The sequence below is a fragment of the Gigantopelta aegis genome, chromosome 9 (genome assembly GCF_016097555.1).
Source record: "Gigantopelta aegis isolate Gae_Host chromosome 9, Gae_host_genome, whole genome shotgun sequence".
In the NCBI taxonomy this organism is placed as follows: domain Eukaryota; kingdom Metazoa; phylum Mollusca; class Gastropoda; order Neomphalida; family Peltospiridae; genus Gigantopelta; species Gigantopelta aegis.
Window position 1 is genome coordinate 82,972,149 of NC_054707.1, and position 127,579 is coordinate 83,099,727.

A 127,579-nucleotide genomic window follows, 5' to 3' on the forward strand; every position below is an offset into this window, starting at 1 on the left:
ACTATTAAACATTTACCAAAACATTGACGTACACACCAAACTATTAAGCCAATTAGGCACCAGGTTGAAAAATTATAGAATTCTTATAGTTTTACTCGTCATCATAATTTGTTTTATGGTATACATCATGAAAAACGCCACAGGAGGAATTTTGCAGAAATATGTACTGTGTGGCAGGTGGGGTGTGTGGCAGGTGGGGTGTGTGGCAGGTGGGGTGGGTGGGTGCATATATATAATACGATTTTCGGGAGCCGTCTTGGAAAATTCAGCTTTCTACTCTCCCCCCCCCCACCCCACCCCAAGGTTTTGTCTAATGCTCATTTCATTTCAACTTATTTTCGTGCTTATATCCAATTAAGGTTCAAGCACGCTGTCCTGGCCACACATCTCAGCTATCTGGGCTGTCTGTCCAAGACGGTGGGTTAGTTGTTAGTTGATTAGCGGTTAGTGAGAGAGAAGAGGGTGTAGTGGCTTTACACCTACCATTGAGCCCTTAAGAACTCGTTCTGGGTTGGAGCCGGTAACGGGCTACGAACCCTGTACCCACTTGCCTGTAGTCCGGTAGCTTAACCACTGCTCCACCGAGGCCGGTCGTCCAATGTTCCTGCACTACACGACTAACACGCAACAACATAATACTCGTATGTAGCAGGAACCAGATTGAATTTACAGAAGATAATAGACTTTTAAATAGTTTCACTATGCGTAATGTCTGTAAAACCTGTGAGAGGTGCGTAGGTCGCGGGCGTTTAACATATCTTAGCTAGTCCGTTTTAGATTTTTTTTTCTCTCTCACGTTTACACTGTATTATCAAATACGTGTTCGTATGACAGAGTGGGACTGTTCTCATGTTAAGATGCGCGCATTACATAGTCAAACAAAACACTGTACATGTATTAAGTTATTATTGTGAAAAGGAAGACATAAGAAGCCACTGTTTGAAAGGCAAGTGGATGTGTGTTATATATATATATAATTATTAAAGTGGTGGGTTTTAAAACGTATAAAAGAAATGACTGTGTGATAGGAAGGAAATGTTTTATTTAACGACGCACTCAACACATTTTATTTACGGTTATATGGCGTCAGACATATGGTTAAGGACCACATAGATATTGAAGGAGGAAACCCGCTGTCGCCACTTCATAGGCTACTCTTTTCGATTGGCAGTAAGGGATCTTTTATATGCACCATCCCATAGACAGGATAGCACATACCATGGCCTTTTATGTACCAGTCGTGGTGCACTGGCTGGAGCGAGAAATAGCCCAATGGGCCCACCAACGGGGATCGATCCCAAACCGATCGCGCATCAAGCGAGCGCTTTACCACTGGGCTACGTCTCGCCCCGTGTGACAGGAGTCGAGTACAGAAAGTTGGTTTGATTAAATGTGAATTAACGTCACAGTTGTAATCAAACAATATTAAAACAATCATTTATATAACACACGCATACATAATATATTAATAATACCATTAACCATCAAATACTACCTCCCGAGCTCTACATATACTCTGTCAAAAAAGAAACGCATAGGTGATAGGTAAAGAAGAAAAGTGTTTGATTTTACAAAATATCGTAGTTTCTTTGTACAATGTTGCTGAATGACCATGTTTGTTAATGTTCCTGGAATGGGACAGCATGCCCAAATGCACCCTAAAGCAAATTTATCGCACGTTGTGCGACAATTGCAGGAAATCGGCGTGAAATGGTCAGATTTTGGCGAATGCACGTGAAACTCGGGAAAAAGATTGGGGTAGTGATGGGTATTTAAAGCTGCAATGCACGTAGACGAGTTACAAGATGCCAAGACTAAGCCTGCCGAATGGAAACATTGGAACCGGCCGCCTCCAGTTAGGTGAATCGCAGTCTGCAGTCGCACGCCACGTGAACGTACATCAGAGCACCATTTCACGTCTCTGGGACAGGTACCAGCAGTTTCAATCAGAAGACCGGCCCAGAAGTGGAAGACCTCGTATTACAATTGCCACAGCAACTGTGACGGTACATGCTCTTAATTTTGTTTTCGCCTGTGGCGATATTAATTGTTTAGAGGGCCGTGTGCACTTTCTAATGCACACCCAGCCAGGTGCGGAGGCCATGTGGCGAGTAGGTACGTAATACCTCCGCGAGTGCGGTTTTTACAACCGTGATTTGGCGACGATTGGCGTCATTAAGTCTGGCGATCATAGAAAAATATGCCGGCGTGGTTGTGGTGGAAACTCACATGATAAGATTCGGTGCCGCGATGTACCCCCAGGCGATATTCGATTTATAATAAATAGCTAGTGTTTTAGAGATATCGAGGAGAACCATTTTGGAGGTATCCAGGGTAACGGTCGTCGTCTACTGAACGATCTATATTAGTTCAGACGGGACTTTGGTAAATATATATTTCTGCTCTGTGTATAACCTTGATGTGATTGATGTGACTTTTAAATATTTTAATACTGTATTATACCAATATTCTTTAGACAGTGTCTTCGGTCCTCTGACGAAGTAAATCGTAGACTTTTGTTCTAACATTATACGAGTATTTGGTAATATAAAGCTTAGCCAGTCATCCTAGAAGACCTAGGTAAACTGTAGGTTATTGCCTTTATTGTGATAGGTACCAGTATTAATTTTGTATTACAAGGTTATTGAATGAGTAGTTAGGGTTAATTAAAAATTAACCAGTTAGGAATAGTGTTGTAATTCCTTTATTAATTAAGTTCCCCTGGAAGCGTTTCTCCATTATCGCACGTGTGTGTGTTAGTGTTTCTCAATTATCACACGTGTGGGTGTTGTGTTACGGTGAAGTGATTAGCATATTGTGTAAACTAGACACCTAGAGATTAACTAATTAAGTGATCAGATCTGGGTTGTTATTATTATTGTTATTAATTAACTACTGCGGCAGTACATGTGTCAGCGTAGGTTAATACAGATTCCAAAGTGTATTGTGTTTTTGTTGTGTTTTCTAGTGAACTAAACGTGCTATAATAATATATACTTTATATAAGATCGTATCTCTGATCATACCTAGAGACGAGCCACAGCGGGTATAACTGCCTGTTACAGATAGATCTAATAGATATACAGTTAGGAGAGATATTTGGACAATCGTGTTTTATTCAGTTACGGGTATTATAGAATCCCCGTGACAGCAACGAACACAGCTGGACGCATACCTGGTTTGAGAAGGGTATCTGCACAAACCATTCGGAACCGACTTCGAGAAGCTTGTTTACCAGCTAGGAGACCGTATGTTGGCCCCGTTCTGCGACGTCAATATCGACATTTACGTGTTCGCTGGTGCACGAATGTACAGGGGTGGAACTTGTGAAACTGGCGACGAGTATGGTTCAGCGACGAGTCACGTTTCCTTCTACAGGACGTGATGGACGACAACGTGTTACAGACGCCGCAGTGAACGTTTTGCCAACAACTGCGTCGCCCAAGTTGACAGATTCTGTGGAGGGAGTGTCATGATGTGGGGAGCCATCTCATACACCGGCAGAAGTGAATTTGTGTTCGTACAAGGCAACCTGACAGCTGTGCTCTACCGGGATGAAATTCTTTGCCGTCACATGCTTCCCATTTTGGATCGACAGAGAGAACTCTTTCAGCAGGACAATGCCAGGCCGCATACGGCACGTGTAACAATGGATTTCCTACAGAATGATATCATTGATGTGCTGCCATGGCCATCAAGATCGCCAGATCTCAACCCCATTGAACATCTATGGGACGAACTGGACAGACATGTACGCCAGCGTGATCCGGAGCCGCAGACGCTTTCGCAACTGTCACATGCACTGCAGGAAGAATGGGCTAGGATTCCACGTCCCGGATTCAGACTCATTCAGTCTATGCCAAGGAGATGTCGCGCAGTGATTGCTGCTGCTGGTGGCCACACAAGGTACTGATTTCAGCGCCCTCGTGTGACGCTGTTTGGTGACGAAAACGTCTCCACTGCCGTCAGTCCATAGCAGGAGCATTGTCACATACTCATGTCGAAGTTTACTGTGATACGATTATAAATAACGAAATTATACCACTTTGTATTAAAGAGATAATTCCATGAATATTTCGCCTATGCGTTTCTTTTTTGCCAGAGTATATATATTTACTTTAAATGAATTTCTGTACGTGAATGTTTATATTTAAGAGTAAATCTGAAAGAATAGGCATTTGGCAACATAGTGGTTGGTTCCATGAATCTCTATCTCGTCTATAGGAGGACAGCCATTCCCTAGAAGATCCTTTACTGGACAATACACCCTTCCTGGACCACCCAGAGAGGACTGCCACTCCCAGACTAGTCAATACTAACATAGGTCAGAGTTCATTGGAATAAATATAGCTGCGATGACATGCACTCATAAATACTGTCAAAACAGTGATGATATGAGGTGTTCGCGAAAGGTGAGCATATACTGTTCGACGTGTGGCACCTGTTATTTGTACTGCCACCGCAGCTGTCTGTCACTTCATCTGAAAACAATGTGCAAGGGTTTCACCAGCTATTAAAATAAAGGTATGCACAAGTTCAAAGTATGGAAAAGAACCAGCCATCATTTTGCAATTGATCATTGATGAATAATATTAATTTTGGGTTTTATAATATTCTTTAACGCTTTAGCGTATTGCTTCGCTGTTTTTTTACACGTACATTTGCTTCACAAATGTTTTCGCGTCTTCTACGTGTAAAAACGCGATCAAAATTCCTGTGCAGTGGGAATTGCCTAGCGCCAAACATTTGTTGTGCGTTACGCGAGCTTTCCCTATTACAAATACATATTAAGCATTAGAAACACAATTGCACTGTTTAATGTGCAGTTACCACCAACAAGATTAATATTGAATTACCCTACATAGTATTACAGTGGTGCACATTTTAAATGTGTGCTGAAATATCTCTGCATGATTCTAGCTAAATAATCTATAGGCTAACAATACGCCAATTCGAAACGACTCGGCGCTGGGCACAAACTAAAGAGTGCATTAACTTATTAGTTAGTGTGTCATTAGAGCACTTCAGTTTAATGAAGAGAAGGAATGTTTGATTAACCACGCTACTGTCCATGGTTAAATCGGCGAGTGAGAGAAGAATCAACATGGCAGCCAAGCAACCAGCATATACACTAAGCCAGTTAGTCAGGTAGTTAGCTAGACAAGCAGTCAGTCATGCAGTCAAGCAGTCAGTCAGTCAGTCAGATAATCAATCAGTCAATCAATCAGGAAGGAAGGAAGGCAGGCAATCAGTCAGTGAATCAATAATTCAGTCAGTGAGTCAATCAAAATGTCGGGGTGGTGGGGTGGCGTAGGCCATGTTTTCCCAAACACATCCTTTCTCCCAACCACCTTTTACATTTGCCTGTTGTCTCATTGCACGACAAGTGGTATAGTTGTCCCCACCCCACCCCAACCCTTGTGGGTGGCCCACCCATATAACATCCTGACTACGCCGGTCTTTAATCATTGATACATTTGACAACATTAACAATTTGAACACGAACATCTCAGATAGAATTTTATTATTGGTACTTAGGATTGTCTAACAAAAATATAACTTGTGATAACATATACAAGTACAATCTAGTTTTTCTCCACCATATTTCCGTTTTGAAATCAATCACTCAGCTGTGAGTAATTGGAGCTAGCATGACAGGTTTGGTTATTTTCAGATTTCCTTTGACACATATCAGCGAAATTAACCGATCCCACAAGAAACTGCAAGTTTAAATCTGATGCTTTGTGATTATCTCTACTAGTATGGGAGCCAGGTCGATGTATCTATGTCAGAGAGTCAGGAAGATTTGAACATTGATTCTTATGTAAATATATGTGTGGATTTCAGATCTGCAAATCTTACTTGCCTAAACATGTAGTTTAATTGGTAATTTGCATATTTATAATGGTACGTCAAAGTAATTTTTTGTTCGATCTGCTGCTAACCAAAAACAACAGTCCACGGGACAGACACCAAATTTCAGTTATAGGGGAGATTAAACTCTTTAAAAATGTTTTTGTTTTTTATACTTAATATCCAAACTTTCCATTTTGATTTGCTTATATTTTATAATTGGTCAATTTGGCCTATATTTTTAAGGTCAAATGAAGGTAATTGTTTCTGAATATAAAATATGTTGTAAATGACACAAAATCATTGGTTTCTTTTAATTCTTTCCAATAATATTGATCAATAATGTTCATAATATGACTTTGGTTTGTAGATATATCCATTACACATCTAGTAGAGGTGAATCCTGATTGAAATTTCAGAGGCAGATCCATAATTTAACGAAAGGGGAAGATGTTTAGGAAAAGGTTACGTACACATTTTGTGGTATGGTTTGTTAGAAATGGGTACAAATGCTTACTGAGGTCTCTACAGGGTATGGTGTATGGTGAAGGTAGGTGCAGATTATGATAAGGGTAGGTACCCACACAAGGGTGACGTTTAAAGGTAATTTTGGGTTCATTTAAGGTCATATAGGGTCAAATTAGGGAAAATTACGTGGGTTTTTTTGGTTTGTTTTTTTCGTATCTTTGTGAGTAAGGCTTTTTACAAATATGCTATCTAAAGTTCGCTTTTCATAAATATGATTATAATGAATCAATATATATTACAATTTACATGCAAACTGTAGGGGAACTTGATATAAAAATCAGCTATTTCGATATTATGTCTTTCTGGGGCAGATCCAGAATTTAATCAAATTTCTGAATGTGTTATGTTCACATTTTTTAGGCGTGATTTGTTAGCAATGGACACCCATGCTTAGTAAGGTCTTTAGAGGGTATGGTTTATGGTGAGTATAGGTACAGTTTATGTCGAGATTAGGTACCCAGGCAAAATTGACCCTAAGTGATAATTTGGGCGTCATTTGAGGTCATTTGGGGTCATATTAGGAAACAAATTAAGTTTTTTTTAAAAACATTTTTCTATTCTTTGAGGGTAAGGCTTTTTATAAATATGCTACTTAAAGTTCGCTTTTCATGTGAGCAGTTCTCTTCTCTGGTGCTGATGATGTGGGAAGCATGAATGAGAGTCTCAACCTCTGCAGCATAGTTTGTGCAGTGTTTCCCTGTAGGAATATGTGCCTCCTCTCGGTAGCCACTAGAGTCCATGATGTATCTGCAGCATAGTTTGTGCAGTGTTTCCCTGTAGGAATATGTGCCTCCTCTCGGTAGCCACTAGGGTCCATGATGTATCTGCAGCATAGTTTGTGCAGTGTTTCCCTGTAGGAATATGTGCCTCCTCTCGGTAGCCACTAGGGTCCATGATGTATCTGCAGCATAGTTTGTGCAGTGTTTCCCTGTAGGAATATGTGCCTCCTCTCGGTAGCCACTAGGGTCCATGATGTATCTGCAGCATAGCTTGTGCAGTGTTTCCCTGTAGGAATATGTGCCTCCTCTTGGTAGCCACTAGGGTCCATGATGTATCTGCAGCATAGTTTGTGCAGTGTTTCCTTGTAGGAATATGTGCCTCCTCTCGGTAGCCACTAGGGTCCATGATGTATCTGCAGCATAGTTTGTGCAGTGTTTCCTTGTAGGAATATGTGCCTCCTCTCGGTAGCCACTAGAGTCCATGATGTATCTGCAGCATAGCTTGTGCAGTGTTTCCCTGTAGGAATATGTGCCTCCTCTCGGTAGCCACTAGGGTCCATGATGTATCTGCAGCATAGCTTGTGCAGTGTTTCCCTGTAGGAATATGTGCCTCCTCTCGGTAGCCACTAGAGTCCATGATGTATCTGCAGCATAGCTTGTGCAGTGTTTCCCTGTAGGAATATGTGCCTCCTCTCGGTAGCCACTAGGGTCCATGATGTATCTGCAGCATAGCTTGTGCAGTGTTTCCTTGTAGGAATATGTGCCTCCTCTCGGTAGCCACTAGGGTCCATGATGTATCTGCAGCATAGCTTGTGCAGTGTTTCCTTGTAGGAATATGTGCCTCCTCTCGGTAGCCACTAGGGTCCATGATGTATCTGCAGCATAGCTTGTGCAGTGTTTCCCTGTAGGAATATGTGCCTCCTCTCGGTAGCCACTAGGGTCCATGATGTATCTGCAGCATAGTTTGTGCAGTGTTTCCCTGTAGGAATATGTGCCTCCTCTCGGTAGCCACTAGGGTCCATGATGTATCTGCAGCATAGTTTGTGCAGTGTTTCCCTGTAGGAATATGTGCCTCCTCTCGGTAGCCACTAGGGTCCATGATGTATCTGCAGCATAGCTTGTGCAGTGTTTCCTTGTAGGAATATGTGCCTCCTCTCGGTAGCCACTAGGGTCCATGATGTATCTGCAGCATAGTTTGTGCAGTGTTTCCCTGTAGGAATATGTGCCTCCTCTCGGTAGCCACTAGGGTCCATGATGTATCTGCAGCATAGCTTGTGCAGTGTTTCCTTGTAGGAATATGTGCCTCCTCTCGGTAGCCACTAGGGTCCATGATGTATCTGCAGCATAGTTTGTGCAGTGTTTCCCTGTAGGAATATGTGCCTCCTCTCGGTAGCCACTAGGGTCCATGATGTATCTGCAGCATAGTTTGTGCAGTGTTTCCCTGTAGGAATATGTGCCTCCTCTCGGTAGCCACTAGGGTCCATGATGTATCTGCAGCATAGTTTGTGCAGTGTTTCCCTGTAGGAATATGTGCCTCCTCTCGGTAGCCACTAGGGTCCATGATGTATCTGCAGCATAGTTTGTGCAGTGTTTCCCTGTAGGAATATGTGCCTCCTCTCGGTAGCCACTAGGGTCCATGATGTATCTGCAGCATAGTTTGTGCAGTGTTTCCCTGTAGGAATATGTGCCTCCTCTCGGTAGCCACTAGGGTCCATGATGTATCTGCAGCATAGTTTGTGCAGTGTTTCCCTGTAGGAATATGTGCCTCCTCTCGGTAGCCACTAGAGTCCATGATGTATCTGCAGCATAGCTTGTGCAGTGTTTCCCTGTAGGAATATGTGCCTCCTCTCGGTAGCCACTAGGGTCCATGATGTATCTGCAGCATAGCTTGTGCAGTGTTTCCTTGTAGGAATATGTGCCTCCTCTCGGTAGCCACTAGGGTCCATGATGTATCTGCAGCATAGTTTGTGCAGTGTTTCCCTGTAGGAATATGTGCCTCCTCTCGGTAGCCACTAGGGTCCATGATGTATCTGCAGCATAGTTTGTGCAGTGTTTCCCTGTAGGAATATGTGCCTCCTCTCGGTAGCCACTAGGGTCCATGATGTATCTGCAGCATAGTTTGTGCAGTGTTTCCCTGTAGGAATATGTGCCTCCTCTCGGTAGCCACTAGGGTCCATGATGTATCTGCAGCATAGTTTGTGCAGTGTTTCCCTGTAGGAATATGTGCCTCCTCTCGGTAGCCACTAGGGTCCATGATGTATCTGCAGCATAGTTTGTGCAGTGTTTCCCTGTAGGAATATGTGCCTCCTCTCGGTAGCCACTAGAGTCCATGATGTATCTGCAGCATAGCTTGTGCAGTGTTTCCCTGTAGGAATATGTGCCTCCTCTCGGTAGCCACTAGGGTCCATGATGTATCTGCAGCATAGCTTGTGCAGTGTTTCCCTGTAGGAATATGTGCCTCCTCTCGGTAGCCACTAGAGTCCATGATGTATCTGCAGCATAGCTTGTGCAGTGTTTCCCTGTAGGAATATGTGCCTCCTCTCGGTAGCCACTAGGGTCCATGATGTATCTGCAGCATAGCTTGTGCAGTGTTTCCCTGTAGGAATATGTGCCTCCTCTCGGTAGCCACTAGAGTCCATGATGTATCTGCAGCATAGCTTGTGCAGTGTTTCCCTGTAGGAATATGTGCCTCCTCTCGGTAGCCACTAGGGTCCATGATGTATCTGCAGCATAGTTTGTGCAGTGTTTCCCTGTAGGAATATGTGCCTCCTCTCGGTAGCCACTAGGGTCCATGATGTATCTGCAGCATAGCTTGTGCAGTGTTTCCCTGTAGGAATATGTGCCTCCTCTCGGTAGCCACTAGAGTCCATGATGTATCTGCAGCATAGCTTGTGCAGTGTTTCCCTGTAGGAATATGTGCCTCCTCTCGGTAGCCACTAGGGTCCATGATGTATCTGCAGCATAGCTTGTGCAGTGTTTCCCTGTAGGAATATGTGCCTCCTCTCGGTAGCCACTAGAGTCCATGATGTATCTGCAGCATAGCTTGTGCAGTGTTTCCCTGTAGGAATATGTGCCTCCTCTCGGTAGCCACTAGGGTCCATGATGTATCTGCAGCATAGCTTGTGCAGTGTTTCCCTGTAGGAATATGTGCCTCCTCTCGGTAGCCACTAGAGTCCATGATGTATCTGCAGCATAGCTTGTGCAGTGTTTCCCTGTAGGAATATGTGCCTCCTCTCGGTAGCCACTAGGGTCCATGATGTATCTGCAGCATAGCTTGTGCAGTGTTTCCCTGTAGGAATATGTGCCTCCTCTCGGTAGCCACTAGGGTCCATGATGTATCTGCAGCATAGCTTGTGCAGTGTTTCCCTGTAGGAATATGTGCCTCCTCTCGGTAGCCACTAGAGTCCATGATGTATCTGCAGCATAGCTTGTGCAGTGTTTCCCTGTAGGAATATGTGCCTCCTCTCGGTAGCCACTAGGGTCCATGATGTATCTGCAGCATAGTTTGTGCAGTGTTTCCCTGTAGGAATATGTGCCTCCTCTCGGTAGCCACTAGGGTCCATGATGTATCTGCAGCATAGTTTGTGCAGTGTTTCCCTGTAGGAATATGTGCCTCCTCTCGGTAGCCACTAGGGTCCATGATGTATCTGCAGCATAGCTTGTGCAGTGTTTCCCTGTAGGAATATGTGCCTCCTCTCGGTAGCCACTAGAGTCCATGATGTATCTGCAGCATAGCTTGTGCAGTGTTTCCCTGTAGGAATATGTGCCTCCTCTCGGTAGCCACTAGGGTCCATGATGTATCTGCAGCATAGTTTGTGCAGTGTTTCCCTGTAGGAATATGTGCCTCCTCTCGGTAGCCACTAGGGTCCATGATGTATCTGCAGCATAGCTTGTGCAGTGTTTCCCTGTAGGAATATGTGCCTCCTCTCGGTAGCCACTAGAGTCCATGATGTATCTGCAGCATAGCTTGTGCAGTGTTTCCCTGTAGGAATATGTGCCTCCTCTCGGTAGCCACTAGGGTCCATGATGTATCTGCAGCATAGTTTGTGCAGTGTTTCCCTGTAGGAATATGTGCCTCCTCTCGGTAGCCACTAGGGTCCATGATGTATCTGCAGCATAGTTTGTGCAGTGTTTCCCTGTAGGAATATGTGCCTCCTCTCGGTAGCCACTAGGGTCCATGATGTATCTGCAGCATAGTTTGTGCAGTGTTTCCCTGTAGGAATATGTGCCTCCTCTCGGTAGCCACTAGGGTCCATGATGTATCTGCAGCATAGTTTGTGCAGTGTTTCCCTGTAGGAATATGTGCCTCCTCTCGGTAGCCACTAGGGTCCATGATGTATCTGCAGCATAGTTTGTGCAGTGTTTCCCTGTAGGAATATGTGCCTCCTCTCGGTAGCCACTAGAGTCCATGATGTATCTGCAGCATAGCTTGTGCAGTGTTTCCCTGTAGGAATATGTGCCTCCTCTCGGTAGCCACTAGGGTCCATGATGTATCTGCAGCATAGCTTGTGCAGTGTTTCCCTGTAGGAATATGTGCCTCCTCTCGGTAGCCACTAGAGTCCATGATGTATCTGCAGCATAGCTTGTGCAGTGTTTCCCTGTAGGAATATGTGCCTCCTCTCGGTAGCCACTAGGGTCCATGATGTATCTGCAGCATAGCTTGTGCAGTGTTTCCCTGTAGGAATATGTGCCTCCTCTCGGTAGCCACTAGAGTCCATGATGTATCTGCAGCATAGCTTGTGCAGTGTTTCCCTGTAGGAATATGTGCCTCCTCTCGGTAGCCACTAGGGTCCATGATGTATCTGCAGCATAGTTTGTGCAGTGTTTCCCTGTAGGAATATGTGCCTCCTCTCGGTAGCCACTAGGGTCCATGATGTATCTGCAGCATAGTTTGTGCAGTGTTTCCCTGTAGGAATATGTGCCTCCTCTCGGTAGCCACTAGGGTCCATGATGTATCTGCAGCATAGTTTGTGCAGTGTTTCCCTGTAGGAATATGTGCCTCCTCTCGGTAGCCACTAGAGTCCATGATGTATCTGCAGCATAGCTTGTGCAGTGTTTCCCTGTAGGAATATGTGCCTCCTCTCGGTAGCCACTAGGGTCCATGATGTATCTGCAGCATAGTTTGTGCAGTGTTTCCCTGTAGGAATATGTGCCTCCTCTCGGTAGCCACTAGGGTCCATGATGTATCTGCAGCATAGCTTGTGCAGTGTTTCCCTGTAGGAATATGTGCCTCCTCTCGGTAGCCACTAGAGTCCATGATGTATCTGCAGCATAGCTTGTGCAGTGTTTCCCTGTAGGAATATGTGCCTCCTCTCGGTAGCCACTAGGGTCCATGATGTATCTGCAGCATAGTTTGTGCAGTGTTTCCCTGTAGGAATATGTGCCTCCTCTCGGTAGCCACTAGGGTCCATGATGTATCTGCAGCATAGTTTGTGCAGTGTTTCCCTGTAGGAATATGTGCCTCCTCTCGGTAGCCACTAGGGTCCATGATGTATCTGCAGCATAGTTTGTGCAGTGTTTCCCTGTAGGAATATGTGCCTCCTCTCGGTAGCCACTAGGGTCCATGATGTATCTGCAGCATAGTTTGTGCAGTGTTTCCCTGTAGGAATATGTGCCTCCTCTCGGTAGCCACTAGGGTCCATGATGTATCTGCAGCATAGTTTGTGCAGTGTTTCCCTGTAGGAATATGTGCCTCCTCTCGGTAGCCACTAGAGTCCATGATGTATCTGCAGCATAGCTTGTGCAGTGTTTCCCTGTAGGAATATGTGCCTCCTCTCGGTAGCCACTAGGGTCCATGATGTATCTGCAGCATAGCTTGTGCAGTGTTTCCCTGTAGGAATATGTGCCTCCTCTCGGTAGCCACTAGGGTCCATGATGTATCTGCAGCATAGTTTGTGCAGTGTTTCCCTGTAGGAATATGTGCCTCCTCTCGGTAGCCACTAGGGTCCATGATGTATCTGCAGCATAGTTTGTGCAGTGTTTCCCTGTAGGAATATGTGCCTCCTCTCGGTAGCCACTAGGGTCCATGATGTATCTGCAGCATAGTTTGTGCAGTGTTTCCCTGTAGGAATATGTGCCTCCTCTCGGTAGCCACTAGAGTCCATGATGTATCTGCAGCATAGCTTGTGCAGTGTTTCCCTGTAGGAATATGTGCCTCCTCTCGGTAGCCACTAGGGTCCATGATGTATCTGCAGCATAGTTTGTGCAGTGTTTCCCTGTAGGAATATGTGCCTCCTCTCGGTAGCCACTAGGGTCCATGATGTATCTGCAGCATAGTTTGTGCAGTGTTTCCCTGTAGGAATATGTGCCTCCTCTCGGTAGCCACTAGGGTCCATGATGTATCTGCAGCATAGCTTGTGCAGTGTTTCCCTGTAGGAATATGTGCCTCCTCTCGGTAGCCACTAGGGTCCATGATGTATCTGCAGCATAGTTTGTGCAGTGTTTCCCTGTAGGAATATGTGCCTCCTCTCGGTAGCCACTAGGGTCCATGATGTATCTGCAGCATAGTTTGTGCAGTGTTTCCCTGTAGGAATATGTGCCTCCTCTCGGTAGCCACTAGGGTCCATGATGTATCTGCAGCATAGTTTGTGCAGTGTTTCCCTGTAGGAATATGTGCCTCCTCTCGGTAGCCACTAGGGTCCATGATGTATCTGCAGCATAGTTTGTGCAGTGTTTCCCTGTAGGAATATGTGCCTCCTCTCGGTAGCCACTAGGGTCCATGATGTATCTGCAGCATAGTTTGTGCAGTGTTTCCCTGTAGGAATATGTGCCTCCTCTCGGTAGCCACTAGGGTCCATGATGTATCTGCAGCATAGCTTTTGCAGTGTTTCCTTGTAGGAATATGTGCCTCCTCTCGGTAGCCACTAGGGTCCATGATGTATCTGCAGCATAGTTTGTGCAGTGTTTCCCTGTAGGAATATGTGCCTCCTCTCGGTAGCCACTAGGGTCCATGATGTATCTGCAGCATAGTTTGTGCAGTGTTTCCCTGTAGGAATATGTGCCTCCTCTCGGTAGCCACTAGAGTCCATGATGTATCTGCAGCATAGCTTGTGCAGTGTTTCCTTGTAGGAATATGTGCCTCCTCTTGGTAGCCACTAGGGTCCATGATGTGTATTCCAGCCCTCCGTTTTCCACTGCATTTGTTGCAGATCTATCAGTATATACCTGTGTCCATGATGTATCTGGGCACTGTTCACCAATCATGGCCAATGTCAGGGCTCGATTGTATGGTTCACTGTGTTCCTCTCCAGTGGTGAGGTGTTGGACCACTGTGCAGATCTTTGCATTGTCCAGTTGTGGTTCCCATGTTGCGATGCAGCTGACAGTACTAACTTGATAGATTTTATCTGGGAGTTGTCCCTTATGTTGCCTCAGGAGTGATTTGCTCTGTTTATGAAAGCTAGTTCGTTTGAGTCTGTTGCATGGATAGTCATTGATCCTCTTGTTCATTGGGTGTTGCCGGCAAAGACTTGAACTTAGTGACATGTATCATGAGCTTGGAGTCCCGGCGTTCGCTGAGGGGTACGATGCCAGTGAGCTGTTCCATTTTCTCAATGGGGATTGACCTCATTGCTACAGTTATTATCCTGAGTGCTTGGTTTTGATTGCTCCTTGGTAGACTCTTTTCAGTATTTTATGATCAGCACACCACTTGCTGCCAGCTAGTTTTTTCATTATGGCAAGTTTTCTTCGAGCTTTGGTCTCGACCTTTTCCACTTGTGGTTTTCAGGTCTGTCCCTTGTCAAAAGTGACTCCCGTGTATGTCTGTTGGTCCTCATATTAGAGAGGCGTGTCATCAAGTGTTAGGTTGCCCGCTTCCTGCTTTGTGGAGAGTGAGAAAAGAGTGGCTGACTTGTCTTTGTTGATTGTCATGCACCAGTCTCGAGTTCAAGATGTAACATTGTGTAGGGCAGGCTGCATGCGATATGTTGCTGTTGTTGCATACTCCTCCGGGCACCACACAACTAGGTCATCTGCATATAGTGCTCCATATATCACTTTGGGTAGTTGTGTGACCAGGTCATTGATAAAGATGATGAAGAGAGTAGGTGACAGTACTCCTCCCTGAGGTACTCCATGACGTATGAGTACTTTCTTGCTGTGTTGGCCATCTACCATTACGCTCGCCCTTTGGTTATGTAGATTAGACTTAGTCCACCTGTACATGTTGCCACATATACCGTTTTTTGTAGCTATGTTAGCAGCCACCTTTCCAGACCTTGTCAAAGGCCTTTTGCAGATCAATGAAAGAGGCAAGAACAACCTTCTGTGCTTGGAAAACATCTTCGATTACTTGTGACAGGTAGGTAGCCTGATCTTCTGTGATGCGGAATTGTCTAAATCCTGCCTGTTCTCGAGTGATGATGTTCTCGGTGCCAAGGAACTGTTGAAGCCGATGGTTGGTGATGCGCTCTAGGGTCTTGCAGACACAGCTAGTTAGGCTGATGGGTCTGTAGTTGCTTGTCTTTTGTTTGTTTTTACCCTTTTTTTTAGTATGGGTATAATTACCGCCTCTTTCCAGATTTGTGGCACCTTGTCTTCAGACCAGCTTAGGTTGAAAAGTTTCAAAAGCTTGGATCGCGCAATATTGCAGTTTCAGCATTTCATTAGTAATACCATCCGGTCCTGGAGATTTCTTATTTTTTAGATGTTTTGGGGCATTTTCAAGTTCTGGTAGAGTTATACTATTCGTCATGGAATCTTGCGGGGTAGCTCTACTTGCCGTTTCGTTTTTGTTCCATTCGTGCTTCTTTCATCTGAGATGTTGTGATGGTAATGTCACTTTCCTTGGCATAGGTCTTTGCTAAAGGGTCAGCAAATTTCTTACCCAACCTCCATTAGAGTGATCTTCTGTCCATAGGATTCTTCCTCATGTAGTTTTTTTCTAAGTTTGGTGCCGTCCTTTTCAAGGTTGAGTGCAGCAGTTTTGTCTCTCCAGCATTTTCATTTTGATTCAATCTTGGTTCTGAGGTATATGGCTTTAGCATGCTGAAGCTTTAGGTTGTTGTTTTGGATCGGGTTAGACTCTACTTCTTCCCTGACCCGGGTCAGTTTATCATGTGCCATTTGAAGTTTTTTTTATTCCAGTAAGGAGCATATGCTTTCCTTTCTTTGGTAGCTTTAATGATTTGGATGTTGAATTCCTTCATTACAGTGTCTATGTTCCTTCCCCGCATTTCAATTTCTTAAATAAACTTACTTTTCCCTAATTTGACCCTATTGACCTTAAATGGCCCCCAAAATACTCTTTGCATGGTTACCTACCCTCACGTAGCCCAGTGGTAAAGCGTTCGCTTGATGCGCGGTCGGTCTGGGATCGATCCCCATCGGTGGGCCCATTGGGTTATTTCTTGCTCCAGCCAGTGCACCACGACTGGTATATCAAAGGCCGTGGTATGTGTTATCCTATCTGTGGGATGGTTCATATAAAAGATCCCTTGCTGCTAATCGAAAAGAGTAGCCCATGAAGTGGCGACAGCGGATTTCCTCTCTATATCTGTGTGGTCCTTAACCATATGTCTGACGCCATATAACCGTAAATAAAATGTGTTGAGTGCTTCGTTAAATAAAATATTTCTTTCTTTCTTTCTTTCTTTCTTACCCTCACCATAAACCGCACCTAACCTCACCATAAACGATACCCTGTATAGACCCCAGTAAGCATGGGTATCCATTTCCAATAAACCATGTCCAAAAATGTAGACGTAACTTTTCCTAAACATCTCTTCCTTTCGTTAAATTATGGACCTGCCCCTGTAATTTCATCTAGGAAGCACCCATACTAGCTGTGTAATGGATATATCTACAAACCAAAGTAATATTGAGAACATTATTGATCAATATTATTAGAAAGAATTAAAAGAAACCAATGATTTGTGCAATTTACAGCATATTATATATTCAGAAACAATTGACCTTAATTTGACCTTGAAAATTCAGGTAAATTGACCAATTATGAAAATAAAGCAAATCAACATGGAAAGTTTGGATATTAGGATATTAAACGTTATATATATATATAAAAAAACATCTTTAAAGAGTTTAATCTCCCCTATAACTGAAATTTGGTGTCTGTCCCGTGGACTTGTTTTGGGGTAGCAGTAGATCGAACAAAAATTTACTTCGACATACTATTAAAAGTATGTAAATTCCCAATTAACGTACAGGTTTAGGCAAGTAAGATTTGCAGATCTGAAATCTGCACATATTTTTATACAAGAATCAATGTTCAACCCTTCCTGACTCTCCGACGTAGATAAATCGACCTGGCTCCTGAATTATACCACATCAAAGTGTAATCAGGTAATCGCAGTGTCCAGTCAAATCGCTATTATCGAGATATTATATAGCCCAGCAGGCTCTTGGTTATGGCCGTTATTGCTATTGCCGCTACTGCTGCGGTCATTTGATTGTTGTTGTTTTGTTTTTGTTTTGTGGCAATAGAGATAATTCTAAAGATTAGAGAGGTAATGAAGTTTGTAATGTCACAAAAGCCGAAGCCATGGGAGCGATATTGGAGCTATAGGAAACACAGCTGGCCTGAGACCACAATTAATTATTTGTTTTACTCTATAGCAACCGTGCTTTAAAACGTTTATGACTTTTTAGGCCACTGACATTTTGCAAGAAATGTTACCTTCCTGGTGCATTATACTCTCAAGAGACCGACCCCTGTTGTCCAGCTCTTTTTCACAGTATGAACCCCCCCCCCCCCCCCCCTCCCAAAAAAAAACAAACCCACCACCACCACCACCAAGAAAAAACAACACCCCACAGAAACCCCGCAAAACCACAAACAAGTTGGGTCAAAGGCCAAATGACATATATTATAGTCTGGCAGCAGAATGATAATAAAAATAGTAGATTTTGGAATACATACAATGTTTTATTGCCGTTTCTGGTAGATCTGAGCACACACATCATGAATCCACATAACTCCCTGCCATCCTTGGGTTTAGTCTTTTTAATAGCAAGATTCAAAATGGCCACCATCAAAAACAAACATGGCTACCATCAAAAACAAATATGGCCAATATCTCTGCCAGTAGTTGGCTTAAAGACTAAATTCACGTCGCAAACAATATATGGTTAGGGTAAAATATTATACTAATATATAAAGTATATATGGCGACACTTCAAAAAACTAGCTACTCTCGGCCTACTAAAATCCAAACCTATACGTAGCTTCCTACATTTTATTCTTTTGAACGATCAACTTATTATCATCAAATTGTCTTTTCTCAATCACTCTCATAGTAGCCATACTGGATGATACGACGAGGTCCAACACGACATTGAGAATGGTCTTGTCGACGTACACGTGCTGATGATACGAGGACCAACACGGCATTGAGAATGGTCTTGTCGAAGTACACGTGCTGATGATACGACGAGGACCAACAACACATTGAGAATGGTCTTGTCGACGTACACGTGCTGATGATACGAGGACCAACAAAACATTGAGAATGGTATTGTCGACGTACACGTGCTGATGATACGACGAGGACCAACAAAACATTGAGAATGGTCTTGTCGACGTATATGTGCTGATGATACGAGGACCAACAAAACATTGAGAATGGTCTTGTTGACGTACATGTGCTGATGATACGACGAGGACCAACAAAACATTGAGAATGGTCTTGTCGACGTATATGTGCTGATGATACGAGGACCAACGCGACATTGAGAATAGTCTTGTCGACGTACATGTGCTGATGATACGAGGACCAACGCGACATTGAGAATAGTCTTGTCGACGTACATGTGCTGATGATACGAGGACCAACACATTGTGAATGGTCTTGTCGACGTACACGTGATGATGATACGACCAGGACCAACAAAACATTGAGAATGGTCTTGTCGACGTACACGTGCTGATGATACGACCAGGACCAACAAAACATTGAGAATAGTCTTGTCGACGTACATGTGCTGATGATACGAGGACCAACGCGACATTGAGAATAGTCTTGTCGACGTACATGTGCTGATGATACGAGGACCAACACATTGTGAATGGTCTTGTCGACGTACACGTGATGATGATACGACCAGGACCAACAAAACATTGAGAATGGTCTTGTCGACGTACATGTACTGATGATACGTCATAACACAAGAGCATGGTGATGAGTGTTGTTTTCACGTGGCCACCCATATTGAGACTGATCAACTTTGGGTAGTTCCATATTCCAAGTTGGTTACCATACTGCCGTTTGATAGTGGGCATCTGTATACATGTTCCTGAAAGGTAGCACAAGATCATAGTAGCGACTTCAGATCTGGAGCCGATGACAGCTTCATGTCAACCATTATTGATGACCATACGTCATACCGGACTGCAGACAACCCGTTTGTTTCGACCCATGACAAGAAAGCTAAAAATGTGTGGCTTTAACCATTACTCTGTTGTTGCATGGGGATCACCCAGGTGATTCAGTTGATGGCATACTTGTAACAGTTTGACAATTGTTACCTTTACCAATTTCCCTCAGAGATGCCACAGTATCACAGCCTGACAGCATAAATGCCAATGACTTGACGATTGCCATTGAAGCAGGTTTAAGAGAATTACTTTTTAATACAGATAATGACAGCAAAATACCTACATTCTATTACTAAAACAGATTTGACTTTTCTTCTTCTTTTTTTTTTCTTTTTTTTTACATATACATCTTTAAACAAATCTAGAAAGAAAACATAAATACAAGTGTTTAATGTATTTTATTTAACACACAAAGGATGCCCAATAAAAATGAATTGTGTTATTGTACGACGTGATCGTGAAAGACACAAATAATCAACAATATTTGCATAATGTGACAACAGTGCATCAACAAATTCACAGATAGTGAACACTCTTCTACAGTGGACATAAACGGTAAAGCTTTGATAGGCACCCAGAGAGAGCTATTGGCCTAGACAGCTCCACTATTTAATTTACAATGATAACTAATTAATTTATAAAGACTACTTAGAATTGTATAATTAAATCTGTATAAGACCACTTTTGAGATTTGTAATAAAAATAATAAAAGTTTTGAATATCACATATTTTGATTGCTTTAGTGGAACTCTATATGCAGCTATTCAGTGTTTACATACTGATTCTATCACTTGGGAATAGAGTTGTCTGAAATTATGATACTGAGTTTCAGAACTATCCAATCAAAACTCTAGAAGATAGAATTTTAAATTTTCAACGTTAACTTTTTATTATTACTATTTTTTTAATTTACTAAAAAATCGCAAATTCAATATTTCCAAAATATATATTACATTGTCAAAACGTCCTCCAAGAATCACTGTAATGTGTTTCAGAAATATCTGATCAAAACTCTGGCCGATGGACTTGAAAATTTTCACAATTAAATTTGTATTTGCATTTTTAAAATATAATTAAAATTTTAGACTTCCAAAATATATCAATATTAACTTTCCGAAGAGTACTCGACAGAATCATTAACAAGTTTCTGAACTAAAATTTTGTAAATTCCAAAATATCTCGCTATTGGTTTGTTGAAAGTGATCCAGAGGACCATTGTACCAAGTTTCAGAACAATTCAAACAAAACTCTAGAAGATAAGACTTTAAAAGGGAAATTTGACGGATGAACAATGTATGACAAATGGACACGGGACAAATGGGTGTTACAAAAGCTACATTAACAATAAATATTACATATAGAACATAGCTCTGAAGTGCGTTTTACAGGTGTGCTACATAAAGAGTTCTTTGTACAATAGTTGACTGTGTTGATGTGTATATGGTATATACATTATGTGGAATGTTTAAATGGCAACAATGACAAATATGGACGGATTTCAAAGACCAATAAGTTATCTACACCAACTTGAAATAAAATTAAATGTACATGTATTAAAATATTTCTTGGACACTTTTTAAAGTTTTTGTTTAATAACACCACTAGAGCACATTGATTTATTAATCATCAACTATTGGATGTCAAACATTTGGTAATTCTGACATATAGTCTTAGACAGGAAACCCGCTACATTTTCCTCATTAGTAGCAATGGATCTTTTATATGCACCATCCCAGACAAGATAGCACATACCTTGGCCTTTGATACACCAGTCATGGTGCACTGGCTGGAAGAAGAAATAATCCAATGGGCCCACTGATGGGAATCGATCCTAGACAGACTGAGCATCAAGTGAGCATTTTACCACAGGGCTATGTCCTACCCTTGAACTCTTTTCAAATTCATAATTAATAGATCTCTTTTAAAAAGGCAATTACTAGTAATAGGTGAACTGCTCCGTAAATGTTGTACAGATATGGACCCATTTCTCTTAAATGACTTTATCATCTATAGGTTATCAGGCATGTTATTTCTCATGACTAACATGTATATAACTATATTAAAATGTGGACGAAAAACAAAATTTCATTTTATTTGATAATTATGTTAAGATGTGGGTGGAATAAAACAATTTCATATTGTTAATATAAATATTTGAAAATGTGGTCTGAATTCCTTCAATTGACAATATCTACACTGATTGACAAAATCATGCTAAATAACTTCAGTCTCTTAACTTGTCAAATTAATACTTATTTTGATTTGTTAAATATTAATACACTTGGAGCAAATACAAAAAATATATTGTTTCCAACCATTACAATAGAACAATTCGTGTACGTACACCCATTTTGTTTATCACAGAACATGTCATGTCTATAACGCCACAGAATAGGATGCCTCACCTAGCAGAAACTGACTTGATGTGGCTGACAATTGCATTCATAGATGTTCATTTCAATGTTTTAAAAACATTATACTAAAATAAAAAAATAAAAATAAAAAAATTAAACTAATGATGTTTTTAAAATATACAATTAAAATGTTAATTTAATTATTATTATAATGCATTGTTATGCACATCGAAAGTCGCAACTATAAACCAAGTTTCACTGATGTATGACTTATAGTTTGACAAAAATGGATCTACATGTCAAACTTTTAACTTGACTAAATGAAAACATTGATGCCATCAACACCGGAAACATAATGCCTATGGTATATCTTGTCTTTTTACTTTATGAAGGCGAGACAATAAATACATTCAATATGCATTATGTGAAAAAATATAAAACAATTCATGTATGTACACAATTTTCTTTTTATCACAGGACACAACATTAGATCTATAAAGTCATAATAACAATAATTCAACACATTCTCCTATTCATATCCACAAGATTAATCTTTCAAACTTTTTGTGTTGCCAGTACAAGAAACAACTTGTAGAAAACTGACTGTAAACCAAATATTATATATTATCTGGAATATCTGTAATTAAAAATTAAAGACTAATTTACGCACAATCATAAATATTGGACAGAGACGCAACAAACCTAAGATGTTACAAATAAAAGCTAAAAACACTTCAACATTAGTTTATGATGTAATCACAATAAAAAGTAATTACAATAAAACCTGTAAAATAACAGTACATGTGTTTTGTTAAATAATATTACCAACTGTTTTTCAATCTCAGTTCTGTTTCTTGTTTATCTAAAATGTATTTCATCATTCAGAGTTTACAGTAATTTCAAAATGTACACCACAGAATTAAAAGATTGTAACACACCCAAACGCAGATCTTCAAAATGTCCAGTTTCTTTTTCATGGTTCTTTACAAAATGTCCATAAATCACCAGAAAAAAATATCGGGTTGTGTCATGTTAAAACCACAAGGCCTAATTTAAGAAGTGTTTATGTTTAGACCTCATGAATAACAAATAGTCAGAAAACAAACATTTAAAATAAAGCATAAAACAATTCCCCATTTAACCTAAAAACTTATCAAATGAACCATAACTGTTAAATATTTCATTAGTTCATTTTGAACTTATAATCTAACCCTATAATCTATTATTTATACAAATCATTATTTGATTACATTATAGAGTGCGTTAGCTATCATTCTTCTCTGGCAAGGGATGGTGTTATGAATGCATGACTAGAACCAAGGCAAAAATACACAAGCTCAGCCTTTATTGTATATTTGTAAGGTAGGCCTTCATGTCTCAAACGACTATCACCACAGTAGTGTATAATGTGTTAAAACAAAATATCACCAATATATAATACTTATTTCTTTACCCTATTCTGGCATAACAGGCATGCATGAATAGAACTAAAGCGAAATATATTCAAGTGGAAAAACTATGGCACAAGTGACAAACATTCCACTAGCTTCCAGCGCTTATAATTATGACCACAGAATGAGAAATAAATAGAAAACCTCATTATAGCAACCGGTACCTAAACACATGACAAAGCTATTAAAGACACAGGTACCAAAACATAGGACAAAGCTATTATACATGTAGATACCAAAATACTGAATGAAAGTGAGACAGTTTTCAAAACCATAAATAATCACGTAAAATTTGACCACTGCTTGTGAATGGACACCAAAAATAAGTTGTCACGTCTAGTAATCTTTGTTTATAACCAGTCATCAAAACAGTGTTTTGTTCAAAAGAGATGGACAGTGAGGAATATTTTAAAATAACCTCTCAGTCTGCAAGGCCTGATGTTGAACTGGGAGGTTTTTAAAAAAGAACTACCACTATAACAGATTCACTTAAATATTTCATTAAACATGGCTTTGCAAACTCATTAAAACATACTTTTATTGGTTCAGTCATAAAGATCCTGGGTGAGTTACTGCAGTAGGGTCAAATCTTGCCACCTGACAGTGTGTTTAAATATTAATGAAAAACATCACCTGTTCATGCTTGTCAAAGTTGGCATCTTGTTAAATTCAAAATTAGACAAAGGCATAATTTTAGAGGGAATACGTTAAAATAAATATAGTAAGTGAAATAATTCAGATTTTATAGGAAAAATAAATAGCAAATGGAAAATAAATAAAGTCATAACATAGGAACACAAACAACATTGCACTTTTAATAAATATGACACGAGGAAGGACAACAAGACAATCTATACATCACATCTATATGACAACAATAACCCGGGTAATAACTTAAATATAAAGGTAAAAATAACTACCATTATGATGTGTTTCAAGTAACTGTGGTCTAGGATTCTTACGTGTAGCACAAAATGTGTCAAATATAATTGTGAATATAACATTTAATGTTTTACACTCACATAACGTAAAGCATCAGAAATTTAAGTTTTGCTTTTGACACAATATTTAACAATTGAACCGTATGAAATTAATTTTATTTTGTATTTTTGTTGTTTTGTTTTTAAACAAATAAAATACTGATTAATAGTTGGAATGCATTTAATGGAATTAGGAATTAAATAAACTGCTCTTGATAAATATTTTACATAACATTAAAATAGTAATAACATTCATGTAGCAATAACTAATATTAAACCATTTTGCAAATGTTAAGGATGTTTTATTTTTTATTGCAACTCATGAATTGAATGTCTTGAGCTATAAGAATGAAAATGTACAAAGGAATGTTTGCAATTGTGAACAAACATTACTATAAGTATTTCACTAGAAAACCAGAACAATTGCCATTTCCCTGATAATCTCAGCACTCAAATGTATTTAAGTACAGTCAGACCTCGTTATAATGACCACCTCTGTCCCATGGTCACTCTGTCATTACACTGTGTTTGACGCTGTCATGATTACCATCCAAAGTAAGATTTAATGGCTCTGTGCGAGATTCAAGGTGACTATAACAGTCACCTATACATTACAAGCTTAGGTTGTTAAAAGTAATTAAACAATTTCTCTAATTCGATTCTTCTTTTGTCATTAAAAAAGAAGCATATGAAATAGAAATTTGTATGTTTGTTATAAATTTGCCCTTTCAGTGTCTGAAAGTGGATTATGTTATAATGCATGACATTTATCATATGTTGTATACATTTGTTTCCAATGTTGTATACATTTGTTTCCATATAACTTAAATCTGATGATGTAAATGTTATGATGATAGTCATTGCAACACGGTCTGACTGTGCTAGATACCAGTTACAAGAATTACATATTTACGTAGGATATATCAAGTTATAAATATGGCAACATTTTATAAGATTTTCCAGGACAAATATTCTGGATTCTTCTATCTATGGTTTTGTCTATATTTACAACCTTACAATAATAGCACACCAAAGACAAATTTATATAAATTGGCCACTATCATCAGACAGCTTTACCTTTTGTCATACTAAGTTTGTGACATCACACTCTGCGGTTTCCTCAGTAGTGAGGTGGAATGTACAACAGATACTACAGAAACCGTGTTAATGGAAGATTCACCCAGTAATTATACTTAAACAATTTGTGTAACAGCAAGCACTAACTACATGGCACAGTACATATCAAACAACACTATCGCCCTTCCCAGTCTCCTAGAACATTGCTTTTTGTAAATAATTTTAGTTTGATTTAATGTAAGAGGAAAAGTAAAAGTGTTTTGGAAATATATAACAAACAAAAAATACTATTTTAAATTAGTGTCCAATTTAGAAAACAATCAGCTCAGAAAAAATAACTTGTAGTAAATACGACAGTAAATAAAACCAGTGTTCCCTGTAGGAAGGACTATAGTTTCAATTATGAAAATAGTATTTCATTGTTATTAAGTACAAACAACATATACGAGTCTACACAACAAGACATTATGCATCATCAACAGTTTGTACCAAGAGACAGCCAATATTCACAATCATCAGAGATTTTCACACTGCAGATCTTACTGTATCTAGCTAATTTATTTATAACCATATATACCAGCTCTTGGCCCTGGCATCTGTAGAAAACTTTAATTGTTTTCTCTTCTCATGAATACTTATCCTGGCCTCTGGGTAACAGAGTATTTCTTCTCTGTCCTATGGACTGGTCCGAACTTCCTAACAGTTGATTGGTCAAAATCTTCCATGTGTCAAGGGTCACCTCTTCCAATCATGATATATACTTTCTCTTCATTCTTCTTTGCTTTTGCAGTCCGGATGTATTTCTTTTAAGTTCTTTCGTTTTTTGGGGGGAAATTCAGTGTTACCCACAGGCCAGGATAATATGCAAAGAAATTAATATTTGGTCTGAGCTAGTGGAACTAATTGTTTGTACTTATATCATATCACAGCAGCAAATGGACTTTTTTAAGTCACCTCTTCCGAAAAACACCCAGTTTCTATCATCTTTAGATACCGAGATATTAATAAATATGTATTAAAAAAGCACCCACCCAAAGACCAAGATGATGGCCATCTTGAAATTTAAAATGGCTACACTAAACTATTTAAGAAAAACCAGGTGGTAGTGAACTTTTAATGAAGCATATATGTGGCGGGCACAATCGGAAGCAGATTCACTGGATAAGGCATGTCGTGGAACCTGTCCCCATTTCTAATATACTCAGTCATCATTCTGTTATTTACCGATTTCACTGTCACCAAAGACCCAGCATCTGTTCAAACAGAACTGTTGATTTATACTTGTCTTTTTGTATATGATCAAACCTGTCAAAAGCCCACCTCTTCTTCTGGATTTTACTTATGTTTAACCTACCAGTCATTTCTTAATACTTCCGACTATAAAAAACACTCAAAAGGACATAAAAAAAACTTGGGCCTTTTACTAAGATTTATTTATTTATCTACCACCAGGAATGTTTTGTGGATGTGACCCCCACATCCCACCCCACCGTTTCTGCCCTTTTTACTTTTGCAGTTCTTAGCTTTGAAACAATATGTATCACAAAATGTACTGGTCCATTACCAAAATTACTGGTAATGTTCATGGCAATTTATGCATTTGTTTATAGATATGAGTTTGTTGTACAACGTAACGTTTACATATTGCTTCATTCTACTGGTGAAAAACAGACATCCTGTCATCAAATTATTGAAAATTTCTGACAAGTGGATCCCTACCATCTTTGTTTTTTTTTGTAAATCTAACTAAAATGGGTACAATATCAGAGTTAAAACGGTGAAATCCTTTCATTTGTATTTTAGCTTGTTAGTGGAACACGGTGATAAATTGTTTTAAAATGTCAGTCCAACAAAGGTGAAAGTTGAAACCCATTCCTGTTAAGTAAGACTAAGAAGCTGACACCCACAATTGACAACATAAAGACAAGTTAAAACTTGTATCATTCCATTCCCCTCTTCTTCCTAGATTTCTTGATGCCCGAGGACGACAGTGACTCCAATCTGGCCGGTCTTCGAACGAGGGAGTCATCGGTGGTCAGCTGACCATGGACCTGGGCCGCTCGCAAACCTCGGGTCACCGAGTCATCGGGTCGCTCAATCGTGCCGTTAATACCGTAAGACTCACGCACGTCACGCATGTCTGCAACAACAGTAAAATATTTTGATATGATTTCATCAAACAAACTAAAGAAAAGAGAAAATAAAATTTGACAATTCCATTTATATCAACATTTGAAACAACTAAGAAAATGACAAATTAAATAATTAAATGAGTTGTAAATTTTCCAAGATTAAAAAAAAAAGCAAATCCATAACTGAAAAGTATGTTAAAAAAATTTAATAAAAAAATTAAAAAAAAATTAACACACACAATCAATATATAAACACTGGAAAAATATCAGTGTCCTTTGCCAGTTTTTATTATGGAGGTAATTTTTAAATTAAATCATAAAAATTTGTGAGCAGCTTTAACATTGGGACTTACTCATCTTCCCCATACCCTCTGGAGAGCTCAACAGCTGACTTGCTCTCTTCGGCTGGAAATACGCCGACGACTGGTCATCACTCCTCCGCAACTTCTACAAGGTGTTGACAAAAAAGAAAAGAAGAATTACACTACCAGTTATAAAGGCAAATGTTTGATGTAACCACACCAGCTCATAAATATCAAATGGGCTTACGTTTTTTTAAATATATATATTTTTTTTCATTACAAATATGTTTTACTAAAATCCCCCTCGTCACAAAAATAGTCAAGTTAAAGGCAACCTGCGTTTGTTTTAAGATAGCCTAAATGAATATCAATTAAAAATTAACATTCGTTTCAGAACATTAAGACACTGCCTCTAAAATCTATTATTTACCAGCCTCGGTGGCGTCGTGGCAGGCCATCGGTCTACAGGCTGGTAGGTACTGGGTTCGGATCCCAGTCGAGGCATGGGATTTTTAATCTAGATACCGACTCCAAACCCTGAGTGAGTGCTCTGCAAGGCTCAATGGGTAGGTGTAAACCACTTTCACTGACCAGTGATCCATAACTGGTTCAACAAAGGCCATGGTTTGTGCTATCCTGCCTGTGGGAAGCGCAAATAAAAGATCCCTTGCTGCTAATCGGAAGAGTAACCCATGTAGTGGCGACAGCGGGTTTCCTCTCAAAATCTGTGTGGTCCTTAACCATATGTCTGACGCCATATAACCGTAAATAAAATGTGTTGAGTGCGTCGTTAAATAAAACATTTCTTTCTTTCTTTCTAAAATCTATTATTAACTAACAAATGTAAATCAGTTTACTCAACTTTAGTCTAAACATAAGGCTGTAGTAGAATCTCACCAATACAAATACAAACAGTCTCAACTTTTAAATCTTTTACAGGCAGGTGCCGTCCCTGGTTTGTGCAGTTCACATTTACGAGACTTTGTTAAAACTTAAGCCTGGACTTGAATGTTTTGTATACACATACAAGCCATGATTTGTGTAGGATCCACTGTTGAAAAGTGTTCATAAAGAACAAACCTCTCTTAGTCTGTCATCGTCAAAGTCACTGCCAGAGTCATACAGAAATTTCAAACCTAAATTTAGGGTCTTTTTAGGGACTTTTTAGGTTCAATGTAAGTAAAATTTAGGGACATTTTCAGGTGAATACAAACCTTTATTTCTTTAATTCCTCAAGTTTATGCTTCAGTTTATCCTCCAAATCAAGAGAAAATGCCATCTTCTCTTTTGCCCTTTCCCTTAAACAATTGGATTTTGTTACAAATGACAGGTTCCTTTCTTTCTCTGCCCTAATGGAGTATTCATCAGCTGTTTTAGTCAGGGATTCTGGGTCTAATGGAGTATTCATCAGCTGTTTTAGTCAGGGATTCTGGGTCTAATGGAGTATTCATCAGCTGTTTTAGTCAGGGATTCTGTGTCTAGTTTTGCTTGTATAACTTGCTGTTTGAGTTCCTCTATAGAATTTTCTAGATGTTTTCTCTTCTTTTTCTCCGACTCGGTTTTCTTTTTGTCCTTTTGTTCCTGCAGGTATGCTTCATACCTTTGTCTTGAGAGAGAAGCACTTTGAAGTAGTTCTTTCATAATGGGAACATTCAAAACACCACCAACAGATTGGACATAGTCACAAATTAATGGCTGAGCAACAAGTGATTGTTCTTGCAAATTCTCTACCTCCACCTCTTTGTTTACTGAAAAACCTCTTTCTACTGCAGCTTGCCCATGTGACAGTACTAAACACATTTTCACAACACCCATAATTTTAACATATTCGTCTTCAGACATGTGCTGGCAGAAAAAATCATCTAATCTGTCTTCATAGGGATTAAAATCTGAAAACTTGTCAGAACCAATTGAGGGAATGTTCTCCAAGAACTGTTCATATTGTCTGATGATTTCATCACAGTCTCTTTCCAGAATCCTGTTGCAACTTACTAAGTATGCCAGTGTACGTTTTAACTTAGATTTACACAGGCTGCTACTTGACACCATTTCCTTTGGGTTCAGCATTGATAGATTCCTCACAAGAGAATAGGTTACAGGACACTTTTCTAGCAATTTATTTAACAATTTCACAATGAAAACACGGCACTCCATTCTGAACTCCAAAACTTGCTTTCACTCACACTTTTCTGTGACTGCATTCTTTAATGCTTTTTCAGCAGAAAATCCCAACTCTAGTTTGGAATGTGTGACATATGTTCTTATCATCCAGATCAATGGAAAATAACTTGGACCCCTCTGCTGCATCAACAACATCAGACTTCAGGATTTTTTTCATGAGCATTCTAATTATGTTAGACAAGTCAGTCATCAGAAAGGGTGTCATAGGCCTATCTGTTTGAAAGTTTCCAAGAAATGGTTGCAAGTGCATTGCAATGTATCTAAAAAAACTCAAGTTTGGGCTTTATTAATGGGTCTCTTATTTTTAACGATACTACTTCATAGGACTTGTTGCTTGGTCTGCTTAACACTTTCTTGTCAACTTGCTTCACATGTGTAACAAGGTGCTCCTATATGAGAAGGGTCCTCTCACACACAGGAACATTTTCCATCCAGCGATGATTGACAAATTTTAGGGGCATAACACTACAACCTGTAACTCTCTGATAGTCCTCTCTCTTAGCTGGACTGTCTTTGAAAAGATAGTAGAGACTCGATAACAAAGAAGAAAGTCCCCATCCTGTTGCTTGTGCACCAGTTTTAAAGGCATTGTGCATTATGTGCAAGCCACATGATCCAATGTTTATCAGAGTAACATCATAATCCTTCTTAAATTGTTTGTTAATGAGTTCGAAAAAACTCCAATTAACATTAGGTCCATCCACAGAAATTTGCAGCATATCTTTTTCATGGAGTTTTAGATCTTTTATTCCTTTATTAAAATGTTCTACCATGTTGATGGCTGTGCCGTGGCCCATAAACACAGACCCCAGGTAACGAGAAACTACTTTGTTATCACACCAGTATCTCCCATAAACACAGACCCCAGGTAACGAGAAACTACTTTGTTATCACACCAGTATCTCCCATAAACACAGACCCCAGGTAACGAGAAACTACTTTGTTATCACACCAGTATCTCACATAAACACAGACCCCAGGTAACGAGAAACTACTTTGTTATCACACCAGTATCTCACATAAACACAGACCCCAGGTAACGAGAAACTACTTTGTTATCACACCAGTATCACAGACCCCAGGTAACGAGAACTACTTTGTTATCACACCAGTATCTCACATAAACCAGACCCCAGGTAACGAGAAACTACTTTGTTATCACACCAGTATCTCACATAAACACAGACCCCAGGTAACGAGAAACTACTTTGTTATCACACCAGTATCTCACATAAACACAGACCCCAGGTAACGAGAAACTACTTTGTTATCACACCAGTATCTCCCATAAACACAGACCCCAGGTAACGAGAAACTACTTTGTTATCACACCAGTATCTCCCATAAACACAGACCCCAGGTAACGAGAAACTACTTTGTTATCACACCAGTATCTCACATGGAAATCCATTTGTTTTAACTGAGATTTTTTATTCAGACTTTCATCAAAGAGGACTACAAAGTAGCCCTTTATGTCCTGTATTAATAAGGATTTTAAATGTTCTGCAATTCCATAAACAGCTAGATATGCAGTTTTTCACTCCCCACATTGGAATTTGTCTGCAATGTTGCTATCTGGAAACATCGTTTTGAAAAGGTTTCCTGTTATTTCATTTGATTTGTAAGAATTGTGTGTAACAATTGTTTGGATTGTCCATAAAATTTCCGATTTCAAAACATCGTTTTTTGGTACATAATCTTGAACACTTTTACTAGTCGATGGGGTGGAAGAACCAACAGGGGGCGTTGTACTGGGAGGTTTTGGTATGGTAAAGTTAACAACAGATTGTTGCACAACAGTTGAGTGATAATTAGTTTTATGTTTTTCACTTCTTTCATGGGACTTTAACGCACCCTCGCCCATCTTTCCAAGATCTATAAGTTTTTTACATTTACAATACGCACTGCGTTTGTGTTCTGCCTTTGTTACCCACGTGTATGTTGTCTGCCATCTGTTGTTAAACACACATTTACCCATTTCGATGAGTCAACAAGTCTTAGTGTTAGCAAATTCAAAACGGCCAAAGACTAAAACTTTGCTATCCGCCATTTGCAATGACCTTCTAACTCGACAAAATAATGGGAGTGTTCAAGCGGGCCATCGGAATCGACAGAGAACTGTCCCACACATTTTCATAAACATAAATACGTAGAATCCACATAGGCATAAATGTCTGATTCAGTTCAGATAATTTTAGAATATTCTGTTTTATTTAGTTTGCACCGAGATTAAGACTCTTGATTAGTATTTTAGAAACGTGTTTCATTTTAGAATGACCAATCAAGCACTCCCTGAAAGTTACGAATGAATCCTTAGAACTACAAACAATACTGAATATTGACAATGTTTTACGAATGAATCGTTGGGATAATTTTGGCATTGTTTACACAACGTTCGAGCGAGCACATAGATCAACAAATGAAAGTGGATATCAATGAATTTTTGGCAATTATCCGGAAGAAGAAAAATGTCTATCAATTTCAGGGCTTATATGGCCCAATTTAGGGTCTTTTGTGAACTTGCCCGTAAAATATAGGGCTTTTTAGGGCTAGATCATCAAAATAGGGACAGTTGCATGTTTTCATTTAAAATTTTAATCAACATTAACCGACCTAAAATATAATACAACTTAGAAAAACCCATGAAAATAATACTTACCAATTCAAATATGAACTTTATTTTATGTATTTATAAAAACTGTAAGTGAAAATATGTGAGTAAAAGTTACACATTTCTACCCCCTTTTTGTCAAAATGAATCGAGTAGTCAGAAGGTTAACACGCAATGAGATGAACATTCACAGATGCAACAATAAACCACATTTAATTAATTTAGAATTTATAGTTACTGACAAATGGTGTTAAAAGCATAAACTTATCATTGAAGCCGGACACATATATTGGCATACATTAATGCATCTTTAAAAAAATTTTTAAAACACCCCCCAAAATACCCATCTATAAAATATATTTCATCAGTGTTTAAACTACATCACACACCTGGACCACTAGCTGGAAGTGACGTTCTTTCTACGACTAACTTGGGCAGAATCCACTTGTGTTCATCCTCGTCCCACTTGCACTCCATTTTCACTTTGTCGAGGTTGTAGTAGTTGCAGTCTCGACGGAGACATGGGTGGATCCGGTTTACGATGGCTTCAAGCAGCTTCATTTGCTTTTCTTGTTTCCGTATCGTGTCAAGGTAGTCGATTCTGTCAAACTCAAACTCTGACTGCATGTCTATCAAGTCTCTTTGCAAGGACTCCACCTAAAATAAATATTACAAGGTAAATTTGTTGACACATGTTATAAAACATATAGAGAGTAAAAGAAACTTGAAGTTACATGTATGTTTCTACCCATGTACAGAAACTGAGTATTATAGTAATGCTATGTTTTAGGTTGTTTAAAAAAATATTGTGAAATGTTTTGGTTTCAACTTTGGTGAAAATATGTGTCGTTTTTGTGTCTTTTTCTGTGGAAATAATGACAAATTTATAATAATAATATATTTCACAACATGAGGAAGTAAAAAGAAAAATATATTTCAAGAACCAATTATATAAAAAATAACCCCCAGCAGAAGCTAGACTGGTTGACTGGTAGTACATTCTTCCCTTTATTATTGAAGCACTGCAGAAATGCCGAAGTGAGCAGCTAACAGCGTATATGTTGATTGTTTGTGTCACTTGTTCAGGATGTTTCCATTTCTTAATAGTTTGTAGTTAACACAATGACTTTCAAATGACATTAAAATATCCTTGCATTTTAACCAATACACATGTGCTTTTTAATGTTGAATCATTCTTGAAAAATGTCAAGGATTTATTTTGCTGACACACTGGTCGAATTTCTTGTATTAATAATTTGCTCATATTAATGTCATAATTTACAGTATTTGAGTCAGACCTACGACCCTGTAGTATCAAATACAGTGTCATCACTACCTTTTCTTTTTCCTTTTCGAGAAGTTTATTCTTTGCTTTGAGTTCTTCATGGATGTTATCATAGATGCCCAGCATTTTCATATCATCATCATCCATGTTAGCAATCGCCTCTGCAAGAACAGAAACAACAACAATACATTGAATAACACAGGAATGTTCACTGGAGACAATTTATCTTATGAGTGGTTTATCGCTAGAAAATCCGGCCTCGGTCGCGTTGTGGTTAGGCCATCGGTCTACAGGCTGGTAGGTACTGGGTTCGGATCCCAGTCGAGGCATGGGATTTTTAATTCAGATACTGACTCCAAATCCCGAGTGAGTGCTCCGCAAGGCTCAATGGGTAGGTGTAAACCACTTGCACCAACCAGTGATCCATAAGTGGTTCAATAAAGACCATGGTTTGTGCTATCCTGCCTGTGGGAAGCGCAAATAAAAGATCCCTTGCTGCTAATCGGAAATAGTAGCCCATGTAGTGGCGATAGCGGGTTTCCTCTCAAAATCTGTGTGGTCCTTAACCATATGTCTGACGCCATATAACTGTAAATAAAATGTGTTGAGTGCGTTGTTAAATAAAACATTTCTTTCTTTCTAGCTAGAAAAAGACAGTTCATTATGTTTGGAAACCGTAAGTTAGTTGCAAGACAAATTGTCTACAACAGCCATGAGTTGATTATTCTATTTCTTACATACCTTAGGAAACAGCATACTTAAACAATAAAATTATTCTATTGTGGAACTGTCACAACACATGAAAACATTGTTTTATGAATATGTCCTGGGTCACCACCAAATCACTAATGGACCACTCAAGTTGTGGTTGGAAATAAGCGTAACATTTTAATGTAATTATTTAATATCTTAATATCTTTTAATGAACCACCAATAACTATACTGTTGGAAAAAAATAAGGTATCACATAAACATAACACAGCATATAGTGACTGCAACCCCTCAGTTCATGGTGTCAACAGCTGACCATGTTACTGACAGTCATTTGACATTACTGACATTCAATCCCACATTACATATAGTGACTGCAACCCCTCAGTTCATGGTGTCAACAGCTGACCATGTTACTGACAGTCATTTGACAATACTGACATTCAATCCCACATTATATATAGTGACTGCAACACCTCAGTTCATGGTGTCAACAGCTGACCATGTTACTGACAGTCATTTGACACTACTGACATTCAATCCCACATTACATATAGTGACTGCAACCCCTCAGTTCATGGTGTCAACAGCTGACCATGTTACTGACGATCATTTGACAATACTGACATTCAATCCCACATTATATATAGTGACTGCAACACCTCAGTTCATGGTGTCAACAGCTGACCATGTTACTGACAGTCATTTGACACTACTGACATTCAATCCCACATTATTACTTTGTATCAAATACAGATATTCAGGGCATAAAATTTGGACTGTGCAAAAGCTGTAATCGCTCGTCAGAAAATAAAAAACTCCGTGTGTTAGCTAATATCATCAATATATTGAAAAACTTCATGCGGTGGGAAATCCCTGACCTAGATGTACGTCATATGACAAGTGCTTGATGGTAATGCTCTAACCAGCTTTCCATCTGTCGTTCAACGTGTCCAGCTATTTTCTTCATGACTACCATCACTTTCATTATAAAACACTACCTACGTTGGCACGCCACCAACATATCTACAATTCGCTGACATTTGCAGTCGTCATGATATTCGGTGTTTGAAGCACGTCACAGAACTTTTATGAGTAGTTTCTTACAATATTATATTATATACCGATGCAATTTAATGACCTACAACAATGACCCGAGAGTGTCACAAATAACGGGGTACAAACCGGCTAGTTGTAAAATGAAATGACCTACAACAATGACCCGAGAGTGTCAGAAATAACGGGGTACAAACCGGCTAGTTGTAAATGACCTACAACAATGACCCGAGAGTGTCAGAAATAACGGGGTACACAACGGCTAGTTGTAAATGACCTACAACAATGACCCGAGAGTGTCAGAAATAACGGGGTACACACCGGCTAGTTATAAAATGAAATGACCTACAACAATGACCCGAGAGTGTCACAAATAACGGGGTACAAACCGGCTAGTTGTAAAATGAAATGACCTACAACAATGACCCGAGAGTGTCACAAATAACGGGGTACAAACCGGCTAGTTGTAAAATGAAATGACCTACAACAATGACCCGAGAGTGTCACAAATAACGGGGTACAAACCGGCTAGTTGTAAAATGAAATGACCTACAACAATGACCCGAGAGTGTCACAAATAACGTGGTACAAACCGGCTAGTTGTAAAATGAAATGACCTACAACAATGACCCGAGAGTGTCACAAATAACGTGGTACAAACCGGCTAGTTGTAAAATGAAATGACCTACAACAATGACCCGAGAGTGTCAGAAATAACGGGGTACACACCGGCTAGTTGTAAAATGAAATGACCTACAACAATGACCCGAGAGTGTCACAAATAACGGGGTACAAACCGGCTAGTTGTAAAATGAAATGACCTACAACAATGACCCGAGAGTGTCACAAATAACGGGGTACAAACCGGCTAGTTGTAAAATGAAATGACCTACAACAATGACCCGAGAGTGTCAAAATAATGGGGTACACACCGGCTAGTTGTAAATGACCTACAACAATGACCCGAGAGTGTCAGAAATAACGTGGTACAAACCGGCTAGTTGTAAAATGACCTACAACAATGACCCGAGAGTGTCACAAATAACGGGGTACACACCGGCTAGTTGTGAAATGAAATGACCTACAACAATGACCCGAGAGTGTCACAAATAACGTGGTACAAACCGGCTAGTTGTAAAATGAAATGACCTACAACAATGACCAGAGAGTGTCACAAATAACGTGGTACAAACCGGCTAGTTGTAAAATGAAATGACCTACAACAATGACCCGAGAGTGTCACAAATAACGGGGTTCAAACCGGCTAGTTGTAAAATTAAATGACCTACAACAATGACCCGAGAGTGTCACAAATAACGTGGTACAAACCGGCTAGTTGTAAAATGAAATGACCTACAACAATGACCCGAGAGTGTCACAAATAACGGGGTACACACCGGCTACTTGTAAAATGAAATGACCTACAACAATGACCCGAGAGTGTCAGAAATAACGGGGTACACACCGGCTAGTTGTAAAATGAAATGACCTACAACAATGACCCGAGAGTGTCACAAATAACGGGGTACACACCGGCTAGTTGTAAAATGAAATGACCTACAACAATGACCCGAGAGTGTCACAAATAACGGGGTACAAACCGGCTAGTTGTAAAATGAAATGACCTACAACAATGACCCGAGAGTGTCACAAATAACGGGGTACAAACCGGCTAGTTGTAAAATGAAATGACCTACAACAATGACCCGAGAGTGTCACAAATAACGGGGTACAAACCGGCTAGTTGTAAAATGAAATGACCTACAACAATGACCCGAGAGTGTCACAAATAACGGGGTACAAACCGGCTAGTTGTAAAATGAAATGACCTACAACAATGACCCGAGAGTGTCAGAAATAACGGGGTACAAACCGGCTAGTTGTAAAATGAAATGACCTACAACAATGACCCGAGAGTGTCACAAATAACGGGGTACAAACCGGCTAGTTGTAAAATGAAATGACCTACAACAATGACCCGAGAGTGTCACAAATAACGGGGTACAAACCGGCTAGTTGTAAAATGAAATGACCTACAACAATGACCCGAGAGTGTCACAAATAACGGGGTACAAACCGGCTAGTTGTAAAATGAAATGACCTACAACAATGACCCGAGAGTGTCAGAAATAACGGGGTACAAACCGGCTAGTTGTAAAACGAAATTACCTACAACAATGACCCGAGAGTGTCAGAAATAACGTGGTACAAACCGGCTAGTTGTAAAATGACCTACAACAATGACCCGAGAGTGTCAGAAATAACGGGGTACACACCGGCTAGTTGTAAAATGAAATGACCTACAACATTGACCCGAGAGTGTCAGAAATAACGGGGTATAAACCGGCTAGTTGTAAAATGAAATGACCTACAACAATGACCCGAGAGTGTCAGAAATAACGTGGTACAAACCGGCTAGTTGTAAAATGAAATGACCTACAACAATGACCCGAGTGTCAGAAATAACGTGGTACAAACCGGCTAGTTGTAAAATGACCTACAACAATGACCCGAGAGTGTCACAAATAACGGGGTACACACCGGCTAGTTGTAAAATGAAATGACCTACAACAATGACCCGAGAGTGTCACAAATAACGGGGTACAAACCGGCTAGTTGTAAAATGAAATGACCTACAACAATGACCCGAGTGTCACAAATAACGGGGTATACACCGGCTAGTTGTAAAATGAAATGACCTACAACAATGACCCAAGAGTGTCAGAAATAACGGGGTACAAACCGGCTAGTTGTAAAATGAAATGACCTACAACAATGACCCGAGTGTGTCAGAAATAACGGGGTACACACCGGCTAGTTGTAAATGACCTACAACAATGACCCGAGAGTGTCAGAAATAACGGGGTACACACCAGCTAGTTGTAAAATGAAATGACCTACAAAAATGACCCGAGAGTGTCAGAAATAACGGGGTACACACCGGCTAGTTGTAAAATGAAATGACCTACAATGACCCGAGAGTGTCAGAAATAACGGGGTACAAACCGGCTAGTTGTCAAATGAAATGACCTACAACAATGACCCGAGAGTGTCAGAAATAACAGGGTACAAACCGGCTAGTTGTAAAATGAAATGACCTACAACAATGACCCGAGAGTGTCAGAAATAACGGGGTACAAACCGGCTAGATGTAAAACGAAATTACCTCCAACAATGACCCGAGAATGTCAGAAACAACGGGGTACAAACCGGCTAGTTGTAAAACGAAATGACCTACAACAATGACCCGAGAGTGTCAGAAATAACGGGGTACACACCGGCTAGTTGTAAATGACCTACAACAATGACCCGAGAGTGTCAGAAATAATGGGGTACAAACCGGCTAGTTGTAAAACGAAATTACCTACAACAATGACCCGAGAGTGTCAGAAATAACGGGGTACACACCAGCTAGATGTAGTCTCCGTTCTTCAGCAAAGTTCAACCGCTGCTGATGTTTCTCCTTAAGGGCAGCATTAGACAGGTTCTCTCCCCCCACCATCTGCTCCTGCAGCAGTCGTAGCCTGAAATCAGTGTGTCATAGATAAAAACATTGTTTCACTTTCTTCAGATAATTGTCCAATACTCATTTGACACTGGACAAGTTGTTTAATCATTATACTTGTTATCGCTCAAAGTGTTTCCACTGATCAAAATGCTTCACTCTCTTATAGTCAATGGTCAAGACATTCCACTCTGTTACAGTCACTGTTCAAAATGCTTCACTCTCTTATAGTCAATGGTCAAGACATTCCACTCTGTTACAGTCACTGTTCAAATGCTTCACTCTCTTATAGTCAATGGTCAAGACATTCCACTCTGTTACAGTCACTGTTCAAAATGCTTCACTCTCTTATAGTCAATGGTCAAGACATTCCACTCTGTTAGTCACTGTTCAAAATGCTTCACTCTCTTATAGTCAATGGTCAAGACATTCCACTGTTAGTCACTGTTCAAAATGCTACACCTATTAAGGCTATTTATAGTCACTGTTCAAAATGCTTCACTCTCTTATAGTCAATGGTCAAAACATTCCACTCTGTTACAGTCACTGTTCAAAATGCTGCACCTATTAAGGCTATTTATAGTCACTTATCAAAATGTTTCACTCTCTTATAGTCAATGGTCAAAATAATTCACTGTTATAATCAATGGTCAAAATGTTTCAGTTATAATCAATGGTTAAAATGTTTCACTGTTATAATCAATGATCAAAATGTTTCATTGTTATAGTCAATGGTCAAAATGTTTCACTTATAATCAATGGTCAAAATGCTTCAGTCTGTTATTGTCAATGGTCAAAATGTTTCAGTTATAATCAATGGTCAAAATGTTTCACTGTTATAATCAATGGTCAAAATGTTTCACTGTTATAATCAATGGTCAAAATGTTTCACTCTGTTATAGTCAATGGTCAACATGTTTCACTGTTATAATCAATGGTCAAAATGTTTCACTGTTATAATAAATGGTCAAAATGTTTCACCATTATAATCAATGGTCAAAATGTTTCACTGTTATAGTCAATGGTCAAAATGTGTCACGGTTATAATCACTGGTCAAAATTCTTCAGTCTGTTATTGTCAATGGTCAAAATGTTTCACTCTGTTATAGTCACTGTTCAAAATGTTTCAGTTATAGTCAGTGGTCAAAATGTTTCACTGTTACTGTTGCACCTATTGGTCATTGGTCAAAATGTTTGAGCTATTTATAGTCAATTGTGAAAATGTTTCACTTTGTTATAATCACTGGTCAGAATGTTTCATCTTCTTACAATTAATGACCCTATCATGAACACTGCGTAAAATGTATCACCATTTCATAATTATACTTTACCTTCTCTTGGCCTCTTCTTGTACAGTTAAGTTTGATGTTTGTAACTGTGACTGTAATCCTTCTGGGAGAACATGCGCAGTCTCTGTATTCTGAACTGAAACAACCTACACAAAAAAAACAATTAATAAATTTTGTTTAACTTCAAGTGAGTATTTTAATCATCATTAAACTTTTTGGGTCAAATAATAATTTTAACTATTATCAATTCAGCAGTATCATTTTACAAGACTGCAAGAATATGTACATACTTTACTTCAAGTCGTCAAATAGTAATCAAGTCACAAATACAACAAAAAATATTTCATCAAATTATATACATCTCATGCTCCTCAGACATTGCATTTTTTTTTTTTTTTTTAAGGATTCTGTCGGAATTGTAAAAATATTAAAAGATAGATATTTTGGGATTCCAACTCATAATTGTACAGGCAACAGATTTTCAAACATTTCTTAGCACTACGATGTCATAAAATCATTGTAGGCTATGATATCACTACAACACATGCCATAGTACTGTTATAGCCTACGATGGTTTTATGAAAATTGAAATTGGCAAATATCCAAATAGTAACGGGTGTGAAATATGACAAACTGTTTTTAATACAATTCCATATACAGTAGAGTTATCGGTTTGGGGGCCACCCGATATATAACTATTAACAGAATTTTCACTTTTTGGAAATAATAAAAACCGTGTATAGAATTTATTTTTTATTTTAATTTAAACCCAAAGGCAATAATTACAGCTATTAAAAGCTTACTTTTGATGCATCACTGCTGGACTCTGATTCAATCACTGACTGCCCAGATGGGATGGACTCTGTGTAATAAAAACATTATGCATTAACTGAATGGTTACAAACAATATTAGTGTCAAACAGCACAATAATGCATATAATTCAAAGCAGGAAAAGAAAGGAATATTTGCTGAAAGAGGCGGTCCTGTGTTTGCCGCCAGTGTAAGATGTTTCCGACTAGCAGAGTCTGTAATAACTAAAAAAACACATTTTGTACAGTTTCTTGTTTTTCAACACCGGTCTCGGTGGAGTCATGGTTAAGCCATCGGACATAACACTGGTAGGTACAGGGTTCGCAGCCCGGTACCGGCTCCCACCCAGATCGAATTTTAATGACTCAATGTGTAGGTATAAGGCCACTACACTCTCTTCTCTCTCACTAACCACTAACAACTAACCCATTGTCCAGGACAGCGGGCCTGAACCTTAATTGGAAAAAAGCATGAAAATAAGTTGAAATGAAATGTTTTCAACATTTGTGTCTGCATATTGATTGTGTGTCTGGTGGTTCTCATACAGGTTGTAACTAGATTTTACTTTCCAATAAATCTGTACTAACGGAAAAAGATTTGTCTCGAAATAAGAATTATTTAGATTAAAATGTCTCCCCTCCAATAAACTGATTCAGTTAACACATAAAATGTCTCTTCCAATAAACTGAGCCAGTTAACACATAAAATATCTCCTCTCCAATAAACTGATTCAGTTAACACATAAAATGTCTCCTCCAATAAACTGATTCAGTTAACACATAAAATGTCTCCTCCAATAAACTGATTCAGTTAACACGTAAAATGTCTCCTCAAATAAACTGATTCAGTTAACACATAAAATGTCTCCTCCAATAAACTGATTCAGTTAACACATAAAATGTCTCTCCTCCAATAAACTGATTCAGTTAATACATAAAATGTCTCTTAAAATAAACTGATTCAGTTAATACATAAAATGTCTCTTAAAATAAACTGATTCAGTTAATACATAAAATGTCTCTCCTACAATAAACTGATTCAGTTACCACATAAAATGTCTCCTCCAATAAACTTAGCCAGCTAATACATAAAATGTCTCCTCCAATAAACTGATTCAGTTAACACATAAAATGTCTCCTCCAATAAACCGATTCAGTTAACACATAAAATGTCTCCCCTCCAATAAAATGATTTCAGTTAACACATAAAATGTCTCTCCTCCAATAAACTGATTCAGTTAACAAATAAAATGTCTCTCCTCCAATAAACTGATTCAGTTAACACATAAAATGTCTCCCCTCCAATAAACTGATTTCAGTTAACAAATAAAATGTCTCTCCTCCAATAAACTGATTCAGTTAACACATAAAATGTCTCTCCTCCAATAAACTGATTCAGTTAACACATAAAATGTCTCTCCTCCAATAAACTGATTCAGTTAACACATAAAATGTCTCTCCTCCAATAAACTGATTCAGTTAACAAATAAAATGTCTCTCCTCCAATAAACTGATTCAGTTAACAAATAAAATGTCTCTCCTCCAATAAACTGATTCAGTTAACAAATAAAATGTCTCTCCTCCAATAAACCGATTCAGTTAACACATAAAATGTCTCTCCTCCAATAAACTGATTCAGTTGACAAATAAAATGTCTCTCCTGCAATAAACTGATTCAGTTAACACATAAAATGTCTCCTCCAATAAACTCATTCAGTTAACACATAAAATGTCTCCCCTCCAATAAACTGATTCAGTTAACACATAAAATGTCTCCTCCAATAAACTGATTCAGTTAACACATAAAATGTCTCCTCCAATAAACTGATTCAGTTAATACATAAAATATCTCCTCCAATAAACTGAGCCAGTTAACACATAAAATGTCTCTCCTCAAACAAACTGATTCAGTTAACACATAAAATATCTCCTCCAATAAACTGATTCAGTTAACACATAAAATGTCTCCTCCAATAAACTGATTCAGTTAACACATAAAATGTCCCCTCCAATAAACTGATTCAGTTAACACATGAAATGTCTCCTAAAATAAACTGAGCCAGTTAATACATAAAATGTCTCCTCCAATAAACTGATTCAGTTAACACATAAAATGTCTCCTCCAATAAACTGATTCAGTTAACAAATAAAAAATGTGTGATATAATATTTAGGATTAATCTAATTTGTTAAAATAAAGGTTAAATAATTTTTAAACATGTATTATGATGACAAACACGTGCAACTATAAACCAGTTTTATTGTACTGGTCATAATCTTAAGTTGTTTTCTCATTGACAAAAGTGCGCAATATAGATTTATCATCTATATAACCACACAATTTTTAAATCCGACTTTTCACTGAGCCGGACTTCCTTACCACACCATGCAGTATCACTTACGGGCATGGTACAAGTCAGTGCATAAATATATGAGTAGTATGCATCATTACTGCACACTTTCCATGTTTTCGCTGACGTGCATGCAAGTATAAATGCTGTTGAACTCGGGACTATCGGTTGTTAATCAAAACCTTATCAGTGTGCAATAACCATGCATACCACTTGTAGGTTTATTAACTTCAATGGATCTAGAACGTATAGTGTGAACAAAATGGGACCTCAAAATGCGAGAACTTAATGTTAGAGGTAAACCTGAAAGTGGACACCAAATATACATGTACCTGTTGAGGGACACTGGCTGGGATGAGAAACAAAAGAGAAGAAAAACCCAAGTCCATAAACAGTTGTGAATCCTGCAACCTATCACCCTGAAAGTTTGGTTTTGTTTAACGACACTACTAGAGTACACTGGATGTCAACATTAAAGTGCTACAAAGTTATACAAATTATTTTGAAGCAACCCACCTGGCCCACTTAGCGCCACGTCCCCAGATAAAACAGACTGCGGACGAGCCTTGGGTGCAGACATGGCGGGTTTCTCCTTTTTACTGTCCACTGAAATGGCAGAACCGCCAACCACCACATCGGCAGCCACCAAGCTACTGCTAGTGACTGGCGTTTCACCAACATCACCTGCAACGTTGTTGTGAAGAAAACTGGTGACAATTACTGGATTATCTCAGCAGATATAATAGTTTTTCCTTCAGTACAACATCAAATATTATGAATGGACAAAATTGCATTAAAAAAATAAACATACATAACTAGTGTACAACAGACATGATAATGCAAAGCACAACATTTAATATACCAGTCACAGTATGCCATACATCCACATACATGTATACATCCACTAACAAGCATGTATACACATACATCCACATATACATCCACTAACAAGCATGTATACACATACATCCACTAACAAGCATGTATACACATACATCCACACATACATCCACTAACAAGCATGTATACACATACATCCACACATACATCCACTAACAAGCATGTATACACATACATCCACACATACATCCACTAACAAGCATGTATACACATACATCCACACATACATCCACTAACAAGCATGTATACACATACATCCACACATACATCCACTAACAAGCATGTATACACATACATCCACATATACATCCACTAACAAGCATGTATACACATACATCCACACATACATCCACTAACAAGCATGTATACACATACATCCACTAACAAGCATGTATACACATACATCCACTAACAAGCATGTATACACATACATCCACTAACAAGCATGTATACACATACATACAAAATTAATTTATCAGTACAAGCATGTTTTAAAAAAACACAATCACTAATGTAATACATACACTCGTAAACAATGTGATGCACATCATTAAAGAAACACAATCACTAATGTAATACATACACTCGTAAACAATGTGATGCACATCATTAAAAAAACACAATCACTAATGTAATACATACACTCGTAAACAATGTGATGCACATCATTAAAAAATGATGATGATGTTATTCATGTACTAAACAATATCATCATGGGTTAATATTTACAAGCACGTCAGATCTAAAGGTAGTAATAATTTTTTTGTTATGTGTTTTACCACCAAGATGGCAAAATTTCACCAAAAAGTTTCATGATCAATATCAAAAAATTTAAAAAAGCAAAAAAAAAAACCAGTGTAATAATCAAGCCTTTAAGAATGACTAAACCTGAAAATTCTGAGCCAAATTTTCAAAGGAAGGCTTCATGAGGAATGACGAGATCAGTGTAATGATGCAAGTTAGTGCAATGAAATGTAGTTACTTTAATAATCGCAAACAGAGAACGTCCACACTCAATCAGGATTCACTGTTTGCTAAAGCTGCCTGCAGGTTCTTCACTGAGGGGGGTTGGGGAATACTATAGTCTAGATTTGAGCTCAAACCAAGTAAGAATTCAAAAACGTTTTCACCCCATCTTCATTCATTGGTTTTCTTCATGGTTTTATGAGCTACCCTGCATTTCAATTTTGCATAAAGTTCTAGCATAAAGATGGTAATGCCATACAGACCTTGTAATATGCTTCACACACCTCAACTTGCTGCATTAGTGATGATCATTTTAATACCTTTGTAAAAGGTTATATCAATATGCATATCAATAACCTATTTTAACAGATGTATTTGCAGTTCATCACAAACAGTCATAACATGATTGTAAATCCATCGTGAATCTAGATGTGATGAAAATGCTGGTGTAAAATGATGAGGTATTTACTTTCATGCATCAATGCAAGTGGGCTAGCTTTTATTAACTTTATCATGAACACAGAACTCAGCTTGTGCACGGAGAGCCTCCCCATGACCTATGTTAATATATTAGTGAAGGGTTTTAGCCACAGGGTACGAAGGGTAAAATTACATATCCTATGTCCTAAAATCTAGTAAATTAATGGATACATTTTTATAAATGTTTTCAAAAAGATTATAGTAGGAGAACTGCTGTTTAAAATTTGTCAAAGTACACAAAATGCAGTGTCCAATTTGAAAATATTTTAAACCCATAACCGCCTAGCGGGGGCACTTATAATTTGTTTTGCAGAAAGCCTGTAGTTTGACCCCCCCCACCCCCCAAAACAAAAAAAAACCCTGCCTAGTCTATACTGTTCATCTTACTAAGTACAGCAATCAACCATAAGGCTGGTAGTGCTGGGTGAATTTGTAACAATGTGGAGATGTGTGGCCACTACAAGGATTTCTCTGAATAACCACTCAAATCTTTACAACCACTAACTTCTTTTCAGAAAAAGACTGCCCAGATAGCCGAGGTGTGTGCCCAGGACAACGTGTTTGAACCTTAAGCACAAACGATATCAGTGACAATTAAAGCTTCACATTGTTGACTCCAACATAACATTATTTTGGCACTTGGGTCTAGAAATGAGAAATGAGAAAGGAAACTTGTTTCTGCAACCTACATGTAGGCCATTCCCATCGAAACGTAGCCAGGCATTGTTAATATGGCTGTACATGTAATGTACCAATCGTGAGGCACATACAAAATGTAGCCAGGCATTGTTAATATGGCTGTACATGTAATGTAAAAATCGTGAGGCACGTACAAAACATGGCCAGGCATCGTTAATATGGCTGTACATGTAATGTAAAAATCGTGAGACACGTACAAAACGTGGCCAGGCATCGTTAATATGGCTGTATGTGTAATATACCAATCATGAGGCACATACAAAACATGGCCAGGCATCGTTAATATGGTTGTACGTGTAATGTAAAAATCTTGAGGCACGTACAAAACATGGCCAGGCATTGTTAATATGGCTGTATGTGTAATATACCAATCATGACATCGAAATGTGGCCAGGCATCATTAATATGGCTGTACATGTAATGTAAAACTCTTGAGGCATGTACAAAACATGGCCAGGCATTGTTAATATGGCTGTACATGTAATGTACCAATGATGGGGCACATACAAACTGGACCACTAAGTAGACGTGAACCCGTAAACATTTCTGATGGGCAATCTACATACAGGTAGATCCCACTTTGAGTAGAGAATACAACCGAACAATGATATCTTGTCTTGACCTAAAACTATAATACTATCTTGTGGTACAGAGACAGTTTTAATTTTATAGATATTTATATTTTGATTAGGACACAAACAGTTTACTTTTAACCAACTGAATAAAAAAAGAGAGAGAAAGGAAAAAAGGTGGGCACAAAATGCTGGTCCATATCTGTAAGCTTTAGATGAGTAACACACACATGGTTAACATATACAGGGTTAATCCTGTGGAGTTCAAACGTGCATTTGTTGTTCGAGTGTTAGTCAAAAGCACAAGGAAAATCAGTGCTGTGAAAATAGAGGACAAATTCTGGTCTTGCAGTGAAATATTTTCCAAAAATCTATATAAATTTTTAAATTATGTATTTAATTAGATTTTGAAATGGATCCCAACACATCTATTGCTACAGACTGAAAATGATGTTCAAGCAATGTGTATCTTGCTCTCCTTATTGAGTGAAACATTTCTAGCAGTGTTTTACGTGAACAGTTGAGGACTACAGTTCATATAAAATACCGCTAGAAAGGTTTTATTTCAGTGATCTTAACCTAGTGTCTGAAAAGCAATCTGATGAAACCATGTCAGAAGTATTTTTTATGAGAAATTGACTTTTATCATCATCTATTAATGCACCATCCATGACACTGTCAGAAGTATTTTTATGAGAATGTGACTTTTATCATCATCTATTAATGCACCATCCATGACACTGTCAGAAGTATTTTTATGAGAATGTGACTTTTATCATCATCTATTAATGCACCATCCATGACACTGTCAGAAGTATTTTTATGAGAATGTGACTTTTATCATCATCTATTTATGCACCGTCCATGACACTGTCAGAAGTATTTTTATGAGAATGTGACTTTTATCATAATCTATTAATGCACCGTCCATGACACTGTCAGAAGTATTTTTATGAGAATGTGACTTTTATCATCATCTATTAATGAACCATCCATGACACTGTCAGTTGCACATTTTAATGTTCAACTATAAGTATAATGTAAATCCTTTGTTTTAATGATATCGATAACCTAAATTAATCAAATACATGTATATAAATCACTTGTTCATTATAGTATATCTTTCTTGTTTGAATACATTCCTACATACAAAAATGTAAATAAGTCAACTTAAATATATATATAAATCAATTATATACTTCATGCACATTTTTATTCATGTTTTTGTCCACTGAAAGTGTGTGTGCAAGTGAAGTGAACGTTTTATTAGGGTAAGGCCATACTAAATTAATTGCTAGACTTACATACAGTTTTAAAATGTCCGAGATCTTATTTATTTTCCCAATGTTCTAAAACCCTGTAAGTTATGAAAAAAAAAAAATTAAAAAGAAGAAGAGTAAATAATAAATAACAAAATTATGATTATATAAAGAGTTCATTTCCAAAATACAATATACACATATCACATATATCAATTTTTGTCATTTTGAGAAAAAATGTGTGTTTTTTTTATCACAAAGTCAAACAATGCTTAAAGTTTAAATTAACTGGGGGTTTTATGAGCACTCATTTATTGAGTATTTTTTAATGAAATTACTATAAATGTACCTTTCAAAATTTTCCCACTAATTGGACTTGCTAAAAATATATTTATATATATCAAAATGTTATATATCCATTTTGAATTTAACAGCAATAATTTTATAGTCAATTAAAGAATAATTCCAATGTCACTTCTTAAGCAGAAAAAACCCACAAAGAAAACCAGTAAACAAATATGTTTGTTTCATGCCTAATCAGCACATTGTGTACTCATAATCAGCACATTGTGTACTCATAATCAGCCATTTCTTATTGCTAAACTTATGATAATTCCAATAATTTAAATATCTCAACAAACCAACTACCACTGGGATATTTATAGGATATTAAACTAGCTTCCATTTTGTTTATGTCCCTCGTAAAATAATTTTCAATGTCACTCACTAAAGCTCGTGACAACTGAAAATTATTTTACTCGGGACATAAACATGATATGAAATGTTAGTGAGTATATTTAATATCCTATTTATTACCCATAATTGATTTTATTAATATCAGTCAGCTTGTTTGGTTGACGTTCCTGTAAGTTTATAGTGAGCCAGTCGATGACATCATCGTGTGACATCTAAGTGTTACGTCCCACTTGGCATTCTAGTGGGACGTAACACTTTGATATGTACCAAGATATTTTTAACCATATAGGTAATAAAATTTGAACTGCAATATTTGGGGTTTTTTAATATATATATATATATTTTTTCTTTTTTCTAAATAATAAATATTAAAATTAATTTTATAGTAATACAATGTATAACAAAATGGACATGACTCACTGGTTGTATTTACGTCAAAATAAATGGACAAAAAATTACATACCTCTGATAATTTCATCCTATTATAACACAGCCTCATTAATACTTTTAAAATGGTCAAGTTTATTATTTTTATAGGACATGCAAATGACGTTATTCAGATATTTGGGTGGAAGAATGCATGGGAATGTGGTTGCTAGGACTATGACATGTTGTTATTTATGTATCGATCTGTCTGATTGAGTGCCGTACATGTATATCACGTTTTTCTGCAAAGCGAATGTAGCACACATCACATTTTGCAACAAAGCACTCTCTTAAAACCCAGTAAATAGGGGGTGTATTGTCTTTTGAAAGAAACTGTATTGTTATTTCATCCAACTGTATTTAATTTACTATAAATGAATTACCACTGCTAACTCCAAATTCAGGAAATTGGCATATATCGTAGTATATAGAACTGAACTCTTCATATATCAGTTAGTGAAATAAACTTTAAAAAAAAAAAAATAAAAAAAAAAACATGGTGAATGGAGATGTAAGAATCTAGCAATTAATTTAAAACAGCCTAAAATATGCATCAGGTAAGGCTGTCTTTCTGGTAATTCAAAACTGAAGGCCATGCATGCATACCTGGCATCATATAACAACATGCAGTCAAAGCAGGAACAGAAGGGCTAAAAACAGTTCAAGCTAAGCTTACAAAATTATATAAGCTTAGCAGGCGAATATTAATATAGTGATATTCTTTACTGATACGATACATCACTCGTATTGCCTGCCCTAGAACATTCTTCAACCAAGGTCAATCTTTAAAAACAAAAGATAATAATATTGCTGACTGAATTCCATCTATATTTTCAATTTCTTTTTCTCCCCATCCTGCAGTCAATATAAAATTTAAACACCTATATAATAAAAATAATAATAACAGTACAATCAAAACCCCTTGGTAAAATTATGAATCAGTTACAGAAAACTAAAAAGGATTTTTTTCTTACCATTATTTGTATTATTTGTTGTACATTTACATTTGTTCATGTTAACAATTATTGTATTAAGTTTTAAAGTAAAATTACACCCCGCTCCCCACCCAATAATAAGAAAAAGCATAGGGCAGGTAATGGACAAATAGCTGGGTAAGAAAATAAACAGCATCAATAAACTGATCAAACAAAACTTTATGGAAAAGTGAAAATCAAGTGCAGTAGCTGTAAAACAATTTGGTTAAATAATTTAGGATTGGTAAAAAAACAATAAAACATGAATATCAGAGTGCCAGAATTTGTTCAAGGGAAGAGTAACAGGTGTTAAAAACCAGTCGGTGGATGTGTGTGTATAACGAGAAAGTCAAACAACAAGCACAAATCACTCCAAAGTCAAACACGAACTCACGCTGGGTGTCGGCAGACCACTCTATTTCCCCAAGAACTGCATGATGGGACAAGTGTAACAGCATCATTATAATTATTCGTGAAAACAAACGACCACACAAACATGGACTATACAACAGAAAAAACTTAAATTATGGTGTTAGTATATAAAATTAATTAATCTTCTTACAATTAGAGGTCTACTGTGTAATTCTGATTACATTGATTTTAGGATATTAAATCTTAAAACTTAAAATTAAAGGATGTTCCGAGGGAAAACTGAACTTTGTCCAATATGTATGTACAATAAATGCATTTGGTTCACAAATTAATAAGAACACAAACTATTATTTAACTACAGTTCCTGCATCTTTCACACATTCTTACTGCAGGTTATCATCGGTGATGGATTAGAAATATCTTAGTAGTGCACACAGAACAACGTATATATTGGTTATCAGTAGTCAAACTGGACCAAAACTAGTGTTAGCATTTTGCCAAATTTTGTTTCATAATGTTTAGCTTTTAAATTAGGTCCTATGCTAGTTTTCACAGGTTGTTTGATGTGAAATTCAATATATTATATGGAACAGAGAGTTGCCAGAGTTCCCGATTTGATAACCATTGCAACATGCTAATTATTATTTTTACATTTTTCAGTGTGTCTTCTGGTCATCTTAATGTTGGTTGTAGCTCAGACTAGATTTTACATGTTTAAAAAACAAAACATTTTGTACTTAAAATCTTGTTGGAGTTATCACAAAACTGTTGACGAGAAAAACACTGGATATTCTGTGACTGACATTCTAAGCATTAAAATGTAATTACTACATAACGTAATCATTTCAAAAGATCTATTTTAAATGTAATTACTACATAACGTGATCATTTCAAAAGATCTATTTTAAATGTAATTACTACATAACGTGATCATTTCAAAAGATCTATTTTAAATGTAATTACTACATAACGTGATCATTTCAAAAGATCTATTTTAAATGTAATTACTACATAAAGTAATCATTTCAAAAGATCTATTTTAAATGTAATTACTACATAACGTGATCATTTCAAAAGATCTATTTAAAATGTGTTACAATGGCCACAGGGTCAGATTGCTCTTTTAAATCCTGGCTATAAACAAATTGCTATTTTAAAAGTAAGCCTATTATGACAATGGACGGAAAATAATGGACATGAGATAATGAACAGTTACAAAGTTGAAATGAAAAGATAAACCACATTGTTTGATGATTTGTAGCAATAATATATATAATTATTATTTTGAGATAACCTATTGAACTGCATACGTTTTCCTTAATAAAATCTAATTGCATATTGTATATTTAGCATCTATTCTATCAGCACTAGCTTCTCAAAACTGCTTTGACTAATAATAATAATAATTACTACAACAAAAAACTGAAACCACTGTAATATTTTCTACACAACAGAATAGAAAACAAAATTACCTGCAGCTGTTGGTGGCAGATGGGCTAACTGTCCGTCCACAGACTTCAGCTGACTGTCGTAAAACTGTCGCAGTTTTGCCATGTCTTCTTCTAGTTTGACTTTGTTTGACTTCTCCTCCTCATAAGCATGGCTCATTTCATACATCTTTGTCTCGTATTCCTAACACAGGTTAAACAAAGAAAAGTGAGAAATCATACTCTTTTTATGTACATATATTTCTTGCATCAATCTTTATTTACGATTGACATCATACAAATGCCATGACGTCATGCTTTTAATAACGTTAATGGATTGTCATTGGTTAACTACAAATAAGTTTTATTAGCTAGTGAAAGAATGTTAAAGCCTATTAAACAGTATGTATTATAACATATAAATTAGTTCAGAAAGTTTACATATTATTTGCCCTTACAGCAAAATGGCTTTTTATATTAACATGTATAATTATAAATAAATATGGTTATTCTTATATTAACGGTGGTTTAATCATTTTATTCACCTGTAAAAGAATATGAGCAAAATTTGTAATAACGTAAAGTTTGTTTCAACTGGCATCTCATTTTATTATTGTATAAAATGCATTACTGATTTATTATCTACAAATAATAATATAATGGATCACATTTATTGACTGGAATATTACCAAATATGTATTTGTAATGGTGATATATTCTAAGAATAATATATTTCTTTATTTCAGTCAATCTGTGGCTATTTTGTTGCTGATATGTTTTTACCAAATAAAGTGAAATAGCTTCAGTATTGGGATTGCACTGACGTTCAATTACATTTCTTTGTTTTAAATCCCTCTGCTCCCTTCTATTCTGTCCTTTCAATTCCATCTTATTTCTTGCCAATTTGGTAGCTCCTCCTATATTTCAGCTTCTTTCGCTGTCCACATCCATATCCCAAAACTTGTTTCTCCAACCGCAATAAGTTCTTGTCTTTTGTGGCTATCCATGTCACACATGTCATTTCCCCATCAGCTTTTGCTAGCTGTGGGTTTAGAATGACATTTTGGAGAGTTACTTCTGGCTTTAAGAGGAACTTGCAACCACCTACTATTCTCCTCTACTACATGAATGGACAGACAAATATTTGGTAATGAATATGAATCCTTTACAGAACTATAGTATTTAATAATTTTGTTATATTCAGATTAATGTTAATGGTCATTAAGTGACAATTGTAGGTGACTTAAAAATCAGTTGAGATGCCAGTTATCATGTGTAATAACATATAAACATCAACAATAAATCAGTTGAGATGCCAGTTATCATGTGTAATAACATATAAACATCAACAATAAATCAGTTGAGATGCCAGTTATGTGTAATAACATATAAACATCAACAATAAATCAGTTGAGATGCCAGTTATCATGTGTAATAACATATAAACATCAACAATAAATCAGTTGAGATGCCAGTTATCATGTGTAATAACATATAAACATCAACAATAAATCAGCTGAGATGCCAGTTATCATGTGTAATAACATATAAACATCAACAATAAATCAGTTGAGATGCCAGTTATGTGTAATAACATATAAACATCAACAATAAATCAGTTGAGATGCCAGTTATCATGTGTAATAACATATAAACATCAACAATAAATCAGTTGAGATGCCAGTTATCATGTGTAATAACATATAAACATCAACAATAAATCAGTTGAGATGCCAGTTATCATGTGTAATAACATATAAACATCAACAATAAATCAGTTGAGATGCCAGTTATGTGTAATAACATATAAACATCAACAATAAATCAGTTGAGATGCCAGTTATCATGTGTAATAACATATAAACATCAACAATAAATCAGTTGAGATGCCAGTTATCATGTGTAATAACATATAAACATCATCAATAAATCAGTTGAGATGCCAGTTATGTGTAATAACATATAAACATCAACAATAAATCAGTTGAGATGCCAGTTATCATGTGTAATAACATATAAACATCAACAATAAATCCTATAAAATAATGTATAAAATATTTCCTCTTTGTTGAGCCAGATGTTTATCGAGTTACCTTTCTCAGCCTCTGTTTCTCCTCCTCCAGTTCTTCGCGAGTGACAGCGTTTGGATCCACTTTCTGTTCGGATTTCTGCAGATCTTGGATTTCTGTACCAGTGAAAAGTGTACTTGTTATTACAGATTAATGGGCTAAACTAGTAAAACATGACACTGCTGTGAAACCTGTCACTAAATACTGCACAGATAAAAAAGTCTTGTTAGCAACAAAGTATACAATTACAGGTAATTTCAGCACAATGCAACCCCCCCCTCCCCCCAAAAAAACCCCAAGAAAACCCCCAACCTACAACCCCCCCCACCCCCCCACCCCCACCCCAAAATAGTATGAGATCTATGTAAATGTAATTGAAAAGAAATCTACTAAACTCATCTGATCAAAGACATTATCCAACCATCAGTTAATGAATGCATAACAAATATCAAGTCGCTGGTTTTGGCTGAATTTATCTATTCTTTGGATTCGCCAATGGAAAACCAGACCGTTACAGCCATTTAAAAATCCATGTTTTGTTAGCAAAAATTAGCATTTTCTAATTATGACAGAATAAGCTTGGAGCAAGACTACAAGATGCATCCATCTCTCACAAGCCGGAACAGTGATATTTCACTCTTTTACAAATGTATAAATCAATGTACGACTAATGTTTTATTAGCAAAACATTACATTTTCTAATTTACGTGCTTTGAACAGAACATTAGAGGCATTTGCTCTACACACAAACACCCTACAAGCTAAAACAGTGCTAATTCACTTTATTATCAAAACTTACCATTTTCTATTATCAGGGACATGATACCCACATAAAATAAGAGCTGAAAAAAACACCCAATACCATAGTTACAAAGTTATTTTTCTGCACCCCAAATCAAATCAATCTACTTTGTGAAGACTGAAGAACCTTTGAGAGTTTTCTGTTCATGACGACATCACCTGACCTCTAACTGGGTATTTCCTGTTACACTGTCCTGACAGCCAATGACTGGCTAAAATCTTCAAACATGTCATAATGAGTATCACAATTTCTGTCTCATGATCACCTCTTCCCTCACTCTTTGGATCTCAATTTTTATTTTCCCTCTATCTTAATCTGTTGTAACCGAGGGAAATGCACATAGGAGAGAGTTATCTATGAAAGGTAGTATCTTATACAAAAACAACACACTGAAATCAGAAAAAGTTCCACTCCATTCAATACTAGATACTAATAAAGTATAAAAACAATATCCATAATGAAACCTTTGTCATTTTAAATTTATTACTCATTAGTAATGAACCATCCATTAAATTTAATGTGAAAGAGCAATTATCAGTCCACCTTGGTTTTAATCATGAATGAATGTTTAACAAAACCCCATTCATCTCATAATAACATATTTTAATGACTTCCCCAACTTCTCACCTGAAAATCTGTCTGTAGGAAGTGGAATCTGACCCATAAACATTGCCTCATCTCACACAAAGTATCTCAGTGACATTTCCTGACTTCTCACCTGAAAACCCGTCTGTAGGAAGCAGGATCTGCCCCATCAACACGTCCTGACTTCTCACCTGAAAACCCATCTGTAGGAAGCGGGCTCTAACTCATGTCCTGACTTCTCACATGAAAACCCGTCTGTAGGAAGCGGGATCTGCCCCATCAACACGTCCTGACTTCTCACCTAAAAACCCGTCTGTAGGAAGCGGGATCTGACCCATCAACAGGTCCTGATTTCTCACCTGAAAACCCGTCTGTAGGAAGCGGGATCTGCCCCATCAACACGTCCTGACTTCTCACCTAAAAACCCGTCTGTAGGAAGCAGGATCTGCCCCATCAACACGTCCTGACTTCTCACCTAAAAACCCGTCTGCAGGAAGCGGGATCTGACCCATCAACAGGTCCTGATTTCTCACCTGAAAACCCGTCTGTAGGAAGCAGGATCTGCCCCATCAACACGTCCTGACTTCTCACCTGAAAACCCGTCTGTAGGAAGCGGGATCTGACCCATCAACACGTCCTGACTTCTCACCTGAAAACCCATCTGTAGGAAGTGGGATCTGCCCCATCAACACGTCCTGACTTCTCACCTGAAAACCCGTCTGTAGGAAGCGGGATCTGCCCCATCAACACGTCCTGACTTCTCACCTGAAAACCCATCTGTAGGAAGCAGGATCCGACTCATGTCCTGATTTCTCACCTGAAAACCCATCTGTAGGAAGCAGGATCTGACTCATGTCCTGACTTCTCACCTGAAAACCCATCTGTAGGAAGCAGGATCTGACTCATGTCCTGACTTCTCACCTGAAAACCCATCTGTAGGAAGCAGGATCGGACTCATGTCCTGACTTCTCACCTGAAAACCCATCTGTAGGAAGCGGGATCTGCCCCATCAACACGTCCTGACTTCTCACCTGAAAACCTGTCTGTAGGAAGCGGGATCTGACCCATCAACATTTCCTGACTTCTCACCTGAAAACCCATCTGTAGGAAGCAGGATCTGACTCATGTCCTGACTTCTCACCTGAAAACCCATCTGTAGGAAGCAGGATCTGACTCATGTCCTGACTTCTCACCTGAAAACCCATCTGTAGGAAGCAGGATCTGACTCATGTCCTGACTTCTCACATGAAAACCCATCTGTAGGAAGCGGGATCTGCCCCATCAACACGTCCTGACTTCTCACCTGAAAACCCGTCTGTAGGAAGCGGGATCTGCCCCATCAACACGTCCTGACTTCTCACCTGAAAACCCGTCTGTAGGAAGCGGGATCTGCCCCATCAACACGTCCTGACTTCTCACCTGAAAACCCGTCTGTAGGAAGCGGGATCTGTCCCATCAACACGTCCTGACTTCTCACCTGAAAACCCGTCTGTAGGAAGCAGGATCTGACTCATGTCCTGACTTCTCACCTGAAAACCCGTCTGTAGGAAGTAGGATCTGACCCATCAACACATCCTGACTTCTCACCTGAAAACCTGTCTGTAGGAAGTGGGATCTGACTCATATACATGTCCTGACTTCTCACCTGAAAACCTGTCTGTAGGAAGTGGGATCTGCCCCATCAACACGTCCTGACTTCTCACCTGAAAACCCGTCTGCAGGAAGCGGGATCTGACCCATCAACATGTCCTGACTTCTCACCTGAAAACCCGTCTGTAGGAAGCGGAATCTGACCCATCAACATAGCTTTCAGCTTCTGGATCTCCTCCTGGTACTGGCGCAGCAGAGCGTCTTTCGGGTCCTCGTTGATCTTCGGTTTATTCTTGATGTTTTTGGCACGGTTGGCGTACCGCAGCGTACTTAACGTCTCGTCGTAGTTGTTGTCGGCCGGAGACAGGCAGGCGACCATCATTGTCTTTGTGTTGCCGCCCAAGGAGTCCTGCAGCAGGCGAGTGAGTTTGGAGTCTCGGTAAGGTATGTGTTTTGATTTCCCATCAACAAGAGCTGATATCACGTTACCGAGAGCAGACAGAGAAAGGTTGATTTTTGTTGCCTCTTTCAACCTGTCACCAGTGGAACCTAAAAATAAAAATGCATTTCAAATGCAGTTATGAAAGATGATAAACCCTTTAAAATCTCTTTGAAACATTATTTTTGTTTTGTCTTTTTCTTCAGCTGTTTTGGGGTTTTTTTTATAAATAAAACATGTGAAGGTACTTGTATAATGCTATGGGCATTTTGGAACTTACTTCCATTTAACCAATGCAGATCTTCAGGTGATCTACTTAAAACCATGGGTTTGTTAACACCACAATATAACCCATATGAAATTCTTGTCTGGGTCAAAGTTTTCCATGTTTCCTAACCAGAGGTTAAACCCTGGATTTTGAATATATCCTAAGGCTACATAAGCCAGAGATCTGAAATTTGCACAAACAGTTTACACCCTTAAATCTAAAACACCATACACATTGGTTACTGAATGCAGGGTTTTATCATCAATGTTTTTGGACTCCGATAATCGGCACCATTCCCGAAAGCAAATGTCATTTTTCATTCCCAATTTTGGAGTAAAACATTCCCAATCTGAATGTAAATAATTTCAATTTTTTACTATTATGTAAAGACAAATAGATACATGGATATTAATTTGAATAAATTCAAATACATGTGTAGTATTACTCTTGTAAATTCTAACTTAGCTTAATTAACAAGATTTAAAAAAATGAAACTGAAAATTCCCAAATGTTTGTAAAATGACCCTAAAATTCCCAAAGTCAAAGCCATGGATGTTGTCACATTTGATAAATAAAACCATATAGATGCGTCCTGACTCCACATTTGATACTGACTTTCTTCCAGCAAGAGCCTAATGATGACAACTGTTACGGTTTTTAATCATTTTAGTGGATATCAACATAACTAATCACACATAAATAAAATTCCTATACCTGTTTTTGCTTGTCGCTCACTTCCTGCCAGATCTACAAGGTTTAGTTTCCCTGCTCGTATATGATCTTCACCCTCTTCGTCTGTTGTGGCCATCTCGAGCGATATCGTGAAGATGGAATGGCTGCGTGATGAGTCGGCGTTCATCAGTGTGGCCCCTGTAGCTCGGTTCTTCCAGCCCTGGGCCATGATTCGTTCACACTCCTGGACATTGTGGACGGCATGCATCGACAGGTCTGACGAAATAACATAGTCAAATACTGACAAAGTTTCTAATGTTAGGGGCATGTGTAATATTTCTCACTGAGGGTGGGTCGGACGGGAAAGCTAGTAACTCACAATTGACATACATATCAACATGAGTTTGGTGGTGCAGTGGTTAAACCACTGGATTTAAGTCTCACATACATTGTAGACATATGGTACAGTAATATAATACATTGCAAGGTGGGAAAATTACTTGTATTGGAGGGGCAGTGTGGGGGGGGGCAGGGGGCAGAGATTGATATTTACAAGTATTATTCACATTATGAGGTCATTCACAATTATCAATATTATTTTCAGGAACCTACAAATTGTAAACTGTGAGAGGGGGTGTTAATGCCAGCATACAATTTGAGACAACACCATGAAAAACATTGAGGGGAGTGGATAATTGCTTCTCTAGCTTATCATGATGCCATATGATATGAGTGCCTTGTTTGTGAATAGCTGATTGCATAGCAACCGATGAAAGCTTAATATTGTCTTGTCATAATTGGCACCTTCACCTTTAGATTTAGATTTTCACATTTAAGATATTACCATATTGTGCCTGCTAAGGGGAGATAAAAATGATTCACTTTGAACTAGTTTGATGGGAGTGATGGGGAGCCAGAGTGATATAGCTCCCCTTAAACGGCATTTTGATGGGGGAAAGTCTATCAGTTTTCTGCAGGCAGAGGCCGATCTTGGGGGGCCCCAGGGCCCCAGCCACCACAAAATTATGCAACAATTATAATTTTATTATATATTAATTTTCCCAAAGTTCCCTTGGCACTCCTCCTAATGTCACTGGTGCCCCCTAAATGGATTTTTTGGACCTGCCACTGGTAGGATCCTCTATATCTGATTGGATTTAATTATAACTCAGATGTTTTTAGACCGCTGAATGATGTAAGGCATCATTGTTCAATTATAATTGATCATAACAGACATAATTGTAAAAATATGGGAAGAAGTATATTTTGTAAGCTTGTGAAAAAAATATTCCATTGTAGTGAATAAATTGTAAACTCTTAACATTGACATAGATGCCTTTCTCGGGTGTGAATAAATTGTAAACTCTTACCATTGACATAGATGCCTTTCTCGGGTGTGAATAAATTGTAAACTCTTACCATTGACATAGATGCCTTTCTCGGGATGTGAATAAATCGTAAACTCTTAACATAGACACCTTTCTCGGGGTGTGAATACATTGTAAACTTTTACCACTGACATAGACGCCTTTCTCAGGATGTGAATAAATCGTAAACTCTTATCATTGACATAGACGTCTTTCTTGGGATGTGACAGGCCTCGGTGGCGTCGTGGTTAGTCCATCAGTCTATAGGCTGGAAGGTACTGGGTTCGGATCCCAGTCAAGGCATGGGATTTTTAATCCAGATACCGACTCCAAACCCTGAGTGAGTGCTCCGCAAGGCTCAATGGGTAGGTGTAAACCACTTGCACCGACCAGTGATCCATAACTGGTTCAACAAAGGCCATGGTTTGTGCTATCCTGCCTGTGGGATGCGAAAATAAAAGATCCCTTGCTGCTAATCGGAAAGAGTAGCCCATGTAATGGCGAGAATGGGTTTCCTCTCAAAATCTGTGTGGTCCTTAACCATATGTCTGACGCCATATGACCGTAAATAAAATGTGTTCAGTGCGTCATTAAATAAAACATTTCTTTCTTTCTTTCTTGGGATGTGAATAAATCATAAACTCTTACCACTGACATAGATGCCTTTCTCGGGATATGAATAAATCGTAAACTCTTACCATTGACATAGACACCTTTCTTGGGATGTGAATAAATCGTAAACTATCATTGACATCAACGCCTTTTTCGGGATGTGAATAAATTGTAAACTCTTACCATTGACATAGACGCCTTTCTCGGGATGTTCGTGAAGTTCCAGTCTCTGTTTCGTATCCTTGCCCAACAAATCACGGATTTCTTCATTGTAAATCTCCAGGTACGACGCGTGAATCAAGAACTTAGTTCCGTCAGTAACAGACACAGTCTCAAACACATGATCAAAGGCTCTGTAAATCAAAGAAATGAAAAACATTTCAATAAGGATTTCCAGACATGACATATGAAGTAAACTCTTAGAGCCATCATTAACATACATCATCTTAAATGAATAATCATAAACTGTAAATCAATTTAAGTCGCAAATATAAGATTTAAATACCAGTGACTCAACAGTTCATTTTCAGGTTTGAGATGGAAGAAGCGGAGGGGATTTTTGTAAATATTTAATTCAACTAAACATTGTAAAAATAATTACAGATGAAGTGAAATTGAATTGAAAATGTTTAAATGGTGCATATAAATGTTTTTCATTTATTTTTTTATTTCTTACCTTGGAATAATACCCCGCTGTGTTGGAGGATTGGTTATGCCCTGCATCGTAAATGATTTGCCACAACCAGTCTGACCATAAGCAAATATTGTTCCATTGTAGCCCTCCGTGACACCCTGTAGTTAAGAATATTACACACCTCAGACATGAAAACCACATAAACATACACAATGTCATATTATTATACATCAAACCTTACAAATTTAACAAAACCAGGGCTCACCCTGGCCATAGCCAAATTAGACAGTTGCTATTTCAAGTGGCCACAAAACTTAGTATTTAGCTAGTAAATATTTTTTTGTTTCATTTAGCCACCTTTTAATAATTTTCAAGAAAATCCTCTATATAAATTATGCATATGAAAATTGCCTGAAAGAAAATACTCTGCAGTTAACCAAAGCATGAAGCTAACAAACTAAAATTAACCAAATAAATACATGTGTCCATGTATGCTATTAAACGTTACCTTAAACACCAAGCATTGTTATTATTATAGAACCACTAATGGTATGGAAATGTGGCTGCTTACTATAGGTCAAAGAGAACAGTAGTTTGCTGTAACTGAAACCAGAAATTCACCAGCGAGTCGTTCAGCAGATATATATTTTTTGTGTATAGGAAGGAAGGAAATGGTTTATTTAACAATGCACTCAACTGAGTTAAAAATTAGTAGTCGCTTGGTCGACCTTTATTGGTTAGGGGTGCCTAAGAATTTAATAAAAACAGTCCGTTGGGCAAATATCGATTTTAGCATCTGATGAGTATGGTGCCAGTTAAAAAAGAAACTCACTGAAACTGACTCAAATGTGACAAAACACACTGCGTCTGTGCTGGCGCGAACTACCGGTCTGGCAGCAGAATAAATACAATAAGAAATAAGAACAGATCAGTACGCTTTTATCCTTTGTAATCTGATAAAAAAAAATTTTTTTATTTGTTTAAAGATTTATTTTTCTTTCGATATATATGTAACCTAATACTGTAGCATTTACAAGATCCATATTAAACACACGCCAACACACATGCAAGCGCGTTATTACACTTTACTGAGGCAGAAAAAAAAAGTTTTGTGGAAAAACGTTCAGTGTAAATGAAAAAGAAAATTCTTTACACATTACCACCAAACTGCATAGGTTAAATCTTCATTTCTAATATATGTTTTAAGGCAATTGACGAAACATCCAACGTAATCTGAACGACAAAACCGTAATACATGATATGGGCATTTGGCAAAATAGTGGATGATTCCATGGATCTCTATCTAGTTCCCTAGTCTATAGGAGTACAACCACTGCCGAGGAAATTCTTTACTGAAATTTCATCCCTCTTGATCCCCTCAGAGGACTGCCACTCCCAGAAGAGTTCTAGCCTTTAGTCTTCACTTTAATAACATGTTTTATATGAATTTTTACTTTATTCATTTATTTATTATCGGTTTCCTTTTAATGCAAACAGACTACTAGTATATATGGAGAGCACATGATTATTATTTAACAAATTTGTTTTGTTTAACAACACCACTGGAGCACATTTATTACTTAATCATCGGTTATTGGATTATTTAACAAAGAACATTAGTTTTGAATTTGAATGCGCAGATAACTTTCAAAGGAGGGCTAGTTGAATTTGAGAAGGACCAGTAAGATTATTTTTTAACTGGCCCTGCTGGCGACCATGGTTTGCATGTTAATTTTCAACCCTGACTCAACACGTTTTATTTATGGTTTAATGGGGTTAAGGACCACACAGATATTGAGGGAGGAAACCCGCTGTCGGCACTTCATTGGCTATTCTTTTCAATTAGCAGTAATTAATCTTTTATATGCACCATCCCATAAACAGGATAGCACATACCACAGTATTTAATGGACCAGTCGTGGTGCACTGGCTGGAACGAGAAATAGCCCAATGGGCCCACTGATGGGGATCGATCCCAAACCGATCATGCATCAAGCGAGTGCTTTACCACTGGGCTACGTCTCACCCTTATTGTATAGGAATCATAAAAAATATAAACATTATTTTTACAAATGTATACGGTAACAACTTTTTTTTTAAAATAATGTCCTGATAGTGATAAGAGACTGTTTAGATTTAACATACATACCTCAACAAGTGGGTAGGCTATGTCATTATATATCTGCTCTGTCGTTGAATTTATGAAGTAAGAACCATCAAAAGTGAACGTTTTCGGAGGAGCCTTCGCATCATTGGGGTTTTTGATAACACACTGTCCTCGACTTTCCACCATGTCAATAACACACTTGCATTTCAGCTTGTGTTCTCTCTCATTCATCGGCCGACAACGCACGATGACTTTAACACATTCAGAAGTCATACCTGATAAAGAAAGCCTTACTTAATACATAATATTATTATAGAGACACACAGACAGAAATGAAAAATAATGAGAGCAATAATAAAATCTAAATTTATTCAAAGAATAATAAAAGCACACATCAGTTTTCATATACACATGTACATGTATGTAAGAAGAAAGAAAAGGACTATTTGTTTAATGACATACTGGCAGTTTTATAACACTGGTACTTGGTGTTCAACACTTCAGTTTGAGTTTTACCTTCATCCTGGATCTCCATCCCCCACACACACATCCCACCCCCACCAAGAGACGAGCCTTGGTAGAATTCTGATGTTTGATCACAAAGTACATAACTGTATATTCTAGCTCCTTAGCAACATCTAGATTATTTTGGGGACAAAGAAAACAGTAAAAAGTAAAAAACAAAACAATCACAGATGACACTACGGGTGTCACAAAAGCCCATGTACCAAGTGCCAGCAGAGTTTCATTCTCTGACATTGCCCCCCCACCCTATCACCTGCTAAGGCACCTGCAGAGCCATGTATGTTACGAAGAGCATCCTGCCAGCCGGCCATTGTCCCCACCTTCAGCTCCATAGGCTCCCACCCATACCAACTGTGAGCTGTGTTGAGGCGGTGATACAGAAAGATGACCTCATCACTCTCAGAGCATGTCATACCACCTGTTACCACCACAAAGTGTCAACAACACCTGACAACAGTCAGTGAGTAGCCATAGGCAAGCTATCTTCAAGGTACCACCACGTCATAAATTGTTATCAAAGGCCTTCCAGTACTCCCATAACTGGAGAAGCTGGAACACTTCATCAACCAAGCGAGATTTTATACCATCCCAGGGACCTGTGAAAGGGATGGGGTTCAAACTGTGGTGAGCAACGGTTGTGTGATGCTCTCCTGGAAAATAACTGAATTAGGAAACTGTTCTTGGACATTACCTCCCTGCACTGCACCTACATCCAAGTCGGCACAGGAGAGGACTCAAAATCCTGTTACAGCCTTCAAGGGTGGGTACTACAGACAAACCCTGCTAAATCAACCATTTACCAGCTTCTGAATAGTCTCATGGCCAAGGACCACCCAATGTTTTCAGGAAAGTGCAGGGTTTCTGCCAGAGGGTAAAATGAGTACAGCGCCATACCCAAATGTTTTGACACATTTTTTTTAAAGTCAACCTTTTGACAAAATTAATTACTCTTATCATTACTATGTGATTTTCTTAACCCTAACCCTAAATTTAATCCATTTTCTTTCTGGGGGAGGCACCCCATACCCCCTGTTGACTGTGGTTGCATTCAGTTCCATAGTGCCATACCCAAAAATTTCTTTCTGGTAGAAACACTGAAGTGGGAAATCTTTAGCAGCATCTGCTGAATTTAAATGAACTGGCATCATCTTCAAGCCCAAAGTGCCACCCTCTCGATGAACATTTCCTATCAAAGGGCCATTGGACTTTTTTTTTTTTTTTTTTTTTTTGTAAATAGTCTGATATACTTTAGTTCAGCAGCCGCTGCCTGTCTAAATGGTTCATATCACCTAAAACGTTTTGTGTGAGTAAACAATGTTTTTTTTTAAATTAATTCTTACGTCTGGTCATGAACATTTGTGAATTCTACTAAATTTTTATTCCAAATTCTGCCCATGCACCTACCTCCTTCTGCCCTAATGAACTGCTACTGGCAGTCAAGAGGTTGTGACCAGGATGACTTGCATTAACCGTAATTGGATACAGGCACATTTAAAAGTTTTGCCGTACCCTTGCCTATTCAATCAGCACATGGTACAAAGAAATATCATACTGTAATTGCTCTGCTCATTAATGACACATAAGCTATTACTTTAGAAAAAGCAGAAGTGGATCTTTTATATACATTTTCCTATGGACAGGAAAGTACATACTACAGATTTTTACATTGGGTATTGGATGAAACAGGAAAAAGCAGTCCATTGAAGGCAAACTATCTCAAAATTAATTGAATCTCAGGCAAGTATACCCATAGGACTTCCGCCAGAGATTTATTTTGGGGTACGCTCTGGTGTCAAAGTTATGGTCAGTTAAAAAATAATTTCAACAATGTCATCAAGTATAATAAATACTGTTTGTTGATAAAACATCCCCTATTAACCAATGGGGGAAACTGGCAAAATCCATTAGCAAATCTGGAAATAAAAACAAAGTATCAAGCCCAATTATCAATGGTAACCACCTTCACTTTCATCCAAGAGATAAAGCAAATGCGCTAAATCATCAGTAAATGATTTAGCCTCCATATGAAGAATGGAAAACGAACCTAATCTACCCAATATCAATCCACTGTCCCCAGATAAATGATCTAATATTGTAATCTCACAACAAGATGTTCTTGGTCAGATTAAAACCCTTAATATCAATAAAATGCTGTGACCTGACAATATGTCACCTAAGTTAATAAAATCCATTTGTCAGTCCCTTGTAACACCACTAACCAAAATGTTTAACAAATCTCTCTCACTGGGTTGTGTGCCACGGGACTGGAATAATCAATCAGGTTTCACATCAAAAGATTCTACAACTAATCAACTACTAATTATAATTTATGATACTATAATGAAAAACCTAGATAATGGCAAGGACATAAGATTTTTATTCTGTGATATTACTAAAGCCTTTGATAGGGTATGGCATAAAGGTTTAATTTTTAAACTAATGAAATATGGTATCTGTGATAATCTTCTTAATTGTTTCATCAGTTATCTGTCTGAAAGGAAATAAAGAGTAAAACCTAATGGTTACATCTCAAATTGGAGGAATATCAATGCTGGAGTACCACAGGGATCTATACTTGGGCCATATCTTTTCTTAATATTCGTAAATGATCTAGTAGACAATGTATCTAATAAAATAAAATTATTTGCTGATGATACTTCTCTTGATTACATTGTCAATGACCATACTTCTACAGCCGAAACGCTAAATGAAGACTTAGAATCTATACATGAGTGGTCAATTAGCTGGGGAGTTGAATTTAGTATAACTAAAACCAAATCAATGTTATTCATAAGAAAACCACATATTGATATTCCTAAGCTATATATGATTTATTTGCATCCTTAAGGAATTACCTTGATATTTTAGACATTGATCTACTATTATCCGGCTCAATAAACATACCAATTGAAGAAAACTATTTATTTTTTAAAGCAGTATATAAACATATAGCTGAAAGTAAGAGATTTGAGTTGAACTAACTTATTATTCTGATTTTTACTGCCCCATATAAGGATTAGCTCCAACAATAGGATCATCATTATCATATTTTTTCTTGACTATCCCATTTCTATTCTATCTACTCTCTACCTTCTATTACTATATATTAATAAATATTAATTATGTTAAATACTTAATGCCATTGGACATTATGTTATTATGTTTTATATATGATTATGAATACTGATTATTGTCTGATATGAATCCATGATGTTTCGCCCCCTAGGCAGTTCGCCCCCAGTCAGTTTGCCCCAGTATGACCTGTTCGCTCCATGTACCAGTTTGACCCAATTATTTGTTACTTTTAAAAAATTATTGTATTGTTTCTTTAGAGGCATGTTAAACTGTGGGTGGGTAAAGAAATAATTTGAGTAAAAAGAATTATGAGCATCTACAAACTATCACAAATAAAACGATATAAACTTCCACCTTATTTGATTTTAAAACAATGGTTAATCAGCTACATAACATTGATGCTGTTTATGCTTATGATTTTTTCTGATCAATAAAATATTTCAAAACAAACTAGGGCCTACTGTTGTGTAAATTGTGTTTTGAAGTCATACGGGACATTTAAATAACTTTTTAATATTACAAATTTTTATTTCTTAGGGTATGCATTTTTACGTTGACTCTGAAAAAATCGCTGATGGTCAGATATAATTTTTCATTATTTGGAAAATAGAACATTTAAATATTTGCAAAACATGTTTCCTTTTCTTGTAGCAAAACTAAAATAGAGGTATTTCACATTCCACTGCGCATGTGCCCGTTGCGGAGTTACTCGAGGACGCAAACCGCGAGATTTTGCGAGATCTCGCCAAAATAGACATATCTGCAAATTGGGGGGCAAAAGCAATGGGAGGCCACGACCATTGTTCAATTATTAACTGTTCCAACCGCATATGTCCGGGAAATTCGTTATCCAGCCAATGGATATCGGAAACGATTGTGGGTAATCGTTTCACGTAGAAAACGATTTTAATGTTACTCTAAGTACGAGGGTTTGTTCGGCACATTTTGTAGGAGGGAAGCCAGTGAACGCACAAGGGACCAAAACCTTACCGGTTCTGTACAGGACATTCCTATACAGGGCGGTCTAGTATACTTAGATATGGTGGAAAACACATTAACAGTAAAAAAAAAAAATATATATTTTGTATATAAAGAAAATATATGTATATTTCGGATTATACTCAATAAAATATATAACGTGTGCGTGTGTAAATATATAAAAAATATATGTAGTCAGGACAGCTCTGTACAGAACGTTCCTATACAGGGCGGTTTAGTATTCTCTACTTAGATATGGTAGTAAACAGTAAATAAAATAAAATTAATATCTATTTTGTATATACAGAAAATATATGTATATTTCGGACAATACTCAACAGAATATATATATATAATATTACACATATATATATATATATATATATATATATATATATATATATATGAACTTTTAATGTTATTATTACTCAGTATGTTTCAAATTTAATTATAAGTATTGTCTGTTATTACTTTTACGTTCATCTAGGTATGAACAAAAAAATCATCCGCAAACTTATGTGAGAACGGCTTCGCCGATTCACACAATTTACGGATGATTTATTTTGTTCATACCCCGATGAACGTAAAAGAAATAACAGACACTCCTTAAATAATAATAATAATAATAATGATATATAAATATATATAGAGTGATGACGGCTCTGTACAGGAAGTTCCTACACAGGTCCGTCTAGTATTTTATATACTTAGATATGGTGGAAAACACATTAACAGTAAAGAAAATAATTATATTTTGTATAATACTCAATGCGTTCATGTTGACACTGTATAAAAACGTGTGTATGGGTAAACAGAACGGCACCTACCTTCAAACCCCCCCCCCCCCCCCCAAATCCCCCTTTTTTAAATTCCCACTTTATGGATATACATGTAACAGCATAAAATCTCTTCTTTTTTTTACTTTTCCCAATTAGATAGACACTAAGAAAAATGCAACAAAACACCTTCTAATATATATATATATACACAGTCAAACCTGTCCTAGCGGCCACCTGTACTCAGCGGTCACCTGCCTTAAGCGGCCACTTTTTTCCTCCCAAACGATTTATAATGTAAATGCACCTGTAATAAGCGGTCACCTGTCTAACGCGGCCAGCGGCCACCTAAATCGGATCCCAAATCGCTAAAATACCTGCATTAAGCGGCCACAGTAAAGTTTTACTCTTATATAAAAGGGATATTTTAACAACAGCGATAGGTGCAGCAAATAACCGATCTTCACACCTTCAGGAATAATAGTACCCATTCAGTCCCGACATTTCCACTGTGTATCAATTAAGGAAGTATGAATCTGACATGCATCTAATTGCCTCTGGGCAGGCTACGCTTGACATTTGTAGATTCACTTACTATAACAATACATCGCATGAAGTCGGAATTAAATAATTAAATGGAAAAAGAAAACAAACTTGTGGAGAACGGTTAATTTAATATATTCTATTTGCATTATTTTTGAAGGAGACAACATGTCAAAAGTTGATTTATAGTCAACTATGAAGCAAACATCCGTTAATTAGCAGTACAGACGGTAAAACAAGAAACAACAACAAATGTTTTAAAGACATATATATATATATATATATATATATGTGTGTGTGTGTGTGTGTGTGTGTGTATACTCTCTCTCTCTCTCTCTCTCTCTCTCTCTCTCAAATATATATATCGATCGATGCCATAACCTGTCGATGCCATAACCTATGGAATCTGTCAAATGTTTTGTTTATACTTTTTACGAGATAGTCTTTTAATCTGGCATTATCAAAACCCTCGGATACAAGTCACAGAGACTTTGTCCAAGTTGTTGAACTGCTTTTTAATTTGAACCATTCCGCAGTAAATATCAGCGGACCGATTTCTATGGCCATTATACCATCTAATTCGAAATATATACATGTTAGTTGCCAAAGTTTAAAAGTCTCCTACGAAACTACTCAAGTCGCCCATAACAACCTGTCTTTCACACCCCCCAATTTGTAAATAGACTAGTTTCAGTCTATTTTGTCAAGGGACGTTACTCTTCGCGCGCATGCGTAATAGGAATGTGAAATACCTCTATTAATGATGAAAACTTTTTAAATTGAGCATCTCATTATTAAATTTTAATTAGATAACCAATTTATCTGTTTGGGAAGGGGGAGTGGTGCAGGAGAAGAATACAGGAGACTTTTCATGTCATATAACACAATAAATATTCAATATGATTTACAAGATTCTGGTGTGCTTAATGTCGAAATGCAATGTGGGAATAGTATTTTGACAGTTGTCTTGGGAACGTATAAACTAACCGAAGTACCAAAAAGTGTTTTAAAAATACATCCAGCTTACTGTGATTTGCGGACACACGTTATTATTTTTAACAAAACAAAATAACGAATCAAGAGAGGCAAAAAGTTGAAAATATATAACTGTCAACTAATTCATAAAGTCTCTAAATATCTTTCACATCATCACCAAAAATGTGTGAAGCGTATCCAAAAATTGGAATCCTTGACTTTCCTTCGTAAATGTTACGCTTCTATAGAAAAATACTATCTATGGCCAAACCTTTATTACCAGTGTACAGGCACTTCCTACATACTATCCCAACAACTAGTCTTGATTATAGGTTTAATTCCATGAATGTGTGTTTTATTTAACGACACCACTAGAGCACATTGATTTATTAATCATCGGCTATTGGATGTCAAACATTTTGTAAGTTTGACGTATAGTCTTAGATAAGAAACCCGCTACATTTTTCTATTAATAGTAAGGGAATTTGTATATGCACCATCCCACAAACATGATAGCACATACCACGGCCTTTGGTATACAAGTCGTGTTGCACTGGCTGGAACCAAAAGTAGCCCAATGGGTCCACTGACGGGGAAAGATCCTAGACCAACCGCACGTCAAGCGAGCTCATTACCAATGGTCTATGTCCTGTCCCGTAACGTCTCATGATGCATCTTCTGTTAAAAATACCGTATCGAGTTTATTAATTTTGAACTGTTTAAACATTCAGAACAGATCACAAACCAGGCAGTATATATCAATATATATTACTAGATCTTTTTAGCCTAAATCATTTTCTGCCTGCCCGCCTGCCTGCCTACCTGTAGGCTTGCCTGCATGATACTTTTATTGACAAATGTATGGGGATCAGAATCTCGTATAACAGTTTGACATAAGGCGGAATATAGTTAAGTGGCACTGGTAGAGTGCTTGAGTTACGGTGGGTCGCACTGCAGGGTCGGTCACACTACATGAATAGTTTTTTTTCCTGTTCCAACTAATTCCTCATAAGTGAGGTTTGCACTGTCCTGCCTATGTGAAGTGCATACATCACTTACTGCTTTATAGGTAGAGGTTTCTTTTCGTTCTTAACCAAATACCGAGATAACGATATGCTAGACACCATACATCATCGATAGTTTAAAATCTTCTGAGACCGTTCATCAGGTTTATGTTAAGTGCTCCGAGGAAAATTGCGGAAAGTAGAATACAAACATTCAACCATGGCGGATAAAGCAAAGGACTCGAAAAATGCGTCTGGGGAAAAGAAAGATAATAAAAAATCCGAAGAAGATGGCAAGGGACCAGTTGAATTGGTGAATATTTTAGTCTTTTTTTTTTTCTTTCATTAAGTAACATTTTTGTAACTTATTTTAATCGTTAGTGTAAAGTTATCGGAGCACGATAGCTCAACGTCTCAAAAATGCATTGTCACTCGATTTTCTCGATTTTGATTTGATATTTTAAGCACGATGTTGACATTTTAATTTTTAATTACTTTCAATAATATTTTGAAGATAACTAAATATTTATTTTTCAAATGAAAATATTTTGTATATTTTATTGTACTTTTTTTTTAAAACATGATTTCAATTATTTAGTAATGTTGTTCTAGCCAGTGTAGTGCAGGGCGGGGACCAGACAACTCGGACCGGGAGACAACTCGGCCCCGTGGCCGAGTTATTAGACTGATAGACGGGGCATGCTGTGACACATTATATGCGTGTTAAGTATGATAGTTGGCCATGTCGTAGTGTCGAAGTATTGTACTATAGTAATAATAATGCATTATACTGATAGATACTGCTAACTATATGGTCACCATTAAGAATTACAATTGTGTATGTTGTAGGCACATATCGTATGCAAAAAAAAAAAACAGAACACATATACATAAATAGTTATAATAAAGAAATAAAACACCAATCACCAAAAGAACATAGAAATAAAACGTCCAACAAAAGATAAAAGTCAGTGTTGTTACAACGATAAATAACTTTTGCATGTTTTTTCTGGGATCATCTTCAATGTTTAGGTCACCGACTGTAGAACAAAAACATATTATTTGAACAGTGGAAACTATCTTCAAAGATAAATGGATCAGCAATTTATCAATTTAACAAAAAACACATTCTTTTATTTCTGTGAGAATACTTTAATTTAAAAAACAACACTTGTTCAACAATATTGTTCAACAATAGACAAGATTGTCCATGTGCCGAGTTGTCTCTGGACTCCGGGCCGAGTTGTCTCACGGTGGGCCAGGTTGTCTCAGAACTCTGGGCCGAGCTGTCTCGACGTGGGCCGAGTTGTCTGGGCCGAATTGTCCTCCGGGCCGAGTTGTCTGGCATTCGTGCAGGGCATATCGTGAAAAACCGTGAACCAGGCTATCACATAAACCACGTTAAGTTCAGTTAACCGCTTGTCGCATATGTTCACTAGACTGATTTTTACGCTAGACAGTAAACCACTTTGGGAACCAGTCAAATAGTTTGCAAACGTTAGCGAAATGTTCACTAGCTGAACTTAGGGCTCGTCTATTTACAAAAACAAAGTGCACAAATGAGGAAACGACAAGTAGACATTAAAAATATTTTTGTACATAGGGAAATGAATACATGACCGCCATTTTGCACTGTGTGCACTATATTAAATGGCCTGTAAAACTAAACAAACAAAAGTTTTACCCCGCTGTCATTGTTAAAGTCTTGTGTGCTTCGCAGATTCATTGCATAAGAGGCATTTACATAGGCCTACAGCCTGTTTGCCGATCCATTTCATTTATTTTAAATGAATAAATATTGTTTAAAAAAAAAAAATAAAAAAAAAATATCAAAGGCCGTGGTATGTGTTATCCTGTCTGTGGGATGGTGCATATAAAAGATCCCTTGCTGCTAATCAAAAAGAGTAGCTCATGAAGTGGCGACAGCGAGTTTCCTCTCTCAATATCTGTGTGGTCCTTAACCATATGTCCAATGCCATATAACCTTAAATAAAATGTGTTGAGTGCGTCGTTAAATAGAACATTTCCTTCCTTCATGAATTGATGTTGTCCTTCTCGAGTCATTGGTGAGGGAAGGGCAACTTCAATTCATGACTGTAAGATAAACAGTATTGCTGAGTATCGAGGTGGGTATTCTATTTATTATCCATATGGTTCAACGTAACCTAGTTAATAATAATCATATCAAGCACAAGTGTAATGACGTAATTGTGGGAAGCGACGTCAAAACATGACGTTGCTTTTCCAGTCCTAGCTCAGACTGTGTATTTGAAATATGACATCATTTCGTCGTCTCCTTCTAGTTGTGCCTGAAACATTTTCAGTTGGGTCTTGTTGTTCATAAAGAAAACAACAATAATAATATGGATAATAAAAAAAATATTACACTCGCAATAGAGTCATACTGATTTTACGAAACAAGTGTCAGGATTCATATATGACCCTCGCTCTTGCTCCGGCAATACAAACACCCTGACACTTGTTTCGTAAAATCAGTATGACACACAAGCTCGTATAATAATCTCTATTTATTACATATTATAAATATTTATCATTTTATGAATGATTTTCAAACAATATTGTTGTTGAAAACAAGTTTGCAAGTTGATAACAAGAGACAGCATTGCGTCATAGTTGAGATGTATGTATCGCTGATGACGTAAGTTGGTTGTTGACATGACTGGCACTACACAATTAACCGCTTATAGTGAAGCACTGTTTATGATGTCAAAACGTATCTAGGGGAACAAACTCTTTATTCAGTAATGAGTTTAAATTTGCTATTTTGTGGAGGACTATATATATATATATATATATATATATATTATTATTTCTTCTTTTTTTTCATTTGCTGAAATTTGTATACATTTTTTTTAACAGTCAGAAGAAGATCAACATCTTAAAGATGAACTTGATATGCTGGTTGCCAGACTACAGGTTCGTTTGTAAGAGTCTGAGACCCAAAGTATGCTAATGTTGACAATGGTGACCTCACACAAGACCAAATACTTCTGTCTTTGTAGAGCTATATTTATACAAGTTTATATTTATTTTAAATATTATTTGTCTATTTAATATTTATATTTTATGCTCAATGGCTTTTCTGGCCAGCAAAATTGTGGAACTTTGAGTTTAGTCATGAAAAATTAAGATTGGTTGATAATTAGAATGTAGGTCAACTCACCTCAAAGTGTTTGGTCAACACGCCCCAATGTCACTTTACTTTCCATAATTGTGATGATAGCTAGCTTTAAAAATGGACATCTGCTACTAAATTTGGTGTGTCATTTTATTTATTAATATTACAGTGAAATTCGCAATTACCATTTGTCAGGGGTAAAAATTTAGATTTTTTACCATTGTATAGTGAATTTTAAGAAACACTATTCCATCATAGAATGTACTATTCCATAAAATTTGCACAGCAAAATAACTAGGCATGTACATCGCTTCCTGCCTAACTAGTTACCTTGTTATATCACACTAGTAGTAGTACGCAGAGTTGCGCAACGATCAAGCAAGTGAGGGCTAGAATCGAAAGAACCCCACACATTAGTTCAATAAAGTTGTTTCATTCATTAAAAAAACCCAAATGTTTCGAGAGCCCATCAAGTGAAGATGGAATAACCACGTGAATTTCACTATATTCCATGTTTTATTGAAACTTTCATGACGGGATACTGGAAGGTTTCATTTTCTATTCCATTTTAAAATTGAGTATTTTTGAAATAGCAGAATAATGTATATTTTTACCCCTGCTTGTTGGTCTTAATAATGAGATGGTCCTAATATCAGATTTAATTACCAATAATATATTAATCATTTAAAAAAACAATGATTATGATTATCGTTTGGTACAGTTTATTTTGAAGTGTGTACCCTTATTCCTCTAATTTAACCAGCCTCGGTGGCATCATGGTAGGCCATCGGTCTACAGGCTGGTAGGTACTGGGTTCGGATCCCAGTCGAGGCATGGGATTTTTAATCCAGATACCGACTCCAAACCCTGAGTGAGTGCTCCGCAAGGCTCAATGGGTAGGTGTAAACCACTTGCACCGACCAGTGATCCATAACTGGTTCAACAAAGGCCATGGTTTGTGCTATCCTGCCTGTGGGAAGTGCAAATAAAAGATCCCTTGCTGCTAATCGGAAGAGTAGCCCATATAATGGCGACAGCAGGTTTCCTCTCAAAATCTGTGTGGTCCATAACCATATGTCTGACGCCATATAACCGTAAATAAAATGTGTTGAGTGCGTCGTTAAATAAAACATTTCTTTCTTTCCTCTAATTTAAAACTTAGATCATTTAGCTTGTTGCATGTTGAAACATTGTTCATTTTTCCTTTGCTTATTACAGGAGCCTGATGAAAAGCTATACCGAGCAGCATTAGAGAGCATTAGAACTCAGATTCGAGCCTCGACCACGTCTATGACATCTGTGCCTAAACCACTCAAGTTTCTGCGAATGCACTATGACACTCTTAAAGAGATTTACGAGAAGATCAAAGAGACTGAAACGAAGGTTAAACAAAACAAAAAACATTGAGCTTGTCGATTTAAATATGTATTATAACATCGCTAGTTCTCGAAAACCATCCTATGTTAAAATGGGGGAATTTAAAAACAAATCTGCATATTATAGACAGTTTACATAGCAACGCATTTGTTTGGGGAGCACTTTTTGCACAAATACTAAAATATATATACTATTGGCAAAAGGTTCCTGTGACCCAAATGAATGTATGCAAAATTTTATTTACTTGAAGTTTGGCCGTGAAAATTTAGAAAATGATTGTGTAACCATTCCCGTCAATATTCCAAAGGTGTTCTGTCAATTCCATGTCCTATTCACACTTTATGCACACAGCTTGCTTATGAACATATTGGGCAACATGCTCCTGGTTGACATCATGTTCCTTATCATTGAACTGCCAAAAAATTGTATGGCTTCTTATCACTCAGAAAAACACTTGTTAGTATCTGATTGTCATCGACGTGATGTCACGCCTCCCAGAAAATGGACATCTTCCAGCGATTGGTATGCTTAAAGTTGGAATAGCACAAAACATTGTTGTTAAATGTTATGATGTTAGTTGGTGTTTATCAGAAAACATCATACAGTGTCTGGAAATGTTATCAATGTACAACAGATCTTCTGTATTTAGGGAGCCTATATGTGACGTAAAATTTGCAAAATGCATATACCAGACTTATCTAAAAGATAGGTGTCAGATGTTTGGACAGGGCTGCAAATTCAGTGCTTGCCATATGTGCTATTTTCCATAGATACACCACTGGTTGTCCTGTTACGTCATCAACGACGCACCAAACATGGTGTAGACTGCACTTTCGGTTTAGAAGTTACGACTGGTGTACCATACTTTTAACAGACAAATAATGCATGTATGACAAATAAAAGGTTTTGATTTATTAAAAAAAATATATGTATTACTGAGATTTTAATGATTTACAGGAACTTTTTTCCGTTTATATTTGTGGAAAAAAAGATAACAATTATTTTGTGCACAGTACAATGAATCATTACTGTTATTCTACCATCTTTCTGAATACCACTTCATTGCATACCTAACGTGTATAATAAGACTTGTAATTGATAAACACGACTTCTACACAAATAATGTACCCCAGTCATGTCTGCTAGTAGACTGGTCTGATTAATTTTGATAAAAATCATGGGATTTGCTTTGATAACTGCATAGTAGGGTTTTTGAGAAAGGTAGTAAAATGACATGGAATGTTTATGTAAACAAAAACAAGTGATTATATAAAATATGTTTTATACATTCCATTACTAAAGTGAAAAGGTAAGCATTACTGTTGGTAAGTAATTAGTTTTGACAATACTGAGCTTGCGCATCAAACAATTCCTGTTAGAAGGACAGTTTTCGAGTAAACAAGGATATATGTTATATATTTTAAGATTTGCTGCTTTCAAAATAGTATGACCAAGTTTCTAGGGATTGTTCTGTTTGCTGTCGAATGTAAGATATGTTTTGATATAACTAAAAATAAATTGTATCTGATGATCACTCTTGTAGCATTCTCTCTGCCTCGTGGACATTTTAATTATAGTTTTTATCAACATTATAAAGTTCTGCTTAATATACTTTGTAAAATGTTAAGGCTGAATTTACAAAGTCTTTGTAACATGCACCTAACTACATAAATGTACAATGCTTGCGTTTAAGAAGGCTTTTTGGATGTGCCAAGTACACCAGACAATAATAGACTTCTTAGTATGATGTTTCTTTGGACAGAAATTTTGTGCCGATATTTTATCTGTGTTGGCTATGACAGCGACTGAAAGCAGGGACAGTCTGAGGTACCAGCTACTTGGTTCGAAAGAAGAAATTGGTTCATGGGGTCATGAATACGTGAGGTAGGATTTTCTTCACTTACTTGTGGGTTTCTCTATTAGTCTTAATAAGGAAAAGTAATTTCCAGGGCTCCCACTGATACAAATTTTGTTTTAGCCAATTTCCAGATATGTATAATATTTCCTTGAAAATTATTCAAAAGTGGACAATTTAAAGAAAATGGGTTTCCTCATGTGCCATATATTAATTTCCTGAAGAAAGAGTTTGATTGTTACTTGATATTATTTTATATTGATATAACACCGGGTAGTTATAAATGTGGATTAATCAAAATTGAATATAACATAGCAAGCTCTGGCAATTACCAAATTCGTCCAGTGCAAATTTTAAAAACATTAGGATAATTTTGTTTTAATTTGGCAAAATAATTTGATGTAATAATTGATATATTGTTAGAAAATGATTGGCGTTTTGCAATTTTTGAAGTTCAATAAATAATTTGCTGGAATGTTCGGCGCACCCAGAGCTAGCCCTGTGTGATAGTGTCTATGATATTATTTCCAGACATCTAGCAGGCCATGTGGCCCAAGAATGGCAGGAGACTGAGAGCACGGACCTGGACATGCGTGGGAAGCTGATCACCCTGGCGACGGCGATTGTACCGTACCACATGGCCCACAACGCGGAGGCCGAGGCCTGCGATCTGTTGATGGAGCTCGAACGACTCGACCTGCTGCAGGACTATGTCGACAACAACGTCTACCAGCGGGTCTGCCTCTATCTCACCAGGTACACCGGAAACTCTGTGCTGTTTAACAACACCACTAGAGCACATTCATTTAGTAATCATCGGCTATTGGATGTCAAACATTTTGTAATTTTGACATATAGTCTTAGAGGGAAAACCCACCACATTTTTCCATTAATATCAAGGGATCTTTTATATGTACCATCAAACAGACATGATAGCACATACCAGGGCCTTTGATGTACCAATCGTGGGGCACTGACTGGAATAAGAAATAGCCCAATGAGCCAACAGACGGGGATCGACCCTAGACTGATTGCACATCAAGTGAGTGCTTTACCACTGGGCTACATGCCACCCCTAGATAAAGGTTTGTTGAAATTTGAGTGCTTTGTAGTATTTATCTAAACAAATTAATGATTACAAGGTCTTCATTGGTAATGATTTTTCGTTATTCAATTTACAAAAATTGGATTATTTTCTTGGAAAGGTAATAAAAATTCAATCCTTTATGCAAACTTTATCAGTTACATGTACATTTTTATGGACTTAATTGAATTTTATTGCATTGAAATATGGCTTCACCAGAGATTTCATTAATAAAACAGCAGATGACTTTTCTTTACTTCCTATGTAATAAATGTTTACCTGGTAGTGAATATTTTATTCTTGTTAATAAAAGTTTTATACTTTAAAAAAATTTCCGATTGGATAATATTAGCTGGTTGCATGAGAACTATCCATTGAAATTACATTTTTCTAAGGTTTCAGTACCCGCCTGATTCTGTAGGGTGTTTTTCTTACACCCGTGTAGGAGATCACCGTTGTGTATTAAAATCATATACAACATATGTTGGAAATCGTTTCTGAAAAGGTCATGATCCAGCTTAGTGTTGTTGTAAGGAGATGTAAAGTGACATCATTCAAATTCAAAATTAGCTGTATTATTACAATGCTTCACCACATTAAAATGCTTTTCATTAATTTAATTTTCCAAGTGGCTGGCAAATGTTTTAGAGTGCTCTATTTTTAAAAAGGAAAACGGATCTGTTAGTACAGTAGTGATTTGGTTATGACGTGGTATTTATGCTTAAAGCCAAGTAGGGCCTATCCATACACCATGACCCAGTTAGGCTATGTTCTATAACATAATTTAGTTAATTATATTGTTTACATTTTCATTGTTTCGAGGTATGTAAGAAATAGAATACTACATCCGTGTCCGTTTGATACCATTTATCTTACAATACGTTGTTTTGGATACGTTTTTAAACAGGTCGTAAGATAAATGGTATCTAACGGAAACTCATGTATTATTCTCTATATACGAGACTGTAATTAAAATAGACTTGTTAGCCTCCATTAATTATCATTTTCACATTTTGTTCTATTCTTAATGATATCACTGCTTCTCTATTGTTCTCTTTAATGTCTTTTAATCTACGATTGTTGTGAATGAGAAGGATGGACACATTTTGTTCTATTCTTAATGATATCACTGCTTCTCTATTGTTCTCTTTAATGTCTTTTGATCTACGATTGTTGTGAATGAGAATGATGGACAATTTTTTTTTTTTATGCTCATGTTCAAATAAAAACATTAAATATGACAATTTATAGTAAAATAACTGTAAACAGGCTGACATTTTGCCAGATTTGGGTTTTGTTTTTGCTTTTTAGTAGGATTTGTAAAAACATAGGGTTAGTGAATTTTGAAAACCAGAGATCCCATGGCCAATGGAATTTTAGAAAATTCTAGAATCCCTGTCATTTTTTTTTTTTTAACTTACAATTGAGAGATCCAAAGGCTAGTGGATATTTAGTAAGTTCTAGAAGCCCTGTCATTTCGTCTTTTAAAAGTGTTATAAACATATTTCCTTTTCACTTGTTTCAGCTGTGTTATAAACATATTTCTTTTTCACTTGTTTCAGCTGTGTTATAAACATATTTCCTTTTTACTTGTTTCAGCTGTGTTATAAACATATTTCTTTTTCACTTGTTTCAGCTGTGTTATAAACATATTTCCTTTTTACTTGTTTCAGCTGTGTTATAAACATATTTCCTTTTTACTTGTTTCAGCTGTGTTATAAACATATTTCCTTTTTACTTGTTTCAGCTGTGTTATAAACATATTTCCTTTTTACTTGTTTCAGCTTTTATAAACACTTGTTTCAGCTGTGTTATAAACATATTTCCTTTTTACTTGTTTCAGCTGTGTTATAAACATATTTCCTTTTTACTTGTTTCAGCTGTGTTATAAAAATATTTCTTTTTCACTTGTTTCAGCTGTGTTATAAACATATTTCCTTCTTACTTGTTTCAGCTGTGTTATAAACGTATTTCCTTTTTACTTGTTTCAGCTGTGTTATAAACATATTTCCTTTTTACTTGTTTCAGCTGTGTTATAAACATATTTCCTTCTTACTTGTTTCAGCTGTGTTATAAACGTATTTCCTTTTTACTTGTTTCAGCTGTGTTATAAACATATTTCCTTTTTACTTGTTTCAGCTGTGTTCCGTATGTGCCAGACCCAGAAAACACAAAACTTCTGAAAACGGCTGTTGACTTGTACAGAAAGTATGATCAGTATCCCCAAGCTCTGCGCTTCGCCATGCAGCTGAATGATTCCAAACTGGTTGATGACATCTTTTCTTCTTGCAAGGATCTGTGAGTATTATAAACTGGAGAGGGTTTTTACTGGGGGGAGGGGGGGGGAGCCATGCAGATGAACGATTCCAAAATAGTCAATGACATCTTTTCTTGCAGGAATCTGTGAGTATTATAAACATGAAATGGCATTTTACGGTGGATGGGAGACATTGGAAGGAATATGCCCTAATTTTTTTAAGGTGCACTGATGTGTAGTATAATACTAATTCCAGCCATAGAGAATCCCCAAAGAATATAATGTATCAGAAAAATGTGGTGGACTAAAAGAAGCTGCTCTTGCCTAGTTGTGGCTGCTTCGTTGACCCACCCTAACTCCCTGCCATATACCTAGGACAAGTATTACAGTTTTCGTTCGATATAAGTATAAAAGATCCCTTGCTGCTAATCGGAAGAGTAGCCCATATAGTGGCGACAGCGGGTTTCCTCTCAAAATTGTGTGGCCCTTAACCATATGTCTGACGCCATATAACCGTAAATAAAATGTGTCGAGTGCGTCGTTAAATAAAAGATGTATTGCCCTCTATTTTCAGGGTGGTTCAGAAACAGCTGGCCTACATGTTAGGACGACAGCAGATATTTATGGATCTCAGCGATGAAATGGAAGAATATGATGAACTGACAGAAATAATGTCCAATGCACACCTTAACAACAATTTTCTGGCTTTGGCAAGAGAAGTGAGTACATTTCGAGACAACTGTCCGTCTGTGTCTGTCTGTCACCTTAACAACAAGTTTTTGTCTTTGGCTGGTGAAGTGAGTCCCTGTTGAGACATCTGTCTGCCTGTCTGTCTACTCAATCTAGAATTAATTATTTAATAGTTCACTTGCCCATGTGTACATCAAACCTTTGAAATCAGTTGTTCAACTACAATGTTTAGCTCCGGATATGTCTTTCTCACTGTCGGACCATCTACCTGTTCTGAAAAGTGATTGACATCACATGACACTTGCAGCTTTGAAAATTCTATTACTAGTCCCCTACCTTTCCAACCGGAAGGGACTATTGGTTTCATCTCCGTCCGTCTGTCTGTCCCACATACAGTTTTCCTGATGGGTTGTTTTTTTTTTAGAATGTCTTGAGATATTGAGCTGAAATTTTGTGTATAGCTTTACCATGTACTGTTACAGATCAAGTTTAACTTTGATAGCAATTTATCCATCTTTGACAGAATTATTGCCCTCTGACTTTTGTTTTGCAATGTTTGAAGATATTGAGCTGTAATTTTGTGTATAGCTTTATCATGTTCTGTTACTGATCAAGTTTAACTTTCATGGTGGTTTACCCACTTTTCACAGAGGTTTGGCTCTTGAATTTGAGAGATAGAGAAATTGCTGGGTCAGGTGGGGGATATGTATTGTTTTAGTAGTACTCTCAAAATGCTTTTTTACCTAAGTTTGTAAACTGAATGTTTAATGAACAAGTACATCAGTTGTTGGGATTGGGTTTACGAAAGGCTGTAAAAAGATAGACACATAATATCTAAACGTGTGTTGTTTTCTTTCGATATTCCATTACAGTAGTATAAAATGTAAATTTTAAACTGTTACCATGTTGTAATAACACACACTGAATTTGCAGATTTGTTTTTAGGATTCTGACAGAATTGTAAAAAGAATGGTCTGAAGTGCACAGAATCTTGCAAAATTTGCAGTCTGAATATAATTTGTATACTGACACACGATGAATGATTTATGTTTTTTTTTGTTTTTTTCTCAGCTTGATATTATGGAACCAAAGGTTCCGGAAGATATCTACAAAAGTCACCTAGAGCCAAATAGTAAGTCAAGTGTTTTCATAGGAATAATGCAAGTCATGGTAGACTAAACATTTTATGGCATTTTCACCATTATCAGCACACTTATTTTTTCCTTACAAAAAACAACTTATATATAGACCTATAATTATTTAAAATAGAACAAAATTTAATTCAATGTGCTTTCTTTAATAAATCCGTGGACAAAAAATATTACAAATATTTCATTAATTGATAACACATGTATAAATTACAGTGACGGCCATTCAATGGGTGTGTGTGTGTTTAATCCATTTAGAGGGTCTGCCCCTAAAACATTTTGTTAATGTTTGGCTGCAGCTACTTGGATGGTATCACATGTGATTTCCAAATATAGCAAATATTTGAAGTACAAGATAAAAGGTTTAAAACATTGAACCTGTTAATGAAGGTAAACTGTTTTTAGCATCAGTCACAACTCATCTCTATTGTTTGAGTTGGGTGCATGGCAATATCTGTTATTTCAACCTATTAAATACCCAGTAGCAAAACAATTTAAATATGTTCATGGCAAATGATTTGATTCTTTGAACATTGGCACACTACATTCTTAAACCTGATGGCTTAACCACTCACTGTCACATCTGGTGTATATCATTGATATGTGGCTTGTGTGTGTGGTGGTGGGTTTTTTATTAAGCTTTTTTTTCTCTCATTTTCCAGGGTCAACAATTGGTCCATCTAATGTGGATTCAGCCCGTCAAAACCTGGCAGCATCATTTGTAAATGGTTTTGTGAACGCTGCGTTCGGGCAAGACAAACTTCTCATGGACGATGGAAACAAATGGCTTTACAAAAACAAAGAACATGGTAATACATGTGAACTTCTAAATATTTTATAATAATTATCAATATAAGGACATGATGGAAACAAATGGCTTTACAAAAACAAAGAACATGGTAATACATGTGAACTTCTAAATATTTTATAATAATTATCAATATAAGGACATGATGGAAACAATTGTATGTTTCATTACAAACGTGATATTATTAAATAGTTGATAATGTGCCGTTATGTTAAAATTAAATTATTAATTAGTATTTTCTGGCATTACAGACATGAATGTGGTCGAGGATTAACAGTGCTTGACTGGTCACAGCACTCGGTGGTTTAAAAAAACAATAACAATAGCCTACAACATTTATTTAATCTCTTCACAATAGAAGCTGGCTTGAGTATTAACATTTGTTGGTTCATTTATCGATAAGGACACATTTATGAAGGACAAAAGGCGAGATATAGATCTTACATTTCCTGTGGTGGTGACGACGATGGCATCAACTTCTGCATTTATGTCAATATTAAAGTTTCATGTTTAGCTCCATTTCTCACAAACTGTTAGTCATAGATCAGCAGAAAGAAAATGAAAGGAGGAAAATTGGATGAACCAAAAGTGAGAGGTCAGGTAAAGTATTCATGAAAAGGGGAGGGGTAAAAAAAATTCTTCATTTTGGCATTTTTATCAATTGTGTTTTCAGGGATGTTGAGTGCCACAGCTTCACTAGGTTTAATTCTTCTCTGGGACGTGGATGGCGGCCTCACTCAGATTGACAAGTATTTGTATTCATCAGAAGATTACATCAAGGTACTTGACACAAGCGCTGTGATTCGTTTTTTCGTAAAATTTCATTTTAATTAATAATAATTGTAAAAAAAAAAAATAATCCACTACACCTATCTGTTATATGTTCCAAAATATTCTACAAAGCAGCTTAAGTTGAAGTATCTGTTATTTTAAATAAAATAAAGATTATCTCAAGATGCAAAAGTTATAGGTTTTTTCAATACAAGCTCAAAAAAATTAGGATGTGTATTTGTCATATCAGAAGACTTATGATATTTTGTGTTTGACTCGTGTTCTGTTAGCTGGATACCAGAAATTGTTGTAATATGTTATCTTTCTGATTGCTAAACTAATGCTTATTTCCTTATTTTAATTTTAAAATTTGCCTTCATTTGTCATCTGCTTTGGACTTCTTGAACAAGTACTTTATTGATATTCTGTTTGGACTTGTTGAACAAGTACTTTATTGACATTCTGTTTGGACTTGTTGAACAAGTACTTTATTGACATTCTGTTTGGACTTGTTGAACAAGTACTTTATTGACATTCTGTTTGGACTTGTTGAACAAGTACTTTATTGACATTCTGTTTGGACTTGTTGAACAAGTACTTTATTGACATTCTGTTTGGACTTGTTGAACAAGTACTTTATTGACATTCTGTTATTGACATTCTGTTTGGACTTGTTGAACAGGTACTTTATTGACATTCTGTTTGGACTTGTTGAACAAGTACTTTATTGACATTCTGTTTGGACTTGTTGAACAAGTACTTTATTGACATTCTGTTTGGACTTGTTGAACAAGTACTTTATTGATATTCTGTTTGGACTTGTTAAACAAGTACTTTATTGACATTCTGTTTGGACTTGTTGAACAGGTACTTTATTGACATTCTGTTTGAAGTAAAAGTTGTTGTTTTCAGGCAGGAGCTTTACACTTGTTACCCTCCTTTCAAATCAGCTCTAAATACTTCACCACCACAACATTGGCGTGTGGTATTGTGAACTCTGGTGTGAGGAACGAGTGTGACCCAGCTCTCGCCCTGCTGTCGGACTATGTGATGCATCAAACCAGCATCATGCGGATTGGTGCCATCGTTGGGTCAGTATCTGAAACACCTTGCAAGTTCCTCATCATCTAGTCATATAGAATATTGCAGAGTAATGGCTTTTCGTTACTGTTGGTGTCACCTACGCATTCTGCTTAAAAGACTTGAGATTTTCATCCATAACTGCAGGGATGTGACTTTTTCAGCTTTTTATCTAATTTCAGATCATATCTAAAATAAGATAAAAAACTGAAAACAATTTTTTTTTCTTAAAGCAGAATGTCAATAATAATTTTAAAAAAACAACTAAGGTTCTAAGTTGGGGTGTTTTTTTTTTTTTTCTTCTTTTTTTTGTGTGACACAAATAAAGTAAACTAGAACTGACAAAATGCTAAAACTATGACCTTTATTTGACTATAGTATAGTGTTTTTCAGTTTTATAAATATCATTTGGCTTCTTCTTGTTAAAAAGAGTATCACATTCCTATCTGTTCTGTTACCTGCAGGTTGGGACTGGCGTACGCGGGATCGAACCGTGATGATGTTCTCAGTCTTATTCTGCCCGTGATGGGAGATTCCAAGTCAACTATGGAGGTATGAATGAATGCTTATCGACACCCTGTTGGCTGTCGATCAAAGTTAGTACATAAAAAAATAAACTATTTGGGAATACAAAGTGGTGTCCTCATTAAACAGGTGGTTGCTTAATAGAGATGGTCACTTGAACAAGTTTGGAATGTACATTTTCTGTGAGTTTAAATTACAAATCAGTGTTTTTTTTTGTGAAGGCAAATTTTGTTGAGTCGTTAAAGGTAATTTTTATGTAACCATATAGCTGGTTGTGATAAAGTTATGTTGTTGCAGGTTATTGGGATGGCAGCTTTGTCCTGTGGTATGATTTGTGTGGGAACGTGTAACGGTGAAGTGACGTCTACCATCCTGCAGACCATGATGGAGAGATCAGAAGCGGAACTCAAGGACTCGTATGCTAGATACCTGGCTCTGGGACTTGCACTCGCATTTCTCGGTAAATATGAACAAACACACTTGTCGTTCTTTGTAACGGTATTCCTTTCAGTGAATACTGATTGATTTTGGATGTTTGCTCTTTTTGTGATTACTTAACCTAACCTTAACTAACTACATGTCTCTTCCCAATTTCTAATGGACTCTTTCAAATATATTACAGTATTTTTGAAAAGAAACTTTAATCCAAAGTCTTTTATATAATACATCTGCCAATATCATTTTTAATATTTTTATCCCACTGCCTCAGGCTTCTCTCCTGTGAATTCCATTAGATTTTTTCTCTATCTGCCAGCCCCTCTGATATTTCAACTTCTTTTATTTCCCACATACACATTCCAGTCCATGTCTGTTGTGACCGTTACTTGATCAACAAGAAAATTATACATACTTATTGTCCTGGGGCCCATTCCACGATGCCATCTTAAGCACATACGGTAGGTATGCACATATGGTAATCGTAGCGCTAAGATAGCTTCGTGGAACGGGGCCCTGACATGCATTAAGACTTATGTTTTCTCGATCACAGAAAATGTTGGCACACAATAGTTACTGGTTTTTGTTTTAAATATTGTGTTTAGGTAAACAGGATGCTGTTGATGCGACGTTGATGGCGCTGGAGGTGATAGGAGAACCTCTCAAGTCGATGGCGTCCATGCTGGTGGACGTCTGCGCTTATGCAGGTCAGTGTGTCTGTGTGAGAATCTGTTGGTGTGTCTGTGTGAGAATCTGTCAGTGTGTCTGTGTGAGAATCTATTGGTGTGTCTGTGAGAATCTGTCGTTGTGTCTGTGTGAGAATCTGTCGGTGTGTCTGTGAGAATCTGTCTGTGTGAGAATCTGTCGGTGTGTCTGTGTGAGAATCTGTCAGTGTGTCTGTGTGAGAATCTGTCGGTGTGTCTGTGAGAATCTGTCAGTGTGTCTGTGTGAGAATCTGTCAGTGTGTCTGTGTGAGAATCTGACAGAGTGTATGTGTGAGAATCTGTCTGTGAGAATCTGTTCGTGTGTCTGTGTGAGAATCTGTCGGTGTGTCTGTGAGAATCTGTCAATGTGTCTGTGTGAGAATCTGTCCATGTTGTCAGTGTGTCTGTGTGAGAATCTGTCAGTGTGTCTGTGTGAGAATTTGACAGTGTGTCTGTGTGAGAATCTGTCAGCGTGTCTGTGTGAGAATCTGACAGTGTGGAGGCAAATCTTAACACAACTTGTTTAGTTTCTTACCTTAAATCAAATAAATTACACAGCTCTAAAATTAATAGTGTCACTTCACAATCTAATACTTTAGGTCTAGATAATGGATGTCATCAATCCAAATTTCAGAAACAAATTAGTACCTGCATATTATGTCCGTATTTGAATACTTCATGTTATGGTTAAGAAGAAGATTGTGGTTATGTTTAAAAATAAAAATTGTCCTTTGTTTTGTTTGTTTGTGTGTCCAATATATAATTAATATCAGCCTCTATATGTATATATGTTTTGTAATTGCCTAAAAGTATTATTTTTGTTATATTTTTTAATATATGGTTGATGAAATTGTGTTTTTGTTTCAATCCTGACAACAGTTTGTGTGTCCAATATATAAGTAATATTAGCCGCTATATGTATATATGTTTTGTAATTGCCTAAAATTATTATTATTATTATTATTTTTTTTTTTTTTAATATATGGTTCATAAAATTGGGGGGGGGGGGGGGGGGGGGGTTCAATCCTGACAAGTTGGTTTTTTTTTAATATAGATATTTTGTTGTTCCAGGGACAGGGAATGTTTTAAAGATTCAGCATCTCCTCCATGTCTGTTCTGAACACGATGACTCCAAAGACCAGGTGAGGTGTTTGAACACTGAGTTGGTAGAGTTCGTAGGAGCGGACTTACTTCATACGTTAAAAACACTACTCCAAACTTACTGCATTGTAGGATGTTTTCTCACTAATGGAGCTTTTTTAATCACTAAAATTGCAAACTAAAGTTATATTCTTGTTCAGACTATCAGCATCCATATATCCAATGTTTTTCGTGTCCTTATGTTTGTAGTCGCCCAGATATTTAATGTTATTATTTCCCTACCTGTCCAACCGAAGGGGACTGTAGGTTTCATCTCGGTCCTTCTGTCCGTCTGTCTGGCACGCATATAGTTTTTCGAATGTTTATTTCATGATGCCTCGAGATATTGAGTTCAAAATTTGTGTATAGCTTTATCATGTACTGTTATAAATCAAGTTTAACTTTGACATATGGTTAAGGACCACACAGATATTGAGAGAGGAAACACGCTGTCGCCACTTCATGGGCTACTCTTTTCAGTTAGCAGCAAGGTATCTTTTATATGCACCATCCCACATACAGGATAACACATACCACAGCCATTGATATACCAGTCGTGGTGCACTGGCTGGAGCGAGAAATAGCCCAATAGGCCCACCGACGGAGATCGATCCAAGACCGACCACGCATCAAGCGAATGCTTTACCACTGGGCTACGTCCCGCACCTGGTTGTTTTAGCAGTGCCTGAAGATATTCAGATGAAATTTTGTGTATAGCTTTATCATGTACTGTGACAGATCAAGTTTGACTTTCATGGCGATTTACCAGTTTTTCACAGTTATGGCCATTGAACATAGGAAATATAAAAATGTGTTCAGCATGTATTGCTTTAGCAGTGTTTGTTTTATGGACCTTATATGTTAATTATTTCACAGGACAATAATGAAAAGAAGGAAGACAAGAACAAAAAGAAGGATGAAAAGAAGGATGACAAGGAAAAGGAACCTGCAGGACCCGATTTGTCAATACAGCAAGGTCTTGTGTGTTTAATTCTCACTGTCATATTAAGATTTGTCAATACTGCAAGGCAGACTGAGTCCTGTGTGTTTAATTCTCACTGTCATATTAAGATTTGTCAATACAGCAAGGTAGACTGAGTCCTGTGTGTTTAATGCTCACTGTCATATTAAGATTTGTCAATTCCACAAGGTAGACTGAGTCCTGTGTGTTTAATGCTCACTGTCATATTAAGATTTGTCAATACAGCAAGCTAGACAAGTCTTGTGTGTTTAATTCTCACTGTCATATTAAGATTTGTCAATACAGCAAGGTACACACAGTCCTGTGTGTTTACATGGTGATGCTGTGTTTAATTTTCACTAATATTAAGCAGGCATTGTTACACAAAATTCCAAATGGGCGTTTTCATTTTGCGATTAGTTATACTGATTTGTCGCAAACAATTTTGATGTAGCGACTCTAATCTTGTGTGTATACGACTAAAGTCATTCCAATTTAGGTGTTCTGACAGTATGATTCGATCGCATGTGACTGTGCGACTAATCGCATAATGAGAACGCCCCTTTAGCTGGAACTGATGGTGTTCAATGCTACTGATGATTAAAAATATATGATGGTTATCTCCCCTGATTATGACTTCTCCATCTGTCTTCTCACCATTTTGTGGTATTTATTTGATTTTTAAAATGTTTTTAGGAATTGCTGTTTTGGGAATAGCACTGATCGCAATGGGAGAGGAAATTGGTGGCGAGATGACGTACCGTACAATGGGACATTTGGTAACTAACACTTGGTTTTCTCTTTAATAATTGATAGAGACTTTATTAGCTGTCTGCTTTGGCTATGCTTCATAGGTTACAAGCTCCCATTTTGTAGGATGGTAGGCTGGTTTTTGCCTGAATTAAACTAAAATGGTTGAATCTGGATAGCAACATTTTTCATATTAGCATTACTACCAAAAAGCTATGTCTGGTTGCAAACGAATTCCTACACATTTTTACATGGATTACAACTAATTTTGCGGGTAGAATGATGGAAATACATGGTAAAAAAGCCTCAGGTTAGCACATTTTGATCGAATATCTTTATCATTTTTACCTGAAGTTGAGGATTTGCTCCAGCACGGGGAGGGGGGGGGGGCAGGGCATCACCCACCCTCCACCCCCATCTCGTAGGCTTATGAATAATTAATAGAAACTTAGCTACGTGTTATGGCTGTACTTTAATTTAATTAGTGTTTTAACAAATTTGTGTCTTTATTGGTTAGATTAACTTCACCTTTTCTGTCTCACTTCGACAAGACAGAAATTTTTCTTACTATGGTATTTACTACAAGTTATTTATTTTTGAGCCAATTGTTTTCTAAATTGCACACACAAAAATAGTGGGTTTTTTTGTTATTTCCAAAACACTTTTACTCTTCTTACGTGAAATCATCCTGAAATTATTTACAAAGGACCATAGATGTTATTTTTTACCCATTTGTAAACCCACAAGTTAGAGAATTGTAATTAAAGCAGTTGTTTTAAGTAGCTGTCATTACTACTATTAAGTAGCTGTTACTAATATAATATACTGAACAGCATTGAAAATGCACCACCAAGATGTTTGGATTTCGAAAAGAATACCTGAGCAATAAATCTTTTTGTTGTGAACAGCATTAGATGATTGATAATGACAACAAACAAAAAAGGATGCCCAATCATTGATTAGATTTAATTCATCTACGTATGAAAGACACGTGGGGTCACAATAAAAAGTCAATAGTGCATATGACCACCATGTGCAGCACCACAAGTCATGCAACGTGTTCTCATCGACCCGATAAGTCTCTAAGGTTATTCATTTGTGAACCACGTGAGATGCGTTGACCAAGGTAATCCCAAAGATGCTTTATTGGCGATAAATCGGGGGACAGTGCTGGCCATTCAAGCAAAGGGACATTATTGTTGGCTAAATACTGTGTTGTAACACGTGCTGTGTGTGCTCGGGCATTGTCTTGCTGAAATGTGTGCATATCCCGATGCTGATGAAAGAAGGGAATGACGTGATTTTGCAAGATGTTATCCCGGAAGTAAATGGCATTCATTCTGCCACGGCAAACATAGAGTGCTGTTCAGTTGTGATAACTGATCCCGCCTCACACCAAGACACTCCCTTCACCCCATCAATCCGTCTGGATAAGGCAGTCATTGTGGTAACATTCTCCACGCCTACGTCACACCCGCAACCGACCATCAGCATTCCTTAAATGGAAACGGGATTCATCAGAGAATAGCACACCATGACAACATTGTAATCTTCAATAACGATACCTTCCTGCCAAACATCGGGGCTCATTTCGATGTCGATCAGCCAGGATAAGTCCAAAATATGGTCGTTGAGCACCCAGCCCAGCAGAGCGAAGATGGCGACGCACAGTGTTTGCGCTAATAACCCCTCGTTGACCTTGAACTGTTGGTGCAGTTCTGGCAGCTGGCAGCGTTCGATCATGAATATGGAGGCGAACAAAAACTACTTCATAAATGAAAGTGGGTATTCAGAGACCATCTTATATAGCCCCAATCAGCATGATTTGCACATTCAATTTACGTTTTTCATGCTATGCATGCAGTATGTTGTGTTTTGGTGTTGTGCTACATGGAGTGTTCAGGCAATTGTTTTTGTAAGTTATTTGTCGTCATGCATGGTCTGTAAGGTAGTATGGTACTTATTCATTGATATTTGTAATGCTGATATATGCCCCATTCACATTTGTTATCATCAACTAGTGGTGTGTTTTCAGTGCTGTTCAGTATATAATAGCATAATGGTATTCACAGACGGCCAACACAGGCATATTTCATTCTTCTCTTTCCTGCCAGTTCATTATGCTGTTCAGTATATAATGGCATTCACAGACGGCCAACACAGGCATATTTCATTCTTCTCTTACCTGCCAGTTCATTATGCTGTTCAGTATATAATGGCATTCACAGACGGCCAACACGGGCATATTTCATTCTTCTCTTACCTGCCAGTTCATTATGCTGTTCAGTATATAATGGCATTCACAGACGGCCAACACGGGCATATTTCATTCTTCTCTTACCTGCCAGTTCATTATGCTGTTCAGTATATAATGGCATTCACAGACGGCCAACACAGGCATATTTCATTCTTCTCTTACCTGCCAGTTCATTATGCCGTTCAGTATATAATGGCATTCACAGACGGCCAACACAGGCATATTTCATTCTTCTCTTACCTGCCAGTTCATTATGCCGTTCAGTATATAATGGCATTCACAGACGGCCAACACAGGCATATTTCATTCTTCTCTTACCTGCCAGTTCATTATGCCGTTCAGTATATAATGGCATTCACAGACGGCCAACACGGGCATATTTCATTCTTCTCTTACCTGCCAGTTCATTATGCCGTTCAGTATATAATGGCATTCACAGACGGCCAACACGGGCATATTTCATTCTTCTCTTACCTGCCAGTTCATTATGCCGTTCAGTATATAATGGCATTCACAGACGGCCAACACGGGCATATTTCATTCTTCTCTTACCTGCCAGTTCATTATGCCGTTCAGTATATAATGGCATTCACAGACGGCCAACACACGCATATTTCATTCTTCTCTTACCTGCCAGTTCATTATGCCGTTCAGTATATAATGGCATTCACAGACGGCCAACACAGGCATATTTCATTCTTCTCTTACATGCCAGTTCATTATGCTGTAACTACCTGGGTGGGACGTAGCCCAGTGATAAAGCGCTTGCTTGATGCACAGTCAGTTTCGGATCAATCCCCATCAGTGGACCCATTGGGCTATTTTCCATTCCAGCCACTGCACCACGACTGGTATATCAAAGACAGTGGTATGTGCTAAGACTAAATGTAAAAATTACCAAATGTGTGACATCCAATAGCCAATGATTAATAAATCAATGTGCTCTAGTGGTGTCATTAAACAAAACAAACTGCTGTAACTACCATTGGCAACCGAAGCATAGTCACTTAACAGTAATTCAGCATGAAGTTGGAAGATTTGGAACACGGTCATGAGATTTAAGCTTTTGAGAAATATAATTGCGAATTGTTCAAGTTCGACTGCAACAGTATAGATGTAGAAACTGTTGATTTTAAATTTAAATTGTTTTGAAATTTACAAATAGTTGTTTTGTTTTTTCCAGTTGCGATACGGAGAGCCTGGTATCAAGAGAGCCGTACCACTGGCTTTAGGCCTGATATCGGTTTCCAACCCCAAACTGCAGATTCTCGACACACTTAGCAAGTTCTCTCACGACAGTGATCCAGAGGTGGCACACAATGCAATCCTTTCCATGGGCATTGTTGGTGCTGGTACGTATTACAGCAGTAGACAGCTCAGTAATCCATTGTCGGTGCTGGTACGTATTACAGCAGTAGACAGCTCTGTAATCCATTGTCGGTGCTGGTACGTATTACAGCAGTAGACAGCTCAGTAATCCATTGTCGGTGCTGGTACGTATTACAGCAGTAGACAGCTCAGTAATCCATTATCGGTAATGGTATGTATTACAGCAGTAGACAGACCGACTGGTACGTATTACAGCAGTAGACAGCTCAGTAATCCATTGTCGGTGCTGGTACGTATTACAGCAGTAGACAGCTCAGTAATCCATTGTCGGTGCTGGTACGTATTACAGCAGTAGACAGCTCAGTAATCCATTGTCGGTGCTGGTACGTATTACAGCAGTAGACAGCTCAGTAATCCATTGTCGGTGCTGGTACGTATTACAGCAGTAGACAGCTCAGTAATCCATTGTCGGTGCTGGTACGTATTACAGCAGTAGACAGCTCAGTAATCCATTGTTGGTTGTGGTACGTATTACAGCAGTAGACAGCTCAGTAATCCATTGTCGGTGCTGGTACGTATTACAGCAGTAGACAGCTCAGTAATCCATTGTCGGTGCTGGTGCGTATTACAGCAGTAGACAGCTCAGTAATCCATTGTCGGTGCTGGTGCGTATTACAGCAGTAGACAGCTCAGTAATCCATTGTCGGTGCTGGTACGTATTACAGCAGTAGACAGCTCAGTAATCCATTGTCGGTGCTGGTACGTATTACAGCAGTAGATAGCTCAGTAATCCAGTGTTGGTGCAGGTGCGTATTACAGCAGTAGACAGCACAGTAATCCATTGTTGGTGCTGGTATGTATTACAGTGAACTGTAAGTGTTAGTTCACCCACCACCCCTCCAGTTAGAAGATTATTGTTCATTAATGATGAATTGAGTAATAAGATCTGTTTGATAATCAAATACCACGATGTAGAAAGCAGATGTTTCAAAAATAATTTTCTTTTGTTCAAATGAATTTCAGTGAAACCTCTCAAAATTGGACCCTCTGTAAACCGGAATTCCCTCAAAACTGGACCCTCTGTAAACCGGAATTCTCTCAAAACTGGACCCTCTGTAAACCGGAATTCTCTAAAAACTGGACCCTCTGTAAACCGGACCCTCTGTAAACCGGAATTCCCTCAAAACTGGACCCTCTGATAACTGGAATTCCCTCAAAACTGGATCCTCTGTAAACCGGAATTCCCTCAAAACTGGATCCTCTGTAAACCGGAATTCCCTCAAAACTGGACCCTCTGTAAACCGGAATTCTCTCAAAACTGGACCTCTTAAAACTAGACTTTTTATTTGGTCTCGAGGGTGTTGGGTTTAGAGGAGTTCCACTGTGTATATGAACCATTTATGATTCTCGTTTGCTGAAGATAAGATATTTATTGGTAATTTTTTATGGATGGAATAAAATGGTCAATAAACAAAGTATGTTTTCGGGGCTTGAAATTAATGACTCGACTTATAGGCAGTGTCGACTTACAGGCAAAGATATACTGTAAGAAAAACAATAATTATGCATGGTTATGCGTTTTAACACTGGTTATAGTTAAAAAAAAATTCTGCTGTTTAACAATTCATTTTAACACTGGTTATATTTATAATTTTTTGTTTTATTTAGGAACAAACAATGCTCGACAGGCAGCAATGTTGCGACAGCTGGCAGTGTACCACGCGAAGGATCCAAACAATTTGTTTATGGTGAGGTTAGCTCAGGGTTTGACCCACCTGGGCAAGGGGACGCTGACCCTGTGTCCCTACCACAGTGACCGCACGCTGATGAGTGGCGTGGCTGTAGCTGGCCTGATGGCCGTTCTCGTGTCATGTCTAGATGTTAAAAATAGTGAGTATGTCTTGATTATACCCCCATGATGGTTTTTAAATTTTATATTGTTATTTAACATGGTGTAGGCTAATTAAAGATAGAATAGCAATAGTCTATATTTAAACTGGGCCGCGTTCAGCTAGATGGAGCAGAAAAACGGTCTACCATGAGTGGTTTCTGCACATCAGGGAACACTTTGTTCAATATCAGTGTCAACGATTGCTACACAATTTTAATTGCTCATAAATTTTCTATTGACTAAAAATATTGCTAATGAAGATTTTGAAAACAAAATGTTCGCTAATCATTTTGATTTGGTTTATTTGCCTTATGGTGAAAGATATTTCTATTTTTCAAAAATTGTAGAAACCCATTTTGATAGATAAACATTTTTATTTTCAGTTCGTTTTAATATTTCAATGATGGATGTTTTTTGTGTATGTATATGTTTTAATATACAAAGAAAAGGTTACACTGCATATAAATGCATACATTTTGGCTTTAAAGGAAACATGTCACGTAAACCATATTTGGCACCAACCATGTACAATTAATTATAAATTGAATCACCTAAAAAAAAAAATTATAAAAAATTAATTACTTAAAATATCTCCATAAAAGAACCCCAGATACGAGCTCTTAGCGGAAATTGCCGATCTTTAATGAGCAGGGCAATCACGAGGTCCGTGACGTCAGAGACGCGTCGCTTGATCTGACGCCTTACACTTAAAAGCATTAGTCCGTACCACGCATAAAGAATCTAAGACTTGCACAGCTTACCAAAACAATGAGTGTTCGTTCGCAAAACGTTTTGCCGTATCAATATGAGCTGTTAGTAAATGAAGAAAGACACACATTTACTTACAACAGTGATACTGAAAAAAAAACGGATAGCGAGTCGGAGGGTGGAGAAACTGATGGTGCCAGACCTGGACCCATATTCACAAAAAGGTGTAAATTTACGTCTACGACTAGCACTTACGTCTACCGTAGATTTACGTTTACGTGCAAGAAGCACCTTATTCTCAAAGACGGTCGTAAATGTAAACGTAACTTAGTTGGACGTAAATCCACGATTTAACACTCTCACCGAAGAAAAAAAAAAAAAAATCCATTAGAAACGATGGCTACTGGGTAAATAACAAATGCGCAAAACGCAATTTCGTTTGACTTCTGCTAACAATAACATTGCGAACGGCGAAACATGACATTTTGGTATTGGTGAGGATCCGCGTTTTGGTACGAACTTGAGGATATTTCTTAAAAAGGAAAAGATAACTTTTTGGCCGAGTCGAAAACATCCGTTCGATCACCAACAGAAATATGTTAAATCCGTGGGCGTTCGCCATCGCAAACTGCTTCAATTATTGGAAATGATGCCAGTTTTCGTAAATAATAGTAAATAACGGCGATCGTGCTTGATTTATTATATGTACACGACTTACGTGCAGTGTTAGTTGTAACTGGAGGCACTCTTATATTTACGTCCAACTTTACACTTAACTTACGTTTTCGTTGTTTCGTGAATAGCTCTTCAGTCGTAGATTTACGTTTACGTGTAAAACTAGGCTTACGATGTTTTGTGAATATGGGTCCAGACCGGTCGACCAATTTACAGCCCGGAGCCCGAAAGTAACCCGGAGACAAAACCAAAACTCGGATGCTAATGCCGAGGTGTATACTGTTCATATTTAGCATAAAGATACACCTCGATATGATGTATTTAAATATGTAAAAAATATAAATGTAGGACAAACATTTTTGGGTGGGGTTTTTTAGAAAATATCGCATTTTTTATGTTCGGGCTGTACATAATGAAATCTGTATGCACAGTGTAAACAAACGCTCTAATTTACAACAAGGCGCTTCACTTTAATTAACCTGGCTTGTAAAACAACATAAATGACTTGAGAGTATAATCAACTTTTAAACTAAATATATTTCTATTTGCATCAATAGAACGAAATGGGGTTATAGTATTTTTCTCTCATAAAAAAAAGTAGCATATTATTAGGCCTATTGGTTGGGTGCGTTAGAGTAAAAACGACCACTCATGATACCCAAGTGATAATTTTCTTTTCTTTGGTACTATGTAATTGGTCAGTTTTGTAATTTTAGATGGGAAAGTCTACTTAATCAAGGGTTTTACAGCATTATTTACAGTAATGAAGCAGGGTGGCTGATAATGTCCATTAACATTGTACTATAGTCGCGACAGGTTACGCCACAATACCCTGTGATCTTAAAAAAACTGGCACGTATTTTGTACGTATGTCTAGACCGTGGTAATCACTTACCTGGTCGATACCCTGCAATATACACCTGCCAATCAGGAATCACATGTGCAGGCCACGGAAAGAAAGGACCAATTAACTAAAACAACACTCCGATTCTCAAGTCAGCCCGTGGATGAAACATAATAGTTATTTCGACACCGACAGTAGTGGTTTATTTTGTATTGAACTTCGTGTTGCTTTGGGGCTTCGGGCGATGAGGAACGTTTTTGTGACGTATTCCGCCCAAAGATTAAAAACATTATTTAAAATTATTATTGTTTTCTACACGTTTTTTAAAAACATATTTAAATACATCGTACTGAGATGTATCCTCATGCCAAATCCCATGTTTGTATATGCCATATTTAATTACTTATTGACGTTTCCTTCTTCGGACGGTGAATGCAGATTTTGTTATGTAGGCCTACAGCCCTAACATGAAAAATCTTTTTTTTTCCAAAAAAATAAATAAATAAAAAATTCTACATTTTTGTTTTAACATATATAAATACATCATGCTGAGGTGTATCTTTGTGCCAAATATGTACAATGTACACCTCGGCATTCGCAACCGAGTACTGTATTTGTCTCCGGGTAACGTTCGGGCTCCGGGCTGTAAATAGGCTGACACCAAAGTACTATGCGGTGTTGGTGTCCAATATTTTCTTTTGCGATAAAATACACGCGTCTTTCTTCAGATACAATCCTTTGGAAAACCATAAAAAGACAATCCCGATCGTTTAAAGTGTTTATTTTTACACCCAAAGGCCGCGCAGTACGGCACTGTTGGACTGAAAAGATCGTAAGCCCCTTACTCCATATATAAACAGTTAACAACAATGGAAGAGTACAGCGGCTCTGACGTCACTTCCCTTTTTTTTCGAACGCTCACGAAGAAATATGCATAAATCGTACTTTGATACTGATTAGCGTAATTTCTTCATTTTAAGTTAACTACACGTATTTTATTGTTATAAAGTTATTTGTATATTATTTTTATATAATTTTTCTTTTAAAATGAGCTATAATATGGTCTCGTGTCATGTTTCCTTTAAGAAGCATGTTATATTTGAATGGTTTTTGTTCTATAATTAAAGATGTGATTTTTCAGCTTTTCATTGGATGTCAACTTTTGTTTTTGCATAAAATAGTCAAACGCAAAGTAGGTTTAATTTGATCAGAAATGCTAAAAGCTTACCTTTATTTAAATACATATTGAGTTTTTCTTGTTTAAAGGTTAGTTCACATTCAATTTCTAAATGGGTATTAGATGCCTATATAATTACCTACCATAGGCTGTTCTATAAACTAGTATTAGTTCCTGGTTATTGAATGTAATGTTGTTTATTTTCCAGTAATTCTTGGGAAATCTCATTATGTCCTGTACTACTTGGTATCGGCGATGCAGCCCAGGATGTTAGTAACATTCGACGAAGAACTTCGACCTCTCCCAGTATCAGTTCGAGTTGGCCAGGTACAGTGGCGTTCGAAATATTTTGCCTACTGTTATTGGATAACGTGAATATAGGTTACAATTTTGTAATGTCAGGTCTAGCACTCTTGTATCTGACTTTGTCGCATGGATTTTTAAAAAATCATTATGCTTGCATAATAGTTCATTGTCTATGTATGCTTATTAAAGTGATTGGTTATTAGGTGGGCTTAAACATTTTCAGCCATTGCTTAAATTTACAGTTTTGTTAAATTCTGCATATTTGTTTACCATGCTGGTGCATTTTAAGCAAAACAAATTGGAAGCATAACTTGGTAAAACCACCAAACCAGCATCACGACAAGTAACTGGGAGGGTTGAATTCTACACACGATTACAAGACAGGTTGGAGATTCAAGTATTGGGATGTCAAACTGGACAGGAAGAAAGTGTAAGACCTAAAGGAAGGCGAGGCAGTGGACAGGGAGGGAGGGGACAAAATTGAGAATGTTTGTCATGAAGTAATCTTTTTTGTTATGAAGTAATGATTTTTATTTTGTTGTTCTATGAGAATAGTGCTAAAGAGAGCTATTTCTTCAATTGTTTTGCACAGGCTGTAGATGTTGTGGGTCAGGCAGGTAAACCGAAGACCATTACTGGATTCCAGACTCACACAACCCCAGTTCTTCTTGCATATGGAGAACGAGCAGAACTGGCAACCGATGAATGTATCCTTTTGAACAGTTATAAACAACAAGATACATGCTTACTCTTATTAATCAATTCTGGGGACATTGCCCAGTGGTAAAGTGCTCGCTTGGTGCACGGTCGGTCTAGGATCGATCCCCATCAGTGGGCCCATTGGGCTATTTCTTATTCCAGCCAGTTCACCACGACTGGTATATCAAAGGCTGTGGTATGTGATATCTTTGTCTGTGGAATGATGCATATAAAAGATCCCTTACTACTAATGGAAAAATGTAGTGGGTTTCCTCTCTTAAGACTATAAGTCGAAATTACCAATTTTTTTACATCCAATAGCCGATGATTCAAAAATCAATATGTTTTATTAAACTTTAACAAACGTTTACTAATAAAATCTGTCCACCTGCCCACATACCTTTCCTTTTGGAAATAACAGGAGAGCAATCTAGAGGAGAATTTTAATATAAGGAGAACAGTTCCACACATGTAAAATCAAACCATCATAACAAATAATAAAACAAAATGATGGAGTAGAATGCAGAAACATTTACTTTGCTCCCATCTCTTTTTATGATCCGACTCCTAGTTAAATTAACACTATCCAGAATGCATGGCGTGTGATACTATTTAACTGTTAACATTTCATTTTGGTTCATCGGAGATTCAGAAAATATATTTACATGACAGCAAGTTTTATGTAAAGACTTGTATTAAGGATCAAAAGTAGAGAACAACTGAAATGATAACTCTGAATAGTGTCCTAGCCTGACAAAGTGTGAATGGTTTGCTGCAAGCTTGATGGATTTATACATTCATGTATATACACAATGTAGCATTCAAATCTCACTAAATATTCTCCATGATAGGTTTTATATTTTCATGTATACCAATAATATATCACTCGGTGCTCACAGGAAATTTTCCTTCACCTTAACCTTAGATTTGACTCTGACGCCAATTATGGAAGGCTTTGTTATTTTACGGAAGAATCCCGACTATGAAGCATGAACTAGCTGATGTTCTAGGATGTTTGAAAGTATTCCGATGAATGAGACGAGAAATGAAACAGATAACCATCTTAAGAATGTTCATGTCATTTTCCATTTCAACCTGCCATCAAGATGCTCGACTTAAGTGAATACCACGAGGGCCCATGCTTATAAAACCTTTAGAGTCCATACTCAGTCTTTATTGACGCCACATGCATACAGTTTGTATGGCGTTGTCATGACATTAAAGTCTCAGACTGTTATTAGTCTTGAGTCTAGTCTATAACAGTTTTATAAGCATTAGACCAGTTCAGTTTTGTGAAAAAATTATTCAACTACAACAGAAGTTATCCTAGACGAAATAAATTTACTAGTTAAAAGCCACAATTATATATGTTTTTAGAATAATTTACAATTCATCCCCACCCCAACCCTGAATTAACCATTTCTGTATATTTATGTTTTATCATTTTATTATTCTAAAACAAAAATCAACCACACTAGACCCGTTTTGTTTATTTTTATCATAACTATATAAAATACACGTACCTCTTACTAATATTATTCTGCTTTTTTTTCTTGTAAGTAAAGCATGTAAAATAAATTGTGGTTGGCAGAGTGAAGTCCTGATTATCGAAAAAGTTCTTTAAATTTGCACTTAAAACACTTTCTTTTCAATGTTATAAAAAGCCCACACTTTCGCCCATTTTTTTCTATTGGTATGTTTCCAGATGTCATTTGTTTTTAGTGCGGGAATGTTGAGAAGTTGAGTAATCTTACAAAACCTGGCGGCTGGTATTCTTGTCGTGTTATTTAGCTCGTGTTATTTAGCAGATCAGTATCACCACATGTGGACTACATTCATTTGAAGAAAAGAAAGCCAAGCTGTTTGTGACATTTGAACTGTTTTTGCAGTTTGATAAATATATTGTGACAACATACATTTGGGTTTGCTTTTCATCTGTCTATTGTAAAGATGTTTGGTCATATTCTTTTTTGGTACAGTCATTGTTGAAAAAGTAAGCTAAAACAAGTAAGAGGATTAGTAGCCTAGAAAAGTTACTAGTTCCCAAGACAAATCACTAGTGTTCCTACCACTGAGACAGCCTGACAATGTATAATCTATGTGGGGTTCTAGCAAGCTGCCGAGACAGCCTGACAATGTATAATCTATGTGGGGTTCTAGCAAGCTGCCGAGACAGCCTGACAATGTATAATCTATGTGGGGTTCTAGCAAGCTGCCGAGACAGCCTGACAATGTATAATCTATGTGGGGTTCTAGCAAGCTGCCGAGACAGCCTGACAATGTATAATCTATGTGGGGTTCTAGCAAGCTGCCGAGACAGCCTGACAATGTATAATCTATGTGGGGTTCTAGCAAGCTGCCGAGACAGCCTGACAATGTATAATCTATGTGGGGTTCTAGCAAGCTGCCGAGACAGCCTGACAATGTATAATCTATGTGGGGTTCTAGCAAGCTGCCGAGACAGCCTGACAATGTATAATCTATGTGGGGTTCTAGCAAGCTGCCGAGACAGCCTGACAATGTATAATCTATGTGGGGTTCTAGCAAGCTGCCGAGACAGCCTGACAATGTATAATCTATGTGGGGTTCTAGCAAGCTGCCGAGACAGCCTGACAATGTATAATCTATGTGGGGTTCTAGCAAGCTGCCGAGACAGCCTGACAATGTATAATCTATGTGGGGTTCTAGCAAGCTGCCGAGACAGCCTGACAATGTATAATCTATGTGGGGTTCTAGCAAGCTGCCGAGACAGCCTGACAATGTATAATCTATGTGGGGTTCTAGCAAGCTGCCGAGACAGCCTGACAATGTATAATCTATGTGGGGTTCTAGCAAGCTGCCGAGACAGCCTGACAATGTATAATCTATGTGGGGTTCTAGCAAGCTGCCGAGACAGCCTGACAATGTATAATCTATGTGGGGTTCTAGCAAGCTGCCGAGACAGCCTGACAATGTATAATCTATGTGGGGTTCTAGCAAGCTGCCGAGACAGCCTGACAATGTATAATCTATGTGGGGTTCTAGCAAGCTGCCGAGACAGCCTGACAATGTATAATCTATGTGGGGTTCTAGCAAGCTGCCGAGACAGCCTGACAATGTATAATCTATGTGGGGTTCTAGCAAGCTGCCGAGACAGCCTGACAATGTATAATCTATGTGGGGTTCTAGCAAGCTGCCGAGACAGCCTGACAATGTATAATCTATGTGGGGTTCTAGCAAGCTGCCGAGACAGCCTGACAATGTATAATCTATGTGGGGTTCTAGCAAGCTGCCGAGACAGCCTGACAATGTATAATCTATGTGGGGTTCTAGCAAGCTGCCGAGACAGCCTGACAATGTATAATCTATGTGGGGTTCTAGCAAGCTGCCGAGACAGCCTGACAATGTATAATCTATGTGGGGTTCTAGCAAGCTGCCGAGACAGCCTGACAATGTATAATCTATGTGGGGTTCTAGCAAGCTGCCGAGACAGCCTGACAATGTATAATCTATGTGGGGTTCTAGCAAGCTGCCGAGACAGCCTGACAATGTATAATCTATGTGGGGTTCTAGCAAGCTGCCGAGACAGCCTGACAATGTATAATCTATGTGGGGTTCTAGCAAGCTGCCGAGACAGCCTGACAATGTATAATCTATGTGGGGTTCTAGCAAGCTGCCGAGACAGCCTGACAATGTATAATCTATGTGGGGTTCTAGCAAGCTGCCGAGACAGCCTGACAATGTATAATCTATGTGGGGTTCTAGCAAGCTGCCGAGACAGCCTGACAATGTATAATCTATGTGGGGTTCTAGCAAGCTGCCGAGACAGCCTGACAATGTATAATCTATGTGGGGTTCTAGCAAGCTGCCGAGACAGCCTGACAATGTATAATCTATGTGGGGTTCTAGCAAGCTGCCGAGACAGCCTGACAATGTATAATCTATGTGGGGTTCTAGCAAGCTGCCGAGACAGCCTGACAATGTATAATCTATGTGGGGTTCTAGCAAGCTGCCGAGACAGCCTGACAATGTATAATCTATGTGGGGTTCTAGCAAGCTGCCGAGACAGCCTGACAATGTATAATCTATGTGGGGTTCTAGCAAGCTGCCGAGACAGCCTGACAATGTATAATCTATGTGGGGTTCTAGCAAGCTGCCGAGACAGCCTGACAATGTATAATCTATGTGGGGTTCTAGCAAGCTGCCGAGACAGCCTGACAATGTATAATCTATGTGGGGTTCTAGCAAGCTGCCGAGACAGCCTGACAATGTATAATCTATGTGGGGTTCTAGCAAGCTGCCGAGACAGCCTGACAATGTATAATCTATGTGGGGTTCTAGCAAGCTGCCGAGACAGCCTGACAATGTATAATCTATGTGGGGTTCTAGCAAGCTGCCGAGACAGCCTGACAATGTATAATCTATGTGGGGTTCTAGCAAGCTGCCGAGACAGCCTGACAATGTATAATCTATGTGGGGTTCTAGCAAGCTGCCGAGACAGCCTGACAATGTATAATCTATGTGGGGTTCTAGCAAGCTGCCGAGACAGCCTGACAATGTATAATCTATGTGGGGTTCTAGCAAGCTGCCGAGACAGCCTGACAATGTATAATCTATGTGGGGTTCTAGCAAGCTGCCGAGACAGCCTGACAATGTATAATCTATGTGGGGTTCTAGCAAGCTGCCGAGACAGCCTGACAATGTATAATCTATGTGGGGTTCTAGCAAGCTGCCGAGACAGCCTGACAATGTATAATCTATGTGGGGTTCTAGCAAGCTGCCGAGACAGCCTGACAATGTATAATCTATGTGGGGTTCTAGCAAGCTGCCGAGACAGCCTGACAATGTATAATCTATGTGGGGTTCTAGCAAGCTGCCGAGACAGCCTGACAATGTATAATCTATGTGGGTTCTAGCAAGCTGCCGAGACAGCCTGACAATGTATAATCTATGTGGGTTCTAGCAAGCTGCCGAGACGGCCTGACAATGTATAATCTACGCGGGTTCTAGCAAGCTGCCGAGACGGCCTGACAATGTATAATCTACGCGGGTTCTAGCAAGCTGCCGAGACAGCCTGACAATGTATAATCTATGTGGGGTTCTAGCAAGCTGCCGAGACACCCTGACAATGTATAATCTATGTGGGTTCTAGCAAGCTGCTGAGACGGCCTGACAGGGTAAAACCTACGCGGGTTCCAGCAAACTGTTGAGACGGCCTGACAGGGTATAAGCTATGTGGTTCCAGCAAGCTGTTGAGACGGCCTGACAGTAAAACCTATGCGGGTTGTAGCAAGCTGTTGAGACAGCCTGACGGATAAAACCTACGCTGGTTCTAGCAAGCTGTTGTGACGGCCTGACAGGTAAAACCTATGTGGGTTCTAGGAGCTGTTGAGGAACACACATTAAATTGTATTTGTCTCCAATCATTTATACGTGTTTGGGACGAGGGGGCAAACGAGGGGGCGAGGCTTAGATTATATCTCTGTGATTACACATTGAATTTATGATGTTAGCAATTGCTCACAGGGCACGTACTTGACAGCTCGCCCTCTCTCTCTCTCTCTCCATAGCCCAGTGGTAAAGCACTCTCCTGATGCACGGTCGGTCTAGGATTGATCCTCGTCAGTAGGCCCCATTGGGATATTTCTCGTTCCAGCCAGTGCTATCCCTGTCTGTGGGTTGGTGCATATAAAAAATCTCTTGCTGCTAAACGAAAAATGTAGCAGGTTTCCTCTCCGAGACTATATGCCACAATTACCAAACATTTGACATCCAATGGCCGATGATGATTAATAAATCAATGTGCTCTAGTGTTGTCGTTAAACAAAATAATCTCTCTCTCACCATCACTCCTACAATAAATTCAGCTGAAGTCTGCTCTCCATGACACTCGCCTGGTTTTGGTGATAATTATCAAATGATTGTGAAATGGAAACATAAATCTACATTCTGGACACAGCTCAGTTAATACAAGTTGTATAACGAGGGTATAACTGCATGCAAGTAAGAATTTTTTCTCTCAAAAATCTTTGTTACGGTGCAGTAGAGTTTTGAAAACTTGAGAATGGATGTCTAAAACATGTAGTTGCTAAGCTGTTCCCCAGCTGAGCAGTTTGCTGTAAACAAAGACAATGATGTAAACAAAGAATTTTATTAGGTGACCAGCACCTGTACTTTTCCAAACAAATATGCCTCAAACAGCCAAACAAACGGCAGTATAACATAAAACATTTCCCATTCACTTCTAGTGAAATCAAAACATCGTGTATAAAATCAACAACATGAAGGTTAATTGCAAACTATAATGCTAGACAAAAAACTTTTTTGGAAAGTAATTGTCAAATATCTGGAGATGACGTTACGTATAATTATTTCATTTCTAATAACTGGTATTTCAATTTTATATAAATTATTGAAAATCCTGTATTAAAATGCCAAGAGGAAAAAAGCAGGTTTATTTATCTCTCTTGAATACCTACATGTATTATTGCTTTTCCCCCTCCAAATATGACACATAAATATAGCAGCGATAAAACTTTGGATAAATAGTTTGGCAAGCAATTGCTATTACTGTACATCACAAAAACACAAAAAACAAAAACCAAAAACAAATGAACACAAATTTCTTAAAGCAGTGAGTGAAGGGGCAGAAGCCCTACTGAATAATTGTTTTGTCTTGTACATTTGCCACATCCAATATATACTCTTCAAAAAAAGAAACGACATTGGTAAAAATAATGCTATCAGATTATTTTTGCAGAATCAAAGACATTGTAAAGACAATCAAGTAAGTGAGCGAATGGTGATGCAAAAACATGTCCGATTTGCATAAACGTAGCCATAGTCAACGTTTGTACTTTCAGTACAAACGCAAAAACGCAACCCTCAGAGCACGTGCATCATGGAGTTCTGTAACTTTGCATGCCGAACCCTCCGTTGGTGGGTCATAAAAGGCCACAGCAGTGATTCAAACAGACTGCATAACGACACTGTAGGTAACGCAATAATGCCAAGATTGACGTCAGCTCAAGGCAATAATGCCATTGTGAGATTGCAAGCAGGGGAACTCAACAAGCTGTGGCAAGGCACTTTGACATCTCCAGACAGACCATCTCTGCTTTTTTGGGCATGGTACAACACGACTCAAAGTGTTAATGACAGGCCATGGTCAGATCGTCCCAGAGTAACCACCGCCGCTCACCATAGCGACACAGAATTTCTGACTAGACAGTTTGTAATCAGCTGAGGGAGGCAGGAATTTTCCTAGAAGACCAGTGCGACGTAACATTGATCCCACGTCACTTACCGGAGCGTCTGCAGTGGTGCCAACAGAGGGTGAGATGGACAGGTGTCAGGTGGAGGACAGTTTTATTCTCAGATGAGTCTCGTTTTCTCCTGTCACGTGCTGATGGACGCACACGTGTCCATAGACGTCGAGGGGAACATTATGCTCCAAATTGCGTGCAACAAGTTGACCGTTTTGGTAGTGGCAGTGTAATGGTGTGGGCAGGAATCCATCATGGTGGTAGGACGTCTCTTGTGCATGTGGCAGGTGCACTGACGGGCATCAGTTATCGAGACGAGATCCTGCAGCATCACGTCATTCCGCACATGAACGTCAACGGTGGAATGTTTCAACATGACAATGCCAGACCACGTGTTGCACGTGTCAGTCAGGAGTTTCTGCAGCGCCACAACGTCCAGACATTATCTTGGCCTGCCTGTTCTTCAGATTTAAACCCAATAGAACATTTATGGGATGCACTGGATCAGCATGAGTGCCAGAGGAATCCACCACCCCAGACATGTCCACAACTTCTTATGGCACTGCAGCATGAGTGGCAGAACATTCCACAACATGTTGTGCAACGTTTGATTGCTCCTCATGCATTGATGTTGTCAAGCTGTCATCAGGGCTCGTGTTGCACATAACCGATACTGACATTACCGATACTGATATTTTGCGCACCCCTATGTCACACATATTGCTTTGTACATGTTTCAGCATACCCACAGCCATTAAACATCCTTGATCTCGTCGCCAGCCGACCGTCTCAGTACACCCACAGCCATTAAAGATTCTTGATCTCGTTGCCAGTCGACCGTCTCAGTACACCCACAGCCATTAAACATCCTTGATCTCGTCGCCAGCCGACCGTCTCAGTACACCCACAGCCATTAAAGATTCTTGATCTCGTTGCCAGTCGACCGTCTCAGTACACCCACAGCCATTAAACATCCTTGATCTCGTTGCCAGCCGACCGTCTCAGTACACCCACAGCCATTAAACATCCTTGATCTCGTCGCCAGCCGACCGTCTCAGTACACCCACAGCCATTAAAGATTCTTGATCTCGTTGCCAGTCGACCGTCTCAGTACACCCACAGCCATTAAACATCCTTGATCTCGTTGCCAGCCGACTCTCATGTGACATTCTCGTTACCGATGTCTGCTAAATGTACCTAAATGTACCGAAGTGTATCACTTTTCATAAGCCTTTTAGTCATTTAATTAAAGGATTAACTTGGAATAATTATGTCTTCTGTTTTTATGGTATTTTGTAAATGTGCAGGACAGAAGCAGGTCCCAATCATAGTCTTCAACCAGTGAATGGTCGATGTAATCGGTTGATTAGCATATTTATTTATTTATTTTAAAAACATACTTTTTACATGTCCATATATTTCTTGTTTCTGATTATGATTGCAATGCATTAATTATTTAAATGCTATTCAGTCTGCGGTTATAATTATGATATTACAATAATTATTAAGCAGTATTGTTTCTTTCGTCATAATAAGGGAGATAACTCATGTCAACAGTCACTACAATAAATATTTTGATATAATCACGGGCGTAGGAAGGTGCAGAAAGCGGAGGGGGCACACACACACATGTATATATATCTATAAATACATGTATTAATATATAAAAACCATGAACTCAAGTCTTGCTAGACTCGGCCCCTGCCTGAGTACTCGTGGAGACTCAACAACTGAATCCTTCATTTTTAAAGCATCAAATTATTACAGTTCCTTTAGCAATTGTGCTGTTTTTTGTGCTTCGTCTCGGACTTGGTCGTCACATGAAGTGCAGTATTTCTTGACAACTTGCAACAGCTTTGTGTTGCCCGTCAGATCTCTGTGACAGTCTGGGAAAGTACACAGATATTTAACAGTTTTCACACAGAGGAGGACAACATCAGATTCGATGTCATCTTGTTGCAGTATGTCTGCAAGCATTTGAAGAATACCTTCTTCAAGAATCTGAAAAACATAAAGAAGAACAATCATTTTTGTAGCTTGACAAATACTGATCCAGTGCCCAGTTCAAAAGGAGATATTATAAAATTACGAAAACACTGTCCATCTTCCAGGATTCCGGGATTCAAACCCAGTGTCTATTAACGACTACCCCACCAATCTTACTGTGAATGGGAGCCTGGACCGGGATTCAAACCCAGTGTCTATTAACGACTACCCCACCAATCTTACTGTGAATGGGAGCCAGGACCGGGATTCAAACCCAGTGTCTACCAACCACTACCCCACCAATCTCACTGTGGATGGGAGCCAGGACCGGGATTCTAAGCCAGTGTCTACCAACCACTACCCCACCAATCTCACTGTGGATGGGAGCCAGGACCGGGATTCAAGCCCAGTGTCTACCAACCACTACCCCACCAAAGCCAGTGCATGTCACTCTTACTGGCCTCAATAAAAGAAAGCCTTTTTGTCCGTGAACTGATGGTCCCATCACACCTTGGACAAAGGCCTTCTTTCTTTATTCTTTTCCTTCTGAAATTAAGAAAAATCTGTATAAATTACAGTGTATTAATCCAGTTGTGGCAAATGTAGATCTCCATTTTATACACACAGGCCTACATACAAGAAGCTTTGAACATTTTCAAACTTGACTCATTCCGTCACAAAATAAATGGAATTTGATCTGAAATGTCGTTTAACTACTGTATGATATATAAATGGGTATAACAGCTTTCATATTTAAAATGGCCTTACCTCCAGCCTTTGGTTGGCATCTAGGTGAAAGGTGCTGAGAGCCAAGAGTAGCTGTTTAAGTGGTACCCCCACCTCAAAGTGCTCCATCGAGCTGTAACTTTGTGTTCCACACCTGACCAGTTCAGTCAGTCCTGACATGATCATTTCAAGGGCATCTGTGAAAAAAAGAAGCTTTGTCAATCAGACATTCAGTATAATATACCAGTACATCAAATACATTCCTGGGTATAATAATATATGTACCAAATAGTTCTGAGTGAAATAATGGTGAGAAGACAAGACCCCAAAGGTTAAACCTCCAATGAGAATAACCCCAACAGACAAGGCCCCAAAGGTTAAACCTCCAATGAGAATAACCCCAACAGACAAGGCCCCAAAGGTTAAAACTCCAATGAGAATAACCCCAACAGACAAGGCCCCAAAGGTTAAACCTCCAATGAGAATAACCCCAACAGACAAGGCCCCAAAGGTTAAAACTCCAATGAGAATAACCCCAACAGACAAGGCCCCAAAGGTTAAACCTCCAATGAGAATAACCCCAACAGACAAGGCCCCAAAGGTTAAAACTCCAATGAGAATAACCCCAACAGACAAGGCCCCAAAGGTTAAAACTCCAATGAGAATAACCCCAACAGACAAGACCCCAAAGGTTAAACCTCCAATGAGAATAACCCCAACAGACAAGGCCCCAAAGGTTAAACCTCCAATGAGAATAACCCCAACAGACAAGGCCCCAAAGGTTAAACCTCCAATGAGAATAACCCCAACAGACAAGGCCCCAAAGGTTAAAACTCCAATGAGAATAACCCCAACAGACAAGGCCCCAAAGGTTAAACCTCCAATGAGAATAACCCCAACAGACAAGGCCCCAAAGGTTAAACCTCCAATGAGAATAACCCCAACAGACAAGGCCCCAAAGGTTAAACCTCCAATGAGAATAACCCCAACAGACAAGGCCCCAAAGGTTAAACCTCCAATGAGAATAACCCCAACAGACAAGGCCCCAAAGGTTAAACCTCCAATGAGAATAACCCCAACAGACAAGGCCCCAAAGGTTAAACCTCCAATGAGAATAACCCCAACAGACAAGGCCCCAAAGGTTAAAACTCCAATGAGAATAACCCCAACAGACAAGACCCCAAAGGTTAAACCTCCAATGAGAATAACCCCAACAGACAAGGCCCCAAAGGTTAAAACTCCAATGAGAATAACCCCAACAGACAAGACCCCAAAGGTTAAACCTCCATTGAGAATAACCCCAACAGACAAAAGCCCAAAGGTTAAACCTCCAATGAGAATAACCCCAACAGACAAAAGCCCAAAGGTTAAACCTCCAATGAGAATAACCCCAACAGACAAGACCCCAAAGGTTAAACCTCCAATGAGAATAACCCCAACAGACAAAAGCCCAAAGGTTAAACCTCCAATGAGAATAACCCCAACAGACAAGACCCCAAAGGTTAAACCTCCAATGAGAATAACCCCAACAGACAAGGCCCCAAAGGTTAAACCTCCAATGAGAATAACCCCAACAGACAAGGCCCCAAAGGTTAAACCTCCAATGAGAATAACCCCAACAGACAAGGCCCCAAAGGTTAAACCTCCAATGAGAATAACCCCAACAGACAAGGCCCCAAAGGTTAAACCTCCAATGAGAATAACCCCAACAGACAAGGCCCCAAAGGTTAAACCTCCAATGAGAATAACCCCAACAGACAAGACCCCAAAGGTTAAAACTCCAATGAGAATAACCCCAACAGACAAGGCCCCAAAGGTTAAACCTCCATTGAGAATAACCCCAACAGACAAGGCCCCAAAGGTTAAACCTCCAATGAGAATAACCCCAACAGACAAGGCCCCAAAAGTTAAACCTCCAATGAGAATAACCCCAACAGACAAGACCCCAAAGGTTAAAACTCCAATGAGAATAACCCCAACAGACAAGGCCCCAAAGGTTAAAACTCCAATGAGAATAACCCCAACAGACAAGACCCCAAAGGTTAAACCTCCAATGAGAATAACCCCAACAGACAAGACCCCAAAGGTTAAAACTCCAATGAGAATAACCCCAACAGACAAAAGCCCAAAGGATAAAACAACAGTGGGAATATCCCCAACAGACAAAACCACACTGGACAAATGCCCAATCTCTATTTTGAAATGTGTATAAAACTTTAGCAATTCTATATTGAATTTATTATAAAACAAGTAAAACGACTTGTCACTGTACAGGTTGTATCTATACATTACACCTGGCACAATTTCCCATTCTTACCTTCACAGGATAAAGCTACATCATTAACTAGTTATTTTTTATTGACGTCAAGTACATACGACGTCACATGCTTAGATACTTGGTACAATGTGCTGCAATAAAAGCTCTTCACCATAATTTTTATAGATTGCAGGATAAAAATAATAAGTTAATGATGTAGGATATCGGCTTTTGTAGATCGAATGGGAAATTTGGCTCAGCAAGCCTAAGGTCGACAACAGTCATTTTTCACACCCTTGTTTTGGGTTCGTACAGAATAAATATAGCATATTTTACTGTAATTTCACTTGAAATCCATATTTCGTAAAAGGTACAATTTTTTAATCAAAAGATTTTCTTCAAATGCATTCAGATGCATTAGTAATGTTCAAATGCAAGTTTGCATTGGAATTTTTCCAGCATTCTTAAAAGGGAAACGTCATGTACCCAGTGTATGGTTATTGTAAGGCGATTCAAAGTGACGTCATTGGAATACTGACGTCATTCAAACTCAAAATTAGCTATATTATTACAATACTTCGCCACATTAAAATAAAAACTGGTCTACTAACCTTGACCCCTGTCAAATTTCTATAACAAGTGGACGTTGTTTACATGTTGGTATTTTGTTATTTTTCATAATTGTGGACAAAATATTAATTTTAAGTTTCAAAAGATGAAAGAAATAAAAAGTACCTTTTGTCAAATATATCATATCAAAAAATTACCGTTGGATATGTACTGTGTACGAAGCCAAAACAAGGGTGAGAAATGTGACTGTCGTAGACCTTAGGAGAATTTTCCATTCTTACCATCGCAGGATAAAGCTGATATCCTACATCATTAACTAGTTATTCTCTATTTAAACTGGTGTCCAACCCAGTTATTTTGACTGTATTCAGCATGACTACAATCTCACTAGCAATGGCACACAACATACCATCTGAATGAAACACAGAAAACTCTGACAAGTCTTTTGCATTCGTCTCGAGAAGGCTTATCATCAACTGAAGACCCCCACATTGGAGAATCTGTAAAAGAAATCATCCCAGGAAAAACATTAAACCAAAATCCAGTAGACGTTTTGTAACAAAAGTTCAAAATATAATGAGAGTTAAGTTTGTTTTGTTTAACAACTCCACTAAAGCAAATTAATTTATTAATCATCGGCTGTTGATGTCAAACATTTGGTAATTTTAACTTGTAGTCTTCAGAGAAAACCTGCTACATTTATTCATTGGCAGCAAGGGATCTTTTATATGCACTTTCTCACAGACATGATCGCACATACCATGGCCTTTGGGGCACTTGGTGGTATGGAAACACAAACTAACAGGTAATGGATGCACTGAGAAGATTCAATCCTGCGACGAAGCATCTAAGCCAAGCATCCTATCAAAATATAATGATAAAGGTAGTACTAAACCAAATAACTTCCGGCTGGTTCAAAGTTCGAGGTGCACCCAACTTTGGATAGAGAAGTGAACACCACAAGTCCTGTGATTGGTTATAAATGTGAGTGTGTTGGTTGTAAAAAAAATCAGTTTCATCTGGGCTAAAAATATATGCAATTTTATTTCATCTAGTACCACTGTGTCAAGTAGCCTTGTGCTTGTAACATGTATGGGGTACCTGTAAAAAAAAGTACTCAAATTTTGTGCGGAACTAGGGTAGTCATAGACGCTACCCGTTATCTCAGAAATGAGCAGCTTGACACCCACTTTTTTGTGATTCACTTTAAGGGTGAGGGGTGGTTTTATTTATATCCGTGGCGTTTATGTCGATTGATATGTTGCAGGTAGGAGTTTTAGCCACATATGTTACTATTGTCGTCTATGGGATTTGATTTGGTAGAATACACCCTATAGCACATATTCAGTGCATAATAAAACATGATTTTGTGATTTTTTTTAATTAAATGATACTGGTTGATTAATTAGCCGTCACTGGACCACTCAAGTTCACAATGACCTTGACCTTGACACTAATAACTGTACATGGCTCTGAATGGAGTTTGAATCAAAGTTAGCACTGAGGAAAAGTTGGTTTTGGCCTATAATTCATACCGTAAATATTTCAATAATTTCTTTTTACATGGTATTTGACTTGCCATATACAACTGCTCTTAAATATGGTGCTATATATAGGCAACCTGAATTAAGATTTTAATAGCAATTTATTTTTATATTAAAAATAACGTGTCAGTAGTGGGATAATGTCTTTAGTTTCCAAAACTCAAATTTGTAAAGAACTCGATTTTTATTGTCATTTTGACATATTTATAGGGTGCTAAGTTATATTTTAGACAAATTTGTAGTTTTATGCAAAATATAAAATAAATTTAAAAAAAAACTTCACCAAAGACATAATTAAATTTGTTGTCACTATTGTGCCTTCTGTTCTTAGTTATACATAACAATAAGCTTGTTAAACATACCTTTAGATCTCCAGATGAAATTTTTTCTTTTAATAATCACTTAGTTTGCTCTCATGAAGACCATTTTAGGTTTATACTAGATTCAGAACCAATTTTTTTCAGATTTGATTATCTGCCTTGGAGTAAGTTGACAATTTATTTTATTGTTAAAGCTGTATTACCCAGTGTTACTAGCTAAATAAAATGCTGGATTACTGATTGTAGGAATACATCCAATATACATATTGTATTGATCTGGATTAGAAAATAATTCAATAAAATAGATGTTCGGGTAATTATGTCATTTAAAAATAGTTTTTTTCAGTAATTAATCAAAAATAAATGTGTGAAAGCTGGATGATAATTCCAGATATTACAAATATTAAAAGCTCCAACTACAGTAGGTTACAAATAAAATATAGTCAGGCATATGGGTGGCTCCCAATGGTTTTTATTGTTCATTGTGAAAATCAGCATGGCCGATGGATTTGAAATTCCCACACCTGGTAACTTGAAGACACCCACATCCAGCATACAGGATTTCCTCCCAACGCTAATGTCCAGGACATTAAGTCATTACTTTATACAGGTACAGTCATGTTGGTGTTTCCTTCCTCAGAAAGTGCATTTTTTTAATACTGATATTTCTTTGATGTACCTGTTCAAGTCTCCTTATCTAGAGGTCAGTCAAGTGCATGTATTTTAATGGAATACTTTAAAGGAGTAGAGGTACTCTATCTTTGTTGTCTCTACATATATACCCGAGTACACCCCCCCCCCCCCCCCCCAACTGACAGTAAATATCTTCAGGAGTTTTATTTTAAAACATTTTGTTGTTTAATATGACATACTGCATTTGTACAAAACTGTATACAATATATATGCCTTATGAGGTGTACATTATATTAGGTTGCACTGTAGAAACAACAGTTTCAGTGAGGCTGTCACTTTGTCAGAATACACCAGATCCTGGTTGTCATAAAAACACATGGCTGGACACTTTTTGAAAAATGTATGCTATCAGTATAGGTAGTACTAAACCAAATAACTTTGGCTGGTTCAGAGTTCGAGGTGCACCCAACTTTTGATAGAGAAGTGAACACCACAAGTCCTGTGATTGGTTATAAATGTGAGTGTGTTGGTTGTAAAAAAAATCAGTTTCATCTGGGCTAAAAATGTATGCAATTTTATTTCATCTAGTACCACTGTGTCAAGTAGCCTTGTGCTTGGAACATGTATGGGGTACCTGTAAAAAAAAAAGTACTCAAATTTTGTGCTGAACTAAGGTAGTCATAGACGCTACCCGTTATCTCAGAAATGAGCAGCTTGACACCCACTTTTTTGTGATTCACTTTAAGGGTGAGGGGTGGTAGTATTTATATCCGTGGCGTTTATGTCGATTGATACGTTGCAGGTAGGAGTTTTAGCCACATATGTTACTATTGTCGTCTATGGGATTTGATTTGGTAGTATACACCCTAAAGGTTTTTGGGGGTACTCAACAAATTAAAGTATGCAGATCTATATATATATTAACTAATCAAACCTAAACCATTATCAAACAGTGTGTACCGTATGCCGACTTATTTCCAGCAATGCAACCATTGCAAGTAGTTTTTTCAGGTGAACCAAAGGCAGGTTCACTCTGATTCCACCGATATCTTCAGTGTGTATTTGTGGATGTTCTCGGCTGGCCTCCACAATCCACTGCAGCAGCAGCAATTCCATGTCTAATAATAACACACAATGTGTTAGAAGAAGCATTGGTTTTAGAATTACTAATCGTCACAGGTATTTCTAATTCTAGTGACCTATAAAAATACAGGTATTTCTAATTCTAGTGAACTATAAAAATACAGGTATTTCTAATTCTAGTGACCTATAAGTATACAGGTATTTCTAATTCTAGTGACCTATAAGTATATAGGTATTTCTAATTCTAGTGACCTATAAAAATACAGGTATTTCTAATTCTAGTGACCTATAAGTATACAGGTATTTCTAATTCTAGTGGCCTATAAATATACAGGTATTTCTAATTCTAGTGACCTATAAATATACAGGTACCTGTATTTCTAATTCTAGTGATCTATAAATATACAGGTATTTCTAATTTTATTGACCTATAAATATACAGGTATTTCTAATTCTGGTATATAAAACCAGTTCTATATACAGGCATGCTGGGTTGCAGACCTGTCAACCTTTAGTCAAGAGAAAGCAGGAGGTGTGTGTTGAAAAAGCAGGAGATTTTGTAAAAAAAAACTGATTTTTTAACTGCACACGATTTAACACAACTTTTTAAAAAGTACTACAATAAGTTATATGAACACTACATAATGTCATGTATACTTGTCAACCTTAGTTATTGGCATTAAAAAAAAAAAAAAAAAAATGTTTTTTTTTTTTTTTTTATATATATACATATGTGTATATATATATATATATATTATATTTTGTTTTAATTATTTTTAAATATTATTATAATTTAAAATATATTTTTAAAAATAACTCTTTTATCCAAAAATCTTAACACTAACAAATTTAAACATTAATTAGTACATTTACGGTATTACACTTACAGGTTGCATCATCGTTATTTGTTTCGTGAAAAGTAGACCCAAGACAAATTTATATAGGCCTAAATCTTATAAATTAATATTCAGTTTTTACTACAATAAGGTACAGTGGCGTTGTACTTATAACCATGCAATAAACACTGTATTTTCACTAATCATTTCTACTAATCATAAGTAAAAGCTCAATACTGACGTCGTGTGAAATATACCGGAATTACACCTATTTCCGTGAGTAATGTTATGTCAAACACAAGATTTATTAATCGTAGGAAAATAATCCCTTGAAGTGTACTCTAGTTACTAACAGTTTACTGCACAAACCTACAAATCTAATTGATACAAGTATTGTTTATACAGCTAATTGGTCTTTCTGTTGTCTTGCTTTGACATGTGATTTTGACGTCGTGTGTATTGATGCATGCATTCGCCGTCTACTCTGGCACTTCCAGCCATAGAACTTTGCGTTATGTAATCCAGTGGGAAGACATTTTACGAGTCAGAGGTGTTATTAGGACTAAATTGGATAGTTTTATGTTTGGTAACACTTAATGTCAATACACAGCCACGGTAGCTTGAATTTTTTGTTATGCTTAGAAAATAAGGATTTCCCAGGAGAAATGTTTTTCCAGCGGGAGACTTGATCAAATACCGGGAGTCTCCCGCAGAATCCGGGAGGGTTGACAGGTCTGGGGTTGTGCCAGACAAAATGATTTGTCAATATGATTGAAATATGTGGGTAATTTAAAATATCATCATCATATTTCACACAATGCCAATCTGAAGACCTCTTGTATAATAATTAATTTTGAGTTACTACAAATGCCAAGATTGCAAGAAAAACCTCAGATTTGCTAGAGTTGATAATGTATTATATAAAATATTGTAAATAATGTGAAAATCAAATATTTTTTTTTTTACACTGTCTACAAGTGCAGTGGTTTGAAAATTTCACATTTACTCAACAAATATTTCACATTTCAAATATTTTGGATATTGGGTCTACTTCTAAACTTAAGGGTAAACTTGTGCAGCAGTCTGCAAGTCTCGTTTGACATACATAGAGTTGGTTCTAGTTCGATAAACCAAATATATTCAGCTGGCTGGAATATATGTAAATTGGTTTCAGTTAATTTCTTTAATTGTCCTCTTTTGATTCCAAGTTTAATTTTGAAAGTTAAACATATGGGTTTGAATTTACAAAACTGTTTATGTTTACACACATGCATTTACATGAATTCTGCTCATGTTGTTTTTTGTGTAATAATACTCACTTTGGTTGTGAAATGAACTGCTAGCATTAACAATGGGCATTGTAAGGGGGGGACATGAAATCCCCATACGAGAACATATTTGTCCAAGGTCATCAGTTGGATTTTGCAATAACTGAAACAAAGAAAATCATGTTATACATCTGTGTTTGGTGACAGGTGGAAATAACTAATCCATGCTATACAGTTGGATTTCCTAACAGCAGAAACAAAGAAAAGTTTGTTTTATTTAACAACGCCTCTAGAGCACATTGATGTTTATCTTATCATCAGCTATTGGACGTCAAACAAATGGTAATTCTGACTTATTTCTTCAGAGGAAACCCGCTGCCACCACATAGGCTACTCTTTCCGATAAGCAGCAAGGGGTCTTTTACATGCACTTTCCCACAGACAGGACAGCACATACCATGGCCTTTGATGAACCAGTTGTGGACCACTGGTTGGAATGGAAAATAGCCCAAACTGCAAATGGGTCTACTGAGAAGGATCGATCCGATGACCGACCGCTTCACAGGTGGACACACTACCGCTTGAACTATATATCCCACTCCCTCAGCAGAAACAAAGGTTTTTTGTTTAACAAAGGCAGTAAAGCGCTTGCCAGATGCGCTGTTTGTTTGGGATCGATCCCCATTGTTGGGTTCTTTGGGCTATTTCTCATTTTAGCCAATGCACAACAAACGGCCATGGTATGTGCTATCCTGTCCTTGGGATGGTGGATATCAAAAACCACCAACTACTAATAGAAAAGTGTGTCGGGCTTCCTCTCTGAAACTATATGGCAGAATCACCATACGTTTGACATCCAACAGCTGATGATTAATAAATCAATGTGTTCTAGTGGTGTCATTAAACAAAAGACACTTTAAATTTTTATTTTTTTATTTTTTTTATTACAGAAATATTGGGCCAAACCCCTGAAGGCAAAAATGTCATTGGGAATGAACATAATAAAGAAAGAAAGAAAGAAAGAAATGTTTTATTTGACGACGCACTCAACATGTTTTATTTACAGTTATATGGCGTCAGACATATGGTTAAGGACCACACAGATTTTGTCTGTGAAGAGAGACCAGAGTTATGATAGTCGAATTTTTTGTTTTGTTTTTATTACAGAAATATGGGGCCAAACCCCTGATAGTAAGTTGAACCTACCAAATGTTTGCACTCGTTATCCAGCAGGTAATGTCTGGTTTCACCAGTCGATGTGTTGCAGGACAAAGTTAATTGATTGTCGTTTGTCTGGCTCAGTCGCAGGATGTAAGCCCCCACTGGTTTGTTTTCTAGTAAGGTTTTTGCACCATCACTTGATAAATCCTTGTGAAAATATTCCACATCATCAAATTCTGTTTTCTTGCAGTCTAGGTGAGAAAATATTTTAAAAGGAAATTTGGTAAAATGTGCATTAAATTAGTAAATATTAAAAATGTGGGTATGGTGCTATGAAATTGAATATTTACAATGTGTGTGCTGAATGCAACTGCAGTCAATAGTGGGTATGGGGGTCTCCCCCAGAAAGAAAATGGGTTAGATTTAGGGTTAGGGTTAAGAGTCATTAGGGTTAGGGTTAAGAGTAATTCATTTTGTCAAAAGGTCAACTTAACAAAATAAAAACATTTTTGGGTATGGCACCATACCCATTTTACCCTCTGGCAAATGCCCTGCACATAGCTGTTGGTAGTAATGCTAATATGAATAAACATTGTAATCCTAATTCGGGTATTTTCAGTTAATTGGGGCAAAAATCAACCTCCCCCCCACCCTACAAAAATGGAAGCCTCTGAATTTGCATAATAATGTGGTTTGATAAAATTATTCTGATTATAAATCTTTAAAATAATGTGTGTGCTGTACCTTTGTTCATTTTAGAATTGTGTAGCACTTTTTAAAAGTCTATGTACAGCATAGCAAATTGTGATGTGATACTGAACAAAATATAACTAATTTTGTGCACATGTCGAAAGCATGCATAAAGTTTCAAAACCTCTTTAACGAATCATAACTTTAGTGTATTTTATTTGGTTAATACAAAATACATTTGGCTAGACATTTTAAAAGAAATTTCAACATACTAATAACAATACTTTTATATTCAACATAAAAAAAGCAATTGCAGGGAATAATGACACCTCAGCACATTATAAACTAACTATTTGATGTTAACATTATTTCAAAACTTTGTCAAGTGAGAAAATCTGCTGGTGCCAAATATAGGTTTTTCCTGCTAAAAACAAGTATTTGAATACTGCTAAAGCAATACATGTCCTCCTAATGGGTCCAACAAATTTCCATATCTCCTAAGTTCAAGGGCCACAACTCTATCAAAACTGGGTAAATCGCTACGATACTTGCCATACCTCCAGCAAACATCGTATCAGTATAGCACAAGAGCATTAGCCAGTTTACATATACGGGGTTGGACATTTTTTTAGAAAGCTGATTTTTTCAGGAAACATTCTTGACTCATCCCCAATTACATATCTGATGAGTCCCCAAAAATCCTCTTTGGGCATTTTGCATAATTAACCTAATTTGCATATTAATGAGCAAATGCCCCAAAAGTCTGAAAATGGACCAAACAGCTCACTGTATCATCAACCATTACCTTGAATTGAGTAAAAACACGAGTTTAATAATATTTTATTAAAACTTTTAGTATTTATGAGCCTTACAGACCAATCAGAACATTGCAAATACCTCCTAATTTGCATAATTTGAATGCAAAATGGCCAAAATCAGACACATTATATGCTATTGCTATTGGAGCATCTAATTTTCTTTCAGGGAAATGTGGGACAGTTTTCCTCTGAGCTTTTGCACTGCAATGTGTGCAGGAATGTGAATATCAAGAATATGATATGATTAGCATAATTGTGCCATTCAAAAATAAAATAATTTAAAGGAAAATGAGAGATGACGATCCACATCACAAAATAAAATAACTGAACTTGATCATCAAATTCTTAGTTATCTTTTATGGAAACTTAGATATGACTGATTAAAGTTAAATCCTGATAGTGATTGCGAATCTTTATTTACTGTCATCATACTTGACGGGGGTTGAATTTTCACGTTTGGCCACAACACGATGAACACGTTGCAGTGCAGAAGAGTCCAGCTTTCCAACATTTGCATTTTTTTCCTGCATGTTGCCTTGCAACCGCAGCTGACAATCTTGAGTACCCTATTTGGAGCAGCAGCATGATCTGTTGATATGGGAGACAACACTCCACCAATAAGCTCCATTCCCCATTCTGTGGCTGAAATGTCTGAATTGCCTAGCCAGCCCTGGACAGTGAGGTACGTTCGATACGAATGGAACTTGGCTTCTGCGGAAGTTGGTTTTGAAACTATTGATGGTCTTGTCTCAATTTCAACATGTGTAGTGGCAGCCAAGAATGCTAATGCAGATGAAGCATTTACAATTGGGCAATCAGCAGCAGAGGCCCTTCTGGAAACATTTATGCAGACATGAAACTCCAAAGAAAGGACATGGTTGTTTCCATTTGCATGTTATGCAATGCCAAGGTTGTAAGAGGGCAAGAGATTGTACTGAATCCAACACTGCTTTTGATGAGAGTTACATGTGTAATAACTGATAGTGCAGAAATGGCAAAAAATCTGGAGTCTGAATTCAGCAAACAGCCCACAGCATTGTTTGAAAAGGGCATTATGCGCAAGAATGTAAAACGTGTTAGCACACAGACTGCAAAAGCCTGTTACTGCTGCAGCCTCAGCTCCTCCTGGTAGCCATTTCGTGATAGATGGAGGATATCTGCTTCACTTTGTTTCTTGGCCTAAGGATTGTACAAATGCTGGAGTTTGCAATAGCTATGTAGACTTCATTCTCAAACTGTATGGACAAAATTCGTCAGTAGTTTTTAATGGCTACACTGACACCAGTGCCAACACCAAAACATGTGAGCAAGATCGTCGAGCTGGCTGTATTATATCACCAGACGTTGTTGTCAGTCTGAACAACTGGAAAAACAAGGCTCAACTTATACCTTTCTTTAAGAATGCTTTTGAGCAGAAACATGTCTCCTGTTACCAAAGTGAAGGTGATGCTGATTACGTGATCTGACAAGTGGCTATGACAAATGCACAAACTAGGCAGCCGGTTGTTCTTGTTGGCAATGATACAGACTTGATGGTTATCCTTACTCATTCAGTGACAAGAGAATTGAACATCAGCATGCAGACCACCACCAAACCAGACACTGTTTACTCGATAGCCGACATCCAGGATGCCCTCTCTCCTAATGTGAAGTCACATATCCTTCTGGCACATGCCATCACTGGTTGCGACACCATGTCAGCACCTTATAACATAGGAAAACAGAAAGTAATTTCTGCACTTCAAGACATAAAAGAAGACTGGACCATATTGAATGTGTTCAATGAGATAGATGCTAGCTATGATGAGATTGCTCCAGCTGGTGAAAAGTTGCTGCTCAGACTGTATGGTGCAAAGAAGGCCACCACACTGGACCAACAGAGACACCTGTGTTACATGCAAAGAGTAAGCCGCAAGTCGGTCCTCTGATAGCTTTCAGCTAAAATTGCTGCCTCCAACTTCTGCAGCAGCCAAGTTCCATTCATATCGAACGTACCTCACTGTCCAGGGCTGGCTAGGCAATTCAGACATTTCAACCACAGAATGGGGATGGGAGCTTATTGGTGGAGTGTTGTCTCCCATATCAATAGATTGTGCTGCTGCTCCAAATAGGGTGCTCAAGATTATCAGCTGCGTTTGCAAGGCAACATGCAGGAAAAAAAGCAAATGTCGGAAAGCTGAACTCTTTTGCACTGCAATGTGTTCATCGTGTTGTGTGTTGTGGCCAAACATGTGAAAATTCAACCCCAGTCAATTATGATGACAGTAAATAAAGATCAGATACCGAAACCCTCCCCCCCCCCCCCTCCCCTTAGGGATTTTTGGAGATGAGTATTTTTAGATACTTCATTATATATGAATTTAATATCTGCTTGTCTGCAGCAAAAATGTTGGTGGATTAAAAAAATATCGCCATTTGAATGGGGGTACCATTGCACATTTTTTGTCCCCAAAACACTATTGAAAAATTAAATATAGTGATAAAGTTGTTATCCATATACATTTTTAACAGATATAAGGCCAAAATGAATGATATTCATCCTATACTAGATGTTAATAGTAAGAAACCAAATAACAATGCAATATGTGGTATGAATAATGATATACTCATCGGCAAAAGTTAAGCAATGCCTGAAATGCATTATTTTTTATATTTACACATATTTTGGGCTGCTTGAACCTTTTACTATTAAAAATTGCACTGTATTTAATATATTGAGGCAGCATTATTCAAATATGGTTCAGTATATCTGCCTATACTATACTCAAAATTAATTAAGGTCCAATAGATATTTTAGCATTTTCCTTTTAAGTATGAGGGAAAATACAACTTCTTCCATTGAAAGTTGTCAGCATTGTGGCATCTTCTTAAACTTAATGACTTAAATAACAATTTTGAGGTAACACAATGACAAAAAACATTCTGAACAAAAGTGTAACAAATACTTGCCTAATGCTCATTTCAATATTTTTCTTAAGTATGTGAAATCCCAGTGTTTTTTGCGTGTATAACCAGTAAAAGTTTACTGAAACAATGTATAGAAGCCATATATATGACCAAAACATGTTAAAATAATATGACAGTAACAAGGAATTATATTATAATATAAGAAAGTTTACTAGCCCTTAATTACTTTTGTTGAGTATACATGTATGTGCATCAATATTATGAATATGTCCCCCTTTACTAAACACCAGTGTTAAAAATTTAAAGCATAAGTTTTGTGTACCTACCATACTTTCTATCTCACAGAAGTTCATCTTATACTAGTCTGTGTTTGTAATATTTTTAGATTTGCCTTTATATTTCCATTGTGCTTAACTTATGCTCAAGTGTATATAATTAGTTTCTACATCAAATATTATCTAGGAAAGTTTTGACTTCCTTTCATATTCCATTGCATTTTCATGCAATTAAAGTATGTCTGTCATGTTCACAATTTCTGGTATTCTCCTTCTCCAGGCTCTGCTCTGGTTCCCCCATCAGTATGTCCATCAGCTCTCATGGTATCATATCACTATTTCATCTCTAGTGTGCCTTCTAAAATTTCTCAGCCATATGACAATTTGGTTAGGGAATAGCCTGGACTGGCTGGTATGACTGATACCAAATGACAACTTGGCAATTTGTTCTCTTTATGTGCATTCTCAGAGCATTCTCAATGAATACATACATGTAGAGTGGGGAAGGCTGATTTATTCTCTACTGTAGTTCAATATTATCATCCTTGGTTTGGCAACAAACATTTCCAGATATTTCTCAAGTCATGATGTTTTTGTATGTTATTCGCACCTGCATTCCCATAGAGAAGGTATATGAAATGATCTACTTAAATATATGAACATCAGCTTTTGCTGAACTTCCATGAGCTAACAACATTTCAAGGAAGTCTTGGTGTTGCTTGAGAATATTCAAAACCTCCAGTTTTCCATTCTGCATAAAAGCACTGTTGGTATCATAGCCAATAATGGCAAGCACAGCTGGAATTGCTAGTTGGTGTCTTCCCTGCATCCTTAATGATGCTGTACACATATATAAGATGCCTCTTGTTGCCAAATTGAGTGTATACAAATGTCCGTATCTGGGATGGTGAACTGGCAGCAATGTACAGACATTTAAGTATAATCTTTGTCTCTGCATCTTCTTGTGCACTTTACAACACCCCCAGACATGGTTTGCGTTTGAAACATGTACTTTGTCTCACAAATAGAACCCTCTTCCCAAGAAGCTGAGGGCAGAGTTTTCTTTTTTTCATTTAAAAGGTCTACCAGTCTCTTAAGACCTTTGTAGGGATTCCTTAGATCAAGTGTGAACCCCTTTCACATGAGAAATTTAGTGTCAAACCACGAATGCTGTTATTATGCTACTGTGGATTAGTTGCAAACCTTTCATCCAGTAGATATTCCCTGAAAATATACTGTAGCAATAGAGCAAATTGGAAGAGAGCAAATTGCCATGGTGTCGTATGGTATTAGTCATATCACAAAGTCCAGGGTATTCCTCAACCACATAGAAATGGCTGAGAAATGTCCAAAGAAATACTGAAGCTGAATTGGATGGTTTGTGATCTGATAATGCAAGAGCTGTTGACATATTGAGGGAGGAACAGGAGCAAAGGCCCAGAGCAAAAATAAGAAATCACAGATATTGTGAACATAATAGACATTATATTTGAGTCAGATGATAAGACTGAAATAGGAAAGAAAGTCAAGTGCTAGATATGCCTGATGACTATATCTGATGTCAATTATATAAACCTAAGCATAAATTAAGCACAATTAAATATAAATATGTTTTTAAAAATAGTACAAGCTTCTGTGAGATAGATGAATTGTAAATGTTTTAACACACATGCCAAGGAAAGGTACTTATAATTGGCTGGTACTAAGAACAGAAGGACATCTTCATAAATTTGTGAACATAGTATATAAACTCCATATACTTAACCATATTTGAATAATGAAGCCTCAATATGTTATAGAAAAAAGTCAGGTCAATTTGTTTTTTTAATAATAAAAGCTTCAGGCAATCCTAAGTATGTGTATACATAGAAATTAATACATTTCTGGCACTGCTTACTAGTAACTTATTTTGAGAAGTATATAATTATTCATACCTCATATTATATTGTTTTGTAATTGTTATTAACATCTACTTTATAGAATAAAAGGAAGGATGTAGAAATAGAAAATTGTAAACTTCACATATATCATATTTGGGTCACATAAAATGATTGAGAATTGGGAATGAAAGTTAGATTTTTATAGTGCTAGATATTTGCCTGATGACAATATTATATGTAGATATCAATTATATACACCAAAACATAAGTTAAGCATAATATAAATAGAACTGTAATTCTAAAATATTACAAAAAGCAAAACAAAAAAACTAGCTATTGTAAGATGAACTGTTGTGAGATAGATAAATTGTATATGTTATGCAGACTTGCCTAGAATGGTATGTAAATTAACTTTTTATGTTTGTAAGACTTGTGTGTAATATAAAAATATTCAAAATATCCATGTAAATGGTTTAGACAGCATGTACTGCACCATATTTAAGTAATGCTGCCTTCAGATATTAAATACAATACAATAATAAAAGGATCAGAATGTTTTAGGTATGGTATGTATATACACATGTACATAGAGAATTACGTATATCGGGAACTGTGTAACTTTTGCTGGTGAGTATACCCCCGGTACTATATCCATACCACATATATTGCACTGCTTTGTGGTTTGTTGTTATGAACATGTAATTTAGCATGAATAGCATTCATAATTTGGTCTTAAACCTGTTCAAAATATGTCTGAATGTTAACTTCAATATTGCCATGCAGTTTTTTCATGTACTATGTTTGTAATACTCAGGACATTTCAAATTCATTGACTCACTATGCTTAGTCAGATGCCAAAAATTTATTATTTTTTGGTGGAATACATTCACCAGTAACCCAGCTTTAAAGTAAAAGCAGTGATATAGTCCAGAATTGTTTTCAAATATTTTTGAAAATTATGTGGAACATTCACCTTGATCAGAAATTTGCCCTGTTAAAAATAAATAGGGTGCTTACACTCAAACATGCCCTACAGGCACATCCACCAACAGATTGCCTGCAGACAAGCTGATTTGAATATGTCTGTGGATAGGCTTCAAAGATATACTCCAAAGATATACTCATCTTGAAAAAATCCCGGGGGGGGGGGGGGGGGGGGGGGGGGGGGGGGGGGGGGGCACATTCCTGCACACATTGCAGTGCAAAAGCTCAGAAGAAAACTGTCCGACATTTCCCTGAAAGAAAATTAGATGCTCGAATAGCAGTAGTATATAATGTGTCTGATTTTGGCCATTTTGCATGCAAATTAGGAGGTATTTGCAATGTTCTGATTGGTCTGTAAGGCCCATAAATACTAAAAGTTTTAATAAAATATTATTAAACTCAAGTGTTTTTACTCAATTCAAGGTAATGGTTGATGATACTGTGAGCTGTTTGGTCCATTTTCTTAC

At 37.6% G+C, this 127,579-nt stretch overlaps 3 protein-coding genes across 3 annotated transcripts; 1 reads left to right on the forward strand and 2 right to left on the reverse strand.

The window, feature by feature from the left end:
• Positions 1 to 21,184: 21,184 nt before the first annotated feature.
• LOC121381794 (kinesin-like protein KIF17) lies at positions 21,185 to 70,471 on the reverse strand. Its single transcript, XM_041511149.1, has 18 exons — positions 70,369 to 70,471; positions 63,487 to 63,719; positions 61,380 to 61,495; positions 60,887 to 61,056; positions 58,767 to 59,000; positions 57,517 to 57,894; positions 54,393 to 54,484; positions 52,345 to 52,504; positions 50,895 to 50,930; positions 44,045 to 44,212; positions 41,172 to 41,230; positions 40,411 to 40,514; positions 38,983 to 39,098; positions 33,859 to 33,968; positions 32,912 to 33,179; positions 28,811 to 28,866; positions 27,782 to 27,875; positions 21,185 to 27,436 (listed from the first exon to the last, which is right to left on the reverse strand). Exons 2-18 carry the CDS (start codon positions 63,715 to 63,717, stop codon positions 27,237 to 27,239), a joined length of 2,592 nt encoding a protein of 863 aa, XP_041367083.1. The 5' UTR covers positions 63,718 to 63,719; positions 70,369 to 70,471; the 3' UTR covers positions 21,185 to 27,236.
• Positions 70,472 to 71,533: 1,062 nt separating this feature from the next.
• LOC121380532 (26S proteasome non-ATPase regulatory subunit 2-like) lies at positions 71,534 to 101,845 on the forward strand. Its single transcript, XM_041509377.1, has 23 exons — positions 71,534 to 71,633; positions 74,201 to 74,257; positions 75,678 to 75,842; positions 77,599 to 77,720; positions 78,223 to 78,447; positions 80,915 to 81,073; positions 81,607 to 81,751; positions 82,794 to 82,854; positions 83,533 to 83,679; positions 84,352 to 84,458; positions 85,362 to 85,372; positions 85,424 to 85,540; positions 85,994 to 86,081; positions 86,352 to 86,514; positions 87,095 to 87,196; positions 88,265 to 88,335; positions 89,210 to 89,309; positions 89,991 to 90,073; positions 93,485 to 93,653; positions 95,299 to 95,520; positions 99,134 to 99,252; positions 99,824 to 99,938; positions 100,856 to 101,845. The coding sequence occupies exons 1-23, from the start codon at positions 71,541 to 71,543 to the stop codon at positions 100,921 to 100,923; spliced, it is 2,709 nt and encodes a 902-aa protein (XP_041365311.1). The 5' UTR covers positions 71,534 to 71,540; the 3' UTR covers positions 100,924 to 101,845.
• A 4,199-nt stretch (positions 101,846 to 106,044) lies between these two features.
• Positions 106,045 to 121,694, reverse strand: LOC121381795. The gene is made up of 7 exons (XM_041511150.1): positions 121,499 to 121,694; positions 119,604 to 119,809; positions 118,449 to 118,560; positions 116,171 to 116,328; positions 113,123 to 113,213; positions 109,929 to 110,083; positions 106,045 to 109,175 (listed from the first exon to the last, which is right to left on the reverse strand). The coding sequence occupies exons 1-7, from the start codon at positions 121,692 to 121,694 to the stop codon at positions 108,936 to 108,938; spliced, it is 1,158 nt and encodes a 385-aa protein (XP_041367084.1). The 3' UTR covers positions 106,045 to 108,935.
• Positions 121,695 to 127,579: the final 5,885 nt, after the last annotated feature.

Excerpts from the sequence above, each read along its gene's own strand:
- LOC121381795 (XM_041511150.1), bottom strand. The coding sequence starts at position 121,694 with ATGGAGCTTATTGGTGGAGTGTTGTCTCCCATATCAACAGATCATGCT. Across the intron at positions 119,810-121,498 it reads GAAAATTCAACCCCCGTCAA|ACTGCAAGAAAACAGAATTT; the intron begins GTATGATGACAG and ends TTTCTCACCTAG. Across the intron at positions 109,176-109,928 it reads ATGCCAACCAAAGGCTGGAG|ATTCTTGAAGAAGGTATTCT; the intron begins GTAAGGCCATTT and ends TATGTTTTTCAG.
- LOC121380532 (XM_041509377.1), top strand. The coding sequence starts at position 71,541 with ATGGCGGATAAAGCAAAGGACTCGAAAAATGCGTCTGGGGAAAAGAAA. Across the intron at positions 81,074-81,606 it reads TTTTCTTCTTGCAAGGATCT|GGTGGTTCAGAAACAGCTGG; the intron begins GTGAGTATTATA and ends CTCTATTTTCAG. Across the intron at positions 87,197-88,264 it reads GGACGTCTGCGCTTATGCAG|GGACAGGGAATGTTTTAAAG; the intron begins GTCAGTGTGTCT and ends TTGTTGTTCCAG.
- LOC121381794 (XM_041511149.1), bottom strand. The coding sequence starts at position 63,717 with ATGACTTCTGAATGTGTTAAAGTCATCGTGCGTTGTCGGCCGATGAAT. Across the intron at positions 54,485-57,516 it reads TCCTACAGACGGGTTTTCAG|AAATCCAAGATCTGCAGAAA; the intron begins GTGAGAAGTCAG and ends TCACTGGTACAG. Across the intron at positions 27,437-27,781 it reads AGAGGGTATGGGGAAGATGA|ACATGCGTGACGTGCGTGAG; the intron begins GTAAGTCCCAAT and ends CTGTTGTTGCAG.